General features: G+C 39.6%; 2 protein-coding genes across 4 annotated transcripts in view; both read right to left on the bottom strand.

Annotated features, from left to right (window-relative positions):
- Positions 1-38,751, bottom strand: part of P4HA3 (prolyl 4-hydroxylase subunit alpha 3) — a 40,602-nt gene extending 1,851 nt beyond the window's left edge. The window contains exons 1-12 of one of the 3 annotated variants that reach the window (XM_018059356.1): positions 38,521-38,737; positions 30,018-30,160; positions 28,785-29,008; positions 23,628-23,777; positions 18,651-18,702; positions 16,509-16,672; positions 16,087-16,263; positions 7,636-7,700; positions 5,248-5,407; positions 4,223-4,285; positions 3,009-3,054; positions 1,174-1,242 (exon numbers count right to left, since the gene is read on the bottom strand). In XM_018059356.1, coding sequence (XP_017914845.1) covers positions 3,031-3,054; positions 4,223-4,285; positions 5,248-5,407; positions 7,636-7,700; positions 16,087-16,263; positions 16,509-16,672; positions 18,651-18,702; positions 23,628-23,777; positions 28,785-29,008; positions 30,018-30,160; positions 38,521-38,720 — 1,422 coding nt within the window. In that variant the 5' untranslated portion in view covers positions 38,721-38,737 and the 3' untranslated portion in view covers positions 1,174-1,242; positions 3,009-3,030. The other 2 variants (XM_018059355.1, XM_018059357.1) reach the window with 2 other exon arrangements.
- On the bottom strand, positions 59,001-119,119 carry PGM2L1 (phosphoglucomutase 2 like 1). The gene is made up of 14 exons (XM_005689969.3): positions 118,698-119,119; positions 88,537-88,704; positions 86,301-86,407; positions 85,490-85,574; positions 82,567-82,650; positions 76,464-76,657; positions 74,901-75,090; positions 74,254-74,351; positions 73,347-73,527; positions 71,020-71,113; positions 70,569-70,698; positions 70,156-70,345; positions 66,356-66,489; positions 59,001-64,519 (listed from the first exon to the last, which is right to left on the bottom strand). Exons 1-14 carry the CDS (start codon positions 118,827-118,829, stop codon positions 64,417-64,419), a joined length of 1,890 nt encoding a protein of 629 aa, XP_005690026.1. The 5' UTR covers positions 118,830-119,119; the 3' UTR covers positions 59,001-64,416.

Below are 144,179 nucleotides of genomic sequence, written 5' to 3'. Positions count from 1 at the left end.
CAAGCTGCCATTGACTCATTCACTGATGCCTTACTGACTGAGGGCCCTACCCTTTTCCAGACCCTGTGGATGCAGAGACAAATCATGATCAATTCTGCTCTCAGGGAGCTCATAGTCTCGTGGGAGAGAGACATAAAAACAAACCAGGAGGAGACTGACAGGTGCCAGGGGAAAGGGGAGCACAGGGTGTCACGGGATCACTGAGGCCAGGCACTCAACAAAAAGCACAAGGGGGAGCAAAATATTTCTCACACAACTAAGAACTTCATTCTGATGCTTAGCCTTTCTTAGGCACTTCCTAATAACACCCCCAGGAAGCAGGCATCATTGTCATTTCCACCTTAGCAGAAAGGAAGTTGAGGCTTAGGGGCTTTAAATAATGTAACTAAGGAGGATCAATGTCAGAACTCAAACCCAAGTGTTCTGACTCCAAATCTTCTATATTCTTTCTACCTCTTATACTCAGATTTCTCTCCTACACACTTACTTCATCCCTGGCCAAACCACTGAATTTTGCTAAACACCCGGCATTTACTTATTGAATGCTTAGGATGTGCTGGGCACTGTGCTAAGTGCTAGAAGGCACGATCTCAATTATTTGTCTTCATTTCATTCCTGAAGTAATTAAGGGCTGTCATCCCTGATTGACTGATTGATTGCTCTGAAATTTGGGGGAGATACTCATTCATTAAGTAAACCTCTTACCACATTGGCCCTCCTTTAATGCCTTGCTTGACTTTTTAGCTCTTCTTGCAGTATATTCCATTACTGCCTGTTAACCTCTCCGTGAGCTCCTGGAGGCAAGGACTATGACCTTTCCTCTGTACTCTGAGTGCCTCTAGCCCCCAGTATTTACTGAAAGAATGACTGAAGGGACCAGTTGCTGCTGAGATTCTGAAGAGGAATAAAAGATTTCTCACCTTTGAGGAGTTCTACTGTAATAGGAAGACATCTACTTGTAATACAAGTGTAAATAAGATTAAAAAAAGTAGAGGTACAAGTAAATGCAGTAGTCAAGAAAACTGAGGAACTATCTTTGATTCTGGAAATCAAGAAAGACCTCTTTTTTGCCCCCCCTCCCAGGACAGGCGTGCAAGCACAGACAGCACGAAAGTTGAGGTGTTAGTTCGAACAATCCTAAAAATCACCCGTTGGCATCAGACCCACACTCACCTTGACCACAGGAACGCTGAAGTTGCCATAGATGAAAGCTGTGGCTCCTCCGGCTTCCACCGAGCTCAACTACAAGGCCAGAGGGAAAGCCAGAGCTGAAGTAGCCCGACTGCCTTACTCTGCTCCATGTGACATCTGATGTCATTTCTGCATAAATTTCCCTCCTGTGTGCCCCTCTTTCGACTCTAGGAGCAATACTTATGGAAAGACAATCACCCAATTTAGGAATGAAGACAGCCTACTCAGTGGCATCAGTGTTTGCCTGCATGGCCACGAGAGGACAACATTTAGAAATTCCCCCTTTCTTTACCCTTCCAGCTAACATCCTTATCCTTCCAGCTAACATCCTTATTGAGGGTTACCATGAGTAGGTCCAAACTTTGAGACCCTCAGGAAGAAATTTAGTTTATATCACAGCCCAAGACACATAGACATGTCCCTAAGTTTCATAGAACATTCTTACTACATGAGATACTGTCTGTTATTTTCCATTTTATTTTATTCTCTTCTAGTTCAGATTTCTTAAATGCTGACCAGATCCACTAAATTGATTTCACAGCCTAGTAATGCATCATGACCAATGGCTTACAGAACACTTGCTGTTTTTGAAAGCTGGGCCTCATAGGAACTACTGATTGCCCCTTTGGTGTCTTACCCAGATCACTCAGACCCTCTCCAGGTAACCTCAGCTAAAGAGCTTCACCACTGGTATATTCTAGAATTATAGATATGTTTACTTAATTTGAAAAGTTTTTTTACTGATTTTTCAAAGAATACACAACCTAAACACTTTGAAAAATACTGGAAAATACTTTAAAATACTTTATATTATTCATCATCTTACCATTCAGAAAAAAAAAAAAAAAAAACCACTTTTATAGTTTAACTATAATAGTTGACATTTATTGAGCAATGACCGTAAGTTAGGCATCATACTAAGTCCTTATTCCTCACAACAAATATATCATCCTTAGATAGGACTGTTGTTATTCACAGTCTAGGGATAAGGAAGCCAAGTCTCAGAGAGACTGAGTGGTTTACAAAAGGTCACATAACTCCAAGCCAGGACTGGAGCTGAGCCAATGCTATCTGACTACAAAGACCCTGCTGGTAACCACTATATGGCACTCTTGCACACTACCTGTAGTGTCATAGCACAGTGGGGTGGAAGGACTCAAACAACAGACTGAAGAGAATTGGATCAGTGTGCAGAGAGGCTCCAGAGCAGGGCATGGATTGTGAGCTTGGTGGAGGGCAGGGAAATCTTCCCTCTGTAAACCTTCCACTGCTTTGTACTGGGACTGATCTTATATCCAGTCTGAGCAGAAAATCACTAACCTGATTTCAACTCAATCCTCTACTTCTTAAAGATTATTTTCCCCCTATAATATTATTCTTATATTCTCCACAAACCTTATCTCTTGTCTTCAGAAATGTTTATGATGGTCTTAACCCTAATCTGAAGATGAAAGAACTGGGAATAAGCTATCATTTCCTAGGTCCCACAGTCCCTTTCATGGAATCCTATACTTGCTTTCTAGGATAGAACGATCAAAACATACTGTATGAAACTTCACAGAGAGATATCCCCTCACCTGACTTCATCAGGTCCTCCTGACAGCCCTGTGAGGAGGTGCAGAGCAAGAAAACAAGCTCAGAGAATTGTGAGTTGTGCTGAGGCCATATGTTAAGTGGCAGAACCTGAATCAGGCCAACTGACTCCAAATCCAAACACATACCATTCCACTATGTATCAGAGGCTTAAAATCCAAACACAGACACACTTGCATTTGCTATTTAAAACTGCTGGACTCCTGCATCTGTGCTATCCTTACCATGGTAACCAGGCCTCTGTAGTCAGGGAGTCCGCTGCAGAAGACACTAGGGGGACAAAGAACAGAGAGATTGTGGCCCCTGGACGTCCTGTTCTTTGGTTGATGTCCAAAGACATCAACTGTCTATGACTTCACAGATTGTGACCTCCCATGCCAGCTTGAGTCATCAACCAGAGATGCACTAGATGCTGATCCAAGCCATGTGCCCTGCCTGGAGAGCTGACGTCAGCCATCCCTCCTCCTGATCAGAATGTTCAGAATGACCACAAGAGGCCAGACACCACTGGCAGTGGCAGCCTTCCAGTTTTGCAGAAAGTGAAAACCAAGCCATGTGAAAAAAGCCACGTTGGGATTGCCAGCAATAAGACTATAGAGTGCTGGCGTCTGTCCTTTCTTGGCTGCACCGTGGAGACCAGATACAGGGCTAAGGAAATGGGGGGTGCTAGGCTGGGGTGTCTGCTACTCTAACGAGCCTGAAACCAGGCCCTCATCCTAGGCCGTAATGTAGAGCATTTATACTTAACATTATAATACACCTCTTATGCTTTAAATGACAGATGACTGATATTATGACTTGTCCAAAGAGAAGGAGGCAAAACCACATGATCTGACAGGAAGAGGATCGGTGAGATAATAAAGACCAGGTCCAAATTCTATAGGGTCAGGTCAGAAACTAGGAGAAGAGGCCAATTTACTGTTTTAAGGGGGAGTAATGTAGAGTTAACTGAAGACTTTATAAGGAGATAAGAAAATTTTCATTACATATGAGAGAGCCACACTTATTGAATTTCTCTGTAGGCATCTCTGTTCTTCCTTCTCATAATCTCAGCTGCTTCATTTCTCTCCTCTCTTACCCTCACAGCTCCACGACCTCATCATGGACCTTTAAAAGCTCCATGCTTTGTAGTCTATGGGACCTCAAAGAAAGAGAACCACATCCCCTTCCTGTGTTGTTCCTAATCACAGCCAACGACAAGGTCACAGTTAGGTCTACATAACGTCAGTTCTTTGAGGGCAGGAGCTGACATGTATTTTTTTATTCCTCCTATGGTGCCTAATGAGAGTGCTATATGAAATTTACAAACATCCTGGAGATTTTTTTTCTGCTGTGAATATCACATAAAATCAGTATCTTATATTGCTTTGAAAACCATAAAATAAAAGAGAGAGGAATAATCATTAAGAAACCCCGGTCCCTCCAGAGGAAGACTCACATAGATCATAAATGTTGCGACCCGGTTCCCCGAGTTCATTCTGTACAGTGGGCTGCTTGGTGACTGAGACAAAAATAGAACACATCATTATTTTATGCAGAAGGCACCAGAGCAACAACCAGAAGGTACCAGTATTCCACCACAATACAGGGAGGAGAAAAATGGGGGAGTCCCAGACGGGGGAGAGCTTGAGCTATACCTGGTCACGTATGTGCCTGTCTTGGCTGGCAGTTACTCAGTATACTTTTTTTCCTTTTACCAATTTATTAGATACACATATAAGTGAATTATATACTAATCAAACTAAATTGCTTGTTAGTAGGGAAAGGCTTCCCTGATAGTTCAGCTGGTAAAGAATCTGCCTGCAATGCAGGAGACCCAAGTTCAATTCCTAGGTCAGGAAGAGCAGCTGGAGAAGGGATAGGCTACCCACTCCAGTATTCTTGGGCTTCCCTTGTGGCTCAGCTGGTAAAGAATCACCTGCAATGTGGGAGACCTGGGTTCGATCCCTGTGTTGGGAAGATCCCCTGGAGAAGGGAAAGGCTACCAACTCCAGCCTTCTGACCTATACAGTCCATGGAGTAGCAAAGAGTCAGACACAACTAAGTGACTTTCACTTTCACTTTTCAGTGAAAGGACTGGTGGTTCATTGTATCTTCAGGTTTTTAGTGAAATAATATATAAAATGTTACAGATAATTATTCTGTAAACATGCCAAGTAATAAGACTGGAATTCCTAATTATTTGCCAAAGAGACATATTATTTTGTTACAGAAGAGTTTAACTGATATAATTTACATGTCATAAAATCCAGTCATTGTAGGAGTGTTTTTCAATGAGTTTTAGTAAAAAGATGAGTCAGCAGCTATCACCTTGAAACTAAGACTTTCACATCTACCTAGAACATGAACCTTTGTTGTAAGATTTCAATGTTTCCTGGGGGCCCTATTAGAGCTCTGCCTCAGAGAAATAAATAATACCCTCTTTCCCTACCCCCCGGAGATGGTCACTGACCCCATAGTTACCGTAGCATGGTCAAAGTGAGGCTCATAGTGCCCTCCAATTCCATAGTTCACCACCTGGAGATACTCTGCATAGGGGGGCTGGACATCAAGGCCCGTGAGGGCAGCAATGCGATGGTCAAGGGTCACCAGCACTGGGTCAACAGTGTCCTTCAGCCAGGCACTAAAACACACCACAAGTTGAAGCATTAGTGATCTGATGCCAGAAATGACTAACTGTGAATGAATGAATGATGTCAACTGCCAGAAGGAAGGCAGGCAGGGAGGACAGGAAATGCATTCATCCATCAAACGGGGGTGATAATATCTATTACAGAGACTTATGAAGATCATGACAGACGATGCTTATGAAAATGCTTTGTAGGCTGTAAGCTGGTGATTGCTGTAAAATGCAGAAAAATCTCTGTTCTTCTGCTCTACTCCAAGACAAACCATGATAGGTCAAAGGCCAAAGAGCAAAGTTCAGTATTTTTTCCTGAATGTCTTATTGAGATTCTGATAAAGTGGAGGATTTGGGATCAGAATGTAGGTCCCTGGGAAGTAAGGAAGCAAACCAGTGAGTCTCCTAGGGAGATGGTGAGGGCTCTTAAGGGAAGTATCCCGGCACATCTGGGTCTATAAATGATGGATTAATTTGTTTATTCCTTTGTATAGAGTGCATGCATAGCGCTATGCTGTGGGAGCTAAGGTTTACAAAGGTACTCAAGACAAAGCTTCTGTGTTCAAAGAGCTCATTTGAAGAGACACACAAATATACACAAATACAACGAGTATAAATCGAAGTAGAAAAATGAGAACCAGCCCCTAAAGTCCTGAGGAGCGCAGAGGAAGGAGATGTTAATTTTGACTGGCATGGCAGTAAGATGGATATGTAGGCCAAATTTTGAAGGGTGCATAAAATTTCAATAGATACAAAAAACATAGGGGTATTTCAGGCTGAAGAAATAGTGTAGGTGCAGATGTAGCGGGGTGAAATATATCAACATGAAAGCATCTGGTCTATGAGAGAAGTAACGGGAAATCAGGCTAGAAGAGCAGGCTCAGGGCACGTGTAAGCTGAGGACCCTGGGTTCAGGAATCTGGTCTTACTGGATAACGAAGAGTCAGTGGAGGTTTCTGTGCAGGAAAACAATTTAGTGATTAGGAGTTCACTGGTGACCTTTGAGGGACAAGTTCTAGTGAAGCTGTGAGGACAGAAAGTGAAAGGTTAGTCACTCAGTCGTATCTGCCTCTGAGACCCCATGGACTGTAGCCCGCCAGGCTCCCCTGTCCATGGGATTTCCCAGGCAAGAACACTGGAGTGGGTAGCCATTTCCTCCTCCATGGGACCTTTCCCACCCGGGAACTGAAACCTGGTCTCCCACATTGTAGGCAGATTCTTTACCATCTGAGCTACTGGGAAGCCCTGTGAGGGCAGAACCCCAATTCAAATGAGTGCAATGTAGTGGCTGGGGGTGGGGGTGGTGACTGAGGGGAGGCAATGAGGGGCTCCGTCTCTTTACCTGGAAAGGAAGGAGAATACCACCTCCTTCCCCTGAAAGCAGAACAGAAAGTGGAATTTTCCCCTTGACACCTCAATGTCAGAAAGATTAGCAAAGCAATGAAGCTGAAGTTATACGGATCTTTCAAAACTTAGAAAGTAACTTCCTAATGTAAAAGGTCCCAAACTTAGAAAATAACTTCCTAATGTAAACCAGACCAAGTAAGTTAAGCCAAAGGATTCTGAATCAAAGCTTTCATCACTCACTTCACTTCCCAGACTATAAAACCATCCACCCAGCCTGAGGTCTGGCCTCTCCCCAAGGACGTCCTCGCTGTCTCCCACGGCTCCGGTGGGGACCCTCCCCTTACTGTATCATCCATACTGTCCTTAGAGCGCAAACCAAGGGCTGCAGTGGGGCTGATGAGGGATGGAGGGGAGGGAATGCAGTTGGATCTTCCCCTCTAGAGAAGCCACCAGATCCAGAGATTCTGGCTTTCCCTCTTGCCTGAGTGGTGGCAAGTCACGCTTTGAATATGAATCAGGAGGTGGAACTAGAATTCTATAAAGTCAAATTTTGAATAGAGACTTTCTGGAAAAGCAATCCTGCTTAGGAGAACAACTACATACTTAATTTTTGGTCTAGGGCTTAAAAGCTTTTTCAGCTCTCCCTAGTCATGGTCTCCTAGTTAAGTCCTCAGACCATGTAACAGCCTGTAAAAGGCCCTTGGGTGAGGGGAGTGGATATTGCTCCCTCTCAGCAAGAATGCACAGATATAAACCTGAACTATATAGGTTCTCCAGTGGAATCTCCGATGGCACCTGAATGACTGCTGCTGACCTTTAGTCATCTGTGCCAGGGCGACCAGCAGGTGTGACCAGAGTCCCTGCCAAGGAAGGACCCCTCTTACCTCTTGCTGATGCGGTACTCCACTGGTAACTGCTTCTCACCTGACGCCACCACGGATCTCTGTAACTGGTGTGAAGGATGTAAGAGAAAGTCCAAGTGGTTACCACGCAAAGGGAAGGACTCTCATTTGCATAGACATTCCCCTCTCTCAGCATAAACCTAACAATCACCAGTTTCTCCTTAATTAAAGGATATTTTACACTCGCTACTAATTTAGTGATAGCTACTGATCTTGAAAATAAAAAAATAATAAGTGACATAAAAACTCAAGAGTTGACAGTAAACTTGAGCTTCATATCTGGTAAATACTAAATGTTCAAAAAAGTCTGTTGGAACTAAAACAAAAGTGATTTTTAATCCCTTTTGCATCTACAAGACTGTAAGTTCTGTAAGAACAAGGCTGTTTCTTTTTTTTTTTTTAATATTTATTTATTTGACTGTTTCGGGTCTTAGTTGCGGCATGTGGGATCTTTCATTGCAGCACACAGATTCTCTAGTTGTGGCACATGGGTTTATTGCTTCATGGCATGTGGGATCATCTCCGTTCCCCAGCCAGAGATGGAACCCATGTCCCCTGCATTGCAGGGAGGATTCTTAACCACTGGACCACCCAGGAAGTCCCTAAGGGTTATTTCTTATTCATCTTTATATCCCAGTGTCTAGGTCAGCTAAGCTTTGACTTTAGTGTTTGTCAAATTAAATGACAATGACAGGACACGCTACCCTTAGAGGCAGCCTGCTCCTTCTGAACAATTCAGATAAAATCCCTTCCTTACAGAGAACCAAAATCTGTTTTGCTTGCAGCTGCCTTTGTTATGGGGAAAAAACAACCAAACAGGTCTGAAGTCACTAATTCAACTGAATGTCTCTATTTTGTTCTGAATGTTCGGATAGAAATTTTAAATTACTTTTAAATGAAGTAGCCTCTAATTGCAAAAATACTGTACCAAGGACAGAAAGAGAAGTATCTACATAAGGATGTCTGCTCCTGCATCTGACACCAGAAGGTCAGCTCCATGAGGGCAAGCGCTTGGCCCTTTTTCAGTGCTGTATCTCGAGGGTGCAGAACAGGCCAGGCAGGGAGTAGGTGCTAAGTATTAGTGAAATGCATCCAGGAGTGAATGAACCAGAGTCTTGAGCCTAACGACACAGTCCTGGTGCTTCATGTGCAGTCAGAGTAGAGCATGGAGCAACAAAGGGCACCCTTTCCTTTCTCAGAGGCTTCAACAACATTACTGTTCCTGCTGCTAAACCAGGTAGAGAACCTTGGAAAAGGCTCTTCCCCTTCCCTAGACCCGTTTCCTCAGCTATAAAATGCAGCATGTGAACAACACACTCCTGGAGGCCTTCTCAGCCTCTCTCTCTACAATGCTAGGATGCAGAGAATTGGTAAGTGACTGATACTGTCTCTGTGTGGTCCTCTGTCTAGCTCCTCTCCCGAGCCTTCATAGTGAGGAGAGAGTCTCTGCTGCTCTTCTGGGACAATATCAATGGTTCAAAAACAAATCCTACAGAATCTCCACTCCACTCTGCCAGCGCTCCCTTCCAGAGCCACACTGCATTTACACAATTATTTGTGTAAATTATCTGTATACTGCATTATACACTCTGCATAACAATTATTTACCGTGCCTCCACAAGTCATTCATTTGAGGGGACAAATACTCACCGGTTGTTCTCTGACTAAGCACCGTGCTAGACATTGTAAACACAATATAGGATAATCATAAGTCATTCAGTGGGGCCCTACTGGAAAAGTACAGGGTTACGGAAGGAACAACCAGCCATTCTTATGAAGGACAGGAAGGCTTCCCAGGATGCCCAAAAGACAACTGGAATCACACAGGTGAAAAGAGGCCGCGGGGAGAGTGCTTCTGGCGGAGAGAGGAGTGTGCGGGCAGGCCAGTGAGGGCACTGCCTGTTCCTGGCGACACAGTCGTTTGGAGCTTCTGGGGTGTCCGTGTAAGGGCGCATCTGCAGAACGGGTGGTGGGAGCCAGGCCAAGGGGCTTTGGTATCATTTGAGAGCAAAGGGACCCATTAAAGAGTCTAAGCAAGGGCTTGACTCAGCTGCAAGTGACCGGCTGCAGATTGCTCTAGCTGCAGCAGGCATAATACAGGGCCAGGCATTCAAGGACAACATATGATCCCTGCTAGTCTGGCTGAGGGCGATGAGGGACTAACGCGCAAAACTGTGAGCAACTCCAGACAACACGTAAATGGCAGGATAAATGAAAGTACCAAGCAACTGGAGACAAACACTCTTGAGCTGAGACGAGGAAGGTTATTGGAGGTGGCCCCAAAAAGTGCTCTGGAAAAAATGCTCCTACTGAAAGCATCTGTGAAAGTGGGCCAAGTGGTAAGGGCTAGGAAGCGAAAAGAGGTGTCCAGTTTCAACTGAGTCTTCAAGAATGGGCAGAATGCAGATGGGGGAGGAATGATGAGAGAGCAGAGAAATTCTTTTTTGAGAAACAGACAGTGAACAGGAGCAGAGAAATTCAACACAAGCCACTGAGGTGGCTTGGTTCCCGTGGGGCAGCCACTACCACACACACCCAGGACTTGTTCCTGGGCAAGCCAAAGGCGAGACAGGGCCCAGCAACCCTGGCAAGACACTTCTGGGGGAAGGGAGTGTGGCAAGGTTTGTGGATGCCAGACAGATGACCTGGCCACGGGGGATTAAACGAACATCTCCAAGTGTGCCGCCTGTCCTGTAACCACAGCAACAGAGTTGTCCTGAGGAAAAGGGAGCTTCAGGCCAAACGCTGCCGCTGGCTCACTGAGAAGCCAAAGATATTGAAAACACATCGTTCCAATTCACGGGGAGCTTAATGGCTTCAAAAACTTTCTGTACAAAGATTCCAGATTCGTCTGAAGGGCTTTTAGATGGAATTATTTTGCTATTCTTCTCCTCCAGTTCATGTCTGCTGCCAAAGTCTCCCTCAAAATCTGCAGGCCTGATCAGGGCGCTCTCCGATTTCAAATTGTCCGACTGCTTCCCCTGGCTTTGGGATAAGATCCAAACTCCCCAGCGTGGTACTTCTGGAGCTTCTAATTGTGTCTCACCTTGCATCTCGCATCACCTCCCACACCCACCCCTGCCCACTTCAGCCCCTGGCTTCCCCCTACTCTCTCAACACCACACAGCAGGCCTGCGCACGGACTGCCTGTCTTCCTGGAATATCCTTTGTCACCTTTCACTCGGATGAATCTCACATCCACGGGGAAGCCTCTGTTTTTCCTGTCCTCCCTGCCCCTATCTGCTCTTCACCTGACTGCCTTTCCCTTGGAGGAAGGTTCTCATTTTTATGCTGCTAGCACAACAATACCTATTACAGGATGTATCACAGTGCATTGTAAATACCTCTTTCCCCTTCTTCAGGAAGCTCTGAAATCAGAAGGAGCAATACTTAACCGTGTAACAGCCCAGAACCCAGTACAGCATCTAGCACACAGCACGCTCTGTTCTAGTGATGAATGACTGTCTGGCTGCCAGGGCAAACAGCACACCATGAAGGGCATGATGTCTGCTTCGACACAGGAATTCTGAAACTGTCTTATGTGCCATTTGTAAAGAGGCAATATACTTATAGCAGTGAGGTCAACTGCATGACCTTTCTAAATATTTGCCACACTTCCTGGATTTTAAATAACTTACTGGAATTCTGTCACCTCCACTAGCATTGCTCATAGTGATGCTTCCTAAGGCCCACTTGACTTCGCACTCCACGATGACTGGTTCTAGGTGAGTGATCACACCATCGTGGTTATCCAGGTCATTGTGATCTTTTTGTATAGTTCTTCTGTGTATTTGTGCCACCTCTTCATAATATCTTCTACTTCTGTAAGGTCCACACTGTTTCTGTCCTTTATTGTGCCCACCTTTGCACGAAATGTTCCCTTGGTATCTCTAATTTTCTTGAAGAGATCTCTAGTCTTTCCCATTCTATTGTTTTCCTCTATTTCCTTGCATTGTTCACTTAAGGCTTTCTTATCTCTCCTTGCTATTCTTTGAAACTCTGCATTCAGATGGATATATCTTTCCCTTTCTCCTTTGCCTTTCTCTTCTCTTTTCTCAGCTATTTGTAAGGCCTCCTTAGACAACCATTTTGCTTTTTTGCATTTCTTGGGGATGGTTCTGGTCACCACCTTGTGTAAATGTCATGAATCTCTGTCCATAGTGTTTCAGGCACTCTATCAGATCTGATCCCTTGAATCTTTTTGTCACTTCACTGTATAATCATAAGAGATTTCATTTAGGTCATATCTGAATGGCTTAGTGGTTTTCCCTACTTTTTTCAATTCAAGTCTGAATTACGCAATAAGGAACTGATGATCTGAGTCATAGTCAGCTCCAGGTCTTGTTTTTGCTGACTGTGTAGAGCTTTTCCATCTTCGGCTACAAAGAATATAATCAATCTGATTTTCAGTATTGACCATTTGGTGATGTCTATGTGTACAGTCATTTCTTGTATTATTGGAAGAGTGTGTTTGCTGTGACCAGTGTGTTCTCTTGGCAAAACTGTTAGCCTTTGTCCTGCTTCATTTTGTACCCCATGGCCAAACTTGCCTATTACTCCAGGTATCTCTTGACTTCCTACTTTTGCATTCCAGCACCATATGAGGAAAAGGACATCTTTTTTTGGTGTTAGTTCTAGAAAGTCTTACTGGGTCTTCATAGAACTGTTCAACTTCAGCTTCTTTGGCATTAATGGTTGGGGCACAGACTTGGATTCCTGTGATGCTGAATGGTTTGCCTTGGAAATGAACTGAGATCATTCTGTCATTTTTGAGACTACACCCAAGTACTGCATTTCGAACTCTTTTGTTGACTATGAGGGTTATTCCATTTCTTCTAAGGGATTCTTGACCACAGTCATAGATATAATGGTCATCTGAATTAAATTCACCCATTCCCGTCCATTTTAGTTCTCTGATTCCAAAAATGTTGATGTTCACTCTTACCATCTCCTGTTTGACCACTTCCAGTTTACCTTGATTCATGGATCTAACATTCCAGTTTCCTATGCAATACGGTTGGTTATAGCATCAGACTTTACTTTCACCATCACACACATCCACAACTGGGTATCGTTTTCTGCTTTGGCTCAGGCTCTTCATTCTTTCTGGAGTTATTTCTCCACTCTTCTCCAGTAGCATATTGGGCACCTACCGACCTGGGGGGTTCATCTTTCAGTGTTATACCTTTTTGTCTTTTCATACGTTCATGGGTTCTCAAGGCAAGAATGCTGAAATGGTTTGCCATTCCCTTCTCCAATGGACAACATCTTATCAGAACTCTCCTCTATGACCCATCCATCTTGGGTGGCCCTGCACAGCATGGCTCATAGTTTCATTGAGTGCTGCACTTAATATGCCAGCAAATCTGGAAAACTCAGCAGTGCCCACAGGACTGGAAAATGTCAGTTTTCATTCCAATCCTAAAGAAGGGCAATGCCAAAAAATGTTCAAACTACCACACAATTGGGCAAAACCTTCAAACTAGGCTTCAACAGTATGTGAACCAAGAACTTCCAGATATACAAGTCTGGATTTAGAAACAGCAGAGGAACCACAGATCAAATTGCCAACATTCGTTGGATCATAGAAAAGGCAAGAGAATTCCAGAAATACATCTATTTCTGCTTCATTGAGTATGCTAAAGCCTTTGACTGTGTGGATCACAACAAACTGTGGAAAATTCTTAAAGAGATAAGAGTACCAGACCACGTAACCTGCATCCTGAGAAACCTGTATGCAGGTCAAGAAGCAACAGTTAAAACTGGACATGGAACAACAGACTGGTTCCAAATAGGGAAAGGAGTACGTCAAAGCTATATATTGTCACCTTGCTTATTTAAATTATATATGGAGTATATCATGTGAAATGTTGGGCCACATGAATCACAAGCTGGAATCAAGATTGCTGGAAGAAATAACAATAACCTCAGATATGCAGATTATACCATCCTAATGGCAGAAAGCAAAGAGGAACTAAAAAGCCTCTTGACAAAGGTGAAAGAGGAGAGTGAAAAAAATGCCTTAAAACTCAGCATTCAAAAAACTAAGATCATGGCAAATAGATGGGAAAACAATGGAAACAGTGACAGACTATTTTTTGGGCTCCAAAATCACTGCAGATGGCCACTGCAACCATGAAATTAAAAGATGCTTGCTCCTTGGAAGTAAAGCTATGACAAACCTAGACATCATATTAAAAAGCAGAGACATTACTTTGCTGACAAAGGTCCATCTAGTCAAAGCTATGATTTTTCCAGTAGTCATGTATGGATGTGAGAGTTGATCATAAAGAAGGCTGGAAAGTGAAAGTGAAAGTCACCCAGTCGTGTCCAACTCTTTGCGACCCCATGGACTATACAGTCCATGGAATTCTCCAGGCCAGAACACTGGAGCGGGTAAGCGCCGAAGAATTGATGCTTTTGAACTGTGGTGTTGGAGAAGACTCTTGGGAGTCCCCTGGACTGCAAGGAGATCAAACCAGTCCATTCTAAAGGAAATCAGTCCTGAATATTCATTGGAAGGCCTGATGCTGAAGCTGAAGCTCCAATACTTGGCCACCTGATGCAAAGAGCCAACCCACTGGTAAAGACTCTGATGCTGGGAACGATTGGGGGCAGGAGGAGAAAGAGATGACAGAGGATGAGATGGCTGGATGGTATCACCAACTCAATGGACATGAATTTGAGCAAACTCCAGGAATTTGTGAAGGACAGGGAAGCCTGGTGTGCTGCAGTCCGTGGGATCTCAAAGAGTTGGACACAACTGAGGGACTGAATAACAACAACACTTTCTGGAGGACTAACTCCCCTCCCCATCAACATAAAGCCTGGCACAGTGGCTGCAGAGCCTTCTCCATAGAAGAAGGAGATATACCCGCCAAGCTGACTGCAGTGTTGGCTACAAGCCTTGCTTTAAGCAGGGAAATGTGGATGGAAGTAATGCCTGGTGCTTCCAAGCAGAAGCTTTACAAGCCAGCTAGTAGTTTGCCATCTTTGCCTTTTTCCTCTCCCATGAGATGGCAATGTTGCAGACAGAGGCTGCTCTGTTGGGCTGGGTCCGAGAGTAAAGACAGCATGGGGCAGAGCAGCAACCAGCACAAGACAGACACATAATGTGAGGACCAAGCCAGCCTCTACTGCTGTTGTCCTCCCTGAGATTTGGGGGTTGCTTGTTACTGTTAGAGGAAACCTTAACTGTAACTGCCTATTCTGTAGGCACCATCTGTGTGAGTTATTTTATAATAGGAGGTTCTGATAAGGAACACGAAACTAATAAGACAGTACCAACCAGAAGAATTTGGGAAAATTCATCTCACATGGAGATACCACATGTCCTACCACCTCCCAGAATCCTCCTTGCTGGAATCCATCTTGGCTGAGCAATGTGTGCACCACCAGGAAGGACCCTGAGTCAGAATGATTGCCCAGAGGCAACCTGGAAACTAATCCCATCACCAAAAAAAACAAGACTGCAAGCCACATGGCAGAGCAGTCCTCCTGGGTTCCCTTACCTTCCTGCTCTCTGCTCAAGCACCTTTTCCCAATAAAGCTTCTTGCTTTGTCAGCACGTGTATCTCCTTGGACAATTCATTACCGAGTGTTAGGCAAGAGCCCACTTTCAGGCCCTGAAGGGGGTCCCTCCACTTCCTGCAACATTACCAAATAAATGTAACAGCCTAAGTTAACTGATACATAAAGGCTGAATAGCAGAGCAGCAATCAGTGTACTTCTGGGTTCCAATTCTGGGCCAAGCCATATATGTGACCCGAGGTCTCTTTCCCTCTCCGGGCCTCGGATTTCTTTTTAACAAAATAATGAAGTTTAACTAAATAATCTTCATGCTTTTTTTCTGTGCTAGGAAATCTCTCCTTTCCCCTGTCATTTGACCCCTTTTCTTCCTTTCTCTTTTTGTTTTTGGCCACACCAAACAGCTTGTGGGATCTTAGATCCCCATCTAGGAGTCAAACTCAGGCCCCAGGCAGGCATTAAAAGCGCTGAGTCTTAACCACTGAAACACCACAGAATTCTCCCACCTTTTTTTTCCTTCTATCACTTATATGGAATGATTGATACTGGGGATGGGGGGCTTCCTTTAATTTTTTTAGATTAAATTTACATACAGTGATATACATAGATCTCAAGAGTACCATTTGCTGAGTTTTCACAAACATACAACCATGTACTCCACATCCCTAACAATATATTGAAAGCACATTGTGAACACCCCAGAAAATCCCCTTGTACCTTTCTCAGCCAGAAGCAACCACGACTGTGAGTTTTTTCACCGCTGATTAGTTTTATGGAACGACTGGTATTTTGAACTCCTGAACAGATGAACTACCTAGTTGTTCAGGCTGCCTATTCTCACACTTCTGAACATCAGTCATGCAAAGAAACAAAGGGAGGTTCTCGGCAGGCCTTGGGGACACTCACCCACGGTTCTGCAAGCCCTCTGATCTTCTGAGCCTCAGCGTCACTGACAAAGTCATGGTAGAGAACAACATAGGGCTCCAGGTGGATGACCTCCTTCCGCACCGGCTGCAGCAGCAGGTAGGGACTGGAACTGGTCTCATAGGAGCAGTAGAGGCTAGGGATCTGGTAGTGAGTAGGCTGAAAGGAAAGACTAGAATCAGCTTAGAAGAAGAAGGGTCTAGAAGTGGAAACCAATTTATGGGAACTCCAGCATAAAAAACCTGAAATTCAGGAGATTCAGAATTCAGTCACTGATGCTGTCCAAGTGAGGTTTATTATTTTTTTTTTAACGCACCAGTTTTTCTCTTCAAATTGTGCCAATTCTACCTTTTCTCCCATCCCCCAAGCTGGTTCCCCCTTTTTCTTCCCGTGAGCAGTGGTACCTGGGAACCCAGGGTCTGACATAACCCCTCGTAGGTGTCCCTGGTCTGCAGGTGGGGCACATTGGGTCTCTGCATGACAGTCTCTGCTACAGCCTGGTTAGGGCTCTCCGCCAAGAGCTTTTCATACTTCAAGACATTTCTGGCCACCCTCTTATTATCTGGGCCTGGAAGAAATCAGCAGGGAAAAATACGAATTAACAGATTAACAAACAGTGGTCCCAGGGAGTGCTGCCAAGGTTTCCTGCAGCTTCACTGTTACACACCACCAGCACCTGGACAACTTCCTATGTCCATGCACAGAAGGATGTAAGGCCCTCACCCCTAGAGTAGGATTAAGCAGGGCCTGGTAGAGCTGCAGGAACACTCTTAGACCAAGGGATCATGAGGATGGGGCTGCAGGATAGTGTGATGGTCAGTTTTATGTACAGGGAAGAAGCTTCAATCATTCATTCACCCGTCCACTCAGTAACTCTCCAGTGAACATGTACCAGACACTGTGCTAGAGGCTAAACTCTCAGAGTTTAGAATCTATCAGAGAAAAGACACATTAACTACTTACAACACAACACAGCAAGAAAGTGCTATGAAAGAGAAGTCCAGAGAGCCAAAGCCTATGGCAGAGAGACTCACTCTACTCTTCCCGAGAGAACTGGAAGCGAAATTATTCCCAGCTCTACTAGATTCCTCAGAATCCCTGCCTGGCCTAGACACAACAGGGCAGTATAGGAAGAAGGTGTTCTAGACTTCGGTTCTAGCCAAGGTCCCGACAGGGATCTTGTGTCTTGTCTGTGCCCACTTTAGGTGCAGATCCGCCATGAGCTGGCAGCTACCCATGGCCAGTAGCCTCTGCATTATCTCAGTGCGTCTCGGAAGGAGGTGCTCCATTGCTGTAAGGGTCACAAAGCATCTTTCTCTGAGGAGCTCAATGTGCTTCTAACCACTTCCACCATTACCATCATTCTGGCAAACAAGGGGACAGACATTATCATCCTTTTTTTAACCAAAGGAGAAATAAAGTTTGGAGGAATAGAAACAGTGGGCCCAAAATACCAGTGAAAGTATTGTGAGACCATTTATGGAACAAGGAATTTCAATTTGCTGTGTCTACTTATTCACCTTTAATAGTGCACAATTTACATTCTCTGGGATATGCAGAGATTTTAATAGTTCAAGCACAAAAAATAGAGGGGCTGGGTTATCACTCTGTCTGTACCACTAACTGTCCACATGTTTCCAGACCACACAGCTACTGCCTTATCCTACTGTTTGCCAAACTATCAGAAAGGAATAACGTTACTAAGTGTATTCATTAAAAAGTGATACATATTTTTGTGAAGTCCTACAGGAAATATATCATAAATACTGAGTTGGCCAAAAAGTTTGGGGTTTTAACAACCTTTTTGGCCAACCTAATTTTGTGAATGGTTATTATGTATCTTAACATACCTGATACATATACATATCTGTATATACACATATCTGTAACATGTACCTATTTTTTAGTATTCATCTTATTAAAAGAAAACCTGGGAAGCCATCTATCTCCAAAATTTTAAGCAGAAATATCTAAGCAGAGTTAAGCTAGCAAATCTCTCTCCCAGTTAAACTCTGGTGAAACGCTGCCTGAGAGGGTTGAAGCTGAACTCTGTGGCCAGCTGGGCAGGAGGCTTGCATAGCAAAGTGAGCTCCAGTATAAAGAGAAGAATTGCTATCTTTCTGTGAGCAGCCAAAGTGAACAACCCTGCTGAGTCGCTCTCCTTCTTGCACACACAGCTCTCATTGACTGTACTCGTTCCCAGGTCTATTCCCAAAACCTGGATCTTCAAATGTCCCTGAAGAAATTGGCTCCCAACCTAGGACTTGTTCCCCACTGAAGCAACACTAATACGTATGACTCAATAGGGGTGGAGGAGGAAGGCACACGCTGGTATCTTTTTCTTAGCACTTCCAATGAACTTAAAAACTACCCCTGCTGCACTGAACAGTATGTTAAGATTTAATCAAAAATTAGAAATGTGCCTTGGATTATGAAATTCAAAAAATAAAAATAGACAGCTATACTTCATCTGCAGGGATGAAAGGCCAAGAGCAAGAAGGATTTCCCACAGGTCTGACCTGTGGTTATCTTTTACCATTACGTACTGTAGAGAAGAAACTCCCGGGAAAGGTTGAGGGCACACAAAACATTTCCTGCCTGTAAAAAAAGAAAGAAAAGGAAAAGAGTGAGTTAACGGCGCTGAGGATATCTCCCCTAACGAACCATTAAATGGATTAAAAAAAAACCTCTAAAATAAGCTTACCAATAGTAGATAGTAAGACTCACTGAAATGAGCTGCAGACTAAAATGTAGAGGTTCTCTGTCCTAATTCAGGATTTGCAGCCCTGATGCAAATCAGGTCTCCTCAGTTTTCTCATTTACAAATGACTTATTACCACCCTTACCAGGGAAGGGAGAAAAATAAATAAAAATAAACTTTCTTAAAATTCCCTCAAATCTTTCAAAGCATGCAAAACCATGTAATTGTAGAGTGTTGTTATTTTGGTATATTTTATTAGTAAACGTTAATATGGAACTGCAACAATCCTACTAAGAATATGATGTGTTCTCCAGGTTCAGAACTTCTGAGAATCCATAAAGTTAGTGAGAGGAAGCAAAAGGAAGAGCTAAACCTGAACCATTCCCACTGCATAGCAATGACTCTCCCTGCAGCCATTCAACCTTGGGCTACACACTGTTGAAAGTAAACACAGGCTTTCCAGACAAGTCTGGGGAACAGAACTTGGGGCGGGTGGGCTGTCATTCTGCTCTGGGTGCTGTGAAATGATGATAAGTCACTAGACCTGTATTTCCTTTTAATCATTTCGCTTTTGCATGTTAAAAAAATGCATTTTTAATGATAAAAGCAAGAAGAAGGACACTATAAAACATATGAGAAATGGGGGCAAAGGTTTCACTGAAACCCAGACATGTCAAAAACTTTGGAACAATACATACTGTGTACACAGTTACCGTCATATTTATTATACATTTTCATATCCTGATTGTTTCCCTCTACAGGGTAATCAGGAGTACTTTCTATATTTTTACACAGTCCTCAGAAACAGCATTTTTTAATTAGTACTTTTCACTGTGGTAAACATAAATTTACCATCTTAATCATTTCCAAGTGTACAGGTCAGTAGTACTAAATATATTCACACTGTTGTACAAAGGACCTCCAGAGTTTTCTCATCTTGCAAAACTGAAACTCTACTTATTAACAACAACTCCCAATTATCTCCTCCCCACCTGCCCCTGGTAACCATCACTCTACATTCTGTCTCTATAAATTTGACTCTTCTAGAAATCTCATATAAATGGAATCAAACTATACTTGTCTTTTTGTGACTGGTTTCACTTAGCATAATGTCCTCAAGTTTCACTTACGTGGTAGTATGTGTTAGAATTTCCTTCTTTTTAAAGACTGAATGGTATTCCACTGTACATAGACACTACATTTTTCTTGTCCATTCACCCACTGATGGATACTTGGAAAGCTTCCCACCTACTGGCGGTTGTGAACAGTGCTGCTGCGAACATGTGTGTACAAGAGAGATAGCATTTTTAATGGCTGCATATCACTCCATCCAGAAGCTCCGTCACAATCTCACCACTCCACCACTGTTAGGCATATAGACTGTTTCTAATTAATTAATATCATGAATTATTCTGTTGTGTACTTAACAGATGGGTAGTTAATCTACTAATATCTTATAATGTCAGATATTAACTCAGGGTTATAGATTTTCAAACCCTTTGAGATGAAGAAAGCTAAAATATTAATTTTATATATTTTTAAAACTCAAGGGCTTTATCAGGAGATAAAATTATGTTTTATCAAGAACAGAGCTACTTTTGATATCCCAGTTAAATTTCTCTGGAAATGTGTATAGTAAATAATGTTCAATGAAAAAGCAGAACACACACTTGTGTATATTGTAAAGACAGCTTACATTTATTGAGAACATATGTGCTATGAATGGGTTAAGGGCTTTACGTGTATTAGCTCATTTAATCCTCATGCCGACCCTTTGAGGTGAGCGCTGAATGTGCCAACTACAAACTGGCACTTGCCATGGGCACTTCCTTCTATATCCACAAGGATTAAATCACGAGCTGCAGCAGCTACTGGCTTTCAACACGCCCCTGAAAATAGTTCAGGGTGGAGAGCAGAAATGAGGCACTCTGCACACTGGGAAAAACCGGCAGAACAGGTCTTCATATAGTTAGATATTTTCAGAAGCTGATTTTATAAGCCCAATTCTTGTATTTTCTCATATCTAGAAAAGCACTAAAAATTTTCATGGTGACAACTGCTCCTCAAGACTAACATAAACTTTCTGCAAAAAAAAAAAAAAAGTGTTTGATCGCATGCACTCCCCTTTCACTAAAATCACATATATACTGACCTAACCTCTTTGGAGCAGTTTCTCAGAGCTATCTGAGGTGCTGTCTCCTGGGCTACAGTCCTCATTTTGCCCCAAATAAAACCTGATACACAACTCTCACACTGTGCATTTTTTTAAGTCAACAAAGGGTAGCAGAATATGCCATCCCCAAATATGCTTCTTTGGCATAAGGATTATTTTGAGCTAATTATTTTGAGAAACATCAGAGATACAGGAGAAGATTTTTAAACCACAGTAGAAACTACGCTTTCATAAGGGAAATTTATATTTACAATGGAAATCTCCTTTTGTGAGGGTTATCTCCCCCGTGTACCTGAAAGAGAAGGATGACTCTGCATCACAAGAAAACCTTACCAGTGGAGAAGGCACCCTAAATCTATTGGTACCTAACAGCCTTACTCTTGCTTGCTTGGTCTGGTCACCTCCCAGAACCGGCTCCTCCATACCTTTCCTTCTTTTGTCTTTAGCTGGATACATCATATTTAAGATGAAGGTTTAGATCCTCTCAGAGAGCTACTCATGCCTTGCCCCCCAGTATCTCCCACCATGTCTACAGGAGGTATACATGTTAGTTAACTCATGTTTATTGTTCCTCTTATTAACCTGTCATATTACAGGGAGGGCTCAGCCAAAAACTCAGAAGGTTATGGGGAAAATTATTTCCACACTCCCACGTTATCATTACTATTCTCCAGAAAATTAGGGACTTCCCTGGTGGTCCAGTGGTTAAGAATCTGCCTTCCAATGCAGGGGACACAAGTTCAATCCCTGGTCGGGGATCTAAGATCCCACATGCTGCAGAGCAACTAAGCCCACGGGCCACAACTACTGAGCCTGTGCACCAAAGATCCCAGGTCCAGCAATTAAAACCCAATGCAAAAAAAAAAAAAAAAAAAAAAAAAAAACACAAAACCCAATGCAGCCAAATAAACACATAAATAAAAGTAAATAAGTATTTTTTAAAAATAGAAGAAAGAAGAAAAGTCTGATCACAGAGGAAAACTGAAGCTTTAAAACAAAAAGAAAGAAAATTAAGGTCTAGGGAGGTTAAGTAAGTTACCCAAGTTTTCACAGAACTTAAACCTACGTCTGCCTGACTTCAGAGCCTATAGTTTAGTTACTACACACTGTTTCTCATTATTCGTAGTTACTGAAATGATTTTTTACTAAAACATATCCTGAAAATGTATTAAACGATAGTACTACATATAACATGATATATTATACTTTTTGTGGTGTATATAGATACACAATTTTATATGATAATGAAAGATCCATGAGGAACATTCATCCCTAATTTACTAGTGGTAAAAAGGGGACCAGAAATTGCCTATAAGACAATACCAATGTGTTTTACTATTGTGGCATAAACACACACACACACACACTATAAGAGCACAAAGAAGGAGAGTCTAAGGGGTCTAAAAAGAATTAAAGAAGGCTTCACAAAATAGGAGACATTTGAGCTACACCTGCTAAGATGAATAACAGTTACCAGACAAAGCACAACTGTAGAATGGGAGAGTTTACAAGTGAGAAGAAGAGAAATCTAAGTTATCATAGGGGAAAAAAAAACAAAACTATTAGACACGGTATCTGAAACTCTATCTTTCAGAATGGGCTGCTTTAGTTTATCTTCTCTGAGTCTCCATATCAATTCTCCATTTTCTTCTGTTAAAATTCAATTACTTCTCACCCTTTATTGCATCACAGTGACTCTATTTCAGCTTTAATAGCAATTAAGCAGGAGAGATAGGAAGAGCACCTTGGAAAGTTTTACAACAAAGAGCCAGGAACTTCTATGAGAAGAAAAGGACCATTTGCAGCACTGAGACTAAATCTGTTTTGGCAGCAAAACACAGGTTTGGACCACCCACATCCTCCTCCCTTTCTCAGGAAAAGGGGGAAAGAAAAAGGAATGTGTGGAGCAGAAATGGTTTATTAGTTCTGGAAACTCTAGGGAACTGACTCTGTAGTGATTTTTCCAGCCTATTCTTAAAGACTGTACAACTCTGGGGGACGTGGGTTTAGGATGGCAGCTCCCACAAGAAGAGATATGAGCTTTCATGAGGGACACAACAGATCACAGGTCAATGGTGCCAATGAAAATCAACACCTACAGGAGGCAATGAGCTGATGCTCTGGACCAATGACACCAGCTCTGTATCTGGACACGATTTATGTCACAGTTGGACTTGACAGTAGATGGGAGAAGATAACAATCAAACTTCTTCCTTGACATTGGCAATATCATGGCGAGAGTTATGAATTGTTGAGAGTGCCAAAGAGTGACCTGCATTGACTATGAAGCCACTAAACATTTGTAAATGCAGCTGCTGCTGATACAGGTGAGAAACCACCTCCTAATTGGAGATGATGATTTTAAAGTAGTCAGCACATTAGAAAGAGTACTGAGGAAGAAATAGACTCAGGCTCTAATCTGACCTCTGTGAGCTTTGTAACAATTTAGGAATTCTTTGGAGATTCAGTTTACTCACATGAGAAATATGGAAATTAAAAAAAAAAAAAATGCCCTGCCTGACACATTCAGTCCTGTTGGAAAGATGAAATAAATTAAGAGACATGAAAATGCTGAAAAAGTGGTAAAGCAGATATAAAGCATTATGGTTACTGTGATGAAAGGAGTGGGTCTCTTGCTTACTCCCCTACCTGGAAATAGGCGAAGGCCAGGTGATCCAAGGCATCCTCAAGACTTGCCTCATCCTCTGTCTTCCATTCTCCATAAGAGCCTCGGAAGAGACTGACAGCCTCCTCCAGCCATGGAATGGCATGGTAGTAATCCCCCATGTCATAGGCCACCTGCAGGGAACATAAGTACCATCACTAAAGTTGAGTCCACAGGTAGAGAAAGGAAATAACAATGCAAAAATGTGAGGGGCCTTTGAAACCCAAGAAGGCAAGTTTTCTTTCCAACTCATTTAAGTTAAATATGCTAAGCATCTATTACATACAAGACAATGTAACTAGGTGTGGAGAATACTGAAGTGTTCTCACATTTAAAAAATTTATATTGTACTTCCTTGATAGTCCAGTGGTTAAGAACCAGCCTGCCAATGCAAGGGACACGGCCCTGTCCCTGGTCTGGGACTCCACATGTTGAGAAGCAGCTGAGCCAATGAGCCACAACTGCCAAGCCCATGCTCTGGAGCCCATGCTCTGGAGCCCATGCTCTGGAGCCCATAAGCTGCAACTACTGAAGCCCACATGCTCTAGAGCCCATGCTTTGCAACAAGGGTATGTGTGTGCTCAGTCGTGTCAGATTCTTTGTGACCCCATGGGCTGTAGCCCACCAGTCTCCTCTGCCCATGGAATCTTCCAGGCAAGAATACCAGGGTGGGTTGCCATTTCCTACTCCAGGGGATCTTCCTGACCCAGGGATTGAACCTGCATCTCTTACATCTCCTGTATTGGCAGGCACATTCTTTACCACTGCACTACCTGGGAGGCCACTGCAATGAGGGGTCTGCACGCTGCAACTAGAGAGTAGCCCCCACTCGTCACAACTAGAGAGAGCCCAGGTGCAGCAACAAAGACTCAGCACAGCCAAAAATGGGAGGTGAGAAATATGAACTGAACTAACTAGAATACTGAGCAGAATGGCACGATTACTTGAAAGAAATATGTATGACGTGCTGTGGACGCATAAAGAAAGGAGGAGGCTTGAGAATCTCAGCAAGCTTCATGGAAGAAGTGCCACCTGAAGAATGGATATATGCATGTATAACTGATTCATTTGCTGTACAGAAGAAAATAGCACAACACTGTAAATCAACTATACTCTAATAAAGTGAAGTCGCTCAGTCGTGTCCGACTCTTTGCGACCCCATGGACCGTAGCCTACCACAATCCTCCATCCATGGGATTTCCCAGGCAAGAGTACTGGAGTGGGTTGCCATTTCCTTCTCCAGAGGATCTTCCCAACCCAGGGATTGAACCTGGGTCTCCCACATTGTAGGCAGATGCTTTACCATCTGAGCTACCATGGAAGTTATACTCTAATAAAAAATATAGAACTTAAGAAAAAAGTGCCATCTGAGTCTTCCTTAAACAAGGAAAAGAATTTCAATGAGCAGAGATTGGGATGAAGGGCATTTTATGATGAGGGAATGGCAGAAACAGAAGCCAAAATCAAGAATGTGTTCAAGTAGTATATTGTGATTATAGTCTAAGGCAAAGCGAAGCAGGGAATAAACATAAAAAGGCTACATGGGCTTCACTAATTAGAGTTGTGACTGTCATGTTTTTAGGAAGATATTGTTGGGATCAATGTGACTAATGAATTAAATGAATTTATTTATGTATTGTATTTATAATGTACTTGGAGATTCCTGCCCTTAAAGAGCTTGCAATCAACCAAGGGGCACGTGAGTAAACCAGTAATTGTGATATAATGCATTAGACACCTTAATGAAGGTGGACACTGGAATGCTGTGAGAGCTCAGTGAATAGCTCTCATAGCTTGTTAACTATGAGAGCTATGGCAACATGCACTAGACATAGCTCCTGTCTCCTAAGAGCTTACAGCTAACTAGAATACCAGACCTGCAGGTGGAATTTCCTGGAAATTGATGTCAGAAACAGCATGGAATTATAGAGTCACAGATTTGGAAGGCCTCTTGCAAATTGATCTAATTTAGGCGTAATTCCCCACAGGCAGAAAAACAGCAGAACCTGGAGATACTGCAATTCTGCTGCCCAAACAGCAAGTCCATTCCTATCCCCATCTGCCATTAGCCTGCTATGTTATCTTTCTGGTCCTTGAGTTTCCTATTTGAAAAATATTAATTTGAAGAATAACCAAAAATTGACTGAACTTTTCCTGCTAAGTTAACAATTTATTTAAGTCTTAGCAACATGGCAGACAGATAACTGGAATCCATCCTTAATCACAAAGACTTAGAAATTTCGAATAAAATATAAAAAGTATTTAATCATATATTTTCTAGAAAGATTGGGAAATAGCCAAGTACCAGAAATAAAAGAGAAGCTGAAAATCCAAGTAACAAGCTGATGAGCAAATGCTGAAGCTGACTGGGATGGGGTGGGTGTTAGTCCTAGTAACCTCCGTACTTGGTAGTCTGAGGTTATAATGCCCACAGGAGGACAGTACATGAGCCTTTTGTAGACCTCAAAAAACTTAAAAACTGGATTTAAGACATACTCATAAAACTGAAACCCATGAAAAACTACACTTCAAGGGAAAGAATTGACCAGAAAAATAATCTATCCACTGCCACAAGGAGACAAGAAAGTTAGTTTGTTTCTGTCTGGTTTCAATTCAGAGAAATAGATAATGGAAACAACCTAAGTGTCCATCAATAGACGAATGAATGAATAAGATGATACACACACACACACATATAATTCAACCATTAAAAAGAATGAAATCTTGCCATTTGTGACAACATGGATGTACCTTGAAGCATTATGCTAAATGAAATAAGACAGAGAAAGACAAATACCATATGATTTCACATACATATAAAATCTCAAACAAAAAAAGCAGAAACAAAAACCCCCAAGCCCATAAATATAGGAACCAGATTGCTTACCAGAGGCCAGGGTAGGGGGCTGGTGAAATGAATGATGGGGGTCAAAGGGTATTAACTTCCAGTTATAAAATAAATAAGTCATGGGGATGTAATGTAGAGGGGGAAAAAGAAAGGACTCTAAGGCTAGTGATACCACAGAGTACCTGAAAGAAGAAAACCCAAAACTCTGTGAAGGGATATTCCCACAATTCTGGGCAGAAAGACTCTATTTGGGGGGTGGGGGGGGAATCCTGCTAAAAATAAGCTCACAATCAAACATGATAAACTATGTCAGGAAATAACAGACCATGAGCAAGAGTCAACTGACACACAGTGGAACAGAAGAACTAGACGATTAAGCATTTCAGAAGACTGATCTGCTTTAAAATAATCAATAGAGGAGGGAATTGAGGGCATGTAGATAAAACAGACTTGTCTACAAGTTAATAATTATCCACGTTTATTCTTCAACCCAGGTATTTAACCAAGAGAAATGAACCCAAATGTCCACAGAAAGACACATCAATAAAGCAGCAGCGTTATTCCAGCTGATGCTGGGAACAAATCTAAGAATCCATCAACATGAGACTGATAAACAGTCTGTGGTATAGGCAAACAACAGAATACTAGTCAGCAACAGAAAGGAATGAGCTGCTGATAAATGCTGCAGTCCATGGCGTTGCAGAGTCGGACATGACTGAGCGACTGACCTGAGCTGATAAATGCAGCAACATGGATAAAATGTCACAGATCCAAGGTGCTAAGTGACTCAAGAGCACTTACTATTTGGTTTGGGACAGTGGTCGCTTGGTACCTGGGCAAGGGGAGACTAGAAAGGGTTGGGGTGGGGAGAAGGAAAAGGAGTGGGTGTTTGGCTATCTTTACATTCTTTTTTAAAAATCTGGAAAAAAAATCTGAAACAAATACAGCAAAATTTGAACATGTTCATTTCAGTTATAGATAAAATTGCTTATTTATGTGTATTTTTCTTCTATTTGAAATGTTTTATCTTTCAAAATAAGTAAATACAGAAATGATGATTGTCAGTGAGACTTTCAGGAAATGACTTAACTGAATTTTCAACATATGGTTTTAGTCTCAGAAAAGCCTCACTAAGGAAGCATATATTGGTACCATATATGGAACTGTTTTAACTGACTTCATTTTAAATTAGCCATGAACATGATGATTGAGCTTGATTCTATTAGGATCTCAGAAAATGAAAAGTTATACATGGAGAGGCTTAGGGCAACCCACTCTGTGTTAATTTGGAGGATATAGTCTCAAAACTTGGATTTAGGACACATGAGGCCCACTCTCAGATTGGCTAACGAATACTGCAGGGGCTGGGGAAAATTTACTTTCCTGCAGCATGCATCTTCAAAATTAAAAAGGATTTACTCCATTACATCCTGGGCAAAGGCTAACACAGAGTATATTGTAAAATAACCTCAAGTGGACTCAAAACTTCTGAACAAAGATCAGTTGACTATCTCATATGGAAGGTTCCTAAAGTCTATTTTCTCAAACAATTTTATAGCAATGTGGGGTTAGTTCTGGCTGCATCACTTGGCTTGTGGGATCTTAGTTCCCTGACCAGGGATTGAACTTATGCCCTTTGCAGTGAAAGCATGGAGTCCTAACCACTGGATCACCAGGGAATTCCCAAATGGTTTGTTTTATGACACTACTTTAATTTAGTATCTCTAAGTGGCTAGGAAATGTTGCAAGGGATTTCATAAAGCCCCAGGAGGCTGAGTTTCTGTGATCTTACCTTCACATCACCATCTCCTTTCCTTTCCCGCATCCTTTGACCTTGCTTCTCCTTTCCACTTGGCTGTCCATCTACTGGTGGAGTGCTATGGTTATGGTGACCAAAGGGCCATTTTGCCCAAGACAGTCCCATTTTATGTCTGTCAGCCTGGCTAATAACACTTCCTTCACTCTCAAGAGTGTCTTAAGTATGTGATTACCCTAGCTATTATGGAGCCAACATGGGATTCAGAGTTAAAAGACATAGGTTCAAAATTTAGTTCTACTTAAACTTGTGTAACCTTAGGCAAGTCATTTACCCTCTCTGAACCTCAGTTTCTTCATCTCATCTGAAAATAGAGATACTGCCCACTTTCCAATTTTGAAATTGTATTAATAACAATACAATTAGAAATTGTATTAATAACAGCAGGATTAGAAATAACAGCAATCAGAGTAGAGTGATTTATCCCCTAGAAAGAAAGAGAGCTGAGCAATCTGCCCTCTCTCTGAATACCATTACCTTGCCAACTTGGAAGCAGTCATCCCCGGTGAGGGAGAAAAGTCGCCTGGGACTATACAAGTCAGTGACAGCAGAGCCTGTGACTCTCTGGAAGACGCCTCGGGCAAGTCCCTTCACATTGAGCATGTACACGTCCTGCAGCCGCATCAGGGCCCTTGCTGCTCCCTCGAGGTCCTCAAAGGCTGGCAGGTCCTGCTCCACCCTCTCATAACCATCCTTGAGAGCTGTGGAGGTCACGAAAGCATCAATCCATCACTCAGAAAACAGGCGGTGAGCATTTGATACAGCGAGGCATCATCACCTTAATTACTATAATCACTAAGCTTGTAATATTTTCATGAGCAAAGATAATGTTTTATCTGATTTTGTTCCCAGGGTAATAAAATCTTCTGAATGAGGAATAAACATTTCAGAGTAAAAACTAAGCATCTTTATCATGTTGTTCCATTCTGTCTCCAGGAGTCTTGCCTTTTGAGGGGAAAACTTTTCTTCTTCTTAACTTCCCCAAAGTCGACAAACTTCTTCAATTATGAAAATGAAAGTTGCTCAGTCGTGTTCAATCTTTGAGACCCCATGGACTATACAGTCCATGGAATTCTCCAGGCCAGAATACTGGAGTGGGTTAGCCTTTCCCTTCTCCAGTGGATCTTCCCAACCCAGAGATCGAACCCAGGTCTCCAGCATTGCAGGCAGATTCTTTACTAGCTGAGCCCCAGGGGAAGCCTTTCAAGTACAAAGTAGAGTAAATTAGGAAAGTGATCTTACTACAGATAACACTGTAGTGGCAACTTAATAAAACAGAAATTAATAGACAACATCACTTTTACACATATGTAAATGGGATGATATAACCTATAGTTCTTCACAGGATTGGAGTGAAGATCAAATGAGATAATGGAGGCACCTCCCTGGCAGTCTAGTGGTTAGGACTCCATGCTTCCACTTCAGGGGACATGGGTTCACTCCCTAGTCAGGGAACTAAGATCCCACATGCCATGCAGTTTAGCCAAAAAACTATTTTTTAAAATGAGATAATGGATACGAAATTGCTTTATAATTATAATTGCATGAACATATTAACAAAAGAACCTAGTTCTTTGCAACAGAGCTAAGGAGATCAAGTAATACCTACCCACTTCATTATCCTTCATCACATCCCATCAGAATCTCTCTCCTTTCCACTGAGTCAGGAGATAGAATCTTCTCTTACCCTCCAGCCCTCCTCCTCATTACCTCGGATGTTCTCACTGGCCTCCAGACTATGTACCACATTCTTCCAGTCAGACTGTAGGCGTTTGATGAGAGTAAATGCAAGCAGAGGGTTAGACACAGGGGTTGCTGAATCTTCATGTAAAGATAGCACCTTGTGATAGAATCTGAAAGAGAGGAGTAGAATGACCTCACCCACTGATACAAGCGCTCTACCAAGTGAAGGCACAGTTAGAGCAGCGAAAAATGAAATGCTGAACCCCTTGAGACTCATGCAATATTCTAAGCAACATGAACAAAGAGGATGAAAACTATCAACACAACAAAAGCAGGTCCACTCACTTGTTCATTCAAGTCAGTCTCCATTGGTCAGTCACTATATGTCAGGCATCATGCTAGATGCTCGAGACCCAAAGGCAAGAGAGGGTGGAGCTCTCTAGGAGGTTACAAATAAGAAAATCTTTTTTTCTCTCATTATTCTATAATCAAAACTTAGAACCTGATAGAAGCTTAAAAAACATTGTTGAATTAATAACGATAACTGTGGTATGTGCTATGAGAGAAGAGAGCATATAATGCTATGAAACGCTCTGGCAATCTGTAAGCAGGGCACCTGACCCAGGTGGGAGTTAGAAGGTGTAAGGGAGGACTTTACAGAGGATACGGCACCTAATCAGAGTTTGGAAGGACTGGTTAAAATATTGATCAGTTCAGTTCAGTTCAGTCGCTCAGTCGTGTCCGACTCTTTGCGTAGCTACTACTTACTGAGCCCTTACCATTTCCAGGCATCCTGTTAAGTGTTTTAAACATATTGTCTCATTTAATTCCCCCTGCCCCAAATGCTCAGAACAGATATTATCATGCACATTTTACAGAAGAGGAGACTGAGGACAAGGCTATGCTGCTGGAAAACAACAAAGCCAGGAATGAACTGAAGCCTGGCTGACTCTGAAGCTGGGGTTCTTGACTGATTTTGCCATACTGTTTCCCACGGAGTCAGAACAAAGAAGGGAGGAGAGTGGGTTTTTTGAGCCAACAGGGACCAATGTATCCAAAGGCGCAGAGGCTTGACATATATTTAATTATTCAGTAAGTCACTTGCTAGAAGTCAAACTCCATGCTGGAAGCTGAGGATAAAAAGGCAAGACAGGGTCCAATGATCAAGAATTTCACGAACAAGAAAATAGCTGATTTCTCATCACTTTTTTTGGCCACATTGTGCAGTGTGTGGGATCTTAGTTCCCAAACCGGAAACTAAACCTGGGCCACATCAGTGAAAGTACTACCGAGTCTTAACCATTGGACCACCAGGGAATTTCCTCTTATCACCCTTTTCCTAAGTTCAATATATATTTCTACGAAACAATGAATGAAATATATTCTTCTATGAGCTAGATACAAAATTTTGAATAAGACAAAAACCTTGATCTCAAAACATTTGAGATTACAGATAATTACATTACAGATGCAACCCCAGATTTAAGAACAAAGCTTGGAGAAAAGTACACAGATCTGCCAGAGAAGATCACAGTAGGTATCACAGAGGAGATAACAAACTGAGACCTGATAGGTAAAAGCAAATAATGAGGGAGGGAGAAAAAAGTCTCCTTCCAGGAAGGCAGAGACAGTTCAACATGTGTAAAAGCACAGAGAGAATCAGTACGGAAATTACAAACTGTTGAGTATTTCTGGAGCACGCAGTGTATTAGGAGGATGGGGAGACTAGACTGGAGAAGCAAGGAGTAACTCATAGACCTTGCTGAGAAATCTGGGTTCTTCCCTGAGTGCAATTAGGAGTAGCAAAAAGTTTTAAGTGAGAGTGGGATGGACTATGATATGTTACATATATAAATCTCTGAGAGGGTGAGGAGAAGGGATTAGAAGTGGCAGGGTTACTACCAGAGCAGAAAGACCAGTTAGGAGGCCATTTCAAAGTAAGCAAGAGATAGGACAGTCTGAACCAAAACAGTGAGTGGGGGCAGAGAATGGAATGGTTTCAAGATTTAGGAAGCAGATCATACAGAAACTGGTGAAGATTGTATTGGGGAATGAACAGGTGGGTTATTCAGCACGCTTCCAACCTTTCTGGTTTACCAACATTTGCAGTAAAGGGGCAGAAATGTATGGGCCAGAAGTGATCATCTTTTTCATCAATTTCTCTCCTCCTCAATGTCCTTTAAGTGTGTTCATACAATTAAGAGATAACTGTTTACTTTCCTGGCATACTATGGTTATCCCATTTCTAATTCCCTACTAGGATTTATATTATTGAAACTTATTAGTTACAGTAAGGCAGACTTAAGAGTTCTAGTTCTGCCCTCCAAGACTTTTTCCCTTTGTTTTAAACATTATTTTCAAAAACAATATAATAACAACAATAGAAATAAAAGAAAAGGTGTCTGTGGTGCAAAGTGAATGTATGAAGAGCATGTGAGAATAGAAGAATTTTCTGGCCAGAGTGGAGGACTTCAGTGAGTGGGAAAGGATGGAAGTGAGGAATAGAGGGAGCAGTGGGGTGGGGGGAAGGTGCAGGACTTCAATCCCTTGAAACAGTCTTGAGTTAAGGATTTCTCAAGGGTGAGGCCTCAACTATAAACACAGCCTGAAACAGAATAGTTGCTTTGGGTAGAGATGCTTCTAGTGAGCCAAATATTCAATTCAAGCATAAACTAAGAAAAATAGTCTGCTCCTGGGTGCCCCAGGGAGGAAACAGGAAACCTGTTAAGTCCCAGGATATCTCTGATCCCCAAGACAGGGGGGTTTTAAAATTAAACCTACTCAAGGGTTTTAAAACTAAACCAGCCTCCAGGGTGTGGGACTTTTTTTGACCCATTATTTTCTGCTTCAGCTCCATATGGAACTACTTAGTGAAAGATATTCCACTGCTAGACGAAAATACAAGCAGAGACTCAGGCTTGAGTTCAGACTGAAGGGTAAGTGTCCAGGGACCACTGAGGCTGAGTGGCAGGGATTTTACAAGACAGTTGCATGGAGAGGAGCTGGGAGGAGACGTAAGAGGTATCCTGACCCAGCCTCTAGCTATCCCTCAGTTTCCTCTCCTACAAAACGGTAAACCTGGTCTAGTCTAGAAGATCTCTAAGGATGCTTTCAGCCAACCATTCTGTTCTTTCTTTCCATCACCTTTTCCACAACCGAATAAACAAACTCCTCATCTGGTGCTTGAGACCTAATGTATCGGGTTGGCCAAAAAATAACATCTTGACTGAAAAACCTAAACGAACTTTTTGGCCAACCCAATATAACAAGCCTCAGAGGAAACTGAGGGGCAAAGGAAGCATGACAGAGGGGTGAAAATCAAAGGTACCATCTCCTTGTTCTCTTCACATCCCACTTTGTGTTACGGTGTCAATTTATTTAGGACAGAGGTTTGATCTCTACTGAAGAACATAATTCAATTCAATGTTCATGTACGTCATCTTTCTGTCACACAAAGAAAAAAGAAAAAACCTATCAATCGATATCTGAGGCTGGTTTGGAATCCAAACGTTGGCCCTGTGCCCAGCCTCTAAGCCAATAGCTGGTTTTTAGAGACCAAGTTACTGAACGCTGAATTCAAACTTCAGGGTTTCCTAAACAGCTTTTTTGCTTTAACAAATGCTGCTGAGAGTGGAAAATCGGATCCTTTCCTTCAAGAATCTGCACATAAAAGCTGCAACCCAATCCCTGCATTAAACATAGCCTGGGACAGGTTACCCAACCACAATACATGCGCTGTTTTAATTCACTATGTTTTTCCTTTGGAATTCAGAAATGGCTTTGTCTCAGTTCTTCTGAGACATTCTGAATGCTTAATTCCTAGCACAGAAGTCATCGCTGATGATACTACTTTCTAAATCTTGGTACTTTTTAAAAACTGCAACAACAAAAGAAGCTAGGGGTTAACTATCTAAATATTATATGATGAGTATACACAATATTATATTAGTACATAGCTATATATATTGTAAGTAGCATAATTTTTATTCATCAATTTGGGGTAGGGAGTATAGTTTCAATATCAAAAAATATTTAATTTCTAACTAGAAATTCAAAGAATATCAACTTAGGCCTCTTAGAAATAACATCTCAAGTTACATTAGATCACCAGATTGCAAGTATAGGAAAATGAGCAGGAACTGCCAGAATTCTTGTTTTAAAAAGCAAATATTTTACCAGGTTTTAGAGCAGTGACTAGAGAACAGACAGTCTCTAAGTTATCAAATTAAGCTTTCTGGAATTAAATGTTCATAAGTCATATGGAAAGAGACTCTAGAATTTTTCTGATTCTTTTTTTATTATCTGGGCTCTCACAATCCTAGCTACTGTGTAGAACCAAAAGTTGTGCCTAGCTTCACCAGCAAGTCTTAAACAACAATCATAAAGAATTAACATTTGTAGAGCAATTACTACTCTCCTTTATATAGTAGTTAATGCTTCCAACAAACCATGTTGGTAGGTACTATTTTTATCATCATTTTACAGATTAGGAGACTAATTCTTAAAGAGGTAAAGGAACTTGCCCAAGGTCAGAGCCAAGCATTCTAACAAACGTTACAATCCTGAATCCAGACTCTTAACCACCATGTACTCCTGCTGCCCATTTAACCTCAACAGCTATGGGGCTTGGTCAGCATCCTGGCACATCATACAAAGCAAGCAGCAGGGACATTATAGCGTGATAAAAAGAAACAATCAAAGGAACTATGTCCTAGTCCTAGCTTTGCTACTTATTTTTTGCTGTTTAGTCATTAAGTCATGTCTGACTCTTTGTGACCATATGGACTGGAGCCTGCCAGGTTCCTCTGACCATGAGATTTCCCAGGCAAGAATACTGGAGTGGGTTACCACTTCCTGCTCCAGGGGATCTTCCCAACCCAGGGATCGAACCGGTGTCTCCAGCATTGCAGGTGGATTCTTCACCACTGAGCCACCAGGGAAGTCCTTGCTACTTACTAGATTTTATAATCTTGGATTACGGAACTTAAACTGTAGTTTTCACACTTTTCAATGATTTCTCATTTGCTTAAAAGAGTAATACAAACCTATTTCAAAACACTGTGTGAGAGAGAATCAAATGAGATAAGGCTTGTGGCAAGACCTCCCACCGTGACAAATCTGTGACAATGACAATGGTGAGAAGATGGTAAAGGAGACCAGCACGCATGTTGGAGGGGGGAATTCTAGCCAGCCACTCTGATCAACATCTCTAGCTCGCTCTTCTGATTCTATTCCCTATTAAGCCTAGCATCAGGATTCTGACCGTTATCTCAATCTGAGCCACCCAAATAAAGAGATTAGTAGAATGCGAACAAGCACACGGGTAGCAGGGAGCATGATGGTACCTCAAATCAAAGGAAAAAGTCTCCTCTATTTCCACCAATGAACTTGGACTCCAATGAATACAGATTAAGAACAAAATGATTTTTTTTTTTTTTTGGTCACACCATGTGGCTTGTGGGATCTTAGTTCTCCCTATCAGGGATTGAATCCTGGCTCCCACCAGTGGAAGTACAGAGTCCTAACCACTGGACCATCAAGGATTCCCCAAATTAAATTATTTTACTCTGTAAATATGGGTCCACAGAATACTAGGCAACAATGCTACTCCAAAGAGTGACATGAATTATTAAAATTATCATTTATTGTTATAATTGGGCTTCCGAGGTGTCGCTAGTGGTAAAGAATCCGCCTGCTAATTTGGGAGACGCGCAGGAGACTTGAGTTCAATCCCTGAATCAGGAAGATCCCCTGGAGTAGGAAATGGCACCACACTCCAGTATTCTTGCCTGGAAAATTCCATAGGCAGAGCAGTCTGGCGGGCTATAGTCCACGGGCCGCAAAAAGTCAGACACGACTAAGCAACTGAGCACAGCAGATTATTATAATTAATACACACTTATATACACTATATAGTATGTGTGTGTATGTGTGTGTTACCATGCTATTTTTGGCCACACCATGCACCTTGTGGGATCTTAGCTTGTGAGATCAAACTAACAGTAAATTTAAACAGGCATACAACTGCTTATATACAAGCTACATGCTTAACAGCATGTACCAAATTATATCATCATTCAGTTACCATTGAGTAACAAACAAGATCTCTCACACATACTTCCTCACAATCACTGACTCTCTTCTACATGGGCTCTCCCACATAGCCATCGTGGCCCTCACACCTTCTTCCCATATGCCCTGGAAGCAGTATTACCACATACACTCACTCATAGTTTTATAAGCAGCAAACTGTGAGATAACCCTCTGTTGTCCCAGCTCAGCTGAGGGTCACAGGATATAAATATAGCATTAAATATTCAAGTAACTATATGGTTACACCCATTTCTCACTTTGTGAGTTTCTCAGTTTCCCAAGAGAAGGTGCACAGCACATATTCATACCATGGTGTTATATCCACTCATTTATCTTTCATTGTTTGAGTCAGTACATGATTACAGCGCCTCAGTGTTCCAAGTCTTACAGTAGAGTTTGTTGATTGTATTTTGAGTTTCAGTTCAGCCGCTCAGTCATGTTCAACTCTTTTCGACCCCATGGACTGCAGCACGCCAGGCCTCCCTGTTCATCACCAATTCCTCGAGCCTACTCAAACTCATGTCCATTGAGTCAGTGATGCCATCCAACCATCTCATCCTCTGTCATCCCCTTCTCCTCCTGCCTTCAATCTTTCCCAGCATCAGGGTCTTTTCAAATAAGTCAGTTCTTTGCATCAGGTGGACAAAGGATTGGAGTTTCAGCTTCAGCATCAGTCCTTCCAGTGAATATTCAGGACTGATTTCCTTTAGGATGGACTGGTTGGATCTCCTTGCAGTCCAAGGGACTCTCAAGAGTCTTCTCCAACACCACAGTTCAAAAGCATCAATTCTTCAGCGCTCAACTTTCTTTATAGTTCAGCTCTCACATCCATACATGACTACTGGAAAAACCATAGCTTTGACTAGACGGACCTTTGTTGGGAAAGGAATGTTTCTGTTTTTTAATATGCTGTCTAGGCTGGTCATAACTTTTCTTCCAAGGAGCAAGCATCTTACAATTTCATGGCTGCAGTCACCATCTGCAGTGATTTTGGAGCCCAGAAAAATAAAGTCTCTTACTGTTTCCAGTGAAACGTATCCCCATTTATTTGCCATGAAGTGATAGGACCGAATGCCATGATCTTAGTTTTTGAATGCTGAGTTTTAAGTCAACTTTTTCATTCTCCTTTCACTTTCATCAAGAGGCTTGTTCTTCTTCGCTTTCTGCTGTAAGTGTGGTGTCATCTGCATATTGATATTTCTCCCAGCAATCTTGATTTCAGCTTTTGCTTCATCTCATCCAGTCTAGCATTTCTCATGATGTACTCTGCATATAAGTTAAACAAGCAGGGTGACAATATACAGCCTTGGCGTACTCCTTTCCTGATTTGCAACCAGTCTGTTGTTTCATGTCCAGTTCTAACTGTTACTTCTTGACCTGCATACAGATTTCTCAGGAGGCAGGTTACGTGGTCTGGTATTCCTATCTCTTTAAGAATTTTCCACAGTTTGTTGTGATCCACAGAGTCAAAGGCTTTGGCATAGTCAATAAAGCAGAAGTAGATGTTTTCCTAGTTGATTGTATAGCAAAACAACATTGGCTGAGCATCTATTAGTGTGTGCTACACTCAGCATCTCCAAGCATCAAGTATGGTTTTGCCCAGTGGTTTTGTTTTCCTGCTGTCAAATACTTTCATACACATATACATCTCAGTGATAGTATTTAGAGTTCTTATGTGTGTGTAGAGAAAAGACATCTCAGATTAACAATCATGATATTACAGACTCCAAGTTCTTAGACGGCAGGGTAGGTTCTTGTTCACCATTCTCTCCCCAGTGCCTGGAACAGTGCTTGGTTCATAGTAGACACTCAAACATATACCTTGAATGAACTGATAAACCTGAAGCGTTATTCCTATAGAGACCTGGACAGTTACTTGGCATGATATCCATAGGGTCGTGCCCCCCGGTCACCATGACATGTAAATCTCATACATAGTCACAGAATGTCCCCCCATACTAAACATCAGTTCCCTGGGTCACATGGTCAACACACGTGTGGCTACAGTGTCACCGTATTCTCTCCGTTTCACTCTCTCAGGGTCGCTGGGTCTCTGTAACAGAGAACCTGGGGGCTCACACTGCTTGACCTTGTGAAGCTCTACTCCGCCCCACAGTCGCTCCACCGCACGTCCCCACAGCGGACCAACTTGGCGGTGTGAGGCTGGACGGGGGTGCCACTGCGTGTGTGCGAGACACGGAGTCTGAGGTGCTACGCAGTGTGACACGGTGTCTCGGGGTGCCCCTCGGGATGACGATGGCTCTGGGGAGTCACACTGGGCCACAGTACCTTGGTCTCCGGGTTGGACACCGCGTCCGAAGTCCCAGCAGGGTGACCACGAACCTGTTACCCCCCACTCGGCGGCACAAAGTCTGGGCCTCGTCCGTCCTCCGAGACTCAGTCCCTCGGGCTCGCACCCCGCCCCCCGTGCCCTCACCTGGTCAGGTCCCGCAGCCGCGCCTCCTCCCCGCGCAGGTAGCGCCGCAGCAGTCCCAGCAGCCGGCGCTCGGGCGCCAGGGCGCGCGCCACACTGGTCAGCGCCGAGAACGTGTCCCCGCGAGCCGCGACCTCGGCCGGGTCCCCTGCCCGGAGCGCCAGCACCGCCAACAGCGCCGCCAGCCGCGCCGCGGGGCCCATCGCCGGCGCTCGCGCGCGTCCTCTCCGAACGTCGCGCCGGGCCCCGTTCTCGCCGCTCCGCCCCCGCCCGCCCCCGGGCCCCGCCCCCGACTCCTCGCTAACCCCTCCTCTCGCTCTCCACCCCCCACCTTCCTGCCCCTCGGACTGCATGTGGGCTGCCTGCAACCTCAGTGTCCCCCGCCCTCCCCCAATCACATCCCTGGGGAAGCATTTCCACTGCGCCTATTTCGCGCTTGGGGAAATTAAGGCAACGGGTGTGGTGAGGAATTAATTCATCAGTCTATGGCTGTACAACGTCATTCAAAAATATTCACTCCCTGGATCAAGGGGTGGAAATACAGAAACATCCCTGGATTCCGATGGACAAATCAGGAGAGTAAACGTTGTGGAATGGTAACAGCGGTGTGAATAAAGAGCTGTGACAGACCAGGGAGGAGGAGAACACTTCACACAGGACCTGACGTCTGAACTATCTCCAAGGATGAGTAGAACATTGACCGGAGGTGAAGAGGGTGAAGGCCATTAGGGTCAGTGCGTGACAGATCTAGGACCTATACAACCAAAACTGGGGTCCTGGGTCATTGCTCTGCATTACATACCCATGGTCATTTAAGCAAACAAAAGTACTGTTAATCCTACTACTTACCCTTTCCCCCTCTTTCCCAGGGAATGTTGATTCACTCATTCATTCATTTAACAATATTTAGCACCTGTTCTACTGCACGGGAGGGATGGTCTCTCCTGGAGAAGGTACTTATGTATACCAAGGTCTGAAGATGGAAAATAGTTTGAGTTGCAGAAATGATAAGAAATTCCTTGGGGCTGGGACTGTCAGATTGTGAGGGGGTTTTGCATGTCATGCTAAGAAATTTGGGCTGTTTGCTATGAAAATCCAGTGGAAACCTTTTCTTTTTTTTTCTTTTTAACCTCCCTCTCACCTCCCTCTGCATCCCACCAGTGAAACTTTTGAAGGGCATTAATAGTCGTCCAGTGACTGAGCAAGGTGAGGGTATAAAAGCCCAGTTATTTAGGCCAACATGAGACAGCTCTGACAGGCTCTAGTCCTTCTGCCACATAGACCGAAGCTTTGTCAAGCTTCTTTGACCTCTTCCTCTGCCCTTTCCTGCTTTTCCTGTGCTTTCACAGACCCTGATCCCTAGCAATATCAAGCATCATCTCAGCATCTGCTTCTGGAGAATCCAGCCTGTGACAGCAGCACAATCAACATACACAGCTGATAAGTGTAGAGCAGTAACCTGAACCCAGGTGGTCTGGGTCTGGGTACCATTTTCTTAATTGCTACCAGAGGCAGATTTACCAGGAAGCTTTTGAAGCTTAAGCTTCAAGGCCCCTAACTTACACAAATCCTTTCCAACACCCTCAGGATTGAGGGGTGGCAGAACCCAACAGTATTTTCTTATTGTTATATGTATTTGTAAAATTTGCAAAATAAAGGTATTTTAACCACAATTGCTTAAGTTTTCTCTTTCCACTCTGACTTCCTCTTTATCACACGTCCCCTTATGGTGGCAATGTTGGAATGGCTAAGGGTCTGTATTTGCAACTGAGTAGTCATCTTAGCCTGCTTTCTGCTCATAGAAGGTTGAGCATTATAGTAGGAAGAATAATACCCCCTCCCCAAGATGCTAATGTCCTAATTCCTAAAGCCTGTGACTATGGTGCCTCACATAGCAATAGGAAATTTGCAGGTGTGATTAATTTAAGGATCCTGAGACACCCCAGTTACATATTCACTTATTTGACATCAGTATGGGCTTGTGAATTTCATTGAATGAATTATAATTCATTACTTGCTTATTTTGAAACTCAAATTGCCCTAGAGTTAGCCAGTGGTAGGCCCTTCAATCTGGCTCCTGTGTCCTTTTGATATGTGCCCTTTATTCCTTGAGGACTTCCATACTTTATTACTTCCAAGATATTCCAACTTGTCTGTACTTTCCCTTCTCCTGTCCTGGAATCAGGCATTCCCCCCATGAGCCCTGGTTCCTTGTATTCAGAAACCAAGATCTGGGTGCTAGGTATGCTCATTGCAACTGGAATGTCTCTGCTCCCAGGTCCTTTAGGCAGACAGAACTAGATAATTATATATAACTTTGTTAAACTTTTCCTAAGTGTTTTTTTTCTTTTAAAAATTGAGATGTATATAAAAAATTGAGATATAATTTACATATGATAAAAATCCACATTTTAAAATTATACAATCCATTCATTTTTACCATAGCCACAAGGCTGTACAACCACTGCCAGGGTCCAGCCCCAGTGGATCCAGGGTAATTCGAAGGTGGGGACGGAATCGGCGCCCTGGAAAAAACTTATTTAATTACAGATATAGAGAGAGATTAGAAACGGATAGTGTAGTAGGAAAATTAGTGGAGAAAAAGAGGTTGAATAACTGGTTTACATGGAATACCAATCACCAGCTACGTAGGCCACAGGCGTCTTTCCATTCTCCCGAAGGAGAGGAGGCACTGAGGCCTCCCCGGTCCGATCTCAGAAGCCCAGGCAGAATTAGCAGGCTTGGTGAGTACCCACATTTCAGATGGGAATTCAGCCAGGAAAGTGGGGAGCAAGAAAGAAACAACACCGGGGAATCAGTCTTACCAGAAACTGATCCGATTTCTTTATTTTTCAGGTTTGTTTATATACCTTTTTGTTATACATAGGGATGAATACAGAGTCACGCGGGGTTCAGCAGACCGGACCCTTGTCACAATCAGGTGCTTCATATAAAATTATACAAAGGTCTTATGGATTTTTACATCATCTTCTAGCCATGAGGTCTGCTGACATTTTATGGCCCTTTCTGAAACCAGTCAGTTAACCAGAAAACTTATTTTTTTTTTAAATCAGGAGCCACCCTCCAAATAAAGTTGCATTCCTATAGGGTGAGGGTGTAGTGAGTTACAATCAAGAAAGGAATTTACTTAACCTAAGGTTCAACATGATTAATCTTAAAGGTTAATACTTATTTCTCCTATATGCTAGTTATATTCATTATAAGGGCAAGGAATATGGGGACTTAGCAGCAAATATTGACTCAACAAATGTAAACCCTTGACCAATGTTCCCCTTAAGATCTATTTAGTCTTAAGATAATGATAAAGTTACATTTTTACATAGCAAGGACACAGTGATTTATAACAAAGTACAGTGATCTATAACAAAAGAGAAAATTCATTAACTCAAAAAGTCTAGTATTGCCAACATCAAAAACTACTATATTTCCTTTTCTATATTCCAAATACATTGATTAATATATTCCCAGGTGCCTAAGGATATGGAGGTCTGGCGGCAATCATTGACTCATCAATGAAAAAAAGCCCTATGCTAATACTCCAAACTCTCTGTGCTGTTTATGGTTGAGAGGTTGTCACACAAGCTAGTCTGTTAGCAGAGAGGTTTGACCTGAGACACACAAGCTAGTCTGTTAGCAGAGAGGTTTGACCTGAGACACCCTTGGTCACACACAGGGCAGGGAATTAGCAGTAATTATTGGCACGACAAATGAAAAAACCCTTCACCAATATAATTTCTAATCAACCCACTATACTATACTAATAATTTTCTAACTTCTCAAATGAGTCTGTATTTAGAAAGTTTTAAAACATCCCGTGCCTCTCACAGTTGGGAGGCTGTAAACAATCACATGCGGCTGGACGAACCTGATCAGGCAGGCCAGAGAAGCTTCAGAGTTCATAAGTTGAAACACTCTTGTCACGCCCAGGAATTTTTAACATGGAGCTGCAAGTTAACTCCTTCTCCGAGAGAAATGGTTATGGGGGAGAGCCCCCCGTAAAGTACTCTGGTTTTGGGGGTAGATGCCCGGGAACAAGGGGTTTCCTGGGGCTTGATCACGCCTTTGCGTTTGCCAAGCTTCCTTCCTCATGACCTTTGCCATGGGCGGAGTTCCTCACGCGGGCCCCCGGCAAACCACCACAGCTATTTAACTCTAGAACATTTTCTTCACCTTCCCCCCGCCAAAAATACTCATTAGCTATCACTCTATCCCCCTCCCATGTGACAAACACCAATCTACCTCTGTCTATATGGATTTACCTACTATAGATGCTTCGTATAAATAGTTTCCCTTTGATATTATTGAACAGTAAAGGAAATTGTTTTCTTAATTTCATTTTTTTAGATTGTTCAGTGTTAGCAAATAGAAATACAATTGATTTTTGTATATTGATCTTGTATCCTGTGACTCTACTGAAATTGCTTATTATGTCTAATCATGTTTTTGTGTGTAATCCTTATGATTATATACATGAAAGATCAAAACATTGGAAAATGTTTATTTCCTCCATGTGAATCTAGATACTATATCTTTTTAACTAATTTATCAACACTTTGCTAGGACTTCCAGTGTAATGTTGAGTAGAAGTGACAAAAGAAGATATCCTTGTCTTGTTTCAGATCCTGGATGGATAGGTTTCAGTCTTTCACCATTAAGTATGATGTTAGCTGTGGGTTTTTTGTCAATGCTTTAACTAGGTTGAGGAAGATCTTTTCTGTTCCTGATTTTTTTAATGTTTCTGTCAAATATGTTTTCTGCATCTATTGAGATGATCATGTGGTTTTTATTTTTTGTATTAATATTTTGTATTATAATGATTGATTTTTGTTTGTTAAACCAACATTGCATTCTGGGATAAACCTTGTTCTTTGTTTCTGGATTCAGCTTGCTGTTTGTGCTTCACTGAACTTCTCACTTTGTCTTTCGTCAAATCTGGGAAATATCCGTATATTATTTCTTCAAATATTTCCTTTTCAAAATCTTCTGGAATTATGAGGACCTAAATTAGGTACTGCATCACAGGTCATTAAGGCTCTGTTCATTTTTAAAAAATCTTTTCCCCTCTGTTTTTCAGATTAGATTATTTTAATGGATTTATCTTCAAATTCAGTGAGTTGTTCCCTTATCAGGTGTATTCTGCTGTTGAATAAATTGTGAATTTTTTAGTTTGGTTTTTGTATTTTCATTAGGCTCCTGTTTATATCTCTTCTTTCTTGACATTTTCTATCTTTCCATTCACTTCAAGAGCATTCACCTTTACTTCTTGGAGCATTTTATAACAATCTTCAATCATTTAAACATTTGTTTTAACATTTGTGTTTCCTTGACATTTGTTGATTGTCTTTTCTCATACTAATGGAGATTTTCCTGGTTCTTTATATGCTGAATAACACTGGATTAAACACTAGACATGCTGAATGTATGCATGCATGCTAAGTTGCTTCAGTCATGTCTGACTCTTTGCAACCCTATGGACTATAGCCCTCCAGGCTCCTCTGTCCATTGGGATTCTCCAGGCAAGAATACTGGAATGGGTAGTCATGCTCTCCTCCAGGGGATCTTCCTGACTGAGGGATTGAATCCATATCTGTCTTATGCATTAGTAGGCATGTTCTTAGCACTACTGGGTTTCCCCAGTGGCTCAGACGGTACAGAATCTGACTGTAATGCAGGAGACCTAGGTTCAATCCCTGGGTTGGGAAGATTGCCTGGAGAAGGAATGGCAACCCACTCCAGTATTCTTGGCTGGAGAATTCCATGGACAGAGGAGCCTGGTACTCTACAGTCCATGGGATTGCAATGAGTCAGACATGACTGAGAAGCTAACACTTTAACTTTCATACCTCTAGTTACCACTAGTGCCACCTAGGAAGCCTCAGACATTTTGAATATTATGTTATAAATGTCTAGATTTCATTTAAATCTAATGGATAATAGTATTTATTTATTTTTTTTTTTGCTGTTTGTTTTAGCATGTAGCTCACCCAGTTTGATTCAGAAGTACTGACCTCCTTCTGTGGTTCCAAAATATCATCCAGTTTTCAAAGTTTCTGCCATGTTATTCAGATTTGTCCCAGGTTTACGCCACCCAGTTACCAGTTTCAGATCTGGACAGTGGTCTATTCCATACTCAGTACCCAAGTACATGGTATGCTATTTAGAATCAGACTGATGCTTGCACAGTTCAGGGGTGAGGTCATGAACTATGGGCTGTTCTCCTGAGCTCCTCCCTCTCTTGTGATTTCTCTGATACTTTCCAGTCATTTGAAACCCCCACTTTTGAGCCCTCTGGCCAAAAAACTTAGAGGTTCAGTTCCTCTTCTCTCCTGTGTATTTTTCATGTATCTGGGGCCAAGTCACAGGAGGATAGAGGGAGGAAAAAATTCAACAGGGGTTTACCCCACCCTACTGGGACTATTGAAAGAAAAAAATTATTGCATTATTTTATATGGTTTTAATGTGCACGAATAGAATACATAAGATAACTTGAATAGGCACTGACTACACCACTTCCACTGTGGCTCATCACTGCAGGATTGCCTGAGGGGAGGGGTGCAGGAGGATGGAGAACAGAAGATAAAAAACAATGGATGTTACCCCCCCACCCCGCCCCTCCACATCAGTGTGAGGGTCCTCTTTCCCTGTTCTTGAGCCAAAGCTAGAGGGCTTCCCCTGTAGCTTTCCCAGTCTTCAACCTGGGGTCCACTTACAGGTTTAAGGCAACTGAGGATCAAAAAGAGGAAACTCACTGCCAGTTCAGCGGTGCTTCAAATTCTAGCATTTTCCCCCGAATCTGAATACAGAGTCCTCAAATGCCTGCTCTATTCTGTCTAGATTTTATAGCTGCATTCAGTGGGCAAGACATGTTCCAACAAACAGAATTTCCTACATTATAACATTTTATTTTAATTCTGCATCAGAGAGGACTTAAAGTCACTCTAAATTACAACAGGGTTCCAAGTTTGACTAAAGCCAAACTGAATTTTAACTAAATTATATTACAAAGACAAATAGTTACGTGACAATAGAATTGATCTTTTCCAAGGGAGCTAAGTTTGTGATGTTCAATTTTTGTTCCTGTTTGGTATTCAGCAAGGTGTTTTTGTTTGTTTTTTGACCTGTATTATTACACAATTTCTATTTTTGAATGTTAAAAACTAAAAAATGATGTTAGCTTTAAAGAAATGTTACTATTATTTTAGTTTTTTTAAGTGCAAAAATAGAAAGTTAAGAAATAAAAGGATCGAGGAAAAGATCATGACTTTCAAAATAAATATCAAGGCAGAGAAGAGAAAGGCCTTCCCAGAAATCATCAGCAGCTTCGTGTCATGCCACTCTCCCCTGCTCACTCCACACCAGCCACGTTGGCCTTTGGCCTTTTCATTTCCTGCTCCTGCCAACCTCTTTCCTGATTCATGTGTAATTTCTGACTAACTCCTACTCATCCTTTGACTCATTTCCTCAAGAATCTTTCATTTGCTTGCAGATTAGGGTAAAATCCCCATAATATTCAAAACACCCCCTATATTTTCCCTTGGTAGCACTTATTACAATTATAATTTCTTTTTTCTATAATTCATGTCTGTCTATTCCACCAGAGCATAAGTTTTATGTAGGCAGGACTGTGCTCTTAGCAGAGTACCTGGCAATAGTGGGTACTCATTTATAAAGAATGAATAGAGCAAATAGAGCATTCAGAATAATCCTACTACTCAATCTGTTTATTGAGGGTCCTCTATGTGACAGTCCTTTGCCAGGTCTTTTCTAATATTCATCTCCTTTATCCTCACAATAAGCCTACGAGATAAGTATTGTTCCTTTGCATTTTATGGTTGCGAAAACCATAGTTCATTGAGATTAGTGATTCAGCAGCAAGATGGTAAAGCCTGAAATTGAACCCAGGGTCTCCAGTTCTCAGCTGAGTACCCTTTCCACTACATCATTACTTCAGGTGCTCAATACCAGCTCCTGGCTCAGTCTCCCTTCAAGAAGCATTTCTGGGATACTCATGTCTCATTCTTTTCTCCTTTCTGTTATGAAAGGCTTAAACCAACAGACTGATGTTCCTATAAGCGTGGTCCACAGTACATCTGCTCCAGAATCATAGTGGGGGGAAGTGGATGTGCTTAGCAGACACAGTGCTGTCAGACTCATCGAATCAAAATGTAGGAGAAGGGGAGGCGAAGGCCAGGACTCATTTTTAACAGGCTCATGGGGTGATTCTTGTGCACGTTTAAGCTGAGAACGCTTCCTTAGGTGATTTCCAAAGCTTCCTCCAGCTCTGACAGTCTTTTCTTCTAAGACATTGAATTTGGAGGCCAGGCTTCTATAGCCCTATCATCTCTTCCAGAGCTATGAACTCAATACATACTATTTTTGGTAAATGAATACATTTGAATTTGGAAGACAGATTCAAGTCCCTGCTTGGGTATTTACCAGCTGTGATTCCTTGGGAAATTACTTCACCTCTTGAGCCTTAGAGTTATCATCTTTTAAGATGGAAATAATAACAACAACCCCTATTTTGGCTTCTATAATTGGTGTGGAAGATAAATTAAATCATGTATTTCAAACCTCTTTTGATTCCAAATCGAAGAACCACTACAGGTATATAAAATGGACACCAAGAGAGGTTACTTCAGTCTTTCAAATTTGCAGATGGCTCAGTTATAGCTCTTTCAAATGGACAGAATAGGGAGTTTATTCTAACACAAAACAACCACTACCATCTCTGAAAATAGTATTTCCTTGAAAAGACCCTACTTGCTCTTTTATAGCAGAGAAGGCAATGGCACCACACTCCAGTACTCTTGCCTGGAAAACCCCATGGACGGAGGAGCCTGGTGGGCTGCAGTCGATGGGGTCGCGAAGAGTCGGGCATGACTGAGCGACTTCACTTTCACTTTTCACTTTCCTGCATTGGAGAAGGAAATGGCAACCCACTCCAGTGTTCTTGCCTGGAGAATCCCAGGGACTGAAGCGACTTAGCAGCCCCGGCCTCAGCTCTTTTATAGAAACCTGATTTTTTTTTTAAGAAACCTGAGGCATTCCTATAGCGCCCCCTGGTGAAATTTAGAAGCCAACTCAAAACCATAATCCTTGTCAAACACTTGCTGTTTGCTTAGAAACAAGATTAATTTCTCAATGTATGTATCTGCTGCTGCTGCTTCTGCTGCTAAGTCGCTTCAGTCGTGTCCGACTCTGTGCGACCCCATAGATGGCTAGGAGCTTTTAAAAAAATATTTATTTATTTATGGCTATGCTGGGTCTTCGCTGCTTTGCTGTGAGTGGGGTCTACTCTTTGTTGCTGTGTAAGGGCTTCTCACTGCAGTGGCTTCTCTTGTTGGTGAGCAAGGCTCTCGGCACGTGGGCTTTGTAGTTGCAGTACATGGGCCCAGTAGTTGCAGCATGCGGGGCCTAGGGTGTGCAGGCTCAGTAGTTGTGGTTCACAGGCTTAGTTGCTCCATGGCAGGTGGAATCTTCTTGGACCAGGGACTGAACCCACGTCCCTTGCAATGGCAGGTGGATTCTTATCCACTGTGCCACCAGGGAAGCCCCTAGGCTAGGGACTAGCTTTTTGTGGGGTGTCTCTTTGTCCCCAGAGCCTACCACCCATCCATTCATTCATTTAACCATTACTGAGCATCTGTTGTGCCAGGTGCTGTTCCTGGTAACCAGCAATACAGCAGAGGAGCCAGATGACTTCCCTGTCCTTGGAGTCCTTATAGCAAGTATGAGAGATGGACAAGTAAACAGTCAAGAACAATGGTGATATATGCCTCGTAGGGGGAGGTGCAAGGAACTATGGTAGCCATCTGGCTAAAAACCAATGAACAGTTTTGAGGAAAAACACAGCACATGGAGGGATGCATGGCAAAAATGAGCCATGAGGTAAAAGCCGGAGCCAAATGTTGAAGGGTCTACTCTAAGTTTGAAAGTGAAAGTGAAGTCGCTTAGTCGTATCCGACTCTTCGCGACCCCATGGACTCTAGCCAATCAAGCTCCTCTGTCCATGGAATTTTCCAGGCAAGCGTACTGGAGTCGGGTGCCATTGCCTTCTCCAGGGGATCTTCCCAACCCAGGGATCGAATCCAGGTCCCCCACATTGCAGGCAGATGCTTTACCATCTGAGCCACCAGGGAAGCCCCTGGCTCTAAGTTTACTTTTACACTAAGGTCAATGGGAAGCAACTGAACAGTTTTAAGTAGAGGAATGATGCAATTAGATTTTTGCTTTTTAAAGATCATTCTGACTATAGTGGGTAGAACTGATTGGAGGAGGCAAGGTCACAGGTAGAAAGACCTGTTAGAAAGCTGCTGCATAATCCAGGTGAGAAATGAATGTTTAGTTAGGAGGTAGGTGTACATGGGAAGCTTTAAATGTGTGGGTAAAATTCCATTTCTTTCTCTGAGTGGTAGGTACAAAAGTATTATATTCTTTATATTTTATACTTAGGTTACATAAATTCTTTAGTATATATGAAGCTATTCATTTAAAGTCAAAGAAGGGGACAACAGAGGATGAGATGGTTGGATGGCATCACCGACTCAATGGACATGAGTTTGAGTAAACTCTGGGAGTTGGTGATGGACAGGGAGGCCTGGCGTGCTACAGTCCATGGGGTCGCAAAGAGTCAGACACATCTGAGCAACCGAACTGAACTGAAAACTGACAAAATAATACCATATGTGTGCATGTATATATGCACACATACATAAATTTTAAAATTTGGAAGGGAAGGACACAAAAAATTCAACAGGAGGTGGCCTCTGAGAAGGCAAAGTAGACTATAAAGACAGCCATGATCCTTACTCCTCCCTGTATCTACACCCTTTGTGGTGTGAGCTTGCATCTCCCTCCAACAAGGAGTCAATTTCCCCTTATTATTTTCTCTAGCCAATGAAATACAACAAAAGGGACAATGTGCCAGTTTTGAGCCCAGGCCTCAAGAGGCCTGGCATGCTTCAGTCCTCTTTTGGAACCCCATGCAGGCACCCATGTGAACAAGTCTGGGCTCACCTGCTGGAGCATGGCAGAGCTTGGCCGACCCAGCTGAGACCATCGTGAGCTAAGGAGCACCCAGGCGACTTGACTTAGCAGCTGACCTCCATCTGATAAGTGAACCCAACTAAGACCAGAAGAACCAGCCTGCTGATCCCAGTCCAAACTTCAGAACTGTGAGATATATAATTGTTTTAAGTCACTAAAGTTGTGGGTAGTTTGTTTTATGGCAAAAGTTGACTGTTACAGAAATGGTGTCTGAAATGCTGCTTTTAAGAAAAGCCCCAGAATTCATGGCATTGGTTTTGGGATCAGGGATGGGTGGAGATTGGAAAACTGGCAAGTAAACAGTGAAATCTGGGAAAATGATGAGGAAATTGTGACTGGCTAGAAAAATGGTAATCTGCGTTTTATAGTGGCAAAACAATGGACAAAACTGTTGCCTGTGGTAACTAGGGGAAGATGGGGGAAAATACTAAAATTTTGATTCAACTAAGGAAACTTCTAGGGAGAATGTTGTGTCAGTTGGGTGCTCCCAATTGGGTGTGATAACCTTATAACAGGAAGAGAGGTATGAGTTAAAGAAATAACTGGCCTGCTTGAAACACGAATTTAGAGAGAAGAGAGAGGGCCAGGACTTACCATGTTAAAAAATAAAACTTCATCTTGAGGCTGTCTAGCCAGTGAAGAATTCTTATGGGGAAATAGAGCCTGGAGGTGTGAATCACACCAAAGGTGTGGCTGCAACACACTTTGTAAAGACCTATGAGAGAATTAAAGTGATGTCTAGTAGACTCCTAGACTTCTTGAAATCTTAAGAGCAATATCCATAGAAACCTAATACCAAAATAGCCATGATAAAGTTGAGAGATGTCTCAAAAACGATTGGGTGGCATTTAGAGTATGGAGTAGACTACAATCAGATACATAAAAGACCCACAAAAGTTTTAAATTGGTTGCACATGTGAGAGTATCACCAACCTGGACTAAAAGGGACTTAAATAATTTGAATTGCCACTCAGCTGCCAATATGAGCCACTTCTTCAGAAGTAGGCAAGGAAGGTGATGGACAAAGCATAGTCCAGAGGGCAGAGCAAGAAGCACAGAGATCAATAGACTAGGGAACTGCTCCTGGGGAGCAGAATTTAGACCTCAGCAAGGAATACTCCCTCTCCCAGGAGAGGGGACCTGACAAACTTTGCCAACGTGGAGTCCAGAACTGCCTCTGTTTAAGGATGATTATGTATCTCTCATGCTTTTCCTTCTTGAATAGAAATGTCAGCTGTCTTTTAAATACATGGGTATCAAGATCAGAAAGAACAACATTCATCAAGGCACCTACAAATCTGATGTAGATGATAAGATCCTAGACTTCCAGCCTGATGACGTAACAGCAAGAGACTTTAGGGGTTCTGAAATGGAGGTAAGCATACTTTGCCTGTGGAAGGAATGCGAACAATTACAGTCACGGAGTACATACTGTGGTGGATTAAAAAATGGTCACAACCTTTCAATCCTCCTTGAATCCATACTCTTTGAGTTGTGACCCTGCCGTTCCTCCCATCAAAAGTTGGAGACGGTTCCTCCATTCCTTAAATCTGAAGTGGCCTTGTGACCTTCTTGGCCTATGGAATGAAGCAGTGGCACTATTAAGCCTCAAGATGCCTCAAGAGCATGTTTCAGGTCTTCTTCTTGAAATCCTGTGTGGCTCTGAAGCTTAGAAAGGTCTGGCCTAAACACATAGACTTGTATGTAGGTCACCAGCTTCAGAGTGATAGTTGGAACTTCGGACATTTCACCCAGAAAAAGTGTGTAAAATCTATGCCATTGGCTGAGATCAGAAACCTATTTTCCAGTCTCTGCAGGATGCTTCTTCCTGCTTTCTTTTTGTTGTCTCCTGTGTCTACAAGGTCTTTCCTCTTTTCTCTATCTCTAGCTATTCTTTCAAGGCTCCCAGCAATTGCTTAGAGCCATTCCTGGATCCAGCAAAGATAACCCTCTATTCCTGCAGCATTCTATACTTACTTTTACTACTGCAATTCTATTGCATTGTAATTGTTTTTGTCCTTTTAAATATGTGGGTTACTTCTTACCAACTTTTTCTTCAGGGTCCTGCTCCTGGTGGGTTGAAAGTGTTAGTCACTCAGTTGTGTCCAACTCTTCGCAATCCCATGGACTGTAGTCCACCAGGCTTCTTGTGCATGGAATTCTCTAGGCAAGAATACTGGAGTGGGTAGCCATTCCCTTCTCCAGGGGATCTTCCTGATCCAGGGATCAAACCTGGGTCTCCTGCATTGCAGGCAGATTCTTTACTATCTGAGCCACCTGGGAAGCTCTGATTACTAAATATTTATACAGAAGGAGAAAGGGACTGCTATTTGGGAGACCTGAGTATTAGTCCCAGATTTGCCCCTGAACTGCTTTGTAAATCAAAGGATCACTGCTCTCTGGACCTTAGTTTTCTCTGAATACAAGTAGAGAGGACTCCTGGCTGAAGACTAAGATTCACTGAATGAATATTAACCAGGTACCCTCAGGTCATGGGGGAAAGAGAGCAAGGGGAAGAAGATGACTTGGGTTCTGCAGCAATCCACTCTGTGGACTCAAGTTGATTCCCAACCCGACGCTCAGACTTTCCTAACTGTAAAGAGAGATGCTTGCATTGAATTGGGGTTCTGATGCCTGTCCACTAGGGGGAAGCATGCAGATGTGGGAATAGCAAACAACTTAAAAAAAAAAAAAAAAACAACCTCGAATCCAGTTACTATTTTTTTCTGCACTTGCTCCCTGCCCACTCTCCTACTCTTTCCCTACTCCAACTTTCCTAATTTAGCCTCAGGTTGGTTTCTACCCACCCTTCCAACTTCAGCTCATGACTTTGCTGCAGCCAGTCTGGCAGGAAGGCCTCCAGCAAGTCTCAAGTCTCCCTGTTTCCCAGTTGTCACCCATAGATTTTCTTTGCTTTGAGTTGAATTTATTCATATACCAAGTATGCCTCATCCCCTATGCTTATTCACAGCCTACTTGCCCTTGTAATGCAGCTCAAATTCCAATTCAGTTCACTTCAGCTGAACATTTTTTCCCTCTTGAGGGCTCATTATCCTCTTGGCTTGGTTCTGGGCTCTGGGGAACTGCACTGAGTCAGCCAATTCCAGCCCTTGGGGAGCTCACAATCCACTGGGAGAGTCGGACACATTCAGAAACCATTTCCTTGTGGCGTGGGAAGTGCTGTAACAAAGGGAGTTCTGGCAGGCAGGAAAGGCCTTTTTTTTTTTTTTTTTTAAGATTTTTTGGTGTGGACCATTTTTAAAGTCTTTATTGAATTTGTTACAATATTGCTTCTGTTTCATGTCTTGGGTTTTTGGCTGAGAGGCATGTTAGCTCTCTGACCAGGGATCAAACCCACACCCTCTGCACTGGAAGGCACAGTCCCAAGTGCTGGATCACCAGGGAAGTTCCCAGGAAAGGCTTTTTGGAAAAGATGATGCTTGAGTTGAGGATTAAGGGAGCAGTTGTTCATAAAGCAAAAGATGTCAAAGTGTTAGGGGAAACACACTGACTGAAACCGCCCAACCTGGCCAGGCACCATAGTAACTATTTCCCTGAGTTATTTTATGACAGAAGGTCCTAGTAAGAAACATGGAACTAATAAGCCACCACCAACTGAAGGAGTTCAGGAAAGGTCAAAAGGAGATGCCACGTGTCCTAGCACCTCCCAGAAGCCTTCTTGCTGCCACCCATCTTGGCTGAGCAATGCATGTGCCACCAGGACGGACCCTGAGTCAGAATAATTGGCCAGATACAACCCAGAAACTAAGCCCATCACCATAAAACCCAGGGCAGCGAGTCACATGGCAGAGCAGACCTCCCAGTTTCCCTTAACCTCCTGTTCGCAGTCCAGGTGCCTCTTCCCAATAAAGGTTTTTGCTTTGTCAGCTTCTGTGTCTCATCAGACAACTCATTTCCAACTGTTAGACAAAAGCCCACTCTCAGGTCCTGGAAGAGGTCTCCCTTCCTGCAACAAAAGAGTGTGTGGTAGGCCAGAGCCCTCTTCCCTGACACCTGCTGTGCTGCTCCCATATCACTTAGAAATCTCACCTTTTTCTACTCTGGGCTGGCATATATATTAATCTTATTTATATATTATTTATATATTAAATTTTATACATTAAATTTATATAATATATATTTATATTTATCATAAATTTATATTTTTATAAAAATTTATATAAACAATATAAAACAAAATTTATATTAAAATTCAGACTTAAATTGAAGAAAGTAGGGAAAACCAGTGGTTCCAAATAGGAAAAGGAGTACATCAAGGCTGTATATTGTCACCCTGCTTATTTAACTTATATGCAGGGTACGTCATGAGAAACTCTGGGCTGGAAGAAACACAATCTGGAAGATTGTGGGAGAATCAAGATTGCCAGGAGAAATATCAATAACCTCAGATATGCAGATGATACCACCCTTATGGCAGAAATTGAAGAGGAGCTGAAAAGCCTCTTGATGAAAGTGAAAGAGGAGAGCGAAAAAGTTGGCTTAAAGCTCAACATTCAGAAAACGAAGATCATGGCATCTGGTCCCATCACTTCATGGGAAATAGATGGGGAAACAGTAGAAACAGTGTCAGACTTCATTTTTTTGGGCTCCAAGATCACTGCAGATGGTGACTGCAGCCATGAAATTAAAAGACGCTTACTCTGGAAGGAAAGTTATGACCAACCTAGACAGCATACTCAAAGCAGAGACATTACTTTGCCAACAAAGGTCTGTCTAGTCAAGGCTATGGTTTCTCCTGTGGTCATGTATGGATGTGAGAGTTGGACTGTGAAGAAAGCTGAGCACTGAAGAACTGATGCTTTTGAACTGTGGTGTTGGAGAAGACTCTTGAGAGTCCCTTGAACTGCAAGGAGATCCAACCAGTCCATTCTAAAGGAGATCAGTCCTGGGTGTTCATTGGAAGGACTGATGCTAAAGCTGAAAACCCAGTACTTTGGCCACCTGATGTGAAGAGTTGACTCACTGGAAAAGACTCTGATGCTGGGAGGGATTGGGGGCTAGGAGGAGAAGGAGGCGACAGAGGATGAGATGGCTGGATGGCATCACCGACTCGATGGTCATGAGTTTGAGTAAACTCTGGGAGTTGGTGATGGACAGGGAGGCCTGGCGTGCTGCGATTCATGGGGTCACAAAGAGTTGGACATGACTGAGCGACTGAACTGAACTGATATTTTATATTTATAAATTAAACATATTAAATTTATATAATATATATATATACATATATATATATATATATATATATATATATAGTATTATGGGGGCTTCCCTGATGGCTCAGACTGTAAATAATCTGTCTGCATAGGTGACCTGGGTTTGACCCCTCAGTCTGGAAGATCCCCTGGACAAGGGAATGGTACCCACTCAAGTATTCCTGCCTGGAGAATTCCATGGACAGAGGAGCCTGGCAGTCTAGAGTCCTTATGGTATTATATTTACGTTGGACCCAGCTCTTTGGAAATTGTCTATGGGGTGATTAGGAAGGTGAAGGGGATCTAAAAATCAGGTCACACATGGAACAGTTACTGAATTACACATATTCAGACTGAGGGGAAAAGCCTTCAAGTGACAAGGAAACAGATTTTTGGATAACATGGAGTTTTCAAGTGGAACCAAAGAATAGAAGCTGCAGGAGGCAGATTTCAGCTGAACATAATAAAAACTCTCTACTAGTCTTTCTTTCAAAGAGAATAACTTGTCTTGGCAAGTTGTCACTGGAGTTCAAATCTTTATCCCATTTGGTAGTGAAATGGTAGAAAATGATGAGATTGGATAAGATGAACTTCAAGGTTCTTTCCAGTGGTGGATTCTCTCATACTTTCCCTGCCCCCACCACCATCTCTCGGAGACTTTCTGCTTAAACCCTCCCATGATTCTCATTATCTACTGACTGAAGTCTAAGTTCTGCAGCACAGCACACAGGGCCCTCTCCCCAGTCTCTGCTCACATCCCTGCTCCCAGCATGGCAGTACTGAACTGCTCGTGGTTCTCTGCATGCGTGTGCTGTGTCTGTGCTTAAGATGCCCCCCTCTTCCTGTGCCCGAGCTTTTACTTCTTCTCCAGTACTCTGGCACTGCAGTGAACTGTCACCTTCTGTTTGCACCAGAGTTTTCAACTGATGAGTTCACTTCCTGTCACTGTGTCTTGATGGAAGGGTAACTGCAGCTGTCATTCAGAAGGAAGCTGAGGGGTCAGATCCTTCCATTACCAGGATCTAGTTTCATCCAGGAGGCAGGCATGCAACAAGAGTCCAGACCACTGAGGCCTTCTCTTCAGGTGCTTTGACTCCAAAAACATCAAGAAGAAACACAGATGATCTGGTGGTGTGGGGCTGTGGCAACCGTGTTCTGATCCTGCTGTTCCAGCAGTAACATGGTTGCTGTGTCTTTTTTCCTACTTCTTAGCCTTCTGCAGTGCCCTTGGTTCCTACATATTTCTGGGTCAACAAATATTTATAAAATGAATGAATGAAGCAGAGGTCAAAGACATAATCTACAGCAAATCACATGTAAGACTGGTCTATTTAATGATTAGAACTAGAGGTAAAGAGAGGGAAATAAAGACAAACAGGAGAACGGTCACATCACTAACAAGAATGAAGAAGTGCTAGTTTGGGGAAGACAAGAGAGGAAAGACGGAGAATAAACAAACATTTTTATTATAGTGAAAGTCATTCAGTTGTGTCTCTTTGTGACCCCATGGACTGTAGTCCATGGAATTCTCCAGGCCAGAATACTGGAATGGGTAGCCTTTCCCTTCTCCAGCAGATCTTCCCAACCCAGGAATCCAACCAGGGTCTCCTGCATTGCAGGCAGATTCTTTACCAGCTGAGCCACAAGGGAAGCCTTTTTATTATAATCCCTCCTCTAATACATCTCAATCTAAATACACATGAATTCTCCCTTGGGGATGGTAACAGTCCCATTGCTATTTTAGGCTGAGTTAGCTTCTTGGTCTCTGTTTTAGGTGGGTCTCAGGCCAATGGACTTGTCCTTACCTTCAGAGGCTGTTAAAAGAACTTGTTAAACACAGGTGGCCAATAGGCACAAGAAAATATGCTCACCATTGCTAATTATTAGAGAAATACAAATCAAAACTACAATGAACTATTACCTCACACTGGTCAAAAAAAAGTCTACAAATACTAAATGCTGGAGGGGGTGTGGAGAAAAAGGAACCTCCTACACTGTTGATGAGAATGTAAACTGGTGCAATCATTATGGAGAACAGTCTGGAGGTTTCTCAAAAAACTTAAAATAGGGTTGCCATATGATCCAGCAATCCTACTTCTGGGCATATATCTGGAGAAAACTAATTCAAAAAGATACATGCACCCTAATGTTCATAGCACCACGGTTTACAATGGCCAAGACATGGAAACAACCTACACGTCCACGGATGGAGGAATGAATGAAGAAGACGTGGTGTGCATATAAAAAGGAGTATTACTCAGCCATTAGAAAGGATGAAACAATGTGATCTGGAGCAACGTAGATGGACCTAGGGATTATCACACTAAGTCAAAGGCTAGTATCATATGATATCACTTCTATGTGGAATCTAAAAAATGATGCAAATGAACTTATTTATAAAAACGGAAACTGGTTCACAGATATAGAGAACAAACTAATTGGTTACCAAAGGGGAAGAGGGGTAAGGGAGGGATAAATTAGGAGTTTATGATTAGCAGATACAATGTATAAAATAGATGAACAACGAGTTCCTACTGTACAGCACAGGGCACTGTATTCAACATCTTGTAACAAACCATAGTGGAAAATAATATGAAACAGAAAATACACACACACATAAATACAAATACACACACACATCTGAACCACTTCACTGTACACCAGAAACTAACAACATTGCGAATCAACTAATATAGTACTCCAAGTAAAACAAATTAATTTGTCAATTAGTACATATCCTGTGGCATGATAAGTAAAAGATGACTTGGAGGTTTCAAGCCAGGAAAATATGGGGCCAGGAAAGTGGGAAGAAAATGCTTAGCTTGGGATTTCAGCAGGACGTGGGCAGAGACGACCCAGAGGTAGTGAGAAGTAGGTGTTGCCTGAATGAGATATTGATTAATGGGCTTGTAAATCTCTAAAGGGGGTGGAATCACTGCTGCATATTTCTCATCACGTGCAACCCTGTGCATGTGTGGAATCAAAGCAGAATTCAGGGCTTTTCTTCTGCATGCAGAAATGTGAGATGGATTAATTCAACCAGTAAATATTACTGGATACCTTCTACGTGCCATGCACTGTTCTAGGCAATAGTAATGTAGTGAAAAGGCTATGCTTGTGCAGACTACAGAGATAGGTAATACTACTACTTAAATTTGCTGTATTGTTTACGTGCTTAAACAACAATAAAATAGAGGAAAAGGTAAGCCTGGCGTTAGCATGGTTTTCAGATATACAAGGAAGGTGATAAAATGATCTTGTAGAATGTTATTCTCATTCATGTTACCTTTGAACCTATCAGAGGAAGCAGGCAGTGGAGACCAGGACCACAGAGTCCTAACAATCCTGGAAACTAATTGCATGATCACCACTCTATCACAGATACATAGTTACTTCTTTGAGGGATTTCCAAATCTTTAACTTTTTATTATGTTGCTGCTGCTGCGGCTAAGTCCTGTTGGACTCTGTGCGACGCCATAGACGGCAGCCCACCAGGCTCCCCTGTCCCTGGGATTCTCCAGGCAAGAACACTGGTGTGGATTGCCATTTCCTTCTCCAATGCATGAAAGAGAAAAGCGAAAGTGAAGTCGTTCAGTTGTGTCCGACTCTTGGCGACCCCATGGACTGTAGCCCATTAGGCTCCTCCATCCATGGGATTTTCCAGGCAAGAGTACTGGAGTGGGGTGCCATTGCCTTCTCCTTTAGTTGATGCTAACATGGGCAGACAAATTAGGTCAATTAAAGAAGAGAAGGAGAAAAATAATGTGGAAAAATATTTAGTATTAGTTCTTTCTTCTGGGACTTTAGGCTAAAGTGAAAGTGAAAGTGAAGTCGCTCAGTTGTGTCTGACTCTGCGACCCCATGGACTGTAGCCCACCAGGCTCCTCCCTCCATGGGATTCTCCAAGCAAGAGTACTGGAGTGGGTTGCCATTTCCTTCTCCAGGGGATCTTCCCGACTCAGGGATCAAATCCAGGTCTCCCGCATTCCAGGCAGATGCTTTAACCTCTGAGCCACCAGGGAAGCTTTTGGTTAACCAATCAAGAAATATTTACCGAGTAATGAGCTACACTACTTATTTATGGTCAAAGTAGTTTCTAGGGAATATCATGTACATATTTCAAGAACATGTTCAGTTTGGATAGCAAACTTTATAAACTACGTAATATCTAAGATAATAAAAATTACACAGAAACTTATGCCTATGAAGAGACCTGTTTATTACTGATAACACTTCATTTGGCTAAAACCACGCACACAAATACTTAAAGTGCAAATTCTCATAGGGAGTATTTATGATACACCCTGGTAGTCTGTAAGGAAAAATGAGAAGATATTGACAGAAACTATTAAAACAAGGGTACAATTTTGGACTACTGGTATACAGAAAAATAATTAACTCTTAACTGCATATATTTTATCTGGCATATTCAATGACATACAAAGAGTTTGTTTCAGCCTATAACACAAGGCCTCATCACATACAGGTGCAAATCTTGTTTGGGTGGCTCTCTTCAGACATATGATGAATCATACACTGGACAAAAATTTATCAAACAGTATCCAATTAGTTGTGACTCCCTTGGAAGGCAGCATTAGTAGGCTTATAACAGCACTAATACTAGTGATACCAAATCTACACAGATATTTTCTTAACCTTCTTGGCCAGCATCTTGCTTTGAGTGTAAAATAGTAGGCATTACATACAGTTTCAAAATAGGAATATGCTCTCCTCTTGCCAAAGAAACAGAGTATATAAGAGTGTGCATGCTTGATAAACATTACTTAGTGTACATATCAGTACTGAAGACTGTTTTAAAAGCTGAATCAGAAAAGTCATGTTTTCGACTGCCTAAACTATTTGTTTCTTTAGAATAAAATTCCATAATTCCTATTTTCACCAACTAAGTACTCTATAACAGGTGGTGGGTGGTGTGGATATGAAAAATAATAAACCATGATCCCTGCTTTCAGGGAGCTGAGAGTCAGGTGCTCCTTCCTAGCCTAGGGATGCTAATAATTAATGTGAACAAACTGGTAAATGCCTTGGGTTATATTATAAGGTTCAGTGGTACTAAAACTATTTCAGGTCACTTCAACTTGGCATTAATATCTTCAAAGGTCACCTTCTAAAGGGAATATCTTATGTACATTCTACGTATATTTGTCACACTAGAGTCAGCGTGTATCCCCTCAGGGGTATATAGCAACTGAGGCAGGGGATGGGGGAGAAAACTGAGAGCCCACATGATAAACATGGTGCCTCTTTCTGGTGGCATCAGTTTCCACGAAGACTGAAGGCATCATTTTTCACTGAAACAGTTTTATTACGGAGAATGCAAAAATCACATTTTCAAGACAGAACACGAAATTTCAAGTGCAGGCTGCTTCTGATTTTGCTCTCAGGCCCCTTCCCCCAAACATTCATGTTCCTTTGCTTTAGGATTATGCTGGTGGGAAAATTCGAGAGGCAAACTTCAAAGATAGGCCACTTTGCCCTTATCTTGGTCACTTTAGTCATTCTTCTATGTTTAAGTATTGAATTAACAAAGGAAGATATGTCTTAATGAATGTAATAGTATGGTGAATATTTTAAAGTCACCAACAGAAAACACTAACTTTGTTTCCAACCAGGAGTAAACTTAGGCTGTGTAAAGAGTCCAACAATGAGAAATTCCCTCCTTTCCACTTAGACTCCTCATGATTTATGGTAAGATGGTTTGAGGGACAAATGTAAAAAAAAATTATTTCCTCAGAGCTTGTGCTTTGGATGCCCAAAGTACAAGGAAACCTGAAATAAAATGCCAGATCAATTGACCATTCATTTTGGTTAGTAGGAGTCTTTCTTCATCAGTTTCTAGAGCAATCTCAGAAAACAAGTGAATTGTAAAAGGCTATAATAAATTAATATACAGTAGTATCCAAGCAGATCAAAAAAGATTATGCAATAGATTTAAAATTACTTCTTACAATGTCTTAAATATTCTCACAGTAATAACAAAATAACCAAAAGTCCATAAATAAAAACAGCTTAGGAATAAGTTTAAAGCAGTCTGAATGAATACAGTTAAGATTTCTTATAAGTGAGGTAACAGGGCAACAGTGTTTCACAGTAACAGAATATGGAAGGGCACCTAGGGAAGGAGGGAGGTAGAGAGAAAAAGGCATAAAACAAATTTATCCAAGCAGAATTTGGATTTCTCAAGCATCACAAACATCAATGGAAAACATCTGAGAGAAACACCAATAGCAGCAGTTTGTAGAACAATTTCTCCATTAAACTTCAGCTAGTATCTTTGTTGCATCAATTCCTGAAGCAACTTGCTTAAGAAATAGGAGGTCTATTCCTTATATAGATATTCCAAAGCATCCACTCTCTTAGAACCTTTCTGTCTGCTGAAGTTACAACATCCAAGTAATAATAATTTATATTTAAAACAAACTCCTCAAATATCCTATACATTCCTCAAGATGAACGGAATTATGTTCAAGTCGCACTTAATTTACAGTTTTAATTAGGCAGTTCTTTAGACAGTGAATAAAGACTGCACTCATGCATCTACTACTCAACATATACTAAAACTATCTTGTGAGCTAAATTCTTCCAGATATGGAGTGAAACTCAAATGTTACTTTCAATGCTCTTGATGATATCATCTTTGTTCCAACCTGAGATTTCAATGAAGGAACTTTAAAAAAGTGCTAAACAGCTTTTTAGCATATGCCATAATTCTGAAATGTTTAATTGTATTAAAAAAAATCCTTATTCCCTCTTATACTGTCCCTGAAGATGGAGAACAGTCTGTCATATTACCTCTTATTTTGAGTTCTTCAATAAAAGATTTAAATAATAACTCAAGATTTACTAAACTATCTCAACAACTTCCTCCTCTCTGAGTTAAATGATCTTAATCATTTGTGCTTTTTCTTATAGGTCTTATTTTTCAATCTATATTTCATTCCTTTTTATTTCTGCTATATTCACCCCTCTCCAGTTCCCGTACAATCCGAAAACATAACATCCTAACAGGAACTGAATCCTATGAGGGGTACTTTTTCTCACCGCCTCAAAGGCCTCCCTGGCTGCTTCTTAGCAGTCACTAAATAAAGGAGACAAAAGCATCACTATCTACTCATCATAACAACAAGTAAACAACTTGCCCACAGCCAGTTCATTTCCCACTTTTCAGGTGGTAAGTTTGCTCTTCACATGAAGCATTTTCTCTGCCACTTTACTGACTTTTCTCTTGTTTATTTCTACTGTTTATTTCTAGTGCTTTAAGCTTGCCTGATTAATTCTTTTCTTTTCCTCAAAGCTCTAGAAAAATAGCAGTTTTGATCTACACACTTAATGAGAAGGCATTCATTTCCATGATACTGTTCATAAAGAAAAAGATAATGTAGATCCTAAGGCTGAGCCCTACTGGCCAGTACTTCTATTTTTCTTGGTTGTCTTGGGCTACTGAATTTATTTTGTTGACAAGTGTACACCCACTATGGGCTCTTGTTAAATATCATGCTCAAGAGCTTGGCTAGAATCAAATAACTCCCTCAATCTATACTCTGAGAACATTTGTAAAATTTTAACTTTGGATATTTAAATTTTTGACATAAGAACCCAAGCCTTAATGACTTTTCACCTTGGTTAAGATGACTCCTGTTGCATTATATTGTTGCATTCAAAACTGTTCTCTTTATAATAGAATGACAAGCATGGCTTTAGTGATTATGAATGAGCTGTTGTATCATTTTAGCTCCATTTTGTTCTTCAGTCACTGAAACACAGATACTAAAACAGAATATACATTATTTTTCATATATATATAGCATTGTTCATACTACTTTGTAGAATATAGGCCATTTCCTAAATGACAATCTACATTCCTAAAAGCAAATAAAGCAAAACATTCTACACATTTCTTCTTTAGTGCAAAGCCTTTGGAAACAAACTCATTCAGGAATAGTATTCTACATTTAGCTCTATTATCTACAGTCACACAAGATTCAGCTATAAGAAAGGAAGGAAGGAACACATGAACAATAGTGGCAATACAGTAATTTGAAAATCACATTTGGATTATCTGGAGTCAGCCAAATGTTAGCTGATAACTGCAATAAATCAAACCATGATTTAACAAATATTCTAGTCTGTTTAATTTTATATTATTTTTCAAGGAAATAAATTCTCTCATACCAGTTATCTCCCACAGGCAATTTGTTTAGTATAATTACATACATCCAAGGCCTCATGATGGTTAACTCTTAACTATACCATGTGTGCTAAGTACCCTGTGAGCAATACAGGACAGAATACACTTTGAGAAGATTAAACAACACTTCTCTATTAACTCTTTTCTAGAGATGCAGAATCAACCAAAAGTGACATTCCCCTCCCAAAAAATTTTCCCCCACTAAAAGAGATAAATATTACTCATGACTCTACAGAAGTCAGCAAGATGTTAGGATAAACTGGACTTTAGTTTTAAAACATGTAGCTTGTTTTGTAAGATCTAAAATCTGGATGTTTTATTTCTTAGTAAAATGAGCACTACTTTATGTGATAAAGAAACAAATATTCTTATTAGCCTCCAATTAAAATGAATAAATTTAAATTTTACAAAAATGAAGGGCTGTAAAAAAAATGTAATTTAAAGGTCAGACTTTTAAATTAAAAATTCACAGCTCCTTTCTTAGTTCCAGTATTTTTCTTTACTTAGAGGCTGTGCTGAGACAATTCTAACATGAAGATCTTTAGCTATACTGAGCCTGTTTTTATTAAGATTTTTACTTACATTCATAAGATTTTTAAATCAACGATCTATTTTAAATAGAGGAAAAGTACCTACATAGTTTGGAAGACTTTCTTTAACTGTCTGCAAATTAAGTGATTAAATTATACTCAATGGAAGAACACTATTTCAATTCAAACCATGCCTTGAAAAGGCACTGAGAAAGAACCAAGCCACTAGGAGTGTTGCCACTATTGTTTTATGTTTGATAAATGTTAGAATTTTAAATAAATACAATAAATTTACACTGCACCAAGAGCACCTGAAACAGAGGTGCTGAAACCACAAATTATAACACCTGTTCTAACCTAGAAATGCTAAATATCCTATTTCAAATACTCTAATTTGTAAGTTAATACCTGCGATGGACAATGACACTTTTCCACAGTATTCTGGGAGCAGTGCCACTTCCTTGCCAATCTTATGGATTCATTTCCTTAACTAACTCTACAATTATACATTTATCTTCCTTTAAGAAAAACTGTGCTATACACAATCACAAGAATATATAACTAAGCTTAATCACACTTGAATAAGAACACTCACATTTGTATTTTGTTTCTGTTGAAGGAAGAATGACGTGTTACCATAATACTTTTAATGTAATGACTTTTGTTCAGGATTATGAAAAAATTTGTATTATTTCTTTCCAGCCATTTCATTTCATATTTATACAGTTTAGCTAGCCAACCAAAAAGAAAGAAAATAAAGGAAAAAGATACTTGGCCAGATGACACACAGAGAGAATGCTAACATGAGTTCAATGCATGGAGTTCTTGGTTGCTCTGCTCCACAGACCGGGGCAAAGCAACGATGTTCTGGTGAAGGCTAAACAGAACGCCAGGTCAGTCCATTTTTATTGGGCTCAAGAAAATTCTCAATTAAAGCATCAATCAGTTTCTTCAATTCCTCTTCTAGTAAGGCAGTGTCACTGAGGAAAGAGGTTAACAGTTTCGAAATTCTTTATTTCCATAGCCTTAAAATGTGCTTAAATTGTTGTAATTTTTTAAGAGTGCATACACTTTATGGGATGATTAAATAACTGGTAAACAAGACAGAAATTCACTCGGGTAAAACAAAACAAGACCAAAAGTGGGAAGAGGGGAGTTACACTCACAGAAAACACCTTTCTCACAAACTGAAATTGAACTGCATTAAAAGGAGGTCCTTGGTACATGAAACATGGATGAGTTAGAGTATATCTACAGACTGCTCCTAAAGCAGGCAATTTAAATGGCTCAGAACACCAACACCAGGTATTAAGATAAACTGGCTTCCTGAAATACTTCAGGGCACACCTCTTACCGATTATTATGGGATGATACAGCATATCTTTTAGGAAGTAAAGAAAGAAGTGTGACTAAAAATATAAGATGTTTAAAAAAATACCAAGCATTCCCTTCAAAGTCATCACCTGAAGAGCTGACATTACCCCAAATATCTCTCTTTTCGGACTGCCTTCACAGTCATTCTACAAGCTATGCAACAAATTTAATTTTTATTATGTTAATAATCACCTTTCATTTTAAATCAAAGATAGCACTGTTCAATTTGCTTTACTTTAAACTCTGCTCTGAATGACTTCAGGAGGTCATTTTCTCCCCCCAAAGGAAATAAAATCTACTCTTAAACACAAAGGTTTACAGAAATACTAAATAATTAATGTACATTGCTCTGAAGGCAATTCCAAAGAAAAAAAAATCTCCTTCCCAAATAGGTATTGACCAGTGACAACATTATAGGAGATACTACTCATAAAAGTTTAAATACTCTCTAAATGTTATTAAAGTCGTTAATCACAATTTATACTCTTAAAAGGATATTAATTCAGCATATTAAGTCAAATCATATTAAATGTAGAAAATGAATATTTGGCAATGAACAAATTATTTGTTGATCATTTCTTTATGCTTAGCCTAAATAGTTCAAGCTTTACAGAGTCTTCCCAGGAAAATAAATTCACTAAAAAATTAAGATTCAGTTCCCAAATAATGCAGTTTTTTTGGAAAATAGTCTGGCAGTTCCTCAAAAAGTTAAACATAGAACTTACCATATGACCCAGCAGTTCTCCTTATGTAAATATGATATACACCCAAGAAAATATATTAAAAGAAAATATATGTCCACACAGAAACTTGAACACAAACATTCAGATCACCATTATTCATAACAGCCAAAATATGGAAATAACCTAAATGTCCCTCCTCTGGTAAACAGATTAAAAATATGGTGTATCTATACAGTGGAATATCACTGGGCCATGAAAATAAAATTTCTGAAAAAGGAATAAGGTACTGATTCATGCCAACATGGATGAACCTTGAAAACATTATGCTAAATAAAAGATGCCAGTCTCAAAGGACCACATATTGTGTCATTCCATTTATATGAAATGTCCAGAATAAGAAAATCCAGAATGACAAGTAGTAGATTAGTGGTTGCCTAGGGCTGGGAAGAAGGAGAATAGGGAGTGACGGCTAACTGGGAGGGGCTTTCTTTCTGAGGTGATGAAAATGTTCTAAAATCGATTATAGTGATGTTTCTACAACTCTGAATATACTAAAAACCACTGTATTGTGCACTTTAAATGGGTGAGCTATAGGGTATGTGAATTACATCTCTTAAATAAAGCAATTTTTAGTTAATGCTTACTGGAGTACATTGCTATACCATGTTGTGTTAGCTTCTGGGGTACAGCAAAATGAAATCAGTTCTGAAATCAATCAAGCTTTTATATATACATAATATTTTAAAAGTTGATTCCTACCTCTGGTCAGGTGATGCGCACATCTCTGCATAATACTTTATCTTCGGTTCTGTTCCACTAGTCCGAAGAGTAGCAACACAGCCATTTTGAAAAGTAAATGTAATCATTTGGCTGCTTTTGCTTACAGGCAGCACCTAGGCACAATTGCAACAACGGCTCAATTACACTTGGTACCTTTCTCATTTTCAAGAGTTGTAAAATGCATTTCACTTATATGAGGTGTGTAAAGCAGTAAAACTCATAGAAAGAGAAAGAAGCAAGGCAGTTGCCAAAGGCTAGGGGGAGGGAGAAATGGAGACTTATTTAGTGTGTATAGAGTTTCAGTTTAGCAAGATGAAGTTCTGGAGATCTGTTACACAACAATGTGATTATTAACATTACTGAGCTCTTAAAAATAGTTAAGATGATAAATTTTATGTTTTCTATTTTTGTGTGCTCAGTCATTCAGTAGTGTCCAGCTCTTGGCGACCCTATGGACTATATAGCCTGCTAGGCTCCTCTGTCCACAATATTATCCAGGCAAGAACACTGGCATGGGTTGTCATTTCCTCCTCCAGGGGATCTTCCTGACTCAGGGATCAAACCTGTGTCTCCTGTGTCTCCTGCACTGGCAGCAGATTCTTTACTACTGAGCTACCTGGGAAGCCCCTGCATTTTTTTTTTTTTACTGCAATTAAAAATTTTTTAAATATTTTAAAGAACTTTAAAATACAAAAGATTACATTCATAATAATTCATAACTGTACCATTTACTATTTATAATTGCAGAAGTATTGGATTATATACCTTATACACATGATCTCCAGGTCTCAACAATAATCCTCAAAAGTAAATACTACCGACAATTTACAGAGAAGGTTCAAAGAGGGTAAACGACCTGTTCAAGGTAATCAGCTAAGCGGCAGAGCAAGAAGTTGAAACCTGGCCTATCTGTCCCAAAGTCCAAACTACCCCTACTTTTGCAAAGTGCTTTACAATTTCAAGACACTTTCGCAGATAGTTTTTCAACAGTCTCCAAAGCAGCGTGCACACATCCTAGAGGGCAGGCAAAATAATCCACTGGGTATAAATATATATAATTACCTAAAAATTAAACAAGAATGAAGCTTTACCGACATAAATATATAGATTAACACAGGTACTCTTCCTGAACCACAAATCAGTCTGTGAGGGTATCTTGAGGGAACCATGGGGGTTTGTACTAGGGTGGAGGGGTTGACAGTGGAGCCTTTCCTCAGGTGTCCTGAGCTTGGTCCTCTCTGTGACTCGTACTCCTAGTTGCTCAAGACAGAGACCTTCCTTCCCTCTGTTCCACTCACAGACCATCAACTAGCAAGTCCTGGTTAGTCTATCCTTTATTTAACTCAACTCTGTCAGGCTCTGTCCTTCACTACTGCTACCATGTTACAGTCCGGCTCCTGTCGTCTCTCATCTCCGTTACTGAAACAGCATACTAATTGATCTTCTCACCCTTCTCCAACCCACTCACCGTACATGCCATCCTTCCTTGCACTCCGTACTACTGCTGTAGAGAACTACTTGCGGTTCCTTGAAAGAAAACATGACTTCTCACCTCCAGACATAGTGCTTACTGCTCCCTTTGCCTCAAACATCCTCTGTTCCTCCCACACCTGGATAACTCCTGCCCAAACTCTAGAACTCAGCTCACAAAGTCCTCTGCAAAGCCCTGCATGAGCCCCCCAAATCTGAGTAAGGGTCTTTCCTATGCTCCTTTATGGCACTCTTATGCACCCCCTAGTCATTCTGTAATCAGTTTACTTGACTGTTTCCCTACTAGACTCCTACGGTGTCTTTGTCATTACTGTCTTCTCAGTGTAGCACAGAAGGGTTTTGATAAATGCCTGTTGAACACACAGATGAATGTCAATCTGAAGTTGGAGAAGAAAGAACTTGGGAAGTCTTTGACAGTCACTATGTGACCCCAGGGGATTAACAAATATCCATACTACAAGCTTTACAAAATTTGTTGCAAGCATAAGTGGAGAACAGATAGGAAAGCACTTGGAATAACAAATATCATAAACTTTAAGGGGAGTCAAGAGGGGAAAAGCATCATACCAAGAACTATTCTAACCATAGCAACACTAGAGAAATAAAAAGAAGCAAAACATTTGGTCCTTCTTTTCAAGTAGTTTATAAACACACAAGAACATACGTGCATATAGACAGAGTAACAACAACAAAGAGCCAATTCTGTTTGACTGGATGAAAATACATAAAGGGAATATGAGTAGTATTCTACATAAGAGGCTGCAGATTTTCCAAAATATATTATGCTCCTAGACTCGAGACAATATTAGACCATTATACATGGAAATTTAGGTTAATAATAACAATCATAATAATAACAAAATAAATATGATCAGCAATCTATGGCATTTAAATGTTAGTTGAGCACCTACTGTGTAGGCAAGAGCTTTGAGAGGCATAAAGGTATATTAGAAATGAATCTGCCATGCAAAAGACAATGGTAACATGACATAGAAAGTGATAAGTGAGCAGAGGAAGGCACAATATATAAAGAAACCTCAGGAGGAAGATATCTGATTATGAGACCTAGAGGGTACATGGAGGAGGTGACATCTGCATGAAGTCTTAAATAATGGCTAAAGTGTGAATCTGCAGCAGTAGGAAGAAAAGGTGGATTAAGGAAAAAGTTTGAGCAAAAATAGAAAAATAATTTTTAATGTATATATGTAAGAAGTATTTGTAAGTTATTCCATTTGGCTAGAGGTATAGGAAATAAGGTTGAAAAGGGATACCACTGAGCCACCTAGGAAGCCACGCATTCACAGGGAATAAGGTTGAATGGGAAGTTAAAACTTCCCTAAAAAGACACATAGCTTTGAAATTATAGGCATTTATTTATTTATTCATTTATTTTTTAGGTGCTAAGATTATCAGTAAAACATTCATCTTTTAAAATTATATAGTCTATTTTTTAAATTTTAATTGAAATATAGTTGATTTATAATGTTGTGTTAGTTTCAGGTGTACAGCTATACATATATATATTCTTTTTTAGATTCTTTTCTATTATAGGTTATTACAAGATATTGAGTATAGTTCATACTATGAAGTAGGTCCATGTTGGTCATTTATTTAATGTGTGTATATTTTAACTCCAAAGAAAGTTAGTGACTTAGTCGTGTCTGACTCTTTGTAACCCCATGGACTGTAGCTCACCAGGCTCCTCTGTCTATGGAATTCTCCAAGCAAGAATACTGGAGAGGGTTGCCATTTCCTTTTCCAGAGGATCTTCCTGACCCAGGGATGGAATCCAGGTCTCCCGCATTGCTCCATCTTCCAACAGAGCCACCTTTAACTCCAAACTCCTACTTAATCCCCTATCCCTTTTCTTCTTTTGTAAGCAAAAGTTTGTTTTCTATGTCTGTGAGTTTGTTTCTGTTTTGTAAATAAGTTCATTTGTATATTTTTTAAGATTCCACATAAAAGCAATATCATATGATGAAATTATAGGCTTTTAGACTTAAAAAAATTTTCAACATTACTTAGCATTATCACACTTTTTCCCTCCCTCCCACCCTCCGTTCCTCATTCTGTCTCTCATCCTCCTTCCCATTCCCCACCCTCAGGGCATACTACACCCCTGGGGAGTGATGAGGATGGGTGAGAGTCAGAGTCAGTTAGTGAACTTACAACTGCTCTGGAGAAAAACAAGGATCCTAAGTTTTAAGAAACTCACAGGCTTGACCTTCCATTTTGCTGTAGTATGAATTATTACAAATTGTTAAAAACTTAAAAATATAGGTACTTACTGATTTCTTATTAGGCTGGCTGCTGTCATATCCAGTGGTAATATCGCGTACGTGCAATATAGCAAATGTCCCACAAAACTTCGGGTATTCTTTTGGAGAATCAAAATTGCGAAGCCTTTCAAATATACTTTTGATGGTAGTTGGATCATAACATAAGAAATATGAAGTTTTTGAAATATGATAACCATATCTGTACAAAGATTTAAAGTGTTAAAATCACATTTAAAGTCACTCTTTAGAAAAGTACAAATTAAAGATAAGCCTATTATTGTGTTAAGCAGATAGTGGCAGTACTTAATGCAGACAATATTAGTACTTTTTAAAAAGGAATGACTATTCCTCAAAACAAGTTTATAAAGTTAAAAGTAGCACCAAAAAAATTAGAACATGAAATTCCAAATAGTAGAACTTACTTTTCATAAACGTTAATCAGTTGCTGTTTCAATGTTATGTTCATGGTTTCCAGGTAAGATGCCATCTCAGCAACAACAACGGCTGCACTCACACCATCTTTATCCAAAACGGAAGTTCCACACAGAAAACCTAAGAATTAAAAAACTCTTTAAAAAGGAGGAAAACATAAGCCTACATATAATTTCAGTAGTTTCATATTTCTTCAGAAAGATCAATGCATTTAAGAACCTGGTAATAAAGGAAACCCACTGATACTGAGCATATGTAGGGGACCTTTAAGGGTTTGTTTTTTTTTCTGATGAGAAATGTATCTACACATTTCTGAGTTCTTGATAGTTTTTATAACTCAAAGTGTAAGACCAGATGACAAAAATTCCTCTCTATAGAATCACTATATTTGAAAAAAGTGTTCTCATTCATATTTCAAATATTTTAATTTTTACTACATACCTATAGACTCCTCAAATGAAAAAAGGACTTCTTTCCCATTTTCCAGGAGGTCTTTTATCCTACTTCCAATCCATTTAAAACCTGGTAATGTTTCCTGAAATGCAGAAGAGGCCACTCTAGTTAAGTGACTCTCTCAAAAAATATATATATTAGAGAAAAGTCCATCACTAAATGCACATAACACTTCAATAATGATCTTCTGTTATGGTCTTCAGTCCACAAAGATTTATACAGTGGTAAACATAGTCATAAAGTGCATGGATATATATACATTGCCACAACTGATGACCTGCTATTTATCGAGCATAGTAATAGTGATGTAATTCACCAAATATAATCCAATAAGTGGTGATGTATATAGTCACAAAGTACCATAAATCCACACATATATTATGATCATACACTATTTATCAAGTACTGTAATAGTTGCTTTACATCATTATCTTTTGCAACGCTCACGAAAACTCCGTTACTGAAACAGAGGCTCAGAGGTTGAGTAAATTTGCCCAAGAGTACCCTGCATATGAGAGAGCCAGGATTCAATATCACTTCTCAGAAACTGCTCTTCAAGTTGCATTGTAAGCACTAATGTAAAAGTGCCTACAAAGGTTGTAATTTAGTCCCTCTGAGTAACCAAAGGCCATAAAGCTTTTTAACAATGCACTTTCAACATTATCACAACATATACTTGAACCAAGTATCCTTTTACCATAACACCATGGCCCAAATAAAACCATCAAGAAAGTTACTAGGTTCTTCTTTGGTAATTAGATTTGAGGACTTTTCATCTGATAAGCTGCTGCTGCTGCTGCTCCTAAGTTGCTTCAGTCGTGTCCGACTCTATGCGACCCCATAGACGGCAGCCCACCAGGCTCCCCCATCCCTGGGATTCTCCAGGCAAGAACACTGGAGTGGGTTGCCATTTCCTTCTGCAATGCATGAAAGTGAAAAATGAAAGTGAAGTCGCTCAGTCGTGTCCGACTCTTAGTGACCCCATGGACTGCAGCCTACCAGGCTCCTCCGTCCACGGGATTTTCCAGGCAAGAGTACTGGAGTGGGGTGCCATTGCCTTCTCCTTCTGATGAGCTAGTGTTCATTTTAAAGACACGAACTGCTTTAGGGTCAGAAAGAGCATGTGATATACAGTGACTCTAGAGCTCTCTTACTAATTTAAGATTTCTCATTCACCTCTCCACCTCCTCACTGGGAAAAAAAAAACAAAAAAAAAAGCCCCAAATCTCTGCAGCACCACCTCCAGGAATAAAAACAAGAAAGCACATATATAATATTGGTCTTTAGAATCATGTTTTTTCTCTTTTGTGCTCATTATGGATTTTCTTGCTACAAAGAAAAGACCCTGATGCTGGGAAAGACTGACGACAGGAGGAAAAGGGGGCAATAGAGGATGAGACGGTTGGATAGCATCACTGACTCAATGAACATGAGTTTGAGCAAACTCCGGGAGATAGTAAATGACAGAGAAGCCTGGCGTGCTGTAGTACATGGGGTCGTAAAGAGTTGGATATGACTGAGTGAATGAACAACAACAATAGTAATTCAGAATTTTAGGTTTGAATGAATTTTCAATTTCCTCTATTTTGCTGTTTGTAATTTAGAAAGCCAGAGATTGAAAGTTCTATTTCATTAAGAAAGGTACAATTTTCTTTTAGTTAGCCTATTAGTGTTAAGATCTATAGCTTGACTGTGGCTCAAGGCCCAGAGGTGACTTTTTCACTGATACTTGGCCAAGTGGGCAGAGGAAAAGCAACTTAATTGGCATTAGTCCCAGTAGCTATAAAAGGGGTCAGTTTAACTGCCCGAGGTTCACAAAGGTTAATGATCTGTGCTGAGAGAGAATCATCATGTTTTTTGGATGTAGATCACTGGGTCTTAATTTGTAATTTAGGAGACTACTTAAAGTTTCTTTTTTTTAATTTTATTTAAAAGTTTCTTAAGACTGAACCTGAAGAGGCTAAACAAGTGGTCATGACACCTACAGTTTTTTGGAGTGGAGTTTATGTTATTTATGAGGTCACTGGGAGCCAGATTTTCTTTGTAAGAAAGCCAGATACTGTTGTATGGAAAAATGAGCATTAATGCAATTTGTAAGAATGTTTATCTTAGTTTCGGAAACTCACATATAGGATGAATTTGGCTCAAGGTTTCCAAACTATCAAAAAGACTTAACCTTTTAGTTAAGTGTTAATAGAATTTGAAAAAAAGAGGGAATTAGAAATGAAATCAATAAGTCAACTTTGGTGGGGAGATGGCTTTAGCTTACAGAAATAGGTTTAGAAAAGGAGCACATAGATATTACCTATTCTTACCTCAAAGTGAAATCCTTCTTTTAGTGCAATTGCCTTCAAAATTTTGGAAGAGACTGTGGTGGCTAACATATAAATGTTCTTCACATCAGCATTTCTTGATTTGCTTTTCTTCCAGCAATCAAACATCCACCACCCAAACAACGCAGCCAGCTCATTCCCCGTGAAAACTTTCCAAACACCACTGTAGAGTGAATGAAAATTCAAGTCAAGATCTTTGTAACTTCTCATTAAAACTTCTTGACCCCAGGACCTACCATCCTTCACAAAGGAAAACCTAAAAACTACTGTATGGGATTTTTGAGAAAACATTTACTATTACTTTTCTAACTGATCAGGGTGAGCTTAGGGTAGGAATGGCAGCAATGTACTTTGAAAAGCTATGACACTGTTACTTGTATTTTCTTACTTAAAGAGAAAAAGGTTATAATATGGTGTCCTTTTTATGTAAGGACATTAGTCATGACATTATAATGGCAAAAATACACAACAACCCAAAGAACCATGATTAGGAAATGATTACATTCATAAAGCAATGTTTTGAGATACTACACTAGTTTAAAAATTAATATTTTAAACAATATTTAAAGTTAGAGAAAAATGCTCATAGTATAGTATTATGTGGAAAATAATCAAGACACAAAAGTATTTATATATATATATATATATATATATATAGGATGATCACAATTTTATAAAAAACAAATATATCTTGAATATTTGAATGAAGAAAACATAGGAGGGAAACATCAAAATATCAACCTAGGCGGTTATCTCTGGATTGTGGGCTTACAGGAGATTTCTTTTCTTTTTATTTTTTAAAATTTATTTCCAATGAGCCTGTAAGACTTAATATCAACAACTGTTTTTCAAAGTTTAAGATTTTAATCAAGTAACAGTTTCTACTTACTTCTCCTGAAGTTCTGCCACTGCCAGTCGGTCTGCATCAGGATCTGTAGCCAGCACTATCCGGGCATTTTCTTTCTCTGCCAGTCTCAAAGAAAGTTCCTGAAATAGTGACCCAAAAAGCTGAATTACATTGACGATGTTAAATTCAAAGTTCATATTCCTAAATGTAGGCACTATGTTAGTGATAATGAATTTTAGAAGGAATATAGTTTGGCTAACTTTTTTTAACTTTATTTCATGGAAGTATAGTTGATTTACAAGGTTGTGTTGATATCTGCTGTACAGCAAAGTGGTTCAGGTACACATATATATATTCATTCTTTTTCACATTCTTTTCCACTGTGGTTTATCACAGGATATTGAATACAGTTCCCTGTGCTATATAGTAGGACCTTGTTGTTTATCCATTCCATATGTAATAGTTTGCATCTGCTAATCTAGTTTGGCTAAATTTAAAATAAGACTAGGAAGTAGGGAAATCCACCATAGGGATTTCAAACAAAACAGAATATATGGCTCTAATATAATTTAAAAGATGTAAGCTAAGGTAGTTTTTGCTTCTGTAAGTAATCTTTGAATTGTCAGAGTCCTATCCACATGATAAACTTTAATATACTAAACCATAATTTAAATACAGAAAAAATATACCAGTACAGATTCTCCTTCTTCAGGATTTGGGCATTTAACAGTAGAAAAGTCTGGATCAGGATCTTTTTGTTCTGGTACTGGAATTGGAGGCTTAAAACCAAATACTTGAAAAGCCAATTGTACATAGTCATGTCCAACTCCATGAAAAGATGTATGTACAAATTTCAAGGTGGTCTTTGAGTTTAATTCCCTGTAAAGGAAAATATCATTCAATCACTGTCATAAAACTCATTACTTGTGGTATAATTAAAATAATCTCAAGAAAAGGCTAAAATCTATTTTGTCAGGATAGGAAAACTACACTCAACAAAACATAAACCATAATGTTTTCTGAAAACAGTGTTAGCTATTTGTGGAACAGTTATAGAAACACGGAAATTGTATAGAAACATCAAATTTTAGAGGAAATTTCCTTATCTTATATACAGTGAATATATATATTGAGTTATAATTTTAAAACTTTATTAAGAGGTAATTAGTAGTAGTTAAAAAGTAGTTTAAAAGTGCTAGTGGCTAAGTCGTGTCTGACTCTTTATGACCCTGTGGACTGTAGTCTATCAGGCTCCTCTGTCCATGGAATTCTCCAGGCAAGAATACAGGTGTGGGTAGCCATTCCCTTCTCCAGGGAATCTTCCTGACCCAGAGATTGATCCCAGGTCTCTTGCATTACAGGTGAATTCTTTACCATCTGAACCACCAGGGAAACCCATCAATATACTAAAATTTATTCTTCTAAAGTACACAATTCAGTGGTTTTCACTATATTCACAGAGTTGTTCAACCATTACCATAATCAACTTTAGAAAATTCTAATTACCCCCCAAAAAACTCCATACCCCAGAGGCACCACACCCTAACCCTCCCATTTTTCCCAGCCATAGGCAACCACTAATATACTTTCTGTTTCTATCTCTATAGATTTGTCTACACTAGACATTTCATTGGAGAAGGCAATGGCACCCCACTCCAGTACTCTTGCCTGGAAAATCCCATGGACGGAGGAGCCTGGTAGGCTGCAGTCCATGGGGTCGCTAAGAGTCAGACACAACTGAGCGATTTCACTTTCACTTTTCACTTTCATGCACTGGAGAAGGAAATGGCAACCCACTCCAGTGTTCTTGCCTGGAGAATCCCAGGGACGGGGGAGCCTGATGGGCTGCCGTCTATGGGGTTGCACAGAGTCGGACACGAATGAAGCGACTTAGTAGCAGCAGCAGCAGACATTTCATATCAATATAATCATACAATATGTGGTTCTTTGTGACTGGCTTCCTTCACTTAGCCTATTTTTAAAATTTATCCTTGTTGTAGTATGCAACAGTATTTCTTTTTTACTGCTGAATAATATTTCAATGTATGGATATACTACGAATATATTTCTAGCCATTCATCTATTGATGAATATTTGAATATTTGGGTTATTTCTACTTTTTGACTACTATGAACTGTATTATTTACCTACAATTTTAATATAATGAATAGCCAACACATTTTTATACTTATTTTTTTTTTTCTGTTAATCTTATGTTAAGGTAATATTATCCTACATTCCCCCTTGGATACCTGTAAAAACAGATCTTTTTCAGATCATCCATGTATCTTCTACAAATGTCCTGCAAAGGATCTCTCTTTAGTGGGCTGGTATCCACTAAATTATCATTCCAAGAACCATTCCAGGGTTCCACACATTCTTCTATACATTTTAAAATTTCTTTATCATGAGGAGATGTGATCTGAGCACCATTTTCCCAATAAACCTAGAAGATAGGTAAACACAGCTATAAGCACTTGAAATGTTGACCATATGTTTTCTTAGCTACAGTAGGGATATTTGACTTTACAAAGAAGCATACCAAATTAGTCAAGTAGACAATGTCAATGCTGGACTAACTTAATAAATACCTAAGGATATTGATGGTAATGATCCCAAAGGGACTTTTCAACAAAATGATTCTGTATTATTTTCTCATTTAGAAGAAGTACATTTTAATAACAATACAAGTAAAATATAATTAGGGCACCATTATGATATTGTTAAAATATGCATATATCGTAGCATCCAATCATAATCTTAGATCTATAATTATACGCTAAAGAAGATCTAAGAAACCATGGAAAAAACTTGATATTATAAAATTTTAGCATTATAAAGTGGTTCTGTTATATGATAAAGAAGAATTTATTTTTCAGCTATAAATTAAACTAGAATTTATGTCACACCAAATAAAGTCTATTCCAGGGAAGACAACAAACATATTAATTATTCCATACACATTTTGGTATATGTATTTTCAGTATTTAATGAAAATACATTTCATTAAGTTGTCAGTCTGTCAAGCAGCCAAATAAACAAGACATTAGGAACAGTTAACAAAAAAAGCAGAAAATGTATTTCTATAATTCACAGGATCTCAAAGTTAGAAGGGACTCATCTATACCAACTTCTCCCATGTATTTGACATCAATCCGTTCTACCACATCCTGAATGAAGGAAAGAAGAATACTAGAAGAATACTTTTGAATATATACTATGTACTAAACTTTGTGCCAAGCAATATGGTAGACTAGATGACTCAAAAAGCTAAAGTAGAAAAAGTATTGTCTAAAATGCACAGCTTAGTTCACAAAAATGAAAGAGAAAACTCCAGGCAGTGGGAAAAAATGAAAGAATGATAAACTTGAATGATAAAGCTGTGCATTGATGCTGTGGCCAACTGGCTTTTGAGAAGGCCAACTTGCCATTTATCTGGTTCTTGATTGTAATGCCCAGGTGGAAAGCAGGAAAATGGAACTGAGATGTCCTTCTTAGTGGAAATATAGAATAGAAAAAGTTCTGTCCACTATTACTGAAAGATGATAAGGTAGCATGTCTCTCTTCTTAAGTTCTGGGTGATAAAAAAATTTCAAATCTGAGGCCTACATTAACATAAAAATTGCTCCCAGTTGGTGAAACTCCTGAGGCTCCTGCAGAAATTTAAAAAACAAAACCAAAAATCCAATTGAAGGGATGCTCCCACATTCCAAGCAGCCAACAAGATCCTGTTCACAAGCCCTGAAGGCTCTCCATGAAAATTTATTTAACATGAGAAAAATAATCTTGGCCTTTCTCCTCACCTTATATGTGAATGTGATGTCTAGAGGTACAGCACCCCTTATACAATGAGGACTTGATGAAAAGGCCAAAATAAAACTGCAGGGATGCTAGGTCCAACAACATTGAGCTGTAGAACCATACCAGTTGCCACATACTTCTGGATTTTTTGTTATGTTAGACAAATTAACTATCAACTTTAACCACTTTTGTGGGTTTTCTGAAACTGTAGCAGAAAGCATCCCTCCCTGATACAGTAACAGAGAAATCTGTGCAAAAAAATATACCCAGGAATAAACTTAAAAAGAAAAATGAAAGATGAAAAATCTTTAAAATGTGACTAAAGGCTCTAAAAGAAGGAAATGGCAATCCACTCCAGTACTCTTGCCTGGAAAATTCCATGGATGGAGGAGCGTGGTAGGCTACAGTCCATGGGGTTGCAAAGAGTCGGACACGACTGAGCAACTTTGCTTAAAGGGTCTAAAAGTAGTCTTGGAAGAATAGAAAGATACATTCTGTTCTTGAATAAAGAGACTCAAAAATTACAAAAATACTGAAGCTCTCTAAAGTAATATACAAGTGAAATATGATACTAATAAAAAAGCGAAAATAATTTTTCCAGATGGAGAAAAATACCATAAGAACATGCATGGAAAAATAGTCAAAAGGTAAAAAATAATATGGGGAGAAATACCTGAAAGACAGATGACCAACAGCTACTTTGGAGTTTTCACAAATCTACAAGGAAAAGAGCAACTACCGAAGACAAAAATGAGTAAAGCCTTTAATAGACTTTTCAGGAAAGGGAACACAAATATCTTATAAATGTATGAAAAGATGCTCAACCTCACTCACAAGACAAGTACAGATTCAAGATGACATTTCCACATATCTGACTGGCAAAGATGAAAAGGTCTGACAAACAATAATGGATGGTGTGGGGTAAAGACCCTCCTATACTGCTGGTGAGAGTAGCAGTTGGAACCACCACCTTGAATAGAGAATGACAACCTTTATTTCATAGATCCTTTGACTCTGAAGTTTCATCTAGAAACTTATTCTATAACTCAGCAGGGCCATAGGAATATAACGTGAGCCACAATGCAAGCCACGTATTTCACATGCCTTTTTTGTATTAAGTCTTCGAAATCTGGTGTGTATTTTACATTTACAACACATCTCAATTCAGACTAGTCATATTTTAAGTGTTGGGTAATCATAGGTGGCTGGTGGCTATCAGATTGGACAGTGCAGCTACTGAGAATAAGAATAAAAACAACAGGTAACACTGATCGAGTATTTATCAGAGCCAGATACTATACAAGCATTTTTCATGCACTGTCTCCCTTAATCATAACTCTTGCCCTAAAATACTGGTTCTATTATTACTCTCAGTTTACAGCTGGGGAAACCAAAGCATAGAGAAATTAAGTAATTATCTTAGGTTACAAAGCTTCTGCGTGGTGGAGTTAAGTTTCAAACCCAGTCCATAACACTCTTGAAAGTGAAAAGTGAAAGTGAAGTCGCTCAGTCATGTCTGACTCTTTGCGACCCCATGGACTGTAGCCTACCAGCCTCCTCTGTCCATGGGATTTTCCAGGCAATAGTACTGGAGTGGACTGCCATTTCCTTCTCCAGGGGATCTTCCTGACCCAGGGATCAAACCTAGGTCTCCCACATTGTAGACAGACGCTTTACCGTCTGAGCCACCAGGGAAGTCCCAAGTGGTTAAGATAACACTCTTAACCACTATTCTATAAGGACTCTATAAATCTACTTGTGTATACGAACAAAGATGTGTATAGAAAAACATTCACTGTAGCATATTTGAAAGCAGTAGCAGATTAGAAACAAAATAAAATGTTTATCAACAAGGATTGGTTAAATAAATTAGGATTCATCCATATAGGTTTTTAAAGATGAATGAGGCAAACCTATTTATAGATCGACTGATGTAGAGGATGATCTCTGAGACTGTTTCACACTCTTGTGTGAAAAAAACAAGGTGCAGAACACTATATATAATACCCTGACATTTATGAGGGGAAAAAGAGGGACTGACCAATACTACACATATGATTACACAGGCATAGATTACCTCTGGAAGGAAACTAAAACCAGAAACAGTATTTGCTTCTGAAAAGAGATGCTCGGGGCAAGGGGTGGGAGAAATACTCTTTATTGTTTTAGCTTTTTATAATGTTTAACTTTTATACCTTTTACCTTGTGCTTATACTTCTTAAAGTATAAGAAAAAATATATAAAATATATATAATATAAAAAAAAATCTTTGAGGGTCTACTCTATGACAAGTATGTTCAATAACAATATCAAAGTCCCACCACCCATGAGCTTATATTGGGGAATTGGGGGGGGAGGAGGATTGAACAAACAAGTCAATAAACAAACAAGATAATTCATTATAAAAAAAGCAGGTAATTATAGACAGTGATACGTTCTGTGAAGAAAATAAATAAAATGAAGAGAAGATCATTGAGGGAAGCCACTTCAGATAAGGTGGCCAAGGAAGGTCTCTTCAAGGAAGCAACATCTGGGCAGGAAACTTAAGGATGAAAATAAGCAAGTCTGCAAGATTTGGGGAAGAGCAATCCAAGCAGAGGAACAAATAAAAGGCTCAGAGCCTTTTGGAAGCTCTGGAGGAACTGGGAGAATGGAAAGAAGCTGCAGTGTGACCAAGACACAGTGAGCACAGAAGAGGACTGAATGGAATGAGGTGGAAGAGGCAGGCAAGAGAGAGAATCCTATAAGCCCCAAGGTAAGGAGATTGGATTTAGCAGGAAAGCTAACGTGACCTGTTTATATTTTAAAAGATCCTCTGGCTGCTTAGTGGAAAATGGACTGCAGGGAAGAGGAATGGAAGCAGGGAAGAGACCAGCTAGGACAATGTTGTTCAGGCAAAGACAATGGTTTAGAATTGTGGAGGGAGAAGACACGGACAGAAGTAAACACATTCTACATAGATTTTGGATGCAGAATTTGTAGAACCTGTTAGTAAATTAAATGTCTGGCGTGAAGGAAAGGGAGCAATCAAGAATGAATTTTGGTTTTTGCCTGGGTGGGTGGTAGTTTGAATTTATAGAGATGGGTTAAGACTTAGGGAGGAACACACTTGAGTGTATATATGGCAGGTTGTGGAAGAATCAAGGCCTCTGTTCTAGAGATACTAATTTTGAGACATGTTAGGCATCCCAATGGATATCAGGTTGGCAGCTGGATGTAGGAGTCTGATGATCAGAGAACAGATCTGGGTTCTTTACTCTCTGACAGTTGACCTCTCCCTCCTTGCAACTCTCTTACCCCTTTGGTTTTTGTAACATCAGTTTCTTCCTGTCTTTGTCCCATCTCCAGATCCTCTTCTTTCTCCCTTCTTTTGAAGTTGATATTCCCTAGGGATCCATTCTTGACCTCTTTTTCTAACCTACACTGTCTCTGGGCTGCCCATCCAAATAAAGAACTTCCAAATATTCTTAAATGCTCTAACATAATATGTACAGTGATCCCAAATTTCTCCCTGAACAACAGATCTGCATATTGAACTGCCTAAAGGTTGCTGCTGCTTGACTGATCCACAAATCCCTCAAACTTAATTATGTCCCAAACTAATGAATTAGGCTTCTTCACTGCTTCTGTAAATGGTAATACTCCCCACTTAGCTGGCAAGGGTCAAAATCTTAGATTAGTATAAAATATTCTTTTCCCCAGTAAACCAGAGCTCAGTGTGCTTGGAGTTCCCCCCTACACAAGAAGAAAAAGTATTAGATTATAGACTCATGAGCCAGGAGCCCCAAATGCTGGTTCAACACTGCTGTATCTTCTGTTTGCCCCTTCTGAGCACCCTTCACCCTTCCCCACCCCGCTTTCTGCCATGAAGCCTGACATATCAAACAGATCCTGTGGCCAATAAGGAGTCCCAGCAGAAGACTGGAGGGAAAGGAGGAGAATGAGGTCAAAGTACCATTCCTCCAGCTCTCTTCCTTCAAACTACCACTCATTCTTCAAGTTCTTGGTACAAAATGATTTTATCTCTGAAATGGTAGAGAGGATGATTTGGGATGGGCTGGGGAAATCAAGGGCAGTAAGACATCAGAAGTAAAAAGACCACTGAAGAGACTTGTAATAGTACATAAGTATATAAAGTACAATAATACATATTGAGATGTAGTAAGGGCCAGTAAGGATACACATTCTTTGAGTGGTGGTGGTACTCAGTAGCTTCAGTTGTGTCCAACTCTTTGTGACCCTATGGACTGTAGCCTGCCAGGTTTCTCTGTCCATGGGATTCTCCAGGCAAGAACACTGGAATGGGTTGCCCTGCCCTTCTCCAGGGGATCTTCCCGACCCAGGAATCGAATCCACATCTCCTGTGTCTCCTGCACTGCAGGCAGATTCTTTACCCACCTGGGAAGCCATTCTCTGAGAGGCAGCCTCAGTGTTTTCATCTTCCTGCTTCCAATGTCTAACCCTGCTTCCCATTGTAGAAAATATACTCAGCACATATTATTTAAATAAAATAAGAACTATGAAATAACCAAAGATGAAGAATCCAAGGTTTACCTTGTATCCATTGTCTTCTTTGCGGTTGTGAGATGCCGTAATCATCACACCTGCAACTGCATTGAGTTCCTGGACTGCATATGGCTAAAAAAGCAATAATACTGTAATTCTGTTTCCTAGCTACTCATACATTTGACACAAGAATAACTTTGATTAAATAACTGGAAAAGACATTAAGATATAAATAGCCTAAAAACTTAATAATCAACTCCAGGTTCACTAGGTGGGATATAACTAAAGCCAACTATTAGGTCATCAGTAACCACCTAACTGTTAGACTGAATGCTTCCCCCCCCCCCAGTCTCATTTAACTTAGTCTTATAATTATTTTGTTCCTATAACAAAATTTAACAAACACCTACTATATACCAGATATTCCACCAGACTCTGGAGATGAGAGGGGAATCTAATCATAAAATATACCTGGAAGTAAATTTAGAAATAATCTATCATATTTTACACACTATATATTGTTTATTCAATATTATGTAATCATAAGCAAGAATTATATAAGCATGGAACATAGGTCTCTTGCCTTTTGATTTGAAGATCTTTACATACACTCTGCAGCCTCTATGGCATATAAAAATGAATTTACCATTTCTCCCAAAGTTAATTGCCAGGTTGAATTTCCCTTTTTCATCACAGTTATTATTTATTTGCCTAAGATGTTCCTCCATTCTACCATCACATCCAACTTCTCTCCTCCTGGCCATGGGGGAATGGGCATATGACACTGATCTGACTACAGTAACCTATTCCTTTGATGATTTAACTCAGAGGCTGGCTCATAAGATCCAATTCTTCTCCAAGATGTTTTTGCTGCAAGTAGATTTCCTCTGACTCAAAGACATGGTGATAAAGAGTGCCAAAAACAACTTCCCTAGCAGCTAGAGCAGAACCACTTGCAATAAGAGAGGAAGGCCAACACACAGTTAACAGATGGAAATGGTAACCCAGAGGCAGACTCCTACAAAAAAGTTCAATGTTTCTGGGCCCTCCTTGGTTTCTGTCATTCGTTAGAGCTAACTGTTTAAAAATTCCTTCAATTCTTTGATCCACTCTGTATACGGCCAATAAACCACTAGTAACAGATTATGGAGACATTATCTAATCATCTAACAATTGGTAAAACTTGCCAACAAAATCATGTAGACCTGACATTTTAATTTTGAGAAGAGTAATAAAAATCAGTTCAATTTCTTTAATGACTACAGGTCTCTTCAGGCTTTCTATTTCTTATCAGTTTTGATGTATTAATTATTCAAGAAAATTGGCCAGTTCTCCTAAGTTTCACATTTATTTGCATCACATTCAGAATATTGTGGTTTTCTTAATCTGTTCTTAGTTACTCAGTCGTGTCCAACTCTTTGCGACCCCATGGACTGTAGCCCACCAGGCTCCTCTGTCCATGGGGATTCTCCAGGCAAGAATACTCCAGTGGGTTGCCATGCCTTCCTCCAGGGGATCTTCCCAACCCAGGGATCAAACCCAGGTCTCCTGCATTGCAGGAGGATTCTTTACCATCTGAGCCACCAAGGATTGTCTTTTTTCTTTTTTTCTTCAGTACCCTTGCCAAAAGGTCTATTTTACTATTTGCCTCTTCAGAAAGCCAACTCCTGCTTTTGTTGATATCCTCCTTTTCTTTATTCTCTATTTAGCTGATTTTTCCTTTATCATTATTATTTTTTAAATTTTATTTGGATTTATTCTGTTTTTATCCTAATATACTAAAGTCTTAGTTCATTACTTAAAACTTTTTTCCTAATATATTCATCAAGACTATAAATTTCCCTTTAAGTAGAGCTTCAGTTAAATCTCATAGTTTTTTTTGCTACTTAGTGTTTTCATTGCTGCTCTTAAAATCCAAACAGTCCTTGCTTTGCAAAGTTCCAATACACATGAATTTCTGATACCATGTTTAAGTAAATAATACCAGTCTCCTAAAAACATGCTCAAATTTCAGCTGCCTATGCTGTAACTATATCAAGTAAAAACTTGGCTCCTAGCTCTTCAGTCTGAAACAACTATGTATATATGAGATCCATCATGATTAGTAACTGATCACGTCACTGTTGGTCACTGTGCATCTGTGAGCTATTGCACAGACAGCAAAACATGTAGCTGTGTTGCTGCTTTACCTCCCAGAGATAACTCATGTGACAGTTTTGCAAAACTGGATGACTGAAATTAGGAAATGGCCAACAAAGATGAAAGTGCAGCAAAGAAGCAAAAAGTAATAATGGTGGAAGTGACATTTGAATCAATCATAAATGAAGTTATAGAAAAATAACTGGGAACATTGACACTGCTGTCATTCAAGAGACTCCAGATAGGCAATCAGATCAGCTTAGTGAAGGTGAATGTATGGATACAAGTTAAGGATGTGTTTGTGATGAAAAGATGAGGTTGTCCTAGAGTAAGTGATACTGGCAAAAAAAGGAATTCTCGAAAACATTTTATGACATTGAATGTGCAAAAGATAAAATGTGGAAAGTTGACCCAGACTTAGAAGGGAATTTGATAATTCACCAAGGCATAGAAAAGACGCACGCTCATTGTTAAGTTATATGACAAGAAGCAAGCACTGTTCACACTCTTGAATTTTTAAAGAAGAAATAGAACACTCAAGTGAGTGTTTTATAGTAATTTTGCCTGCTTGATAAATCAGTTTCTGAAAGAAGAATATTAAAATATCCCACCATGACTCTAGACTTATCAACTTGTTATAGATCAAATTCTTAGGTGGTTCAGCACATATGTGTTGAATGAAAATAAAGTCAGAGCAATATTTGTTTTCTTTAGGTCCTTCGTATCATTTAATATAGAACTTTATGCATGACAAAGATTTGAACCCTGTTTGATTTAAGAAATACTTTTTCAAGAGCAGCAATCTGTATGATCAATGATATAACACACTTACTACGAAAGGTGTAGGAACATATCTTGAAAAAAGATACACAGGAACATCTTTGGCCAGTAAGACTGCAGCAGTTAGCTTAGCAAGCCTGAAAAAGGGACGGAGATTTCACTTGGTCCTTAGCTTACCATACTTAAAAAAACCAACCTCCCACAAAATAAATGCATTACAATTGTTCTGAATATACAGCAATCTAATCCAACCAATTCTTATAATCACTAGTTATTTAAGCTTCATGCTTCAACTTTAAATTGTTAATAAACAAGATTTTTTAAAAGGAACTTTAACAAGGAAGAAAATTGACATTTTAATTTCCTCCTTTTTCCTGATTCAGCTTTTGGTGGCTATTTTACTAAGAAATAAAATTTTCCTTTTGCAAAAGGCAAAAAACATGGAAGAAAGTGAAACCAGAGACTTTGACAAACACAATATACCTTTTTACCCCCTAAAAAAAGTATCACTAGATCATGATTATCTATGTGTGAAAATATGCCGAATCTAATAAAATGGGATTATAGTGAGAGAATACAACTTACATAATATTGCTACCCAGTGCCTTTGCCAAAATAGTAAAATCATAAGATAATCTATGATGTCATTCTAAATACTAACTTTAAATATTTAAAAATTTACTCTTTTCTGTAAAAAGCAAAGGTTATCTTTGAAATGCTGATGTTTCAGCTCTAAATAAACACCAGCATGTGATCACATTTTTTGGACAGTTTCCTGTTTCAGAACTCTTATTACTGGGCATAAAATTTTTTTCAGATTTTATTCCAATCCAGTCTAATCTCTGAAACAATTAATACTGTACCTCTGGCTGCTGCAGCTGCTAGTTACTTGACCCCGTGTGTCATACCCAACTACAAAGCCTCTTTGCTTGAAGTCTGAGAAACATCTCTCAAGGTATTTGTACATCCCCTGAAGCAGATAAACAGAAAAGATTAATTCCTGAGTAATGCCTGCATTTTCAGTAACTTAAAGTCTATGCTTTTTATGTGTGGTGTGCAGCTAATTGGCTCCCAGGGAACTGGCCTCCTCATTTTGCCCGTGTTCACCAACACGAGAGCAACAATCTTCAATCCTCAAATGTGAGATGACAAACACCCGTTTCCTGAAGTTCTGGACACATTTGATACACAGAAATATCAAGAAACTGTTAAATATAATACAATGCATAAAACATTAGGTAAAAAATGATGGGACATGAAAGTCAGTATGCTAAAAAAGAAAAACTGTTAGAAGAACCAAAAGAAATTGCTGTTTGCATTAAGGCTCTAGAGAATGGAAGTTTGACCATTTTAGGTCTTACTAAATCATAAGATTGAAGCTAACCATAAGAGTTGATCTATTTATGACATAAACATTTTAAATCAGCAATATAAACCTTCATTAGAATATTTCTTAAGATGGCTGATCCCATTCCTTAGTTTTAAAATCACAAAGAAAATCTTATAAACAAGGAAAATTTGCACCAAAGGAGACAAAAAGTAGAATAAAGTATTTAATATTGAAAATACCACAATAAGCCAAAGCCATTTAACTATTTTATGAATGATTTGCTAATTTTAATAAACACTTTCAACTATACAAAACTAACACTTAAAATGTTGCCACATTTAATCCTCACAATAACCCCAAAAGAAAGAAATGAAGGTACCAGTTTTATTTTTGTCTCTGTTGTTCAACATCTCTTCCAAAAGAAAGGAGACAAAATAAGATTGAAGCTCCATTTAATGACTTGCCCAAGGCCATTCATTCACAATGTTATACTAATTTAATGAAGACCTACGATATGGCAGGCACTGCCACGTAACTATGGTGCCAGTACCAAATAAGGAAGGTCCCAGTGACTTCTGGGAACTGGGAACTTCCTTCATAGTTCTTTCAAGTATAATTATTCTTCCCAACCTACTTCTTATGAGTGAGTGTGTCTGTGTGTGCACGTGCACTCACGCATGTATTACAGCCCAAACTGACCAACTTATTTATTTCTAATGATGATGCTATCCTAAAATCTCACAGAATCTCATACTTTGGTGTAAAAATCCATCTTATCTTATCCCACTATACCTAGGTTCTGAAAAAAAGCTAAGAGTTTAAGAATCAGATTCAATCTGGCTTTTCTACTTCACATATTGGAATCTCAGCTCCTGTAAAAGTCTGCACTTCTGTAGAAACTGATTTTCAAACACCTCCTCCACTCCTTTTCGTAAAGTCAAGGAATCTTTAGTCAAAATGAAATCTTATGAGGAATCCCAACATATCAGAAAGATCTAACTGAAGCTTTTCTGAACAAGGAAAAGAAAGGGGATGGGGACAGGAGCTAGCAAGCATCCTACTATTCAGTCATCTTGTCATTATTTGTTCCCAAACCCCTGCATTAGCCATTGAGTTTAAAGAATTTCCTCAGAATAAGATCTACTGTTTGCCAGTATTGATTAGAATCATATCTATTGAGCAATTCTATAGTTTAGGACTATTTTTAGTATATGCTAAATGTATTTTGGCCTCCAAAGTGGAGCTCCCTGAAACAGTTAAAGATGATTCACTGGAAAGGGAATTGTTTCTAGAATAAACTGCATAAAAATGGGGAGAAATAAAACAAATGGAATCATATCAACACTGCCTTAACTCTCAAATTATATGGAAAGCCATGTTAAAGGGAAATATTTTCAACTAAAATTTCCAAATACTCTGGTTCACCTTTATCAGTGGCCACATGCCAAAACAGATCGCCTTCTATCTAAGTCTGCTTCTTTGTATTAAGTGAAAATGTCAATAACCATTTCCTGGTTTGAAATGCAAAGTAATACTGTCAAGAAGTTGATGATGGCAACCAAAATAACCAGAACGTCAGTCTGTAACCCTAAAGATACATACATGACCTCTAAGATGAGTCTTGTGTAAGACCAAAGGTCAGAATTTATATTACATTTTTCATTCGTAAGTAAGTATCTTGCTGGATATAAAGCTTTTTTACTTTTTTAAAACCTAATTTATAAAGCAAAAAACAGTGATAAAAGTACACATATAATAATAATACTTACCTGTGTTGATTGTATTACTGTAAGATCATTAATATAGCAAAATCCTGCCCCCATAGCAGAACGAAGTCCTGCAGTTCCAAAAGTCATTCGGCAACAAAGCCTATCTCGCAGCTCCTTGTTCATCCCATTCCTTAACAGATTTTCAATTTGCTCTCTTGTTTTTGGATTCTATTAAAAAAAAGATGCATTAAAACTTAATCAGAATCACAAGTAGAGTCCTAATAGGAAGCCCTTCTGAGGAGCCAATAAGTTTTATTCATATATTATAAGGTTCTGCATTTACTATAAATATATTAGTATAGAGGGAAGCCTGGCATGCTGCAGCCCATGGGGTCGCAAAGAGTTGGACATGACTGAGCAACTGAACAACAGCAACAGTAATAAAACACACCTGCTATTTACTGAGTCCCCAAAGTGCCCAGACCCTAATGAGGGTGGTTTATATATCTCTAATCATATTTTTAAAAATACTATATTTAAGAAAATTTTAACAAACTGACAACCTTAAGAGCTATGGACCCAAAATAAAACTTAGTCAAAAATGACATCAATTATTACCAACTATGTTAAGTTTTAAAAGAAATGTGGGAGCTATTAAATAAATGTAATTACAACATGCCTATTAAATACTTCCTAAACATCTATAATTCAAAATGGTCAGATAAGCCTTGTATGTCTGTGTGTGTGTGTGTGCGTGTGTGTGTTCTCAGTCATGTCAGACTCTTTGACACCCCAGACTATACCCTGCCAGGCTCCTCTGTCCATGGGGTTTTCCAGGCAAGAATACTGGAGTGAGTTGCCATTTATTCCTCCAGGGGCTCATCCCCACCCACAGACTGAGCCCGTGTCTCTTGCATTTCCTGCATTGGCAGGTGGATTCTTTATCACTGCACCAACTGGGAAGTCGCAGATAAGCCTTACTGCTCTTTAAAATCACAGAAAACTGTTCAATTTATCTATAGCAAAAAAATTCTGACTATAAAAAGGTCTTAAGTTTAAATATGGACTTGATTAAGAATGAGAATGAAAATTCAGTTCAAACTTGCCTTGTGAAGCAAGACTTGCCAATATCTTCATTTTAGGATTCCTATTTCATTAGCACATACTTCAAGTTATTTTCATTAAGCTCAGGATGTCTGTAACTGAAAATAGTGCTTCACAAGTGAGTAGCAAGTTTTAAATGGAAATGTAATTATAAATAAGAATAAAACTTAAATGGAATTTTCCAGTAGTTTATTTTTAGGAGAAAGAGTCAAAAGTAAGAAAATAATGTAAAACATAACTTCTCTCTTCCATTACCATACATAATATGGATTGAGTCCCTACTAACTTCTTAGATTGTTTATATCTACAATCTATACAATGATAATGAATATTCAGAATGATAATTCAAGACATATGAAAGATACTAGAGTATATTTGCACTTATAGAGAAATAAAATCATGTTAATATATAATTTAAACAAAAAAGTTTTCTAGTAATAGTGAAAATTAAAGTTATTGGGATACATGCCAAAAACTAATGAGAAGACATGGAAATTTCGATTAACTGAAATTGTAATCTGATTAAACTAGATGGATGATAAAAATGTATGTATATATATATACATACATATATATATGTATATATATATATATAGAGAGAGAGTGTGAGCATGCCTTGACTTAAGGAGTCTCTATTTCATAAATGACACAAACTAAAAAATGCAGTTACTTTTAAAATATAAATAGCTATTAAGAGAAAAATCAAAACAATAAAATAAAACAATAAAACAATAAAATTATCTGGACTACTATATATTATTCCAGTGTCACCAAATTTGATACAGAAGTCAAAGAGATTTGAAGAGGATTAACATCGGAGAAGGCAGTGGCACCCCACTCCAGTACTCTTGCCTGGAAAATCCCATGGACGGAGGAGCCTGGTGGACTGCAGTCCATGGGGTCACTAAGAGTCAGACACAACTGAGCAAATTCACTTTCACTTTTCACTTTCATGCATTGAAGAAGGAAATGGCAACCCACTCCAGTGTTCTTGCCTGGAGAATCCCAGGGACGGGGGAGCCTGGTGGGCTGCCGTCTATGGGGTCGCACAGAGTTGGACACGACTGAAGCGACTTAGCAGCAGTAGCAGCAGCAACATTTCAAAATTATGACCCAGCAATCCCACTGCTGGGCATACACACCGAGGAAACCAGAATTGAAAGAGACACATGTACCCCAATGTTCATCGCAGTACTGTTTATAATAGCCAGGACATGGAAACAACCTAGATGTCCATCAGCAGATGAGTGGATAAGAAAGCTGTGGTACATATACACAATGAAGTATTACTCAGCCATTAAAAAGAACACATTTGAATCAGTTCTAATGAGATGGATGAAACTGGAGCCGATTATAGAGAGTGAAGTAAGCCAGAAAGAAAAACACCAATACAGTATACTAACATATATATATGGAATTTAGAAAGATGGTAATGATGATCCTGTATGCGAGACAGCAAAAGAGACACAGATGAGTAGAGCGGACTTTTGGACTCTGAGGGAGAGGGAGAGGGAGAGGGCGGGATGATTTGGGAGAATGGCATCGAAACATGTATACTATCATGTAAGAAACGAATCGCCAGCCTATGTTTGATGCAGGATACAGGATGCTTGGGGCTGGTGCACGGGGATGATCCAGAGAGATGATATGGGGTGGGAGGTGGGAAGGGGGTTCATATTTGGGAACTCATGTACACCCGTGGTGGATTCATGTCAATGTATGGCAAAACCAATACAGTATCGTAAAGTAAGGAATGAAGGTGAAGTCGCTCAGTCATGTCTGACTCTTTGCGACCCCGTGGACTGTAACCTACTAGGCTTCTCCGTCCATGGGATTCTCCAGGCAAGAATACTGGAGTGGATTGCCATTTCCTTCTCCAGGGGATCTTCCTGACCCAGGGATCGAACCCAGGTCTCCCTCATTGGAAGCAGACACTTTAACCTCTGAGCCACCGGTTGTAAAGTAAAATAAAGTAAAAATAAAAAGTAAAAAAAAAAAAGAAAGAAAAACAAAAATGAAAAGACTGAGAAACTCCAGTACTATACACGGTACAAGGCAGTATCACACAGTTAGTTACACTGAAATTAGGACAGGCTTTTTAGAAAGATTTTGCAGCAACTATCAATATCAAACTGCATATGCCTTTGACCCATAGATTTCTCTGTCCATAGTAATATGTTCAAATGAACAAGATTCATTCATACAAGAATATCCATTGCAGTATCTTACTGCCAGTAGTATTATTACCATCATATTGATGAAGAGATTAAGATTTAGAGAGGGAGCCTCGTAACACTGAGTTAATTTTGCCAGTCTAGACAGGAACTGAATCCAAGTTGATCCGGCTCTAAAGCCTGTTCAGTTCAGTTTGAGTTGCTCAGTTGTATCTGACTCTTTGCGACCCCATGGACTGCAGGATGCCAGGCCTCCCTGTCCATCACCAACTCCTGGAGCCTACTCAAACTCATATCCATTGAGTCAGTGATGTCATCCAACCATCTCATCCTCTGTCATCCCCTTTTCCTCCCACCTTCAATGTTTCCCAGCATCAGGGTCTTTTCTGAGTTGGTTCTTTGTATCAGGTGGCCAAAGTATTGGAGTTTCAGCTTCAGCATCAGTCCTTCCAATGAATATTCAGGACTGATTTCCTTTAGGATGGACTGGTTGGATCTCCTTGCAGTCCAAGGGACTCTCAGGAGTCTTCTCCAACACCACAGTTCAAAAGCATCAATTCTTTGGTGCTCAGCTTTCTTTATAGTCCAACTGTCACATCCACACATGACTACTGGAAAAACCATAGCTTTGACTAGACAGACCTTTGTCAGTAATGTCTCTGCTTTTTAATATGCTGTCTAGGTTGGTCATAGCTTTTCTTCCAAGGAGCAAGTGTCTTTTTATTTCATGGCTGCAGTCACCATCTGCAGTGATTTTGGAGCCCCCAAAAATAAAGTCTATCACTGTTTCCATTGTTTCCCCATCTATTTGCCATGAAGTGATGGGACCGGATGCCATAATCTTAGTTTTCTGAATGTTGAGCTTTAAGGTAACTTTTTCATGCTCCTCTTTCACTTTCATCAAGAGGCTCTTTAGTTCTTCACTTTCTGCCATTAGGGTGGTGTCATCTGCATATCTGAGGTTATTGATATGTCTCCCAGCAATCTTGATTCCAGGTTGTGTTTCTCCCAGCCCAGCGTTTCTCATGATGTACTCTGCATAGAAGTTAAATAAGTAGGGTGACAATATACAGCCTTGATGTACTCCTTTTCTGATGTGGAACCAGTCTGTTGTTCCATGTCCAGTTCTAACTGTTGCTTCCTGACCTGCATACAGATTTCTCAAGAGGCAGGTCAGGTGGTGTGGTACTGCCATCTCTTTAAGAATTTTCCACAGTTTGTTGTGACGCACACAGTCAAAGGCTTTGGCATAGTCAATAAAACAGACGTTTTTCTGGAACTCTCTTGCTTTTTCGATGATCCAGCAGATGTTGGCAATTTGATCTCTGGCTCCTCTGCCTTTTTAAAATCCAGCTTGAATATCTGGAAGTTCATGGTTCACATATTGCTGAAGCCTGGCTTGGAGAATTTTGAGCATTACTTTACTAGCGTGTGAGATGAGTGCAATTGTGCGGTAGTTTGAGTATACTTTGGCATTGTCTTTCTTTGGGATTGGAATGAAAACTTTTTCCAGTCCTGTGGCCACTGCTGAGTTTTCCAAATTTGCTGGCATATTGAGTGCAACACTTTCACAGCATCACCTTTTAGGATTTGAAATAGCTCAACTGGAATTCCATCACCTCCACTAGTTTTGTTCATAGTGAAGCTTCCTAAAACCCACTTGATTTCGCATTCCAGGATGTCTGGCTCTAGGTGAGTGATCACACCATCGTGGTTATCTGGGTGGTGAAGATCTTTTTTGTATAGTTCTTCTGTGTATTCTTGCCACCACTTCTTAATGTCTTCTGCTTCTGTTAGGTCCATACCATTTCTGTCCTTTACCGAGCCCATCTTTGCATGGAATGTTCCCTTGGTATCTCTAATTTTCTTGAAGAGATTGCTAGTCATTCCCATTCTATTGTTTTCCTCTATTTCTAAAGCCTGTACCATTTCACTATAAACAAAATAATTATGTAGGGCAGGTTAATAATACTTCTAACAATAATTAACTCCAGCTACAAAGCAAACAATATTCCTTTTTATTATAGCTATATAAATATAAAAATGATCACCAGACATTAATGCTATTAGGTTACTGAGTACACTTCCTAATATTTAATTGCACAACTACTAGAATAAAGCCTAAAAGTATTTTCTGTTATATATCACAATCAATTCTAACCTAATTCTTGGTTCTTAGGAAGCCTGTAATTTGAAGAAAGAATAGATATATTAAAAATTCCAAATCTTAATATTGTTAAGCATCTAAATAGGAGACAATATATAAAATTGATTTTTTAATAACTCAAATATACCTAAAATTACAAAACTGTAAATAACACTTTAAAATGTTTCTGATAGAGATGAGTGTCAACAGTAAACATCAGTTTTATATTAACTACAGAGAAAAAATTTATTTTTTTTCTAGTTTATTTCTAGACAAGTTAAAATAGGAAACTGCAATCTGAAAATCTGAAGAGTGAATGTAACTGACATTTACTTCTGAGGGTCAGCCAGCTTAGAGATCCAAGTGTAGAGTCCTGAAGCAGAACATGTTTTCTAAACCAGATGCTTCCTGACTGAGTCCAAAATACACTCTTGTTAAAGCAATAATTTTTTTCTCTTTAATCTTGCTTTAATTCTAAATTTAATTTCTCCATCTTTAAAAAATTATGGAAATAAATGTAAACTAAATTGGCTTAGGAAAAAACTTGAATGATTACACTTGTCATAAAAAGTGATATTTACTTAATAACAACTGGCTTAATAAAATCTGAATAATAATCACTAAATGAATATAAAAGTCAAATCCAGTAAATAAAGATGCTAACTACTCCAAAAGTAGAAAATAAATTAAAAAAATACATTGTTACCATTTAAGTATAATATTGATCATGCCAAGATTAGTGTGAAATATAAAAACAATCAGTTTATTTCAAAGCTTAAGATTACATAAACAGTCTTTTTTTTTTAACTCTTTTTTTTAATCACAAAGCACATAAACTTAATTGAAGTTGACTATTTAGTGACACAGTAATATATATCTCTATAAAGGTTTACATAAAAATATTTCTCATATAAGTAATCAAAATAAAACATTTCAAATAGTTACTGTTTTATTTATTCTGATACATCTCACCTTTTTTGACAAATGAAGAACCCAACTGTTGGTCAACTAGTTCAGGAGGTCATTGCAGGGTAATGAAGAGACCACAGACCTTATGATTCTAGGAAGAGTGGTCCTGATCTTGAGTCTGCAATTGGTTAGCTAGATAATCCAGAACAAATCACTTGACCTCCTCCTAGACCTTATATTCTCAGTAGAGTGTGATAACTTTTTAGATTATCTTTTCAAGCTCTACAGCAAGAGATCATGTGAGGGACTATATTAAATCTCCAGTCAGTAGCACCTCTTACTAGTACTTTGAACAGATAATTTTACTCCAGTATCCTCTCTTGTAAGAAACAGAAATGATGTTCTGCTCTTTTTCCTGGGGACACAGATAGAATATATCTTCCAGCCTCCCTTAGAGTTACATGAGATCATGTGACAGAGTTTTGGTCAACAGATCTGAGTAAAAGAGATGTGTGTCAATCCAGGCCATTAAACACTCCCTTACCACCAGCCACCTCTGCCCCCTCCCCATCCTCTCTTTCCCCATCAACCCACAAAAGAGAGAGGGCTCCAAGGACTTACAGGAGTATGTAGCATCAAGACGGAATAGGTGATTCACAGAGCAAAATTCCCCTCTACCTCCTACCTCACAAATATGCCAACAAATTTTGGAGTATTTGCTACTACAGCTAACCTGCCCTAGTTTAGTATTCACAGAGGAATATCACATACCACTCAAAACTTTTTTTGGGTGGTAGACTGAAAGTAATTACTTCACTTTGTATCTTCAGGGCTTATGTAGTATCCTGGCTGGGCTTACTCTTTCCATATCGTTGTCAGTTTCTTTAACAGATTAAAACTTAAAAGCCTTGAGTTCTTTACTCAGTCTCTTTTATTGAATAAACTATGAGCCCTCGGACAGGTCACTTCTCGCTGAAGCTCATCAGTACAATTTAGGGGTTGGAATTTAATCTGAAAAGACCTCATTCTGGTATATAGCTTCTCTATATGCATTTTTTTTTAAAAAAAGAAGAAAGAAAAGATCCCTTCAAACTCTAACATTTTGATTGTTAGATTCACTTTGGAATCTAGTCAACAGTTTAACTTCTTCATTGCTCTCTATTAACTATTTCTCCAATGAAGTTCATACTTGGAAATATTTTTGTCCAACAAAATACGTCGGCTTATTTAAAAACTTTAAATCAAGGACAATTGCCAATTGCTAAAAATCAAATGCATCTTAAGTACTACCATGTGCTTAGTTGCTCAGTCGTGTCTGACTCTTTGCAACCACATGGACTATAGCCCGCCAGGCTCTTCTCTCCATGGGGATTCTCCAGGCAAGAATACTGGAGTGGGAATGCCATGCCCTCCTCAAGTACTACCATATACACTCCTAATTTCAATCAAAAACAAAAGAGAACTTAGTATTTCATATGGATGATAAACAGACACATATATAAGTTTCCCAAGGTGTTTTACAAGGTTGACAGTTAAGTCAGGCATTTGAGGATCCCAGACTGGTAATAGCACCCAATTGCTAGATATCTGCCAATATTTCTCTCTCCTTTAATCATACAGTTGGGTACTTACACAGCAGCCTGGCTAAGGGCTATATTTAGTCTACCTTATAGATAAGTGTGACCATGTGACTAAACTCTGGCCAATGACATGAAAGCGGGAATGATATGTTCCATTTTCAGGTCTTTCCCTGGAAAGGATTAAGTGTACACTCTCCTAAGTTTTATTCTTCTTCCCATGGGTTGAAGTCATTTTGGATCAGTAATGGCAGTCACATTTTAAGGATGGCACAGGTCCCCTCTACCAGACCTGGTCAGCCACTAACCTCTGAAGGTTATAAGAGAAATTATTTTCTCTCTGCTTTGAACCATTATATTTCATAGTCTTTGCTACACACCTTTGACTGTACCCTAATACAGTAGGTGATGGTTGTGTTCTGATGTGAAATAAGGTTGAGCCTTCTTGACTCCCAATAAAATAGTTTTTCAATACACTGAATTGCATCCCCTATCATTTCTCCTTCTCCTACCTATCTAAGCATTCTTCTTGCCATTAATACATTAAATCAACATTCATCAAAGTCTTTATTTTGCAAACATTATGGGGAAAATAACTATGCTTATATTTTTGCTACAATCCCAAATGCAATGTTACTCAAAGTATTAAAATAAAAGTTAACAGATGATAGTAGAAATTTCCTTAAAAAGAGTAATCACTTACATAATGGTGGCATGTGCTCAGTTGCTAAGCTGTGTCCAACTTTTTGCCACCCCATGGACTGTAGCGTGCCAGGCTCCTCTGTCCATGGGATTTCCCAGGCAGGAATACTGGAGTGGGTTGCCATTTCTTTCTCCAGGGGAATCTCCCCATCCTAGAGATGAACACAGGTCTCCTGCATTGGCAGGTGGATTCTTTACCACCAGGGAGGCCCAACTACATAATGGTGGTATCTTCATAGTTGATAGCAGTGACCATATTTTCAACAACATTATATCAGTCACAGGAGCTAGCTTGTACCTTGTACACAGAAGATGTGTTGACTCAGAATCATAAATAGTGACAAAATAGCCATGTTCTCTCAGGGAACATAAATATTAGAGAAAGAGAATATTAGAACATGTTTAAGTAACCATGCGATCAAATAGAATTCCCAATTGAAATGAATTTTCTAATTAAGCGGATATAGTTTTTAAGATAAAGGCCTTTGGAAAAATAATTTCATGTTATCTTTGAGGTTAAATTAAATCACAAATACATACTATTTGTGATCAATCAAAATATTACTTTAATTATTAATGTATTTTCACTGTCAAGAACAGAACCTGGTACCCGGTAGATACTCAAATGTTTGTTGAATTAATTAAAAATATCTCCTTTTTAAGCACACACTGTATGCTAGGCATAGCAAACGCTATAGGGAACAAGATAGTGTCTCTGCTCTTGTAAAGCTCAAGATCTACTGAAGCATAACAATAAGTAAAAGGGCAATTACCACATCAAATATAAAAAGTATTAAAATAGGAGTAAGTAACAGGGTTCTACAGGAGCACATAAGATAAGCCTCTAACCCAGAACGGATTGAAAGATAGAGAGCAGAGCCAGGGAAAGCTAACTGGAAGAAGTAATATCTGAGCTGAAATATGAGTAGAAATTGGAGGAAAAACGGTGAAGATCAAGTTGAGGGTAGAGAAATAATGCCTTCAGCATTAGACTTATTTATTAAGTTTGAAATGATATCTATAGCTAGTATGCCAACTATTACCTCCCTACCCAATAGCTTCTTCCAGTAATCAAGGAAATAAAAACTGAAATAAGACACCATTTTTCACTTAGAAATTTTATTAAGAGTTTTCAAAATTGTAAGCCCAGTGCTGGGAAGGGAGGGTATAATAATTACAATGGCAGGGGTAACAAACCACTCCAAACTTAGTGGCTTAATCAATAGTCATTTATTTCTCATAGTTTCTACGGGTCATGAATTAGAAAGGGCAGAGCCAGGATGGGGCTAGCTGGGGCTGTCAACTGTATATTTATAGTGGGCACTATATGTGACATGGCTCCAAGGGCAAGTATCTCAAGAACAAGCAAGCCAGGGGGAAGTTACATTACCTTTTATGATCTAGCCTTGGAAGTCAGGAAGCTTCAAGGACTTCCCTGGTGCTCCAGTGGCTAAGACTCCACACTTCCAATGCAGGGGGGGCCTGGGTTCAGTCCCTGGTTGGGGAACTAGATCCCACAAGCTGCAACTAAGAGTTCTCATGCTGCGACTAAAGATCCCACATGCTACAGCTAAAAGTCAGGTGAAGCCAAATAAATAAATGTGCCTTGCTCAGTCACTCAGTCATGTCTGACTCTTTGCGACCCCACAGACTCTAACCCAACAGCCTCCTCTGTCCATGGGATTTTCCAAGCAAGAATACTGGAGCGGGTTGCCACTTCCTTTTCCAGGGGATCTTCCTGACCCATGGATTGAACCCATGTCTCTTGTGTCGGAAGGTGAGTTCTTTACTACTAGCACCACCTGGGAAGGCCAAATAAATAAATAATAAATATTTAAAAACAATAACAAAAAAAGAAAGTCAGGAAGCTTCACTTCCACTGTTCTGTATTTCTGGAGACAGTTACAAAAGTCTCCCCAGGTGTCAGATGAGGAACTAAACATCCTACCTTTCAAATAAGGTGCACCGAATGTACAGCATGTTAGATGGGATATGTACATATGACACACAAAACAAAAATGCGTAGGATACCAAAAAATGACAGAGCAACATAACATTTCATACATATGGATGGAAAATATATATGAAAAATACAATCTTTCATACAAGGAATATACTTAGTGCAGTCACTCAGTCATCTGACCCTTTGCGACCCCCATGGACTGCAGGATGCCAGACTTCCCTGTAAATAACCAACTTCTGGAGCCTACTCAAACTCATGTCTGTCAAGTCGGTGATGCCATCCAACCATCTCATCCTCTGTCATCCCCCTCTCCTCCTGCTTTCAATCTTTCCCAGCATCAGGGTCTTTTCCAGTGAGTCGGTTCTTTGCATCAAGTGGCCAAAGTATTGGAGTTTCAGCTTCAGCATCAGTCCTTCCAATGAATATTCAGGACTGATTTCCTTTAGGATGGACTGGTTGGATCTCCTTGCAGTCCAAGGGACTCTCAGGAGTCTTCTCCAACACCACAGTTCAAAAGCATCAATTCTTCGGCACTCAGCTTCCTTTATAATCCAACTCTCACATCCAAACATGACTACTGGAAAAACTATAGCTTTGGCTAGATGGACCTTTGTTGGTAAAGTAATGTCTCTGCTTTTTAATATGCTGTCTAGGTTGGTCATAGCTTTTCTTCCAAAGAGCAAGCGTCTTTTAATTTCGTGGCTGAAATCAACATTTGCAGTGATTTTGGAGCCCCCAAAAATAAAGTCTGTTACTGTTTCCATTGTTTTCCCATCTATTTGCCATGAAGTGATGTGACCAGATGCCATGATCTTCGTTCTCTGAATGTTGAGTTTTAAGCCAACTTTTTCACTCTCCTCTTTCACTTTCATCAAGAGGCTCTTTAGTTCTTCACTTTCTGCTGTAAGTGTGGTGTCATCTGCATATCTGAGGTAATTGATCTTTCTCCCGGCGATCTCGATTCCAGCTTGTGCTTCATTCAGCCCAGTGTTTCTCATGATGTACTCTGCATATAAGTAAAATAAGAATTTTCCACAGTTTGTTGTGATCCACACAGTCAAAGGCTTTGGTGTAGTCAATAAAGCAGAAGTAGATGTTTTTCTGGAACTCTCGCTTTTTCAATGATCCAATGGATGTTGGCAATTTGATCTCTGGTTCCTCTGCCTTCTCTAGACCCAGCTTGAACATCAGGAAGTTCACGGTTCATGTATTGCTGGAGCCTGGCTTGGAGAATTTTGGGCATTACTTTACTAGCATGTGAGATGAGTGCAATTGTGCAGTAGTTTGAACATTGTTTGGCATTGCCTTTTTTTGGGATTAGAATGAAAATGGACCTTTTCAAGTCCTGTGGCCACTGCTGAGTTTTCCAGATTTGTTTGCATATTGAGTGCAGCACTTTCACAGCATCATCTTTTGGGATCTGAAATTCCATCACCTCCACTAGCTTTGTTCGTAGTGATGCTTCCTAAGGCCCACTTGACTTCACATTCCAGGATGTCTGGCTCTGTCATAGTCCATGGTTTCTCCAGGCCAGAATACTGGTGGGTAGTTGTTCCTTTCTCCAGGGGATCTTCCCAACCTAGGGATTGAACCAGGTCTCCTGCACTGCAGGCAGATTCTTTATCAGCTGAGCTACCAGGGAAGCCATTATTAGACCCAGAAATCCTTCTGCTATACAATATTGTGCTACATTAGTTTCATATACACTTAACTTACACATAGTCAACTGTATGTACTTAGCCCTACCTCCCAAAGCACTGCTAAGAATTACATTTTGTGCACGTGTTCCACTATATATAGTGAATTACTATACGTTGTCGTTTAGTCGCTCAGTCATGTCCAGCTCTTTTGCAACCCCATGGACTGTAGCCCACCAGGTTCCTCTGTCCATGGCATTACACAGGCAAGTGGAGTGGGTTGCCATTCCTTTCTCCAGGGGATCTTCCCAGCCCAGGGATCAAACCTGTGTCTCCTGCACTGGCAGGTGGATTCTTTACCACTGAGCCACCAGGGAAGCCCAAAGTACTATATACATTATTGTTATATATTACTGTATAAAGATGGATACTTGAAGTCACATATTCTATAGTTCATAGGCAATTTAAGAGTTTTCCAAGAGTAATTTTTTACTTTATGGAATTTTCATTATTTATTGAGTTTAGAATCTAGCTCCCAAGTAAGACAAGAGTCCCCAGTACCAGGGATATTCTGACAATGAAGTTACCTATTAGTGATATTTTAGACATTTTAATTCCGAACAGGAGCTTAAACAAGATGATATCTAGAATCCTGTCAATTGAGATTCTATAACTATACTTAATTCAATTTGTACCAGAAAAAGATTCATGGCCTGATGTTTAATATATATTCTGAAGTAGTAAAAATACTACCAATAATTAGGAAAAACTTTCCCATCAGAATGAAAACTATCAACAAAGGAAACAATAAGATGGATTTTTTTCTTTTTTAATAAAGCCCAATTTTCATATTCTTCTGAAATCATGCTACAATTATGGTCTGACTAATGGTCTATGGTCAAAAATTAAATAGGTTTATCTCATGTATATGTCATCTTTACATACACTACAGAAATAAACCAGAGGAAAAAAGCTACATGCAAAACAGTGCTCTCAGCATTATTTAAAGTAGCTTTTAAAAAATCAGAAATACTCTATTTTATCTATATGAGATGATGGATGTTAACTAAACCTACTGTGGTAATCATTTCACAATATATGTAAATCAAACCATCATGCCATATATCGCTGTGAGACATGTGGGGTTTTAGTTCCCCAACCAAGGATTAAACCTGTGCCCCCTGCAGTGGAAGCATGGACTCAACCAGTGGACCACCAGGGAAGTCCTGTACACCTTAAACTTATACAGTGATGTATATCAATTATTTCTCAAAAAAAAAACAACAACTGGACAAACATCAGAAACACTTTAAGATGTTCAACAAACAGAAAATGTTAAGTGTGACATATCTGCCAAATATTATCTGTCAATAAAATTATAATTATGTTCTGCATGATAAAAATTACATAAATAGATCCAAAAGACAAATTGAGGAAAAAATATTTGTAATCAAAACAAGCAAAAATGCAATTAAAAAAAGTGTGCAGAGGTTCTCAATAGACATTTCTCCAAAGAAGACACACAGATGGCCAACAGACACATGAAAAGATGCTCAACACCTCTAACACCAGAGAAATGCAAATCAAAACTATAGTGAAGTATCATCTCACACTATTCAGAATGGCCATTACCAAAAAATTCTCAAGTAATAAATTCTGAAAAGGATGTGGAGAAAGGGGAACCCTCCTACACTGTTGGTGGGAATGTAACTTGGTGCAGGCATGATGGAGAACAGTATGGAGGTTCCTTAAAAAACTAAAAAAAAAAAACAACAAAACAAACCCATATGATCCAGCAACTTCTCTGGTATACAAAAATCCCATTCCTGGAAAAGACAAAAACTCTAATTTGAATTTTTAGACAAATAGACAATTTGTTCAAGGGAAAAAAACTTGATTAGAATTATAAACATGCAAGAGATTAAACCATAAAATGTACCCACAAAGAGAGCTCTAGCCTCAGTTGACTTTATTGGCAATTTCCAAAGTATATTTAAGAAATAGATCATTCAAATCTTAAAAGAACTCTTCCAGAGAAGATAAAAGAGTGTACTCCCATCAATTCTTTTCCTGTGTCTAGCTTAACCTAGATACAACAGACATCATCAGAAAGAAAAAAATCATTGTCTGACCTCACCAATGAACAAAGGAGCAAAAATCCTAAGTAAAATCTATCAAACCAAATCCAGCAATACATAAAAACAATAATAAATCATGACAATGTGTTTTTATGCCAGAATATAGTGTTCGTATAATATTTGAAAATTAATCAAGGTTATCCACAACATTGACAGGTTTAAAAAGAAAAATCAAATGATAATCTGGACACAGAGAAAGTACCTAATAAAGTAAAACACTTACTACATATGATAAAATCTTAGCAAACAAGGAATATAGAAAAACTCAGGATGTGTGTCCTAAGATCCCATTAAGATTCTCCAGAGATCCTCTTAAATGGATGGTTGTGTCCATTTCTAGCAGCTATAGGTACTACTGCTATGAGTTCCCACATGCAACATTCTCTGGAGAACTTCCCTGGGATGACTGGAACCAGCTTATGCAAAAGACCTGAGAGTTATACACACACACCTTTCCCTCATGGCCAACAGCTAATGATATTTGGTGCAGAAGTATAACTCTATTGCGCAATTAACACTCCAGAAAGCATAGAATCAAGCTGATTAAACTTGATTAATTAAACTTCACCTGGAATTATATCATTGCTTAGTTCTTTCCTTTCCCTATCCTGATTCCCTCACGCCTTTACAGGTTTCTCCTGAGAGCATTCCTTTTATAAATCACTTGCACAGAAATTCCTCTTTGCTTCTAGGGAACAAACCCCTAAGATATATATAAGTAAGTTTAAACTTTCAACTTTCAGCACATAAGGAATAGAAAGGAACTTCCTGAATCTGACAATGGCAAGCTATAAGGAGGAGGAGAATGAGAAGGAGGAAGGCAGGGTGGGATGGGGTGGCAAGACAGAAAATCCTATAGTCCTAGTCAAACCTATAAAGCAAGAAAAACAGACAAAAAGTACAAGAATAGAGAAGAAATGAAACTCACATAATTTGCAGATGAAATGATTGGGCACATTAAAGAGAATAAATAATTTTTAGAATTACTAGAATATAGTAAGAGGTTTTTGATACAAGGTCAATGTTCAAAAGACAACTGTATTTCTCTATACCAGCAAACAGAAAGTAGTAATTTTAAATGGCATAGAAAATATCATGTACCACCTGTTTCCTGTGTTGGCCAAGAAAATTCCAACCATATCTGACCTTCCCACAGATAACAACTGTGACCTCTCAGACCAAATGAAAAACAAAGAAACAAAAACAAAATCCACAAGACCTTAAAGTCCGAGAGAGTGAATAAATACAGATTTGATTCTAAAAGGGAATTAGCACTTAGGAGAAGGAACCAGCACAGATGAGTTTCCTAAGTTTATGGTTTTTGAGAACAGACAGCAGTCAGAGCCTCGTGCAGTGGCTGAAATACCAATGGAAATCCCACGGTCCTTATGGCCCGAAGAAACAGAGCACCAGATTCAGGGCAACCATACCCACTAGAGTACACATCCAAGAAAGGGGAGATTTAGACAGGGAGAACCCCACATTCTGTCCATCAACTGTCCCAAACTCTAGCTGACTCCTCTACTACATAAGTGTGGGATAGACAATCAGCTAAGGATAAAAAAACAAATTCAGATTTGAGAAACCTCTCAGGAAACAGCGTGTATAGTCTGAGTTCTACCAAGTTAATTACATACTAAAATAAACAAAATAAACACTCTTCAGAAGAAAAACGGATTCCAGGCTCTCCACAGTATAACACTCATCATGCCCATGATGCATCCGTAATTATCAGATGAATGAAGAGTTAGAGAAACACGATGCACTCTCAGGAGCAGAGATAATGAGTGGTGACCAACCCTAACATATCCAGATGTTGGAATTAGCCAACAAGGATTTCAACAGAGCTATTACAAGTGACTTAAAGAAAAATGCTCTTGGAATGCAGGGAAAGATGAGACATCTCACAGAAGAAATAGAAACTATAGAAAAGAACCAGATGGAAATTTTAGAACTCAAAAATACAATATCTGAGATTAAAAATTCACTGAATGGTCCTAATAGCAGAATGGAGACGAAAGGGTCCATGAACTAGAAGATAGATCAACAGGAATGATCTATTCTGAAATACAGAGAGAAAAAAGATAAAAATAAATAGAGTCTCAGAGATGTATCCAATACCAAGAAATCTAACATATGTATAAAGAACACTAACAGAATTCATTGCCAGTGAATCTGTATTATAATAAGGGCTAAAGGAAATTCTTTAAGTTGAAGGGGAGGGATATCATTTGGAAACTTGAATTTTGGGGAAAGAACGAAGAGCACTGGATATAGTAGAAAGCTGGATAAATATAAACAGACTGTTTTTTCTTCTTAATGTCTTTAAAATGCAGAGGACTGACTAAAGCAAAAACTATAACACTTTTATAAAAAGTGATACAAATGATAAAGGATGGAGGTGGTATTGATAAAAAATGGGCCAACACTGTTGCAAGAACTTACAATATTAGTGGTATAATATTAACTCTAAATAAACTGAGGAAAGTTAATTTTCCAAAATTGAAACTAATGAAACAAAATCCTCAAAGTCCAATATCTATTAATGAAATTGTATTTGTTCTCAAAAAGCTTCAGGCCCAGATGGGTTAGGTGGCAAATTCTATCAAACATTTAAAGAAAAAATAATACCATCATACAAAAAGGTTTTCAGAAAATAAAGCAGGGAACATTTCAATTAATTTTATAAGGCCAGCATAATCCTAATATAAAAATCTAACAAATATACAGAAAGATCCTTAACAATATATATAAAAATAATAATACATTATGACCAAGTAGTATTTATCTGAGGAATATCAGTTGAATCAACATTCAAAAATCACTATAATTCATGATATCACAGAGTAAAAAAAACTGTTTAATGTTATGGTACATCCACACAATGGACTATTATTCAGTGATAAAAACAAATGAGCTCTCAAGCCATGAAAAGACATGGAGGAAACTTAAAAGCATATTACTAAGTGAAAGAAGCCAATCTAAAAAGGCTAACTACTGTGTGATTACCATTATGTGACATTCTGGAAAAGGGAAAACTGTGGAAACTAAAAGGATCAGTGGCTACCAGAGGCTGAGGGCTGAGGAAGTGATGAACAGGTGGAACATAAAGGATTCTTGGGGTTTCCCAGGTGGTTCAGTGGTAAAGAATCCACCTGCTAATGCAGGAGATGCAGGTTCGATCCCTGGGTCAGGAAGATGCCCTTAAGGAGGAAATGGCAACCCACTCCAGCATTCTTGCCTGGAAAATCCCATGGACAGAGGAACCTGGTGGGCTATAGTCCATGGTGTCACAAAGAGTCGGACACGACTAAGCAGAGAGAGAGAGGATTCTTAGGATAGTGAAACTATTCTGCATGATAATATAATGGTAGACACACATCATTACACATTTGCCCAAACCCATACAATGTACACTACCAAGAATAAAACTTGTATAATAAGGCTGGCCAAGATGGCTGTTCTCTTCCTCCCTGAATACACCCTATTTGATCAGTCCCTGCTTCACCTACACTCTACTCACATGACTAACCTTCCTTCCTAATCACAGAGACATACTTGCCCCCAGCTCCAGCTAGTGATTGCTCTAATCTCCAGATCAGAACAGTTCCAATATGATAGTTTTTCAAAGGGGCAGTGATGCTCCTCTGCTGGTTTCCCTGGTAACTGATGTGCCAACCCGACATCAATTTCCTTTGCTAACTGGTAAATTCCCTCACTGCCTTTCCCAGTAACTAAGACTACTGCCATGCCATCTGCCATACATGATGGGGTGTTGCTCCAGGGCCTTGCTTCAGACATGTAAGATGCCCCTGTCCATTAAATCACTGATGTCTCTGTTGCTGACTGTAGGCTCTTTCTTCAGCCTTGAGGCTAGGCAAATACAAGGCATGAAGGTCTGTGGGGTGAGGCCCAACAGCATACTGGAAACAGTGGATTTTGGGTGATTAATGTGTCAGTGTACGTTTATCAGTTCTAACAAGTGCACCACACTGGTGGGGCATATTGATGATGAGGGAAGCTATTCGTGAGTGAGGGTAGGGGGAATATGAGAAATCTCTCTCTGTACTTTACCTTCAACTGTGCTGTGAACCTAAAACTGCTTTAAAAATAAAGCTTTAATTTTCAAAAAAAGCAAAAAAAGCATTTGACACAAACTGAACCCCAACAACACAAGAGAAGACTCTACACATGGACATCACCAGATGGTCAACACCGAAATCAAATTGATTATATTTTTTGCAGCCAAAGATGGAGAAGCTCTACACAGTCAGCAAAAACAAGACCGGGAGCTGACTGTGGCTCAGATCATGAACTCCTTATTGCCAAATTCAGACTTAAATTGAAGAAAGTGGGAAAAACCACTAGACCATTCAGGTATGACCTAAATCAAATCCCTTATGACTATACCGTGGAAGTGAGAAATAGATTTAAGGGACTAGATCTGATAGACAGAGTGCCTGATGAACTATGGACGGAGGTTCATGACACTGTACAGGAAATAGGAATTAAGACCATCCCCAAAAAAATAAATGCAAAAAAGCAAAATGGCTGTCTGAGGAGGCCTTACAAATATCTGTGAAAATAAGAGAAGAGAAAAGCAAAGGAGAAAAGGAAAGATATACCCATTTGAATGCAGAGTTCCAAAGCATAGCAAGGAGAGATAAGAAAGCTTTCCTCAGTGATCAATGTAAAGAAATAGAGGAAAACAACAGAATGGGAAAAACTAGAGATCTCTTCAAGAAAATTAGAGATACCAAGGGAACATTTCATGCAAAGATGGGCTCAATAAAGGACAGAAATGTTATGGACCTAACAGAAGCAGAAGAGATTAAGAAGAGGTGGCAAGAATACACAGAAGAACTGTACAAAAAAGATCTTCACAACCCAGACAATCATAATGGTGTGATCACTCACTCACCTAGAGCCAGACATCCAGGAATGTGAAGTCAAGTGGGCCTTAGGAAGCATCACTATGAACAAAGCTATTAGAGGTGATGGAATTCCAGTTGAGCTATTTCAAATCCTAAAAGATGGTGCTGTGAAAGTGCTGCACTCAATATGCCAGCAAATTTGGAAAACTCAGCAGTGGCCACAGGACTGGAAAAGGTCAGTTTTCATTTCAATACCTAAGAAAGGCAATGCCAAAGAATGCTCAAACTACCACACAATTGCACTCATCTCACACGCTAGTAAAGAATGCTCAAAATTCTCCAAGCCAGGCTTCAGCAATATGTGAACCATGAACTTCCAGATGTTCAAGCTGGATTTAGAAAAGGCAGAGGAACCAGAGATAAAATTGCCAACAACTGCTGGATCATCGAAAAAGCAAGAAAGTTCCAGAGAAACATCTATTTCTGCTTTATTGACTATGCCAAAGCCGTTGACTATGTGGATCACAATAAACTGTGGAAAATTCTGAAGGAGATGGGAATACCAGACCAACCTGACCCACCTCTTGAAAAACCTATATGCAGGTCAGGAAGCAACAGTTAGAACTGGACATGGAACAACAACTTTTCCAAATAGGAAAAGGAGTACATCAAGGCTGTATATTATCACCCTGCTTATTTAACTTATATGCAGAGTACATCATGAGAAACACTGGGCTGGAATCAAGATTGCCCGGAGAAATATCAATAACCTCAGATATGCAGATGATACCACCCTAATGGCAGAAAGTGAAGAAGAACTAAACAGCTCTTGATGAAAGTGAGAGTGAAAAAGTTGGCTTAAAGCTCAACATTCAGAAAATGAAAATCATGGCATCCGGTCCCATCACTTCATGGCAAATAGATGGAGAAACAGTGGAAACAGTGGTTGACCAGTCAATCCTAAAGGAATCAGTCCTGAATATTCATGAGAAGGACTGATGCTGAAGCTTCAATACTTTGGCCACCTGATGTGAAGAACTGTGTCATTGAAAAAGACCCTGATGCTGGGAAAGATTCAAGGTGGGAGGAGAAGGGGATGACAGAGGATGAGATGGTTGGATGGCATCACTGACTCGTTGGACATGAGTTTGAGTAAGCTTCAGGAGTTGGTGAAGGCCAGGGAAGCCTAGCGTGCTGCAGTCCATGGGGTTGTTAAGAGTAGGACATGACTGAGCGACTGAACTGAACTGAATGTTTATAGCAGTAGTATTTCAATAGCCAAGCTATGGAAGCTACCCAAGTGTCCACAGGTGAATGGATAAAGAAGATGTAATACACACATACACACACAATGCAAAAGTACTTACCCATAAAAAATAATGAAATTTTGCCATTTGCAACAACATGGATGGACCTGGAGGGTATTGTGCTTAATAAAATAAGACTGAGAAAGACAAATACCGTATGTGATCATTTATATGTGGAGTACAGAAAATAAAACAAATGAATATAACAAAATAGAAACAGATTCACAGATACAGAGAAAAACCTGTGGGGAGAGGAAAGAGAGGAGGGGTAAAATAGAGGTAGGTGATTAAGAGGTACAAACTACTAGGTATAAAATAAACTACAAGGATATATTGTACATCACAGGAAATATAGCCAATGTTTTATAACTTCAAATGGAATATAATTTATAAAAATTTTGAATGACTATGCTGTACACCTGACATACAATATTGAATATCAACTATACCTCAATTTTAAAAAAATCTCTTCACTGTTATTGCATGTCCCCTATTCAGTTTAATTTCCCTGATAGGTTTTCAACTGCTGCAGTATTCTAGTTTATGTATCCTTTCTCTGATTGGTGGGCATTTAGGTTTTTAATAGTTTTTACTTGCAATAAATAATAAAATATTTCAGAGGGAAAATTACACGAGAAAATTTTGAAGCAGAAACCACAAAACTACTACTTACACTGAAAAGATTTTCTAACAAAGTCTGGTGAGCTGAAAGCTAAGATGACTTTGCATCTAAGAAGCACAGTATATTTCATTTACATTATAATTTTCATACTCTTTTGAGCATTCAATAAGACCATTTTCATAGTTTTGTTTGGTAAAATATAGTCCTCATTAAATTACTTGGTATAAGAGAGCCTATGCAAGACTGGATACACTATCTGTATCCTTTCCACCAGCATTAATCATTTTCTTCATTAACTCCCAACACCAGAGGGCAGCAGCTTCAGTACTAATTAGCAATAATGCGGAGAGTAACTAATGGAAAAAAATACTCCTTTAGCAAAATCTACACTAAATTACTACCCAACCTTTTATTTGGGGGAAAAAGTGTTTTTAAAATATAGAACAGACATATGAAATAAATAAAAACAACTAAATAAGCAAAACACACTCTCTTCCCACAAGGATAGATAAATCAAATTTAGATTGTCCAGGGAGAGACCATGAAAATCCGAGTTAGAGGCATTTAATATTTACATTCTTTGGTTAATTTAATGTATCTTATAAGCAGAGGTGTCTCTTGTGGCAGTCCCAGTCATGGCTCAGACACTAAAGAATTTGCCTGCAATTCGGGAGACCTGGGTTCAATCCCTCAGTCAGGAAGATTCCCTAGAGAAGGGAATGGTTACCCACTCCAGTATTCTTGCCTGGAGAAGTCCAAGGACAGAGGAGCCTGGTGGGCTACAGTCCGTCCACGGGGTCGCAGAGTCAGACAAGACTACTTTCCCATGACTTCCCTGGTGGCTCAGACAGCAAAGAATCTGCCTGCAATGTGGGAGATGTGGGTTCAATCCCTGGGTCGGGAAGATCCCCTGGAGGAGGAAATGGCAACCCACTCCAGTATGCTTACCTGGGAAACCCCATGGATAGAGGAGCCTGGTGGGCTGCAGTCCACGGGGTCGCAAAGAGTCAGACACTACAAAGCAACTAACACTTTCACTTTCACTTTTGTAAGTATAATTTGGAAGAGCCAAATAAAGACAAATTCTTTTCGTTAGCTTCTCTTGGCTCTCTGATTTTTCAAATAGGAGGAAAGGAAGAGATGGGGAAAAAATAATTCTAGATTACAGATATAACCAAATAGATTTCTAATGGCCTTGTAGAAAACTTAAAGGAACTAAACAAAACTCCTTTTCAACAGGGCAAAGAAGACCCTAAATAAAAGGAAGAAATAGTCAGTCTACCTATTTTGACATTTTTAGATGGGAAAGAAGAGGGTGCTTTCAAATAAGAACCCTTCCCTTTCAAGTATTTTTTTTTAATCAAAGACTTGAATTTTTAGAAAAATTTTGGGTTTACAGAACATTGAACAGGTAGTTCCCTTAAACCCTCCTATCCCACCTGTTTCCCCTGTTGTTAACACTGTGTTTTGGGGCTAGAGAGAATGGAGGTAAGGGGACTTCTTTAATGAGTATAGAGTTTCAGATTCACAAAACAAAAACGTTCTGGAGATCTGTTTCATAAAAATGAGAATCTGATTAATGCTATTGAAAAAGTGAAGTCGCTCAGTCGCATCCAACTCTTTGTGACCCCATGGACTATAGTCTACCAGGCTCCTCCGTCCATGGGATTCTCCAAGCAAGAAGACTGGAGTGGGTTGCCATTTCCTTCTCCAGGAGATCTTCCCGATTCAGGGATTGAACCCAGGTCTCCCGCATTGTAGGCAGACGCTTTACCATCTGAGCCACCAGGGAAGTCCCACACTTAAAAACAGTGAAGATGGTAAATTTTCTGTGTTTTTAACCACAATAAAAATTTAAATTCTGTTTTGTCTTCAGATTTAATCCTCAAAACTGAAAATACTGCAAGTATTAGGTTGCTGCTGCTGCTAAGTCGCTTCAGTCGTGTCCGACTCTGTGTGACCCCACAGACAGTAGCCCACCAGGCTCCCCCGTCCCTGGGATTCTCCAGGCAAGAACACTGGAGTGGGTTGCCATTTCTTTCTCCAATGCAGGAAAGTGAAAAGGGAAAGTGAAGTCACTCAGTCATATCTGACTCTTAGCGACCCCGTGGACCGCAGCCTACCAGGCTCCGCCATCCATGGGATTTTCCAGGCAAGAGTACTGGAGTGGGGTGCCATTGCCTTCTCCAAGTATTAGGTTAAGATTATGTAAATATTGTTCACTACAGACCCCAGGTCAAGGTAAGCCTGGAAAGATGACATTTTATCCAAGCCCGGGGTCTGTAGTGAACAGTATTAGGTTAAGATTATGTAAATATTGTTCACTACAGACCCCGGGCTTGGATAAAATGTCATCTTTCCAGGCTCACCTTGAGTCGCCTGAAGGTGCTGAGATCAAATGGATTTTTTTCCCCTTAAGCTCCATCAATTAAGTCCTTAAAAATCACACCCTATTTTAGTTTGCTTCACTTTTGAACCATAACTTGCTTATTCAAGTCTGTCTTCCTTCCTTCCTCCCTGCCCTCCCTCCTCCCCTTCCTCCCTTTCTTCCATCTGCGGTTAACTGCTTTTCTTTTTTTGATGTTGCTGTTGCCAGAAATAACAAGCCATCGTCATCATTATCATTAACATCTTCCAGCTCTCTTTTATGGCACAGACATTGCATTCTTTTTTAAGATACATTTCTCTAAAGCCCAGTGTCGAACTAGTGCACAGGGCACGTGTGATTTCTTTACAATGGACTCCTGGGGTGGTTCCTTCATGTCAGCTTCTCTCATATTTTCTATTTCCTTTTGCTATAGGTTTCTTCAACTTGAACTTTTATATTTTCTATTGCATTTGGCAGGGGGTGAAGGGATACAGTTTTTTGCCCCCCAACTTCCAAGAGCTCATTCTTCTTTCCTGTTCCTTTTATATAGCATCTTTCTTTGATAGAATAATTACCTTTTTAAAAAATTTAATAATATATGTGTTTTTATTTATTTATTTTTAATATAAATTTATTTATTTTAATTGGAGGTTACCTTTTAAAATAGATTTTAAGTTGTTAGGTTCCTTCACCTTGGTTCTTTTCTGGGTTCATTGCTTTGTTTTCACTCTTCATGCTGCATGTTTTTTTTACATAACTTGATCCTTGGTAAGTCACTGATATCTACCAATTTTTCTGGGAAGCTGGTACGGGTTTTCTCTGGTTTTTAATACATGGGCATGTTTTCTGCTAATCTCTTCTCAAACAGAATGGCTAATTGGGAGCTCTGTGTTTGTGAGTTGGGCTTACAGTCCTGGAGACTTTGTTAGCACTAATTAAATTATTTAAGTTTTCAAAAGAATAAGTAAAACTAACGGCATAATGTAATTTAGTCAGGACAGAGAACAGGGTGAGTGAGCTCTCATTTTTCACAGTATGTATCTGACAGATAATATGTAAAATAAATCAAGGAATAGTGGCACTAGCTTTTATGGTCATGACAATAACTAAGAAGTCAAAAATGGGTACTAAGGAGCAAACTGAGGATGAGAAGAGGTAAGTAGTAACACTGCTTTCCATTATAACCTCTTTTTACTATTTTTAGAAAAACCATAAGCATGTATTTCTTTGAAATAAATAAAAATAAATTTAAAAATAAAATTGTGGAAACTAAAGAGCAAATGTAAGAAATTTGGAAATATACAAAAGGAACAAATAAATGTGTGTATGTTTGTGTGTGTATATATATATACACACACATACATACATACATATATATGTGTATATATATCTCCAAACCCTAATTTCTACATACTAAATGTCTTGGACAGAGGGAGAATGTTGTTGCCAAGGAAACCAAAGCAACTGTTAAGCAGCAAATTCAGCTCTTAAAAAAAAAATTCCACGGCAATTTATTCTGCAGAATATTATAGTCTACTTCAGCTTTTACAAAAACCAATAAAATGGTTTTAATGAGGTCCTTGAAACTTGGTTTATGATGTCACTAACATCTATTAAACATTCCAGTTACAGAGTCTAGTACAGGTGATAAGAAAGCTAGAGTAAAGATCAGATATCCTTAGATTTAGTTCCAAGTCTACCACTTATAAGCCATATGTCCTTGAGCAGGTCATTTTCCTTGTCTGAAACTAAGTTTCTTTAGTAGTCAAAGTGGGGATAACTATACCTAATCTGCCTACCATACAGGGTTGCTGTGAATATCAAATTATTTACAGCATCAAGGTTTGAAACACTACGCAAAGATTCAAGTAATAACCACTAATATTTTCTAAAATTAACAAGGTGATTTTCATCAATCAAATGCCAAATTATGTAAAGTATTAGAAAAAGGTTAACAAAAAATGTAATATAGACTAGTATTATTAAAAAAAAAGTGAGAAGGAAATAGCAACCCACTCCAGTATTCTTGCCTGGAGAATCCCATGGACAAAGGAGCCTGGCAGGGTCACATGGGGTCCATGGGGTTCACAAGAGTCGGACACGACTTAGTGACTAAACCATTATAAAAACTATATTGAACTAGGTGGCAGATTCAAGTTCTAATTCAGGTTCTATCCACCACCATTGATAATTTCCACTTCTTTCGGTCTCTGCACAACGAAACTGGACTAGACAACCTCTGTAAAGGTGCTTCATGGGTGTGTTTTCCATTACACCATGATGATTTAAAAGGAAATTCACTCACCATTTTTTTAAAAATGCGGGCTGTATTTTGCTTGAAAACTTTCATTGCTAGATGTTTGAAAATCACTGCCTTTAGGATGAAGTCTTTTATTTCTATTTTCAGGCATTTCATAACTGTAACCTGATTAATCTATCTTTACATTCTACTCTTTCTCAACATAAACCTACCTTCAGAGACCTCAGCACTCTACTTGTTATTTCTCAAAATGCCATGGCCAATTCCTGCCTCCACACTGTTGTCAACATGTATATAGTTGTTGCCACTACAGCTGGCTGAGCAGCTTTGCCCTGGGCCTCATCCCACTCCCTACCCACATTTACACACCCAAACTTGGACAGGGCTTAATGTCTTTGATGAGACTGTTTTCAAAAATGGTAAAATTTACAGTGTATCAAAAACAGGAGAGAGTTGTCATGTTTATAGAGAACCTAGCTTCTAGCCAGCAAGACTTGTCTGTAATTTGATAGAATGTCTGAAAGCATTATGAAGGAAGTGGGGACCTTAGCTCTAAAAGATAGAAGGGGAGAGCACTGCAGTGGTGTTATCTGTGCATTGGCTGGAGGAGGAACACTTTGATCCACAAACTTGTTGGATTCCAGTGGTAGGACAGTCCCATCAGAGAGATGGATGCATTTACTTATTACAGGCTAATGCTGTTCAACATTTATGCCATATATCTGACTCCTTATGATCTGATTTCATAATCACTACAAATCTTCAGATACTTTCACTTCCCTTATGGTGCATCTAGAAAATGGCCTGACTGAGACAAATTCGCCTATGTTACATCTGTACCATAAATTAATAAAACAGCTTTCTGAATTCTGACATCAGTTACTGTGACCTTGAGCAGCATGAGTCCATCCTGAGACAAAACAGACTAACAAATTAGTCTGAAGGCCTAAGAACCAAGGGTCAGATCCTGGACTATAGTAAACAGAGCAAAAGAATGTCACTCCATAGCAACAGCAAGGGGTACTTGGGACATCTCCAATAAACACCCTGTCTTCTTGCACTATTTTTGTTTTAACACTTTCATAAACCTTTATTCAAGGCCACTAACCACATACTAACACCTTTCTATGACCTGGTCTACATGCCTTTCCAACAGTTTCTATGTACCCTAAGCTACTGCAGAAACAAATTTTCTAAGTATACACATTAATGTTTTTATCTATACTTGGAACATTCTTCCTCTCAATGTTGACAAGTCTAAATTTTAACTCTGAAGGGTTTAGCACAGATAACACCTGTTTTATGAAGAAATTTCAAGGAACACCACCCACCATGACTAAAACTAGCAATATTAGTGACCTGGGCAAGTAACAAATTGCTTTTAGATCAACTTATAACTTAGTACTATGTATCTCACCAGAGTCATCAAGGATCAGGGCATTTGGTAGGTTCTTTGTTTCACTATTTTAAAAAAAAAAGGTATTAATCAGGTATTACCTCACTTTCTCTATGCTGGAAGACCACACATGTCATCACCAACATGTAATGCAATAAATGCTGTAAATCCAAACTACTGTTTCACATTTCTGCACTCCACGTTTCAATGCCCTGGGACACCATAGTCTAGCTTACCTATACTATTAATCTCCAATAGATATATCTTTCCTTACTAATTAAAAGCATTTTTCCCATTGAGAGAGGGATTGGTTAAGTAAATATTATTTTTATTAAATAATTATTAAACTTTTTAAATCTGTTAAAAGCACTTGTTACTTGCTGCTGCTGCTAAGTCGCTTCAGCCGTGTCCAACTCTGTTCAACCCCATAGACGGCAGCCCACCAGGCTCCCCCGTCCCTGGGATTCTCCAGGCAAGAACACTGGAGTGGGTTGCCATTTCCTTCTCCTTGTTACTTGCTACGTGTATTATATTTGTAAGCTTTTGTTTTATATTCCCTTCTATGTTCTTTGACAATATGATCCATATCCAATTACTCTTTGTGTCTCCCACAGGTTTTCAGTCAGTACCTTGTATACAGAAGGCCCTTTAAATATAAATTAATTTCTCTTCCACTTTAGGTGAGGGCTCTCCCCATTCTTTTTATATGTGTCCCATCTTCTTATTGTCTTCCTTGACTATCCCAGTCCACAGGTCACTTACTTTTAAACTCCTATAAAAACCAACTGCCTATAAACCATTAAATTGCCACCAATACCATCCCAGAATTATCTTTTTACGTGTATATGTATTTCATAGTCTTGTCACATTTCAGTATATCCAACAATGTCTAGGGACAGCATGAACAATTAATATAAATTCACTCAGCCAATATTTTTAGAAATAATCAAATCAAAAGACCCATTAGGAAAAGTATAGTCAAAATTGGCACCTAAATAGAACAAAAGATTTCACCTGTGGCAATGAAACAAACTCCTACTGTTGAAGGGCCAAAGGCTTTGACACACATAATAGTTACCAGTAAATTAAACTGTGTTGGAATTCTACAAGTGTCTTTGAATATCATACATCTTCCTTTCACTTCACAAAGACACAAGTGCAATCACATTTCTTTACTGACAGCAGATGGCTTTAAACAATAGCAATTACCTATATTAAACCTATAAAGATAATATTCATTTGTAATTTAGATTTCTCTGCTGAAGAGATATATATGGTCAGTTTTCAGCATATATCATTTACAGTATGCTAAGCCTTAGCTTTTATTTCCTACTAGGCTTCCTCCTCCCTAATGAACCAAAAGCAGAAGAGTAATCTGTAAATCTTCACTTCTTTTCTATCCTTCCACAACAAGGAACTATATTCACAGCAGGCAATAATAAAAACAGGCAAAATGGATGTAAAGTTATTCGCATTTTTCACATCCTTGTAATTAGCGGGATACCACAGATTTTGTACCTGACTGAAAAAAGTGTGTGTACATATGTATTTTTTGCATAAACAGTCAAATCCTACAAAGAGGGTGTTAGCTCTCTAGTAGCTCATTCAGAACATTCTGGAGCCTTGCTACTCAAAGTGTGGTCCACAGACCAGCAGCACTGGTATCACTTGGGAGTTCATTATAAAGCAGAATCTCACACCCCACCCCAGGCTTCCTAAATCACAATCTGCATTTAAAGATCTCCAGGTGATCTGCATGCACTTCAAGAGTTTGAAATGCACTGGTTTAGACTCCAGAGGAAGAATTAGAATGTCCAAGATACATATGACCATGTAACACTAAAGAAGTAATTGCTTATTTGTTGGTCTTCCTTATTTGCTGACTGAAGGCTTTTTGAGGGTAGGAACCCTTTCTAGCCTCCTCACCTCTAGCATACCCTGGACCCAACAGGCCCTGAAACATCACCCAGTACTCAATGGATATTTTCTGCTGAACGCATGAATGACTGAACAAAGTGAAAATAAAACTTTTTCAGAAGGCTAATAATCCTTTAGGAAGTTGAATAACGTCATTTCACATATGACCACATTAATTCTTTAATTCAGTATTATTAATTCCATTTAAAATACGCTGCCGTCTCTGCTTCAACAAATGCATTTAATATACTCGACAAAGCAAAAGCTTGGACCATCTTCCTCTGTTGGAGCTAAGGGCCTCTTTTACAAGTGAGATGGCTGCATTTTAATTCTAGCTCTCATATATCCATCCCGTATCCCTCCACAAGATAAACACCGCAACAATTTGGAGAGAGTACGGGTCGGGGAACAGAGGAGGAATGGATACAAGTCTGTATCCCAAGCATCGCATGAAACCTGGAAAACATGATTTTTGGAAGAGGACACTTTCAGAAAATAACTTCTGGCCAGCGGAAAAAAGAGAACCCTTATTTTTCTCAAGAGCAAAAGGTGGTATTAGAGAATACACGGGAGCGGGAGCGATAAAAGACCAGCGACTAACTAGAGACGTAAGGTGGAAACACATCAGACCAGCGCTAAAGCAGACAGTGGTTAGATATCGTCCCAGAAGGCGGAAAAAAAAAAAAAAACACAACACAAAAACCACCCACTTTCAGATTTGCAGAGAAGGAAGTCAAGGGAGAAGAAAGGGGGAAGGAAATAAATATCCCTATTAAGGGTATAACTTACGATGATGATGATGAATTATTATTATTATTATTTTTTGAGAAAAGGGACATGATACACACTTGAAGGGGGGCGGGAAGGGGGGAGGAGGAAGGAAGGTAGCAATTTCTCGCCCTGCAAAATGAAGCGACTACAGGCGTCCTTTCCCAGCTCAGGCGGCCCCAGGGAGGCAGCACAGGCATAGGTGGGTGGCAACGCCCAGCTCCGCTAGCTCCCGCCGCATGGCCTGAGCCATCTCCCCCACAGCCTGCCGAGCACCGGGTGGGGACGGGCAAGGGCGTACACGGTGTGGGAGGGCGTGCAGGAGGAGGGGGAGGATGCCCTGCTGACCAGGTACCCACCTTATCCCAACGGAGCCACTGCCCGATGGCTGTGTCTAGCTGAGGGTCCCCAGTGTGATAGGGGGCGTGGAGCAGGTTGGAGTTCAGGTCTCCCTCTGCGTTTTCAGTCATGGCAGCCAGTCTAGGGTGCATGAATGGGGATCCAGCGAAGACACCGAGCTAGAGGAGCCTGACGTGCGCTCACCGGGACCTCGACGACCCCTCCTCACTGAAAGGCATCGGAGACCAACCGCAGGACGTTTGTGCCAGGTCTTGCCGCAGCTTTGGGGAAACAGGAGAGAGGGGTTACGAGGCCGCCTCCTTCCCACTAGACGAGCTGCTGGTCTCTCTGGGCGAACGGACTGAGGCGGTCCCACCTCGAGAGAACAACAACAGTCCCAGATGTCTGGGTCTTGGCCGCCGCCGCTACCGCCGCCCTCTCAGCTTTAGGCCCCGCCCTCGCGCCTCTGGCCCCGCCCCCTTCCCAGTCGATTTAAGCTCCCGGGACTCGCGGCGCGAGCCGGGAAGCGCGCTCCTGACGCTGCGGGGTGAGGAATAGGGGCAGGGCCATTTTATTTCTTATTTTGCCTTTTTCCACGTGTCTTATTCTTGTTACAATCCCCACCCATCCCCACGCGTCTCCTTTTCCGCATCAGACGCCATGTCCACCACGACGCGCCCGCCTCAGAGTTAGCTTTTGTGAATCCCATGGCGCGCGAAGGCCCCCTCCTGTTTCGTGTTGGGGAGCGCGCCTGGCGGGAGAGTGCGAGGGCTGTCCCCGCATGGCCTCATGGGAGTTGTAGTTCTTCATCCCCCCATCCCCCCGCCTCGAGGCGTGTAAAGACCACCGCAGACTACAACTCCCAGCAGCTCCTTGCCCTGCGTTTTCTCAAAGGAAAAAAGCTACACCTCTAGGCTGTTTCCTATAGAAACCTCCGGTCCGCGTTAGGTCTACTGCAGTTGTGTCCCTGGGCTTCAATTAGATTAAACAAGGGCAGGTGCAGGAAGGGTACAGCTGATACCTATTCAGTACTTTACAGTTTATGAATCGCCTTCTAACATCTAAACCATCGTGTGACGTGATCCATTCTCATTTTACACACAAAGAGGAAGCTGCTGAGTGAACTGACTTTTTCAAAGAGGCGGAATTCAAAAGTAGTTGAACGAGCAATCCAACCTCATTTTAGGTCTCAGATAGCAGCTCATTTTCCTCTGTTGTTACAGTGGACTAGGAGGTAGGGAGAAGATAACTGGGGAAAACAACCAAGTTGTGAAAGAGGGAGGATGTGTCAGCATTTAACCATAACACAAAAATGAATAAGCGTTAGCGTGCAAAAAATACTGGCAATAGGAATATGGAGCAAGAAGAAAGATTGAAAAGAAGTAGTCTTAATTTTCTCCTTATTTTGGCCTCCTCTCATCTACGGAATGTTCACCTTTCAAGTCACACAACAGGTGTGGGAGATTCTGACAAGTGCTTACCTGTCAGGCACAGCTGCTCCAGAGTCTCTTGGTGTAGCTTCTTAAACAGTAGTTCTACGATTTTGACCAAGTGACTCTGTCTCTCCTCAGTTTTTTTGCAAGGAGAGTGAAATAGCATTTACACCTTGGCTGCAGTAACTTAAATGGTTTTAAAGTACTTGGAGGTTCACAGATAAAAGATATAATAAATTCAAAGTTTTACTTTCCTTTAAAAATGCCATTTATCATAATAAAATCCCAAATACCAAGGTATAGAAGGATTATATTACCCATCCCTGAAAAATAGTGTGCCATAGTTGAGAATTACAGTTTTTGCTAGTCAGTTAAGTATTTCCTTTACAGAATCAGCAGGTTCTTTTATTCACACTAGGCCTGGGAAATACACATGAGTCCTGGAGAAAAATTCATCACTCACTGTCATCACCATTATTGTCCGTGATGAATGTTAAGTACACATGTACTTTATGCGAAGTTTTATGCTAGGGGCCGAGGCTAAGAGAAAGTATATAATAAAATTGTTCATTTCAAAAAATAAAAAATGAAAGTAAGAATGAAATCTGTCTGGGAAGACCATATGTATACAAGAAAAGAGCTCATGATAAACAGCAAGTGCTTGCCACAATCAACTGTATTGATTGTGACATAAGTGGTCATAATCTTGCTACTCAAAGTGTGATAGGAGGACCAGTCCTCTGGGAACTTAATAAGAAATAAAAAATTTCAAGCCCCATCCCAATTCTATTGAATCAGAATCTGTATTTTAACAAGATCCAATGATGATTTGTATATATATATTAAATGTGATTAAGCAGTGGTTTTTATAAAGACAACTCTAATTCAATTCTGAGAAACACTACTGAGTCAACAGAACTTTCAAGAGGTGAAACTGTATAGCGCAAGTATAAAGGATGGGAGAAATGCAAGTTTTAATTCAATACCAGAATTAACTAGTCCCCATTTTTATCATCAAGATCATGACAGACATAAACTAGTTACCAGAAACTTTGCCCAGCATCTCCAACTTGTTGCTTAGGATTTGAAGGGTAAGCAAGAGGACCCAGAACTCATCAAATTCAAGAACAATATCTAAAAGTGTGTCCAGAAAAGGGAATATAATAGTTTTCCTAGTCAGGAAAGCTCAGAAGCTTTCATTTCTGTTGGAATTTGCCCAGTATCTTGTATTTTTATTTGCTAAATGTGACAACTCTCTGGCTATGAAAGAGAATCTCTTTCTTAGTCCTAATATACACCTTTTATTTATTGTTTTTAAAAATCTAATTAAGATAGTCAAAGCTCTCTTTTGGTCAAGGTAGCAAGAAATTAAATTTTCATCAATATTGGAGCCTCTCATCTCCAGCCCAGGCTTTAAATGATACTGGGGAAAGACGAAGAGCAGGCAGCTCTAGATCATCACGGTTTCTGCTAACATCTATATTGTCCAGGGTCATAGTGGTCTTGAAGTCTGATAGCTTTCCCCTTGCATACCATTCAGGTATGGCCAGGAAACTCGACTGAGGCTACAAACCCCAAAGCTTCTGTCTAGGCACATGGCCATCCCCTCTAAATCCTACCAGTTCCTTGAAACACTGCCACCAAGCGGAGCTCAGGTCTTGTTACCCTCCTATGTTAAAACTTTAAAATTGGAAGAAATCTATCATTCTGCTTGTGATCACTCTGAAAAGAATAATATTTTCTTATTGTTCCCAAAGATGCTTGTCATAAATTCTAGTGAATGCTGTATTTAAAAAAAAAAGGAAGGAAAGGAAATGAGTATCTTACAACTTTCTACTTTCAGCTCCTTTATGTAAAACCTCTGCTGAGACAAGGGATACAACAACAAAGAAGAAGTGGTTTTCTTTGTATAAGGGGAAAGATACAGAGCACCTAGGATTAGGATGAAGCAAGGCAAAGAACCTAGGGTGCAAAATCTAAGGAGACACTTCCTATTAGGTTTATGGAAGTGTAGAATTGGCACCTGAGGATGTGTCTCATTACAGATTTTAAAACACCTTTATTGTGATATAGTTCACATGCCAAACAATTTACCTATTTAATGTATACAATTTAATGTTTTTTTTGTTTTATTCACAAACATCCCCACAGTAAATTTTAGAACATTTTTATCACCTTGAGCTATCCTGTTGCCCTATCTCCCACTCCCAGACCTAAGCAACCACTAATCTACTTTCTATATTGGTTTCCCTGTTCTGAACATTTCATATAAATAGAATCAGAGAATATGGGGTCTTTTGTGACTGACTTCTTTCACTTAGCCTAGTGTTTTCAAAGTTCATCCATGTTGTAGATATATCAGTGTTTCATTCCTTTTTGTAATTGAATAATAAAGAAGATTACTCCTTGGAAGGAAAGTTATGACCAACCTAGATAACATAATAAAAAGCAGAGACATTACTTTGCCAACAAAGGTCCGTCTAGTCCAGGCTATGGTTTTTCCAGTGGTCATGTATGGATGTGATAGTTGGACTGTGAAGAAAGCTGAGCGCTGAAGAATTGATGCTTTTGAACTGTGGTGTTGGAGAAGACTGTTGAGAGTCCCTTGGACTGCAAGGAGATCCAACCAGTCCATTCTAAAGGAGATCAGTCCTGGGTGTTCATTGGAAGGACTGATGCTGAAGCTGAAACTCCAATACTTTGGCCACCTGATGCGAAGAGTTGACTCATTGGAAAAGACTCTGATGCTGGGAGGGATTGAGGGCAGGAGGAGAAGGAGACGACAAAGGATAAGATGGCTAGATGGCATCACCGACTCAATGGACATGAGTTTGAGTGAACTCCAGGAGTTGGTGATGGACAGGGAGGCCTGGTGTGCTGTGATTTATGGGGTCGCAAAGAGTCGGACACGATTGAGCGACTGAACTGAACTGAATATTCCATTATATAGGTTTACTATATTTTATTGGTCTATTTATCCATTGATGGATATTTGGGTTATTTCTGCCTTTTGGCTATTATTAATAATACTGCTATAAACATTTATGTAAGTATTTGTATATAATGCTTTTATTTCCCTTTGGTATATACCTAAGAATTAATTTCCCAGATCATGTGCTAACTTCTATGTTTAATCATTTAAGAAACAATCAGACTGTTTTCCATAGTAACTGCACCATTTATACTACCACCAGCAGTGTATTGGGGTTCCAGTTTATCCACAGATTTTCCAACACTTGTTATTATCTCAGTTTGATTCTAGACATTTCAGTGACTGTGAAGTGGATTCTCATTGTGGTTTTTATTTGCATTTCCCTATAGATTAATCATGTTTAGGTGTTTTCATGTACTTGTTGGCCATTTGTCTTTTTGGGAGAAATATCAAGTCAGATCTTTTGCCCATTTTTTAAATTGTTTAATTATTGAGTTGTAACTTTTCTTTATGTTTCTGGACATAGCCCCTGAGCTAAATCAGGTATATGATCTGCAAATGGCTCAGATGGTAAAGCATCTGTCTACAATGTGGGAAACCAGGGTTCAGTCCCTGGGTGGGGAAGATCTCCTGGAGAAGGAAATGGCAACCCACTCCAGTATTCTTGCCTAGAAAATCCCATGGACAGAGGAGCCTGGTGGGCTACAGTCCATGGGGTTGCAAAGAGTCAGACACGACTGAGCAATTTCACTTCATTTCACCCCTTCATTCTGTGGGTTGTCTTTTCATACATATATTTTTAAGTATCCCTATTTATTTATTTATTTATTGGCAATGACTGGTGGAATCTTAGTTCCCTGACCAGGAATTGAAACTGGGACCTTGGCAGTGAGACCTCGGAGTCCTGACCACTGGACTCCCAGGGAATTCTCCATATTTTTTTTGATACTCTTTGAAGAACAGAAGTTTTTTGTCATGAAGAAGTCCAGTTTATTTTTCTACACAAGAACTGTACATAAATGTTTATAGCAGCATTATTCATAATAGCCAAAGGCAGAAATAACCCAAATGTCCATCAATGGATAAATAGACCAATAAAATATAGTAAACCTATATAATGGAATATTCAGTTCAGTTCAGTTGCTCAGTCGTGTCCGACTCTTTGCAACCCCATGAATCGCAGCACGCCAGGCCTCCCTGTCCATCACCAACTCCCGGAGTTTACTCAAACTCATGTCCTTTATCTATAGTCAGCATTGTTGTTCAGTATCTGAAATCTTTGTGACTTTGTTTCCTTTGCCTAGTTCTTGATTATAGAGTCTGATTATAGAGTTCTTGATTATAGTTTCTTTGTGAGTTTTGTGTTTGTGTTGGACATTATCTTTGACCAACTATTTGTGTGAATAAATTTAGACTTGCAAGGAAAGTACTTTTATCTAGAGAGGATTTGTATTTGCCTCTGCTAAGTTCCTGAGTTCAACTACGTTAAGGCTTATAATTCTCTGGTGCTTGTACCATCCTACTTAGGGTGTCATTCTGTGTAAGATATTTTTCTCCTAGTTTATCTTTACTCTGGGTGTGAAGTCCCAACATGTTGTGAGAAGTTTCTCCTGAGACTCTCAGTCTTTTGTAGGCTCTAAGGTTTATTTTCTTTCTTGCCCAAAAGGTTTTTTTAATTTCAGGTTCAAAATTTTAAGGATTGACAAATGCTTTCAAGAAAAAAGCCACATTTCAATCGTTACCTCTCTTTTTCCTTTACTTTTGGCTTGATAATTTCTTGTTGGCTTGTCACCTTTCTCCCATGATTTAAAATAAGGTGAAAAATATTAATTGAGCTTTGTTATCTACTTATATATAGCAGGAAGGTTAATTAAAAAAACCCATTTTAAGAGCTATTATATTATTTTGATAATCATCTTTTGTCTGTAAAATATTACATCAAGTTGATCTGCCATATAATTTTTTTAATGAATCTCATTTTGTGTGACTCTTAGCTTGTCTCCATTTTTTCTATAATAAATAACAATAGCAATGAACATTTTGTTCATAAAGCTGTTTTGCCTTTTACATTATTTCATACATCTAGCTTCTTGGGAGTACAATTACTGAGCAATATATTGTATGTGCTTAAGACATTTAATTTCCAAAGGGTTGATATAATTTTTTGAGTTGAATTGCATGATCTTAATCTATTTATTTCTTTCATGGTAATATTGTGCTTGTATGCATGTTAAGTTGCTTCAGTCATGCTGACTCTGTGGCCCTATGGACCATAGCCCACCAGGCTCCTCTGTCCATGGGATTCTCCAGGAAAGAATACTGGAATAGGTTGCCAGGACCTCCTCCAGGAGATCTTCTCGATCTAGCCCACGTCTCTTACATTTCCTACATTGGCAGGCAGGTTCTTTACCACTAGTGCCACCTGGGAAGCTCCATGGTAATATTAAGTGAGTGAAATTGCTCAGTTGTGTCCGACTCTTTTGTGACCCCATGGACTGTAGCTTACCAGGCTTCTCCATCCATGGGATTCTCCAGGCAAGAATACTGAAGTGGGTTACCATAGTACTGTCTTTTAAAATTAAGCCAGATAAACTAATCCTGGCCAGTTGTATAAATAGCTCTCAAGCAAAAGATGATCTTTATGAATTTTCTTTTAAAATATTAACTTTTTAATAAAAATTATTTAAGTACAACTTAATGCAGTAAATACTTGCATGTCTGTAGTGTGCAGGCACCCTTCTGCAGGTGGTGCAGATTCAGTGATAAACCTGATAGATTCTGGTCTATGCCCTTATGAAACCTAAGGTGGGGAACATAAGCAAATAATACATCATTGATGTGCACTGTGGTAAGTGCTTTAATGACGGTAGTACAGAATGCTACAGAAGAACAGAAGAGAAACAATTAACCCAGGCTGGAAGGGCCATGGAAGATATCCTAAGAGAACTAATAGCTATGCATAGTAAAATTTGAAAACAGGTAGCCTTAGTACTCCAACTTTGTCCTGATTTTTCAGTATTCTTTGAGTTTTCTAGGTCCTTTGCATTTCCATGTAATTTTTAGAGTAAACTTGTAAATTTCTACCCTAAAAAAGCCAACTGAGATTATGATTGGAATTGTGTTAAATCTCTACATCAATTTGGGGATAGTTATTTTAACAATACTGAATTTTCCAATCCATAAAAATGATGTATCTCTTTATTTTTAAAAGGTTTCTTTAATTTCTCCCAGGAAGGTTATATAGTTTTCCGTGTAGAGGTCTTACAAGTCTTAAGCATATTCCTAAATATTTTCTCTTTTAAACAGATATAAATGGTTTCATTTTAAAGCATAGCTTGGAACTGAAGAATAAATAGTTAGGCAATGGGGATATGGAAAGTTAGGCAAAATTAATAAAATAAGTCTCACTATTTGAAAAAAAACTTTTTATTTTGTATTGGGGTAGAGTCAATTAACAGTGTTGTGACAGTTTCAGGTGAACAGCAAAAGGATACAACCATATATATACATGTATCCATTGTCCTTCAAACTCCCCTCCCATCCAGTCTGCTACATAACATTGAGCAAAATTCCATATGTTATACAGAAGATCCTTGTTGATTATCCATTTTAAATATAGTAGTGTGTATATATCCATTCCAAACTCCCTAACTATCCCTTCCCTCCATCCTTCTCCACAGCAACCATAAGAAGAATATTTGGATGTTGAAAGATCAAAATGACAAGTATCAAGCCTCTTTTATCATACTGCCATGGAAAAAATACCACTGAAGTAACAAGCACAACAAAAAGGACATTCTTTTTGAATTCCAGCGCCTGCAGCTATAAACCTTGTAATAATATCTAATAATGTCTATTGGGTGGATATTATCTCACAATAGAAAAGAAATATCTGATAAGTAGAGGACTTAGTTTAAGCTTTCTGGAGAAGGAGATGCAGGTTTGATCCCTGGATCAGAAAGAGCCCCTGGAGAAGGAAATGGCAACCCACTCCAGTATTGTTGCCCGGAAAATCCCCTGGACAGAGGAGCCTGGCAGGCTACAGTCCACGAGGTCGCAAAAGAGTCAAACACAACTGAGCAACGAAACTAAAAGCAACCTAGTCTTAGAACTACAGAACGCTTCTTTTCCCTCTACACCTTGCCGTGACAGATGACCTTGGTTTGGTGATGGCTTTCTAGATATAACACCAAAGGCATAATCCCTGAAGGAAAGAATTGGTAAGCTGGACTTCATTAAAATTAAAAATGTCTGCTCTGTGAAAGACAATGTTAAGAGAATGAAAAGAAAACACACAGACTGGGAGAAAATAATTGTAAAAGACATACTGATAAAGGACTGTTATTCAAAATATACAACGAATTCTTAAAACTCAACAATAGGAAAATGACAACCCAGTTTGAAAAATGGACCCCAAAAATATATATATTGACCAAAGAGCTCAACAGACATTTCACCAAAGAAGATACACAGATAGCAAGCAAATGAAAAGATGTTCCACATAATTTGCCATCATGAAAATGCAAATTAAAACAACAATGAGATACCACTACACACATATTAGAATGGCCAAAATTCAGAACACTGACAATACCAAATGCTGACAAGGATGTGGAACAACAGGAATTCTCATTTGGTGCTGCTAGGAATGCAAAATAGTACAGCTGCTTTGGAAGATAGTTTTGGCAGTGTCTCATGAAGCTAAACATATGCTTACCATTAAATCCAGCAATTATACTCCCTAGTATTGACCCAAAGGAGGTGAAAACTAATACCTACACAAAAACCTGCACATGGATGTTTATAGTAGCTTTATTCCTAATTGCCAAACCTTAGAAGCAGCCAAGATGTCCTTTAGTAGGTGAGTGGATAAAAACACTTGGATTATCTGGACCACATAGTACACTTGTCCCACGATATTCGCAGGCGATTGATTCCAGGACTAACCACAGTTATCAAAATCCACAGATGCTTGAACTCCATAGTTGGCCTGCTTTATTTGTGTTTCCACCTCCCAGATTTCATACTATTCACTTTGCCAACAAAGGTCCTTCTAATCAAAGCTATATATGTATATACAATATAAAATCATATGTACAATATAAACATACCCTGACAATTCAAATCTGTGTTGTCCAAGAGTCAACTCTCTTCTTCCCTCCTGAGAAATGAACCCATGAAAAGACATGGCGGAAACTTAAGCCAAAAGAAGCCAATCTGAAAAGGCTAATATTGTATGATTCCAAAATGCAAAACTATAGAGACAGTAAAAAGACTATTGTTTGTCAGGAGTTAGTGAGGAGAGAGGAATGTGAGAACAAAGGATTTTAGGGCAGTGAAACTATTCCATATGCTACTGTAGCAGTGGATATAGGTCACAATACATTTGTCCAAACTCGTAGAATATGTAACCCCAAGAATAAAAGGTAATGTAAACTATAGACTTTAGGTGAGCAAGATGTGCCAATGCAAGTTCATCAGTTGTAACAAACTACTACTCCGGTGGGAGATGTGGATAGTTGGAGAGGCTGACTATGTGTGTATAGAGGCAGGGGTATTGGGGAAATCTGTGTATCTTCATATCCAACTCTTTTACTTAATTTTACTGTGAACCTAAAATTGCTCTTAAAAAAAAGAGACTATTTTTAAAAGATCACTAAACTGCCTTATCATTGTATCTGAATTCTAGATAAGAAGAGGAGTGAACGGTAAAGGGCTGAAAGTGTATGTCAGTCAAGTTAGCCCACCCATCTACTTTTAAACCAGAAAAAGCAGTTGTTTTCCCATGACCCCTACCCAGTAGACTTTCCCCTTATATCTCATTGATTAGAAGTATGTCACCTGGCCACTTCTGGCAAATCAAACTTCTAATGATAAGGAAAAAGAAGAATGGCTATCAGTAGGTATTTACCAGAAGTGGCAAATAGAGGCTCAAGACCTTGATAATCTACAAACTATATAATGTATTATTAGGGGTTTATCATCTTAACCTCTTAGAAACTATAGCATGTTTTCTGGAAAGTTGATGAGCATATCAGCATGATTTAGACAACATCTAGATCAATACCTAGCATGGTTCTGTGGCAAACACAGCAGTAGCTTACAGAGTCTGGCAGTGGGAACCCTGATCAGTTACGTTCCCTATGGTTGGAAGTCTGGAGGTATATTCTCTAGGCTGCCATAGTATTCAAAACATCACATTTTCCTACTTTTTTCCTCTACAATTTATGACATTCTTTGCTGTCTGCATTGCTGGCTTTTCTTCTATAAGTGCATTATTTAAATCCATGTTCTCTTTGAAGCCCTTAATTTTCCCATTTATCCTGGGTGATTTTTTTTTTTTAATGTTCCTGTGGCTTCAATCATGAATTAATTGATCATGTTTGTCAACCAAGGACACAAGCCTTTGTCTCTCTTCTGGCCTCCCAATCCTATCAAGTATTTTCACTTGGATATCTCATAGACAAATATTAAGTATTCTGATTTGATTGTTTTTTTTTTACTATTTTAACACCACTATTTCAACCATAAAGACGTTTTGAGAGTAAAGAATCTCATCAGAATTGGGTTAATATGACGAATTTTCATTAAGAAAATATTTTATGGAGTAAATTCTATCAAATTAATTTATTGGCATGATAAATTTTATATTTTATACTATTTCTTCCTAGTTTTCTCTATTTTTATCTTGTCTAAAATTGTTTTAAAATAAATTATTTTCCCCTTTACGTTTTACAGCAAAGATTTAATTCATTGATAAGTTTTCATGCACGTCAAATGTTTCCATAACCTCTGCCTTTGTGCATTTTCTTTTGTGGTCATTTTTTCCACAAAATCTAATTTTTCTGGTATTGATATTTTAAATGTTATTTTGTTGAGAAGCAAATAAATTATAAGGAAAAAACAGGGAGAGGGAAAACTGTAGATTAAAACAAACTTAAGAAACATGTCATTCAAATCCAATCTGTGTAACTTGTTTGAGCCTGATTTAAATAAATTTGTCATCAAAATTGGAGAAGGAAATGGCAACCCACTCCAGTATTCTTGCCTGGAGAATCCCAGGGACGGAGGGGCCTGGTGGGCTGCTATCTATGGGGTCGCACAGAGTCGGACATGACTGAAGCAACCTCTCAAGAGTGCAGCAGCAGCCATCAAAATTATGAAGCAACTTAAAGGAGTCAAGGCACCCAACTGTAAAGAAAATGAACAAAATTAAAATTATACATGAAATGTTGGAAATTATACCACTATATATGTATGTATGTGTGTGTGTGTATATATATATATATATATATATATATATATATATACATATATATATATATGGCATGAAACAGCTTGGGAAATTTTAATACTGACAGGGTATATAATGGTAATAATAAGTTATTCAGGGACTTCCCTGGTAGAGCAGTGGCTAAGAATCTGCCTTTCAGTGCAGGGGATATGGGTTTGATCCCTGGTCAGGGAACTAAGATCCTATAAGCCATGTGGCACAGCCAAAAAATAAAATAAAATGACTGGTGGAAATGAGTCATTCATTTTTAGGTATGATAATGCTCTTTCTGTTATCTATTTACAAGTCCATGTATCTTGAACAAAATTGTTAATCTTAGAGGTATTTCTTAATGAAACAATACTGAGGTCTCCAGATTTGCTTCAAAATAACTGCAAGGAGATCCAACCAGTCCATCCCAAAGGAGATCAGTCCTGGGTGTTCATTGGAAGGACTGATGCTGAGGCTGAAACTCCAATACTTTGGCCACCTGATGCAAAGAGCTGACTCATTTGAAAAGACTCTGATACTGGGAAAGATTGAGGGCAGTAGGAGAAGGGGACGACGGAGGATGAGATGGTTAGATGGCATCACCGACTCAATGGACATGAGTTTGGGTAAACTCTGGAAGTTGGTGATGGACAGGGAGGCCTGGCGTGCTGCGGTTAATGGGGTTTCAAAGAGTTGGACATGACTAAGCGACTGAACTGAACTGAACTGAATTCCAGAGATGGATTCCAGGTGGTGCTAGTGGTAAAGAACCTGCCTGCCAATGCAGGAGACAAAAGAGACATGGGTGTCATCCCTGGGTCGGGAAGATCCCCTGGAAGAGGGCATGGCAACCCATTCCAGTATTCTTCCAGTATTCCAGTATTCTTGCCTGGAGAATCCCATGGACAGAGAAGCCTGGCAGGCTACAGTCCATAGGATCACAAAGAGTTGAACACGACTGAAGCAGCTTAGCATATACTCGCACATTCTAGACGTAAGGCAAGTAGATGTGAGTATAAGTAAAACAGAATTGACCTTGAGATAACAAGGTCAATTGTTGCCATTAAATAATAAGTACATGGTACTTCATTATACTAGTTCCTGTTCTTTTGAATTATATTGAATTTTTCCACAATAAAAAAATGAGATAGATAAATCCTTTGAAAAGAAGATTTTATTCTCTGAAAACAACAAATTTTACTGTGTGCAACTTTAGCCATTGTCAGTTTTAGTCTGATGTTAATTGTTCAAACAGTAATGGTTATCCGGTCCCATCACTTCGTGGCAAATAAATGGGAAAACAATGGAAACAGTGACAGACTTTATTTTCTTGGGCTTCAAAATCATTGCAGATGGTGACTGCAGCCATGAAATTAAAAGACCTTTGCTCCTTGGAAGAAAAGCTATGACCAACCTAGACACCATATTAAAAAGCAGAAACATTGCTTTACTGATAAAGGTCCATATAGTCAAAGCTATGGTTTTTCCAGTAGTCATGTATGGATGTGAGAGCTGGACTGTAAAGAAAGCTGAGTGCTAAAGAATTGATGCTTTTGAACTATGGTGTTGGAGAAGACTCTTGAGAGTCCCTTGGACTGCAAGGAGATCCAACCAGTCCATCCTAAAGGAAATCAGTCCTGAATATTCACTGGAAGGACTGATGCTAAAGCTGAACTCCAATACTTTAGCCACCTGATGCGAAGAACTGGCTCATTGGAAAAGACCCTGATGCTGGGAAGATTGAAGGAAGGAGGAGAAGGAGTCAACAGAGGATGAGATGGTTGGATGGCATCACTGGCTTGATGAACATGACTTTGAGCAAGTTCTGGGAGTTAGTGATGGAGAGGGAAGCCTGGCATGCTGCTGTCCATGGGGTTGCAAAGAGTTGGCCACAACTGAGCAACTGAACTGGACTGAATGGTTATTACAAACTGAATAAAATTTGATAGTGTGTTCATTTCTTAGCTATCCATGGAAAACTTGTAAGAAATTTTGTTAGGATATTTCAGCTGTAAATAACAACCAACTTTAACTGGTTATGACCTTAGAGGAATATACTATTTCCCATAACTAGAAGTTCTGCCCTGGGACTACAACAGCGTTGATTCATTCAGTGGCTCAGAACTCTGCCATCCTGAGTGTGTCACTCCTATCCTCAAAGTTGTAAGGGACTAATTTATTTCCAATCGTCACATCTGAATCCAGTAATGTCCAAGAGCAAAAAACGACTGTGTGTATCTTTTTATTAGCCTGAGAAACCTTTTCCAGAGGTCCTTGGCAGCTTTCTACTCATATCTAATTGCCCAAATTAGATCCATGCCTAATCAGTCCCTGGCAAGGAGAATGAGACCACATGAATGCTTTGGATCACCATCCTTCACTCCTGGCATAGGCAGGAGAGCCTGGGGCAAGAAGATGGATTCTACTCAAAAGTGGAGGTCTGCTGGCATGAGAAAAGGAAGAAGTGGCATATGGAAAAGGTTCAACAATATCTGCTAAAGGCAGGAAAAGTAACAACAAGGAGAGAGAGACAGAGACATAAAAGAGAGAGCAAGAGGCAGAGGCTATACAATCCTAAGCTCTTGAATGCACAGTAACATCAACATTTCCTGGGGGAGGAAGGCATCAAAATGTCATATATTTTCCACAGGTCCTCAAGAGAGAGACAAGTTAATGTAGAGATTAGCAGGTGTTCAATTCTTTTTTTTTTTTTTTCGGTGCATGGACTTTTACATTAGAGGAAATAATAATTGACCTCATGAAACATTTTTTTCAAATATTTGGCATAAGGTCTGTCCTGAGAGCAGTCCTTTCTCCCTATGATATGGAGTTATGGAATACTTGGAGAAATTGTTTCTATGTTTGATCTTAAAGCAAAGTAAGCTAGGATGGAGTGCTGTAGACTACTTGCTTTTACTTAAAGCATTCTTTATCATCAAGTGATGGAGTATTATTTGCCTGGAGTGGAATTCATTAATTTCACTGGTGAGTCTATTTGAAGTTTTTTTCATGAGGTCTATAAAACCTGAAGTAGTTAAAGCAAGCTACCTTAAAGATTGGCAACAAGTCTCTTTAAAATAGATTGAGAGGGACCTCCCTGGTGGTTCAGTGGTTAAGAATCTACCTTGCAACGCAGGGGATGTGGAAGGACCCACAGGACACAATGATCTCTAGAGTGCTGCAACTACACCAGAGGCAGCCAAATAAATTAAGGGAAAAAAGCCTTCTAAAAAAATAGGTTGAGCTAGTCCTCACCCCCCACCTCCTTTCTTTAGCTAGTCAAGTTTAACAGTTAAAACCAACCACACAGACTGTAGTTTATTTATTACATGCATTCAAGATAAAAAGAAATGAAGTGTTCTTAGCCAGTCACCTGGGAATAGCTCAAATTTTGTATCTACGCTCGCTACCTGATTCTTTCTTTGCACATGTCTTGGTTACCATGACAACTGGAGAGCTCATCAGGGAGAAAAATTGTTTTGACTGCTGGACTGAGTAGGAGGAAGAGTTGGGACAGGTGTAGAAACATGGATTTAAATCAGGGAACATAAGAGCTGGGGGCTATTTGGATGTGTCTCTGCTGAGCAATGCAGGAGACCTGGATTCGATTCCTGGATTGGGAAGATCTCCTGGAGAAGGGAATGGCAACCCACTTCAGTATTCTTGCCTGGAAAATTCCATGGACAGAGGAATCTGGTGGGCTACAGTCCATGTGATCACAAAGAGCTGGACATGACTGAACGACAAACACACTAAGAGCTGGGAGCTATGTAGATGTGACTACTGAGCATTTTATGTCATTTTATGGGAAAGACAGGCATGATGCTGAGTAAAATTACAATGCAGAGTGCTTGAGTGAGTCATGGAAAACCTAGAGGCAGTGGAGCAGAAAATTCTTGTGTAGCCACATCGTCCTTTGCTCTCTCTCACCACAGATTCTGTGCCTTAATCCACCCCAGGGTATGAGTGCCTGATCTACCCGGTTCATCAGCCAGGCACTAACGCAGTGAAAATATATCTATTTAATAGCTAAATAAAAATCCCTCCCCCCCGGCTCCATTCCCCATTATCAAGACATCTTGGGCAGAAGAATACAATTTGACAAGAATATGGCTTGATGCTGTCTTGCTATTGTGCCCTTGGGGAAGGGACTTGGTGGCAGAGTAGCAGCAGCTGGCCTTGACAAGTCCTTTCCAAAGTGCAGAAGTCAGCAATTCCCTAACATGGATCAGCCAAGGTGTGTGGGGGAACATCATCTACTTCACGGACACTGGGGATTGGTACTGGCAACTGGCAAGCTGAGACTAACTTAGAAGGGGGCTGCTGTTCCCAAGCTGGACACGGCCTAATTTGGACCTGGCCTGATTCGGTACACATTGGTAAAGGCTGGTGCTCACACAGGATGCCATTCCTGGCAACTCATTCTGTCCACTTCTGCCATGGGCACAGCCACCTCTTGGGCTTCAGCTGCTACAGGGACCGTTTCAGAACTGATTCTGATTTCTGTCCATCACAGATGCAGAACCCCTCCCTTGTTTTTCATTATAAAACTTCTAATATTAAATTTTTTTTTTTACTCATGTCTTTTTGTTTATTGCAATACTGATTCCAAGTAGGGATAGAGTAAGTGCTTATTCCCCAAAATAGGATTTGGAAATTTTTACTGCCTAAAATTGATGTCATTTGACCCTCAGGAACTCTTCCATAATGAATCGCTGATTTGAATTATGTCACATCTTTATTGTAAATCTGCCTTTTGTATTACTTCCTCTATCTCCCTGGCCTCCTGTTAGTGAAGAGAGAGTTTGGTGGTGTGTACTCTTTGAAAAGCGCAATCATTAAGGCTCCCAGTACCACGTCATTTGAGCAGTATGATCCCAGCTTTTTATTATGCTTCTTTTCCACTCGTTCTCAGTTTTTACTCCTGAATGTTCTGCAGTCTCTCTTTACTGCCTGCTTGAATTACAAGTATACACAAAAGAAGTGGCTTTTATGACATGCTAAGGCAAGGATGTTGTGTTCCAGCTTTATAATAATAGCACTAGGGAATATATTCTATTTCAAAAAGGCTGAATAGGCTCTACTTCTAAAGAGCTGTAGCTAGTTAAAATTAGGGTGATGAAGAGCCTAAAAAATAATTCTTTGACCTGATAGTTTTTATTTAGCTATTAATTACATGTATTTTCATTGTATTTATAGCCTTAGCTATTAATGCTGTGCTAAGTCACTTCAGTCATGTCTGACTCTTTGCAACCCTATGGACCATAACCTGCCAGGCTCTTCTTTCCATGAGATTTTCCAAGCAAGAATACAGGAATGGGTTGCCATGCCCTCTTCCAGGGGATCTTCCTGACCCAGGGATCGAACCCACGTCTCCTGCGGCTCCTGCATTGTAGGCAGGTCTTTACCACTGAGCCACCAGGTTAGCTATTAATATTGGTTTTCAAATAGACAAGCAAAAATGCATAAGCTGAAAAGCTCAACATTACTATCAGAGAAATGTAAATGGAAACTGCAATGAAGTATCACCTCACACAGGTCAGAATGGCCATTATCAAAGAGTCTACAAATACCTGCTGAAGAGGGTGTGGAGAAAAGGGAACCCTTCTACACTGCTGGTGGGAATGTAAATTGCTACAGCCACTGTAGAGAACAGTATGGAAGTTTCTTTAAAAACTAAAAATAGAGTTACCACGTGATCCAGTAATCCCAATCCTGGGCATATATCTGGAAAAGATGAAAATTCTAATTTGAAAAGATGCATGCACCTTAATGTTCATAGCAGCACTATTTAAAATAGCCAAGCAACCTAAATGCCCATTGACAGATGAATGGATAAAGACGATGTCTTTTGTGTGTGTATATATACACACAGCCATCAGTATTATTCAGTCCTCAAAAAGAATTAAAGTGACATTTACACAACATGGATGGACCTAGAGATTAGTGCACTAAGTGAAGTAAATCAGATATGCTATCACTTATATGTGGAATTAAAAAAAATGATACAAACCACTTCAATTTAAAAAAGGAAAAAATTTAAAAAGAAGAAATAATACAGATGAACTTATTTATAAAACAGAAATAACTTCACACACGAAAACTCAAATTTATGGTTACCAAAGGGAAAAGGTGGGGAAGGATAAATTAGGAGTTTGGGATTAACTGACACAAACTACTATATACAAGATAGGTAAACAACAACAACGTACTGTCTAGCACAGGGAGCTATATTTCTGTATCTTGTATTAACATATAGTGGAAAAGAATCTGAAAGAGTAGATAGATATATGCATAACTGAATCAATTTGCTGTATACCTGAAACTAATACAACATTGTAAATCAACTATACTTTAGTTAAAAAAAAAAGAAAAAATGTGTGTGCATGTTAGACTGCCTTTCCTCTATTTAATTACTTCTTTTAGCTACACTATGACCTACTAAAAATGATGTCATATTTGCTGACACAGTACTGATGATTCACATTTATTACACAGTTAATATGAGGTATACTTTGCATTTCGAAGCAGCAGCCTGGTCATCTGTTCTGCCCGTTCTCTGCAAGCCATCTGCTTTCTTTTGTGACAGCTCTACTGCTTACAAATCCTACATGCTGCCTTTGACAAAAATTCACTTATTCATTTACCTGACATCTGATATGTCCACAGCACAACTGTACACATTGCAGGAAATGTGAAAACAACACACGTTATATACTGTTTTATAATTTTTAAAAATATTTTTTACAATCTGGGATGGATGGGAAGCAGTCAAGAAGGCAGTAAGATTCATTAGAGATGAACCCTGATATAGACAGGTAGACTATTGCCAGACAGTTGAGAGAGAAGAAATTCATATATCGAGGTGTAAAATAGGTCAAGTTTATTCCTGTCTCTCCCATCTTGCTCCTCTCTTCCCCCAAAGCTTGCTCCTAGGATGCCTCTCCATTCCTTCCCAGAATGAATGTGAGCTTCACGAGGGCAGGATTTTTTTTTGTAATCTATTTTATTCACTGTTGCACATTCAGTATAAAAAATACCTGGCACACGTAAATGCTACGTATTGTGAGTTGCTGAATGAACAAACATCTGAATGATACTTACTAGTAAGGTTTAAGGTGTCTGGACTTCTAAGGTATCAATTAGTTCATTTTTTCTCCCCTTAAACCTTGTTCAATACAATTAATATCAACTTTTTAAAGAATCTTTTATTTTAATTTATATCTTTAAAATTATGAATGAGATTACACATCATATATTTTGCAGCCATTTTTTAGCTTGTTATTAACTTCTGTTTGTGTTTTTTCTATTTTTTATTGGTTGTCTCTTATTGTAAGAACTCTATATATCAAGAACAATTTTCTTTTTCACACGTCTTGCAAGCATTTTCTCCATCTTGTCATTTATCTTTTGACTTTATTGTATTATTTAAATTTTGATGTGGTCATCTATGTAAGTATTTTACTTTATGCTTTCAGAGTATCTGCTTGATTATTTTAAGAAAAATTATCTCATGCTTTCTCCTAGCACTTTAATTCTTTTTCTTTTTTCTTTTTTACTTATATATATATCTTTGACCTATTTAGGGCAGATAATTTTATTAAATTATTTTTGTCTTTTTGTCATTGATTGAAATATCTTATCAGATACTTAATCTCTCTGTTTTGAGGTCTGTAAATGATCTGTTTTCCATTTCATTGATCTTTTTTGTCCACTCATGTGTCTGTACCAACATGCATGCAAGAATACCGGAGTGGGTTGCCCTGCTGTCCTCCAGGGGATCTTCCCAACCCAGGGATTGAACGCAGGTCTCCCTCATTTTTGGTGGATTCTCTACCACCTGAGCCACCAGGGAAGCCCAAGAATACTGGAGTGGGTAGCCAATCTCTTCCCCAGGGGATCTTCCTGACCCAGGAATTGAACTAGGGTCTCCTGCATTGCAGTCAATTCTTTACCAGCTGAGCTACCAGGGAAGCCCACATGCACAGAATACTGTATCTTTAAAAATACCGTGTGTGTGTGTGTGTGTGTATGTGTGTGCAGCTCTGTGCAATTTTCTCCCATATGTATATTTGTGAAACCATCACCACATTCAATATGTAAAACTGTTTCATAACTACAAAGGAACTCCCTGGCGCTACCCATTAATATTCCTACCCAACCTTGTCAAGCTTCTGGCAACCACTTTGTTTGCCATGTCTATAACTTTGTTATTTTGAGAATGTTATTAAATGGAGTCATGCAGTAAACAGCCTTTTTAAATTAGCTTTTATCATTAAACATGATGCCTTTGATATCCATCCAGGTTATTGTGTTTATCACTAGTTCCCCACCCCTCCCTCTGGTTTTTTTTTTTTTTTTTTTTTGCTGGGTAGTATTCCACTGTATGGAGGTACCAAGTTTTTTTTTAACCTTTCACTACTTTAGTTGGTGTTGTTTGAATTGAATGTTTGGTTTATTTTCAGGTTCTTTATTGCAAATAAAGCTGCTATGAACCCTATTCTTGGTAGAGAGTATTGGATTAAATACGATCCTTGGTTTATGATACAGTGTCATCATTGGTCCAATGCAGAGACCTATTATTCATGTATTTCTTTTCAATTTTTTATCTGTACTAATAAATAAACATCCATGAATCTACCATCCAAGCTAACAACAACTAACTTACATCTTTCTGTGTTTCCCCACTCCTATCCCTATCCCTAGATTCCCTTTTAGAAAAAGCTAGATTCCCCTAGTTTCCCACCTTCCTGATTTTGTTTTTTTCATTACTTTAGGGGGAGGGGGTATATTTTTTATCACATACTGCTTGTTTTACTTATTTTTTATTCTTATAAAAAGATGTTAATAATCTATGTTATCTGTGAGGATTTTCTGTGTTACTAAAGTTTTCTTGTCACTTCATTTTCATTCCTGATTAATACTCCATTGTAAGCATATAACAAGAAAGTTTAGGTTGTTTTCAGTTTTGCTGTTATGAGCAAAGGTCCAACTTCTAACCATTAGGCTATAATTTAATAATAATACATTGTTGTAACAGTAGTAAAAATAATCTTCTAGTCTAGTGGTACTACTACTAAGAAATGACATGATTGCCATCATAAAACTGCTACATTGATCTGAGATGTTTATAATAGCCTAGCCTTGTATTTTATGTCATAAATTTAAAAGGTCAGTGGAAAATCAAGTAAGATCTAAATATTCTGCCCACTCATGGTAATATTTATGTTTTATAATAAACTTCTCCCTGATACTCTTTTATAATAATCTTCTCCCTGATATTCTTCCAAGGTCAACTCTATAAGGAATTATTTATATGTTGACATTCAGATGATGTGGGAAAGAAATGCTCTTATTCTGCAGAGGCTGCTAACCTTAGTACACTGGATTCTTCCATGAAAGTGAAAGTGTTAGTTGCTCAATCTTATCCAACTCTTTATGACCCGGGGGACTGTACTGTCCATGGAATTCTCCAGGCAAGAATACTGGAGTGGGTTGCTATTTCCTTCTCCAGGGGATCTTCCTGACCCAGGGATGAAACCCAGGTCTCCCACATTGCAGACAAATTCTTTACTGTCTGAGCCACCCAGTCAGTCAGTCAGTCAGCTCAGTTGCTCAGACGTGTCCGACTCTTTGCGACCCCATGAATTGCAGCACGCCAGGCCTCCTGTCCATCACCAACTCCCAGAGTTCACCCAAACTCACGCCCACTGAGTTGGTGATGCCATCCAGCCATCTCATCCTCTGTCATCCCCTTCTCCTCCTGCCCCTAATCCCTCCCAGCATCAGAGTCTTTTCCAATGAGTCAACTCTTCGCATCAGGTGGCCAAAGTACTGGAATTTCAGCTTTAGCATCATTCCTTCCAAAGAACACCCAGGACCAATCTCCTTTAGAATGGACTGGTTGGATCTCCTTGCAGTCCAAGGGACTCTCAAGAGTCTTCTCCAACACCACAGTTCAAAAGCATCAATTCTTTGGCGTTCAGCTTTCTTCACAGTCCAACTCTCACATCCATACATGACTACTGGAAAAACTATAGCCTTGACTAGACGGACCTTTGCTGGCACAGTAATGTCTCTGCTTTTGAATATGCTATCTAGGTTGGTCATAACTTTCCTTCCAGGGAGTAAGCGTCTTTTAATTTCATGGCTGCAATCACCATCTATAGTGATTTTGGAGCCCCCCAAAATAAAGTCTAACACTGTTTCCACTGTTTCCCTGTCTATTTCCCATGAAGTGATGGAATCAGATGCCATGATCTTCGTTTTCTGAATGTTGAGATTTAAATCAACTCTCTCACTCTCCTCTTTCACTTTCATCAAGAGGCTTTTTAGTTCCTCTTCACTTTCTGCCATAAGGATGGTGTCATCTGCATATCTGAGGTTACTGATATTTCTCCTGGCAATCTTGATTCCAGCTTGTGCTTCTTCCAGCCCAGCATTTCTCATAATGTACTCTGCATAGAAGTTAAATAATCATGGTGATAATATACAGCCTTGACATACTCCTTTTCCTATTTGGAAACAGTCTGTTGTTCCATGTCCAGTTCTAACTGTTGCTTCCTGACCTGCATATAGGTTTCTCAAGAGGCAGATCAGGTGGTGTGGTATTCCCATCTCTTTCAGAATTTTCCACAGTTTATTGTGATCCACACAGTCAAAGGCTTCTCTAAATCCACCCTCCACCCTTCCACAGCTCACTCTGCCTCATGGGGTTGACCTGTATGAAGTTCATCCACAGGGTTCCTTCTCCTCTGCTTCCCCGTCTGTTTGGGCAAGGGACAACACCAGCAGCTCACTAGAGGAAGGAGGAGATTTAGGTTGGAACTCAATCTGATTTATCCCTTGGCACACCTCCTGTCAAGTGACCCTCTTCACGCAGCTTTTTGGTCTCTGATTCCAGTAACTGTTGCCTCCCTTAACCTGATTGGCTTTGGGGAGGTAACATCTCCCCCCCAGTCCCTACCCCCAGGCTAGATAATACCACATTATCCTTTGTGGTGTTTCTACCCATATGTGTGTATGCAATCTCTTTGTACCTTCCTCATGACTCAAACCGAAAGGCCTCTCTTTCCTGTCAGCACTCTCTCTGATACCCTGAGGTGCCAGGTGATCATTTACTTGCCATATAGCGGAACAGTCGTGTCTCAAGTAGAAGAGAATGAGAGAGAATGAAAGTACAAGATGAAGAGAGAAAGTCCTGATGCCACCAAGATTTGAATTTCAGTCCCTGGAGCACTTGTTTCTACAGCTCTTCCTTCCATCTCTTCAGTTACCTTAGCAGACTCCATGCCAAACAGGCAAGTAACAAGAAGCCAATGAGTGTCTATGCCAATTTGAGTTGAGTTTTCTATTACTTGCCATGAAGTATACCAAGATAGCTCATGGCTTATGAAACTGCAAAGTCCAGAGATATATTGGGCTTCCAAAATAGTTGATCTAGTAGTTTAGTAATGTTACCAAAGACCCTGTTTGCCATCCACATCGACATCTTTGTTCTAAGGCTGGTTTTCTACATAGTAAAAGGGAGGTTGTGTCCATTCCCCTCACATCTGATGGAAGACATTTCCTTCCATATACTTTCTCATTAAATTCCCTAAAACTCTTAGCAACCCCCTCCTTGCTTCTCATTAGTCCATATATTGTCTGTCACATGTTCATCCTTGAACTGATAACTGTGGCCAGGAGGTGGGATTACACCGATCAGTTTCAACTTGAGCATGAGCTCCTCTCTGAGTCAGGCAGGGGTGGGTCAGTTTCCCCAAAGCACGTGGGCTTCACAGTAGGGATGGAGGGGGAGAACAGAGAATGAGCAACAAACAGGGGAGATACCAAGAGAAAAGGAAATAGATATTGGGGAGATAATCACATATCTTTTATACCCTATTAGCTATCTAAACCATTTCCTGCTTAAACTATTGTATGTTAAATTTCTTTTTCATCTTGAAAAAGCCCTAATTAATTCAACGAGGAAAACTTTGGAATAGTCTTAGCACTGCTGCATTTCCTATTTGTGTGACTTTGGGTATGTTGCATTAGCCATCTAAGATTTAGTTTCTGCTTCTATAAAATTAAGATGAATAACATCTACCTAACAAGGTTGTTGGGGGCTCAAGTGAGATGAGCACTATGAAAGCACTTTGTAACCTAATATAAAGGGCTAAACAAATGTGAAGGCTTTTTATTAGCAGTAGCTTTGTTCTTGCCATACCCTGGAGATCATGTTGCTCTCTTTAGTAGGCAAATTAAACATTCCCACCTGACTCAGTAATGCTAAATTGCTTACAACTTCCCTAAGGTTTCATCTTCTTCCCTTTTCATTAGAGACTTTTCTCTGAGGTACTAAGATCCAGAGTGGTATTAAATTAGAGGGTTCCCCTGACTGTCTTGGAAAAGAACCAAGATGTACAGGTCATTCTAGTCAATCCAAAAACGTTTATTAAGCATGTTCTGATATCTCCTACTGTGCTAGATATAAATATAACCAAAACAAATTGTTGGGGCTTCCCTGGTGGCTCAGACGGTAAAGAATCTGCCTGCAATGTGGGAGACCCAGGTTCAATCCCTGGGAGGGGAAGATTGCCTGGAGGAGGAAATGGCAACTGACTCCTGTATTCTTGCCAAAAAAGTCCATGGACAGAGGAGCCTAGCGGGCTACAGTCTATGGGGTTGCAAACAGTCGGACACAACTGAGCAACACCACCACCATAACAAATTGTTAACATGAATTATTACAGAGTAGTCCCTCTACATAACTGGAAAAGTGAACTTTCCGACTCTTTGCGACCCCGTGGACTGTAACCTACCAGGCTCCTCTGTTCATAGGATTCTCCAGGCAAGAATACTGGAGTGGGTTGCCATTTCCTTCTCCAGGGGATTTTCCCAACCCAGGGATTGAACCCGGGTCTTGCACCTTGCAGGCAAACACTTTAACCTCTGAGCCACCAGGGAAGCCCAACGTAACTGGAGAAGCAGCAAACATTTACTGTGCTATCTTCTAGGCATTATGCAAACTCTTGTCAATATAAGGGCTTTTAGGAGTTGGCCATGACAAGAGGGAAAGCACTGAAGGTAATGGTTAGAATCTGGCCAAGTGGGTTCTGTAAGTAGACTGTAGAGAGCTTGGGACACTTATGAATCTCTGTGTTTCCCTCTTCAGTCTCCTGGAGTTGGTAACTCTTCTTTGAAAAACAGTTATTGGTTTCAATTGAATAAAAATAGCTCTTAATAATCAGAATAGTCATGATACAAGGAGGTTCGTGACATTGTACAGCAGACAGGAATCAAGACCATCCCCAAGAAAAAGAAATGCAAAAAAGCAAAATGGCTGTCTGAGGAGGCCTTACAAATAGCTGTGAAAAGAAGAGAAGAGAAAAGCAAAGGAGAAAAGGAAAGATATACCCATCTGAATGCAGAGATCCAAAGAATAGCAAGGAGAGATAAGAAAGCCTTCCTCAATGATCAGTGCAAAGAAACAGAGGAAAACAATAGAATGGGAAAGACTAGAGATCTCTTCAAGAAAATTAGAGATACCAGGGAAAATTTCATGTAAAGATGGGCTCAATAAAGAACAGAAATGGTATGGACCTAACAGAAGCAGAGGATATTAAGACGAGTTGGCAAGAATACACAGAAGAACTGTACAAAAAAGATCTTCATGACCCAGTTAATCACGATGATGTGATCACTCACCTAGAGCCAGATATCCTGGAATGCGAAGTCAAGTGGGCCTTAGGAAGCATCACTACCTACAAAGCTAGTGGAGGTGTTGGAATTCCAGTTGATCTATTTCAAATCCTGAAAGATGATGCTGTGAAAGTGCTGCACTCAATATGCCAGCAAATTTGGAAAATTCAGCAGTGGCCACTGGACT

Source organism: Capra hircus, chromosome 15, assembly GCF_001704415.2.
Source record: "Capra hircus breed San Clemente chromosome 15, ASM170441v1, whole genome shotgun sequence".
NCBI classification, from domain to species: Eukaryota; Metazoa; Chordata; class Mammalia; order Artiodactyla; family Bovidae; genus Capra; species Capra hircus.
This window is presented reverse-complemented; position numbering and strand designations above follow the sequence as displayed.

Excerpts from the sequence above, each read along its gene's own strand:
- PGM2L1 (XM_005689969.3), bottom strand. The coding sequence starts at position 118,829 with ATGCACCCTAGACTGGCTGCCATGACTGAAAACGCAGAGGGAGACCTG. Across the intron at positions 76,658-82,566 it reads AAGAAGACAATGGATACAAG|GTTTATTGGGAAAATGGTGC; the intron begins GTAAACCTTGGA and ends CCTATCTTCTAG. Across the intron at positions 70,346-70,568 it reads CTGATTAACGTTTATGAAAA|ATATGGTTATCATATTTCAA; the intron begins GTAAGTTCTACT and ends ATCTTTGTACAG.